General features: G+C 42.6%; 4 protein-coding genes across 4 annotated transcripts; all 4 read right to left on the reverse strand.

The window, feature by feature from the left end:
- Nucleotides 1-12,388: 12,388 nt before the first annotated feature.
- Nucleotides 12,389-25,960, reverse strand: gad2 (glutamate decarboxylase 2). Its single transcript, XM_040126926.1, has 16 exons — nt 25,860-25,960; nt 25,491-25,553; nt 25,176-25,337; nt 24,194-24,427; nt 22,834-22,924; nt 21,817-21,929; nt 21,134-21,249; nt 20,578-20,657; nt 19,960-20,014; nt 19,655-19,771; nt 18,691-18,755; nt 18,519-18,597; nt 18,243-18,392; nt 16,845-16,952; nt 14,975-15,064; nt 12,389-12,663 (listed from the first exon to the last, which is right to left on the reverse strand). Exons 1-16 carry the CDS (start codon nt 25,933-25,935, stop codon nt 12,490-12,492), a joined length of 1,773 nt encoding a protein of 590 aa, XP_039982860.1. The 5' UTR covers nt 25,936-25,960; the 3' UTR covers nt 12,389-12,489.
- Nucleotides 25,961-28,716: 2,756 nt separating this feature from the next.
- myo3a (myosin IIIA) lies at nt 28,717-82,928 on the reverse strand. The gene is made up of 39 exons (XM_040127563.1): nt 82,893-82,928; nt 81,140-81,323; nt 77,629-77,763; nt 69,706-69,810; nt 69,436-69,535; nt 64,765-64,841; nt 61,800-61,945; nt 58,478-58,543; nt 58,199-58,354; nt 57,768-57,809; nt 56,375-56,471; nt 55,134-55,250; nt 54,525-54,629; nt 54,202-54,285; nt 53,382-53,584; nt 51,916-52,014; nt 51,684-51,798; nt 50,118-50,244; nt 49,433-49,643; nt 48,866-49,013; nt 46,981-47,134; nt 46,335-46,423; nt 46,091-46,220; nt 45,334-45,416; nt 43,386-43,466; nt 43,003-43,208; nt 42,765-42,876; nt 41,584-41,746; nt 41,414-41,500; nt 41,198-41,321; nt 40,882-41,112; nt 40,401-40,725; nt 40,116-40,328; nt 39,699-40,052; nt 39,461-39,600; nt 35,760-35,841; nt 34,839-34,879; nt 30,286-30,531; nt 28,717-28,828 (listed from the first exon to the last, which is right to left on the reverse strand). Coding segments are annotated over exons 1-39 (5,292 nt in total). The 5' UTR covers nt 82,895-82,928.
- A 17,049-nt stretch (nt 82,929-99,977) lies between these two features.
- On the reverse strand, nt 99,978-107,615 carry LOC120789854 (coiled-coil domain-containing protein 106-like). The gene is made up of 5 exons (XM_040126924.1): nt 107,375-107,615; nt 101,929-102,146; nt 101,573-101,785; nt 101,270-101,476; nt 99,978-101,025 (listed from the first exon to the last, which is right to left on the reverse strand). The coding sequence occupies exons 2-5, from the start codon at nt 102,134-102,136 to the stop codon at nt 100,646-100,648; spliced, it is 1,008 nt and encodes a 335-aa protein (XP_039982858.1). The 5' UTR covers nt 102,137-102,146; nt 107,375-107,615; the 3' UTR covers nt 99,978-100,645.
- Nucleotides 107,616-109,133: 1,518 nt separating this feature from the next.
- On the reverse strand, nt 109,134-116,664 carry anxa13 (annexin A13). The gene is made up of 11 exons (XM_040127417.1): nt 116,455-116,664; nt 115,157-115,232; nt 114,921-115,015; nt 114,577-114,747; nt 114,388-114,421; nt 112,793-112,872; nt 112,501-112,569; nt 112,311-112,412; nt 111,918-111,993; nt 111,590-111,702; nt 109,134-110,701 (listed from the first exon to the last, which is right to left on the reverse strand). The coding sequence occupies exons 1-11, from the start codon at nt 116,647-116,649 to the stop codon at nt 110,582-110,584; spliced, it is 1,131 nt and encodes a 376-aa protein (XP_039983351.1). The 5' UTR covers nt 116,650-116,664; the 3' UTR covers nt 109,134-110,581.
- Nucleotides 116,665-130,590: the final 13,926 nt, after the last annotated feature.

Raw genomic sequence — 130,590 nt, forward strand, 5'->3', positions numbered from 1 at the left:
ATCTGTGGCAAAAGAGAGAGACATCATTCATCACCACACTGCATCTGTTGTGAGTTTATTTGCTTTCTGAGGGTTTTTGTGTTTGGACCTCACTGAAAATAGTCAATGGCATGCGAGGAAGTTCCTCTAACACAACAGAAATGTCGGATGATTCCAAAAGCACAACTGCTTCAACTACTAATTTATCCAGTATGTATAATAGTACTACTTTTTACGTTTAGAAAGCTTTTACGCTAATACTCTGAATGTGTATCTGTCTCCTTTGTTCTGGTTTGCTGAAAAAATGCAACATGGTGTCATGTTAATGGGCACATCAGTCGCTGTGATTTGTGGTCGAGGTGAACACCTTCCTAACCCGAACCTGGCCCCAGTCTGCTCCAGTGTTGACTTAAAAAGGACAAAGCCGGAGACAGGCTTACTTTAATCAGAAGTGGATGTAACTATAAGAGCCAAGGCCTCTTGTCTACAGGGAAATGTTTAGACCATGTGGTCAGGATTTGATGCTGCAAGCCTCCACACTGTGTGTTACAATGATACTCTGCAGCGGATTTATGGGGTGTGAAGAAAATTTGTAATGAGGATTTTTTTTCAAAAAATCCAGATTGCTGGTTTCTTCGGAGAATAAATCAAATCAAATGGTCTAAATAGAAAAATTAAATCCATTGCACAGTTTGAAATGTCTTTGTTTTGGAAAAACACTGCAACACTGAATTATAAACAATTTCTGTACTGTACAAAGCTTTGTTAAACTTTGGTAATTTTTGTGTGTTTAGTTTGTCCTAAATAGCCAATAATCACTCATTTTACCAGGTTTTTTTTTTTTTTTTTTTTAGAGGTTTGGCCATATTTTAATCAAAGTTTTCATCTTTGTGTTACACTGTAATGCCAAAAACTCTAAATCATGTGCGTTAACTCATTGAATGACTTCAAGTGGATTAACTCCTGTAGACAGGAAACCTAACGGTATCTCTTTCTTTTTTTTGCCTGAATGGGAGAGATATTGTGTTCAGGGAAAAGTATGAGGCTACATCACTCAACTGGTCAGATTCCAGATAACGTTTGCTCCAAGAGGTTTTTAAATTTCTCTTCGGAGTTGACAGAATGAGGGTTTTATGTGCACTGTGGCTATTTTCCCACTTAACAGCTGCATTTTAATGTCCAAACTTTTCAAACTCAGTGTAATCGTAGGAGCCCGTAGGTTAGTGAGGATCGCCCGATGAACCTCCATGATCATGAAGCTATGGTCATGAGTTGCTGCATGAAATACATCAATACAGTATGCTGTGTTTACATTTTGATTTTCACTTCCTTCTTTTAAAAAGATCTATTTTCGAAACAAGAGTCAACGCTAATGGCTCTGTGAGGCTGTACAATACTTAGGCACATTTGGTGCATTGGGCTAAATGCTAACGTCATCATGCTAATGTGCCATTTTCAACATGTTCATGTTTAGTAACTGTCTTAGCATGTTGAGATTTCCTACTACAGCCTGTTTAGAATTCTAAAATGTCCTAATCAGCACTAACCACAAAGTAAATCTGAGGCTGACGGGAATTTGGTCTTAAACTTAAGCACTGCACACGTTAAAAGTTTGGCCTGATAATGGCAGTAGAAGCAAAAGTTAAGGGATCGCTAATGTTATTACAATTCATCCGGAGGGGAACATGAATGTCCGTCCTCAGTTTGATAAAAATCCATCCAAGAGTTGTCCAGATTTTTTTTTACTCAGTACCACAAGTGTCAGTCTCATGGTGGCGCAGGAGGAAAAGTCAGGAGATCACCAATGTCAGGACCATTTATCCTCTGGGGACCATGAGTGTTTGTACAAAATGTCATGGGAATCATGAAAATATGGTTCTTTGTCTCAGATTACTAAGGTTACACTCAAATTTTGAGATGATCCCTCCAGTAATTCCCCTGCCTCTGACAGAAGTGTGTCTAACAAAATTTCCAAAATAGGTGACTTGCTCAAATGTGCCTGGACACTGGGGCTGCATCCGTGCCTCTTACTCGTTCTCGGTCTTCATTTCATCCCAAATTCTCCATCATCCTCCTGTTCTTGCGCATCCACTCATCCTGTCGCAATCTCCTCCCCTCTTTCATCCATCTGTGCCGGTGTTTCTCTCCTCATTAGAGAGGTTACTGATGCATGAGGGAATGAGCTGGCAGGTCAGTAGCCACAAACACAGAGTGGGATTCATATTGAACAGCCTGTGAAAAAGTTTTCTCGGTCTGACAAACAGAAAATAAGTTGCCCACCGAGGCTCCTTTAAATTCCTAAGGTTTCCTCTGTCATTGAACATGGAGAAGAAATACTGTAAAAACAAAACAGCTTGTTTCATAGTGTAGCGTGCAGCAAAACCTGCCTTCTGTAGGATATTTTCGACAAGCGAAACCTATACTGGCACTGTACATAATCATGCAGGACATGCTCTATGTCCCTTTTCCATACTTGGCAAGGGCTCTGCATAGTTCCCTCCAGTGTCTGGTAAATTCCCTGATCACCAGGAATGCAACATTTAATTTTCTTGTTCCTTAGCTGACCTTAATCATTTCTGCGTCAAGGGCGATCTGAAACTCCAGAGCCATGGGATAAGTCAGCCTGGGCGTGGAAATAAATACTTGTGTGTGTGTGTGTGTGTGTGTGTGTGCGCTTGTGTACATTATACACATTCTATATGTCAAAGGCAGTGAGACCTGTCTTGCGGTCTTCATGAAGAGGCCATTTAAAGTGCTGATGATGAATAATAGGTTGGCTGAAAGTGAGCGAACAAGTCCCTCTGGTGTATATTTAAGCGGCGGAGAGATGCTCTCTCACTCCTATCAACTCCCCGGTGGCCCATGAGGTTAATTGCTTTCTCCAGCAGGCACTTACAGATTAACTATCTCACTGAATGCATCCATACAAATGACTCTGCATAGACCACACTGATTTGAGCGGAGTGGTGTGTGTGTGTGTGTGTGTGTGTGTCTGTGCGTGCATGCGTGTGTGCGTGCGTGCGTGTGTGCGTTTGTGTGGTGCTTTGCAACAGTACATAGTGTATTGCTTAGGTAGCAGGCAGGGTGCACAGCGAGGTCAGAGGAGCTAATGAGTACGGCTAACTTTGAATAACAAAGTTGGCTCGACAGCCCCGCAGAAAAAAAAGACGCAGTAACAGTATCTTTAGCTTAAGCAGTCTTAAACAAAAGTGTAATAGTCCATGTATTTATATTACGGGTGGAGCCCAGCAGGAATGGCTGTGGTGATTTGCTAGGTGAAAAAATGTGCAGGCATTAAAAACTGGACTAAATTTTGTTTGAAAAGTGAAAGTTTTTAGCCAGCGAGCCCTCGTAATGACACTACAAAATAGTTGAACGTGATTGCCCGACGCAGAAAAGCACAAGGAAGCGTTTGCTGATCTGACACCCCGATGAGCAGGACGACATCATGTGTCAGTGCTTTTCAAAACCATTGCATAAATCATCTTAAACGGCTATGGTTAAGGTTTGGTCGAGTTCAGGCCCAAAAATGACCTGGTTTAGTTCAGGAGACCTTCGCGGTCAAGGTTAAATCAGTCGCCTCTTAGTTAAGGTTAGGAACGATGGCTGTCATGGTTAAAAAAAAAAAAAAAAAAAAAAGTTCACTCTCAGAAGGAAGCGGGAGGCAAACAATAGTTTCTGATGTCAAACGTTTTCGTTGGACTTCCACTAGCCTTTTTTTCTTTTAATGAAGTTTGGCTAACCTTGAGGCTTGTTTGAGCTTTATGATGTTTGTCTGACTGTTCATTCTTTCTTGCTTCTTCTGTTTTGTCAATGTTCTCAGACCTCAGCAGCGAACTTGATATGTACAGTTTTCCTACTGCGGCCAAAACTACTAAAACAAGACCCGAGCTGAAATAAACCAGAATTATCCTTCAACCCTATGGGCGTTTATTCACGACTGCACCAAACCGTATAAACACAACATTTACGTATGCGGCCCGTGTCAGGTATGTCAGAGCTTTTTGGCTGAAAAGAGCCGCTGGCTGTGTTTGAAAAACAACAACTATGAGAGCAGTGAGGGTCGATTCAAAACACTGAGCTGAAACACACTGATAGACTTGCTAAGTCTGGTGATAATTCTCCGTGGGTTTGTCACTACAAGCGACCCCTTTCACATTACGCAGTCATTTGGTCACTGTTAAATTAAAAATATTGATTAGAGCAGCTTTAAACTTACACGCCTTATACGTCTGTTGACCTCCAAACCAGCAAATCCATGCGTAGTGGCAAACTCCTGAAAAGCACAGCTGATAAATAGCAAAAAAAACAAAACCCCAAAGAGATGCCTTTGCATCTTCTTCTACTGTCAACCAAGCATGCGGCCTCTCCCCTAAGGTGACCAGGCTTCCAGGCTTTCGTGCTTTGGCTGATCAGTGTCAGAGTGAAACCAATTTCTAATGGATGACCTACCAGCTTCAGGGTTGGCATTAGGGCAGAGGCAGAGTTCAGGAAGAGTACGGCTGAGGTGAATGCCACCAATTCTGACGGACACCTACATCTGGCTTGGCTTATGCGCCTTACACACACACACACACAAGGTCTGTTTTCAGGAGGACTTCAGTTGTTTATAGGAGCACGAGAATCCTTTTGGCCTTTCTGTCAGAATGCTTTGGTGAGCCTCTTTCAAGCCAGCCACCCTGGATTTTACCATCTGTTGGCTTTCTTGTAAATCTCTTGCCAAGTGTGATGGAATAGTAACTTGGCCGTCTTAAACTTTATGACATGTTTGCTACATTTCTCCTATCTGCATCCCGTGTGTTTGGATAGAGCCGCTTTTCTCTTCTTTGTGTAATCACATGTAGGATTAGAGTATTGGGGCTTTGCAGGGCCTGTGATGTGCTCCACATGGTCGAGGTTGCCGCAGACACTGAGCAGACCATCCAGGTGACGCTGCTGATAAACTGCCCGTGTGGGAACGTCTCTGATCACTGGCGGTGAATCTCTGAGAAATGCCAGACCTGGTCATTATTCTTATTATTCCCTGAGTCAATTTTTAATCTGTGAGGGCAGTGGTGAAAATATTTAGACTCTGTGGAAGACCGAACTGCCTGTCAGAAAGATAACAGCAGCAGAGAGCCCGCAGAGGCAGCGTGTCAGGCTTGATTGAAATTAATTTGGAAGTCTCATGACTCAAGAATCTCAAAAGTGATGTCAAGAGCACACACAGGTTATTCTTTGATGATAATTAATGGAGGTTGAGCTGACAAGTCATTTTGCCTCCGCGTAGCTCTGCAGCAAGCACAGTGAATCGTAAAAACCCATGAGGGCTGTAAAGGAGTATCGCTCACATAATGACTTCATGCGTGCATGCGTGCGTATAATGTGTGTCCGAGGCTTTGTCCAGTCATTTGTGTGTCAGTATACGTGTTCTTTGCAGGTTATTTCTTTAATGTGTTTGTTTTTACAGCACAGGTGCAACATTATGGGATTGTAGCTACCTTCCAAGCTCATTGTAATATATTTTTCTATATTTTTCCCTTTTGACAACAGTTCCTCTTTTTGGGGTTCAAGCTTGTTAGCTAACCTGCCCTCTACCAAAATGTGGTTCACTGGCTTGACCAAATGAAGTCTAATCCCAAATAATAGACTCTTTCTTGCAGTACTTGCCTGTGATTTTTGCCATGCATCGGGGCCTCGGGATAATGATGTTGGCAAGTTGGTCGTGATTTAAAACTTTTTTCCAGAGCAAAAATAGACATTTACTGGTGATATTGCTGTGAAATTTTGTACTTTGTGTATTTATCTACCATTGATTAGTTGTTAGGAATCTTGTCCATTAAAACCACTGGTTGGATTTCCTTGAAACTTGATGTGGATTGTCATGGTCCCACTAGGAAGAATCCTCGAGATTCTGGCGAGACTGCTGGGTCCTTCTCTTTTAATGCCACCGTCAGGCTAGAATCTCTACTTGTAAACAAGAAATACTCAAATGTTACTGGTCAGATCGCATTGAAATGTATGGAACACATTCATGCAGAGGATGAACCCTTTTCACTTTGGATACTCCAGGACATGCCCTGTAACATCAGCTTCAGGAATTAAAAAACAATGGAGAAATTAAGGGAACTTTTTGTTGAGAAGAGTCCTTGTCCCCTGAAGAAGAATCCTAATGTTTCTCGTAAACCCCTCTGGTGTTTCCTTTAGCAAAAGGTCAAAATTTCTACTTGCACTCACATACTTACATACTTTGTGGGTGCACCAGAAAATTCTAGAAAAAAAGTGCCAACCCCATTTATGTCATTTAGGGATGGACTAAATATTTCAGTATAATGCAATGCAATTCAACAATGCCACAAATTACAGCACCCAGAAAAGATCATTAAGTTAAATCAACCCCTCTTTAAAACAGTTCAGCAAAATCTAAAGATCATTGCTGTCGTAAAGGTAGGATTTATTGCAGGACTGTTGTATCGGATTGCTTTAGTTTTAGCAGGCAAATTGCCTTTGGATTTGTTGGGTGCATCCATGTTTTCAAGGGGTTAAACCTTTCCCTCTAATGCCACCATCAGGACACGTTTTACATACATAATCACCAGCATGTTGTCCATTCCGTCAGCTGTTTCGTGTTGTTAAATTTGATTAAAAAATTGAATCCTCTGGAGCCTACTACAAAAAAAACAAAACAAACTATGTAGGACACATTTCACCCATTTGTCAACTAAGCAGAGAAGAGATAACCTAAAAATTAAAAATAATAAATGATAAAAAGTTCCAGATGTACAAATATCCATTTAGCTGTTGAAGAGGGTTCACGGTGAAACACTGTAGCATGGTAGCCATACCCTACAAACAGTATAGCTACACAGGAAGAACATTAGGTACAGATGTCAACCAGATTACATGCTAAAATTATATCTACAGAAGGCTCAACAGGGAGACAATACTGAAGACTGAAGCTGTAAAGAGGCAGAACCAGATTTCCTCTTAGTTCGCACATTCCGATGTGGATTGATCAGGTGTTGGACATTGATCGGTGCCTTGATTGTGGACCTCACCGGCAAACACACCCAAACTGCTGTGTGGAAACGGTTAACTAACTATGATAACATGTCATATTTGTAATGCTGAAACCACCCATTTCCTCTGTGCGCCTCCAGTCAGAGCCAGCTGATAGTGTGCACCCCAGATGTTTTGTTTAAAAGATACACTTCGCTTTCTTATTTGAGCCTTCATGTCACACATGAACAAGTAGGGTTGTGGGTCAAGTCTTTGTCAGAGAGATGGCGGTTATTCCCATGTGATAGTTTCGTCTTTATCTACTGTATGTGTATGAGTGGGAAAGATGAGGTAAACCATCTGGGAACCTCTCACGCAGTGCGGGATGTCTTTTTTCATCTTCAATTTGGACTCAGAAGGATGTTGTAATCTGAAATGATTGATAGGAAATTATAAAAATAACAACTCGTTGAGACAATAATGGAAAATAATTTGTATTTGCCAGAAATTCCAGCCACATTTCCAGTCAATGCCTATTTTCAGGCAGGGTAAAAATACAGTCCCTGTTGCGCCTTCATCACAAAATTGTGAGGTAAGAGTGCCACCTAGAGAGAAGTTAGTAACCTACCAGTGATGCTGTTAAAAATATAAATATCATATTTATGACTAGAGTGGCACAGAAAGCATCTTTTGCATTTGTGAAGCTTATGCTTTTGTGATTTAATTATTGTTGAGACCGTATCAAAGAAAGGTGATGATTCTACAGCAAGACATATATTATTTTTTTAAAGTAGTATTTTTCTTTTATAAAGCAAAAGGCAACTTTAAGCTTCACAAAGGTTATTAAATACAGGGCTATCAAATAAGTTTGCACTTAATTGTACACAAACTGCGCTTACTAAGTCCAGTTTGGATGCACTGCATTGTGTTTCACGTACTGAAAAAGTACTAAAACAATGATCCTCGGGGTCAGAAAAATATTACATAAATATGTACAATGCAGTGCTGGCGCCGCTGATACGTCCTTACCTTGCAGTGTGCTCTGAAAGTGCCACTTTTCATGTCCCACTTTTGCTGTTCAAGGACTTTCTCACCATGTTATGTAAGAATTTTAACTTTTTTTCTGTCCACGTAACACTGCGCTTCGTCCAATGAGAGACAAAATGTATGAAGGGCTTTTTTAGGCTACTACGTGAAGCACGACAAAAGGTACCTCTGAAAAATGTTGCTGGATGCCTGAGGGCAAAAAGAATTGAAAACAGATTCAAATAAACTTTGTTTTGACAATATTTATTTCTATTTTCCCAAGAGTAACATATAGTTCAGGACAAATGAACGTTTGAGAGAAGCTAGCACAGCAGTTTGCAGAATATGAGATTCAAAAAATTGCACCATATTTAGTGAAAATGAACTGCACTCTGAGGAATAGGGGTTTTAATTGTTCTCATAAACAATAATTCCTGTAAGCAATAAACCAGGGTACAATTTTTTTTTTTGTCTATTTCTGTGTTAAAGGCTAACAACACTTGCATTAGACAATTTTTTGGACAATCGGACCCAAATCTTGTTAATTCTCTTTCTCATACATCCCATAGAGTCAAGGGCCTTGGGCAAAACTAAGTCAAAACCAGCGACGTTATGGCACCATGACACGAGTCGACATACCGTCTCAGACACACAGACAGAACGACAGCGGTGTAGCCAAGACACGTGAGAGGAAAGCGCGAGGATACATCGTCACTGCTACCAGAGGGCGAAGCGGAAAAGAGAAAGAGAGGAAAGGTCGCACAGGTGCAGAGCAGAGAAGAGCTTTCGGAGAGACATGCTGAGGGACTACACATATAGATATAATACTCTACGTTCTGAGCAGCGACAGTCTTCAAGCAGAAGAGAAAGACAGAGGATAGAGATAGTCAGATCAAGCGCGGAGAGGTATACAGTGCTAGGCGAGGTTAGCATGCTTGCGGCACGGAGAAACTTTACAGGAAGCCCAAGACACACAGATCACATGTAAAGGCTAGAGCGACAGTGCACTAATCTACAGGCTAAGCTATACATTGGACACTAAAGCTAATTACAGGTGCTACACGTACTGTATATATATAATTTCATGTATACATAAATAGATATAGAGGAGACTTTGTATCAAACAAGCTGGATAGGCGAGGCATCGCATGCACGTGCAAAGGAAGCAAATCTAGCAGCAGCAGCAGGAGATACAACATGTCTGGCTTTCCAAGACCACCAAAGTGAGATTCCTTTGTCGCTGTTATAAATCTGATGTTGTCGGTGTCACGGTGTGTACGCCCATTTTATTTGGGAGAAGAAAAGCAATAGGAGCAATAAAGTTTTCAAACTCAACTCTGTTGGGATGTAAGACAGTTAAACAAGAAGGTTCATAGTAACAAACTGCAAAGGGAGAAAAAATGAAACGCTTTCATCTTCAAACAGGCCCTCGATTCATGACACATTCAGACCAAAGAGCTTAAGTTACATTTTTTGAGTAGCATTTTTTTAACATCAACTCATGAACAACCATTGGACATTGCACGCTATTAGTTCATGTGTATACTCTAAAGTGCACAACCTCCCCTTTGGAGGAAAACTAGACAATACTGGCAAATTTATACTAAGGCAACACAGTTACAAACACACTAAGGTACACATTGGCACATACCGTCAAGTATCACTTGTGCACGAAAAAAACCACAGGGCTTCAGAGTCAAAATGGCTTTGCATATTCGTTTAACATCCAAACACCAGAGTCTCACTGTTCATCTCTGAGTAAGACTCGTAAGTATTTCACGGTGAAATCTGTCAGTTTCTTTAAAGCCAGTCCCTGAAACACATTTTCTTTGAAATAGCTCAAAGAGTCACAAACCAAATCGAGTATGTGACATACATACATACATATATACATACACAAAGAAAAAGAAAATAGCCTTTTGGACTAACAGGATGAAAATACAAGTAATCTATATTGGAGATAGAGAAAATATGAATTACTTTACCTCACAAATAGTCTCTGGTTATATATTATATACACGTATGTATACACAGATATGTTCTTAGGACATCTTGAAATACTATTTACAATCTATGATCAAAAGTGATTGTACACTGACCGACCATGTAGAGCAAATTGTGCTTTTCTAACTTGTTCTAATGAAAATGCTACAGAACCTCCGCTCGTGAAAGCAGGGCTCACATTCCATCAACTAACCCTCCAACAGTAAGCAAGTTTTCAGTTTACTACTGTGCATTTGGTCTGGAAACTTGATTACCGTTCACCATCGTACACTTGAATTCACTGTTTCTTTTGATATTTTGCAGGGTGTATAGCTTGGACCCATACTCGAATATTGCTCGTGAATGAATAAAGAAGAAATCTCAGTTGCAATGCTAAGGGATGCTCCTCCTCCCCCGATGATTTAGTGCAAGTGATGTCAGGTATACAGTAGCTGCAAATCTGGTGAAGTTCCTATATCCAAACAAAACAATTACAGCCCCGTTTCCCAGTTCCTCAAGATCCTCGATCTTTCAGTAAGTGCTCATCCAAAATCACGACTGCCGAAAAACCTCTCGAGAGGCTTGCAAATTTGAAGTTGTAATCCTTAAGATCTCAGTCCTGGTTGATTTGGAGACACCTGTGGTTACTGATGGCAACACCAAGTGCATTTTAATAATAAAGGTCAAAGATTTCCGTTCAAAAAATACAAAGCCCCCAGGAACCAAGCTAGGCTGCGAGGCCATTTTGGAGCAGCGGCCGTAGTCAGTACTACAGGTCTTGTGATGCCCACTGGCTCAAAAAACAGTTCTCCCGCTTTCACAATCATAACAGAAGAAACGGATGCAAAAAGACAAAATACATTTTTCCTGACTGCCACAAACACTGGTAAGAATTTGATTAGGTCCAAAATTAAAAAGTCCTTAACAGCCATATCAGTAAATTATTTTTACTGATATGGCCACCTCGATCAGACCAGGACTTTAATGGCTATGCTCTATGGCAGTGGCTCCCAACCTTGGGCCAGGACCCCATAAGAGGACCCCAAGATCTGAGATGATTAAAAGGATAGTGTTCACTGCTTTCTGACTTTTCTCTATTTTTTCCTTTTTGTCTCATGAATTACTGGATATTTTCACCTCCGACGACCTCAGAAATCCTTCAAATGAAACAATCTAAGGAGGAAAAATCATTCTCATGTCGACACTAAGGCCATGACCTATGACGAGTACACATCGCCTCATTTTAAGGGGTCGCGAGCCGAAATGGTTGGGAACCACTGCTCTATTGGCCCCCGAAACGTGGAAGCATGAGAAAAAAGTTTGGTGTTTGCACCTGCGTGAGTAACTTCCACTGGAATGAATGCGGCAGTATCTTGGAACATGGTACTCAGCTCAGCTCATTACATCCGTGTAAATAACACGCATCGACCACTGGGTGCAGCTGACACACCTTAAAACCCACCTCTGTGTCTGCTCAAAGCAGAACAAACCCTGGGCTGAGGTTATTTATTGCGTCTTAATAAAGAAGCGTGAAAGACGCACTCTGCCACTCAAACTTAAAACTAATATTAAATAGTTTGAATGGTCATTAATTGTAGTAAAACAATCAACATCTTACCGATTATAACTTTACGTTAGCTCTCATTTTAGATCATTATGACATGCAAAGCCCACTCAGCAATGCTAAATATAAAGCCTGGTTGGAGATGGTGCCCATTTTGATACCCGCATATGGCTGGTGACAAACAGAATGGGTTTAACAAGTCTGTCAAGCTGTCAGAGGCCAAGGCGACGCATGATGGACCCACGTGCCTTCATAAATGCTTTGAATTGGCTTCACTGTTTTATACTTTTAATGGAAATCTTTCCCTTGCCTTCTTTTCTTGTAAATAGTTCCAAATCCACACAACAGCCTGCTCCGGTTGGGATTCTTTTTTTTAACATATGCTGGTATACTATATACTTTACATCACCAGTCAAGAGAATTTGTCCAGAATCACTGCTAGAATGGACTATGTGCAGATGTAAAGGCAGTTGATTAAGCTGAGGTAAGGTGAAGTGCTTTTTTTTTTTTTTTTTAGTTTTTTTTTTTCTTTAGTTTTAAACCAGAAGTTCAAAATTTAAAGTTACAATAGAACACAACCACGTTTGGCACTTAACAACATACTCGGCAAATGAGAAATGATTCAAAAATAAACTCTTCCTCATTGACCTATTGCACAAGCATTTCATATCACAAAAAGTACATATAAAGTTACATCACTTACACTACTCTGGGATCTACTACACTATAGGAAAAGCGGACAATGCACTTTTACATAGCTTTGGACCAGGTCAGTCCACGGCAAAGCTACAATACATAATATACGGATATATCTCCAGATCTTTTTTTTTCTCAAATATACTCTTAAATATGGGACTTTGGAGGAAAGAGAGAGAAAAGAAAAAGTTTACCAGTACATTCACGACAAAACAATTCATCCGTCAAGGGGAAACGTACAGGAGGAATTGGTGAGATGAGTCTTATAGATCTTGGCCGAGGCGTTCAATCTCCTCAATAAGAAAGTCGATGTCCTCGAAGGTAGCAGCGGGATTTGAGATGACCATGCGGAAAAAGTTGACCTTGTCCCCCTGTGGTTGGTAGCTGACCATGGTCGTCCCGTACTCCATCATCCTCGCTTTAATCACTGGGGCCACCTGAGAGAGCCGATAGATTCAGCCTGAATTATTTATTACAAAGTTACAGGAGAGGTTACGATCACACAAGAGAGACTAGATTTGAATGAGAAACAGTTACTTTGCTTTGCAACCTTCAAAATCACGACTTTCAGTTCTGGCTTTGAGAACTAGGGATGGACTGATTGATACCTAAAGTCTCAATACTGCTGATACTCTACTCTTGTTATGAATATCATTATAATGAAATGAATAATATATAAACCTGTGTCACATTAAATCATGTCCTGAACACAGAAACCTGCTGTATTCCTATAAATATGTCCCTGCACACTTAAGATGTCTGGCTCTTGAATCCGTCCTTGTGCACACAATTATTACTTGAATGTTTTTTAAGGTTTGCTCATTAGTTTTATGGGTACAGTTGATGTTGATTTCATTCATTTTCGGACATACCTGGACTCACCCACCTTGTGAGTCCATGTGATTTCATGTTGCAAACTCTGGATTACTTGGAAGTGGAACCGAATATAAAAATGCAGCAAAATGAAACCTTTTATGCTTCTGCTTTATACCAAATATACAATGTAATCACATGACTACATTTGGACTGATAATATCCAGTTTCCTATGTACACTTGTTGAGTCAGACAGTGATTGAATGTAAAAACACTGACTACTGATGACCACTCATACGGCAATCATTGTCTTTTGTGTTTGCGTACCTTCTAGTTATGAAAAGATTTGTGTTTTTCATTTTTTTTTCCTTCTCTTTTTTCAGCAACTAAACATCTAACATCTTCACCCCCCCAAGATTACTCTAAAGCTGGTCCGTGTAGTCCATTATCTCCCACCGGGCTGACGACTAAATCTGACACCAGCCCGACGCACACGGTTCTGGACTGCTGCTGCTGCCAAGTTGAGGGGTTATCTTCAGGGAGCAAAGCAGTGACAGTCACTTAGTTTGTGCTCAGCCGGGTCCCGCTGGCGGTGCTGGATTCTGTGCTGTGATGAGCTGTGGCAGATTCAATTACAAGTTTGAAACCCCCACTCCTTGTTTTGACCGACACCAACTTATTAAGGCATTTTACTGAGGAAAAACATTTCAAAAGAAGTGTCTCTGAAATATTCTATTTCTGTGAATGTTGTAGGATCTGTAAAAAATAAAATAAAGGTAGAAAGTGACTCTCAATGCACTTTAGCAATGTCATAGGAAAGGTACATAAGATATAGTAACTTAAGATGACAATATACTGCAGCTTTGGGTTAAGGGCTAAACTAAACTATGACTCAAAGGTCCAACATAATCTAGTAAGGGGTTTTAATAAACTAAAAGGGGTATGAAGTTGAAAAAATAGGAGCAACTTTGAAAACTCCTCAAGAAGTAGAAGTTGGTTTCAATTTCGGTTGTCAAATTCCAGTCTGCTGCAGTGGTTAGTCATGTATAGAGGCTTATATATAGATGCCACAGTGCTGTGGTTAGTGCTCTGTAGTTCTCATCACATAATCAGCCATTTCTTCTAAATCTCTTGCAGGTGTTTTGCCACAGCTGTCAGGCCTGCAGTTTCCTGTTAAATAATCAATCAGCAGCCGCGGAATTACCTCGAATCAGTCTTTTTGATCATTTTCCAGTTCTTCCCGTCCTCTTGAAATAGTAATTAAGGCAATTGGGGAATTGGGGAAAGCGCCTTCAGTTCGGACTTTTTCCTCCGAGTGCGAATAGTTGCCCTATTAGCACTGTGCACATTGCGGCATTCCTCAATCTCCATGTGGAAAAAAGGGCAAGCTGGCCAAACACTCGGGCCAGTGAAGCAACGGCCACAGTGCTCTTTCAATCAAACCCCGAAAAACAAAAGGAAACCTCTCCATCTGATGAATTATGACAAAGACGGTAACGATTTATGGTTTTGCGGTTTTGCGGAGGGAAACAGAGCGGGGAGAGCTCTTTGTATGGCTGGCACGTACACCATCTGCTCGTCTGAATCGTCAATTAGTGGGCCACTGCTGCTGTGGGCCCCTCTGAATGGCCGTCACTTTAGCTAACTGAATAGCCTCCCTCCCTCTGAGTCTGGCACGTGATATCCTTCCTCAATGACAGTCTCTTATTTTAAGACTGTCTCAATTTATAAACAACTTCTCATGTGCATGGCAAAGTTTTTTTTCTTTTAAAAAAATCCTGAGTTGAAGTGAACATCTGTGTTGTCCCTAATGAGGAGGACGTGTAATGGTCAAGCTGGGTAGGAATGAACGGCTTGCAGGGCAGGAGAATGGTGAACTGAAAAGGTGTTTTTGGTAGATACGGCAGTCGGGCTTCTTATCTCCGCTCACCCACCTTGTGCAAGTGTTTCTTTCGCTCCTCTTTGTCTTCCATGTAGCGGATCCCAGGGGGGAGGTACCAGAAGCAGACGTTGGTGTGCTGAGGCTGCGGAAACACACAGTCGACAAGAGATGAGCGGAGTAAACTGCCAGAGTAGCGCAAAAGCAAAAACGTGCACATGTAAGGCTGGGGAATAACTTAATGTTACTGACTTTAAGTGGAATCTTATCGTGATAGGATGATTGTGTGGTTCTTAAAAGAATTATCCTGTTAAAACTAAAGCCACCGTTTGCAGTGCCTTGGTGCCCCCCAGTGGCAGCTGTATGTTCAACGGGACTGACTAATTTTTTCTACAGGTAAAAATTTAAGCTATCAGAATAATTTGAGAGATTTTATACTCACATAAAAATTTGAGAAAACTGACTTCTTTTCAAGCACATTGTAATTCAAAAACTAGCTAAATTATTTGTATGTTTAAAGCAGATTTAATCGATATTCTTGTACCTAAAATACATCAACAACGACTATGCGTAATGTGAAACGGGGCACGCGTAGCAACACACTCGCAGAGAATTACCCTCCGACTCCGCAGTTCTCCTGAGCTTTACAAAGCTTTTGAGCAACTTTTAGCCAATTATTTTCATTCCGCTACCTGAATGTTTTAATTGCGTCTCGCTGCTCACATCGGCATCATTTAGTAGTGAATGCAGGTTCAAGCCAGAATAATTCAGGAGACGCTACAATCACGCAAACCCACAAACCTTCTACCCCCAGTTTTAATTACAGTGTGCTTAAAAACATTATAGCCACTAGCAAATTAGTAGGGAAGGTTGTAAATAAGTGTTTTTTTTAACATAAAGAGTGGTTTTCTGATGTAATGCGTAAGAGAGGACATCTATTTAATTAATGTATGTGCTTTTGCATACATTTCCTCCATTGTGATATACAGGAATATTATTCAAACATATCACCAAGCCCTATGCACAGGGCATACTCTGAAAACATGTATTACATATACCTATACATATATTTACATATGCAATGTAAATTTAAAGTAATCTAAAGCCATCCTTGCCTGGAATCCTACAGATTCCTCCAAATCAAAAAGTGCTGAAAGTAACAGTAGCTCATCCATTTCGCCAAGCCAGAGCAGGTTTTGATTGAAAACGGCGCTTCACATCTCAGAAAAGAAAATCCATTAGGTGTTCCTCGCATCAGACACGTAGCTTGCCTCCTCCTCAGACACTCGCTGCGTCTGAAAGCACCTCACAGCTCTATTTTTTTTGGCATCTGAAGCCCACGCATACTACCACCGGATTCGGTGGCCGTGTGTTCGACATCAGATTGATGTGAGGGCGTAATGGGAGGCACAGACAAGGGAACACCTGGGCCGATGCCCAAAGGACTTGGCTTTTTCCCCATCGTGATACTCTTAGCCTTTTGTGACCCAGCAGGAAAATAATAGCCCTCGAAACGTTAGAGAGTGTTCACTCTAAATGACTCTGGGTGTCCAAGCATTCCTTTTATAAAAGAGTTTTTAGCTTAATAACCCCATCATACCCTGCGTGTCTTTTTGTTGTTGCAGTTCAGCTTGGTAGTGGATATTTCAGACACTCCGCTATTCATATGCAGATGAGCAATTACAGGCCATTATGCTATTCATTGAACATAATAGCAGCACATTATACTGGCAGCTAGAGGTAAAAATGGCATCGATCCAACCCAAAGCAAGAACACACTGCGCTGCCAATCAAGTCAGCCATGACGATACTGAATACGCTGAAGTAAAAGGAGCAACGTGGACTGATGTTAGCTGCCCTTCCTCTCGTTATGTGGCTGTGGATGAATTACCCTTGTGGAGAGAGAAAGTTAAATATGAACATACTTTCCCGTCAAAGACCATCTCGTATCCTTCTCTGTCTTTGATCTTGTTGTAGAGGTACTCCGACAGCTCCAGACACTTGTCAATCTGAGCCTCGAACCCAATGGTGCCCTGTCAAGAGAAGTGATCCAGATCCGTTCAATCTGTTTGAGTTGTGCCAATTATGTTTATACTGTAAAACTGAAGTTATTCGGGCAACTTGACCTTGGAATTATAAGGTTTCATCTGGATTCTGAGTGGGTTTTAGACGTTAAGATGCAAATATTTCACATCTTAGATACCAAAACGAATATACAGAATAAATCTCTTAGTTGTCAAAATAATAGGCATCCTAAAAATTTAATATCAAAATCCTTTAAATGGGTTTTTTTTAAAACTTTGTTTTAATACACCAAATCCATGTACGGACGACTGAATGAAGTTATGGTAGAAGATATTTGGGAACGGTCAGCAGTTCAGCAACATGCTTTAATTTGGACAAAAATCAGCTCTTCACTAAGTTCACACAAGGTTAGTTGGCATCTGTAACGGAGTCACTTACAATGTCGGTAATAAAACCATCAGTTGTGAGGCGGAACACCATTGGTCCTCCTGTCAACATTCCCTACACTGATTGGTACGTTGCAGGTAGAACATTATAGAACTAAGTTAGAGAATGAGTGTGAAGATATGTAGGGAATAATCGTTAACTTGTCAAAATACAGTTTTGTGTAAATAACTCTTTTGACAAATATACCAGAACCTTACAGTTCTAAGGTCACAAACTGTGTAAATGAGAATAGACTTTTTCTTTTTACACCGGATAGCTGATTAAAAATGTCCTATATCTGTATTACTTTCAGTCTCTTGACACGTATACGTCTGCCATGTGTATGACATGTTGAAAATTAGTCAAACGCAAAGTCAAAAGAACACAAAAGAGCACGAATCTGAGGGAAACTCCGAGGATGAATTTGACAATGTAGAGACTTGAGTAACCAATAAAATAATTTGGTTCAGAATAGTTTTATTCCAAAAAAAAAAAACATGGCAGTAATATAAGTAGCAGGTTTAGCTTTCTTCAGACAGTGGCAATATCTCTACAAACAACATATCACACTAACACTTGCACATTGTTCCTTGCAAATTTAATTTACAAATTCAAAATAACCTAAAAAAAGTACGACATTACTGTCTTTGCGAGTTCCGGTGTGTTCCCGTCGGTTGCCACTGATCGAGAAATCCTCCGCGCTTCACTTTTGCAAACGCACAGGCTGGCTTCACACATCGGTAAGAGCGAAATTAACAACCTAACCTCACTGTCAAAAGGCTTTACCTCACTGAGAGAGGATGTTTACCACCACAAAACCCTTCACAGAAAACGAGCGCAGACAGCAAGTTCTCACGTTGGCTTTTCCCTACCTTGGCCCTCCACATGAGCCACAGCTTGAAGATGTCCACATGGCGTCCACACTGCAGCGCTTTGTCTCCGGTGTCATAGGAAAGGTCGTAGTGTTTGTCCTGCTGGAACAGGTAGCAGGCGTGCATCTGGTTGCAGTTCTGCATCAAGCCCTGTCGAGGGGTGAGATTCAGAATGCTTACGGCTGAGACAACAAGCCACGGATTACCCCGGGAAAACAGAAAGGGGCACGTGCACTGAACTGGATTCTGAGTGCTGTTTGATGGGATATGGCCTACCTCCTCTCTGACCAGCAGCGCAGAACACTGCAGGGGGACTGACATCATTTTGTGTGGGTTCCATGTAACTGAATTGGCTCTGCAGTTTACAAAAACACAGCCGTCATGCATCATCGTCTCAAACCCTCAGCAGCTTCTTACACGTGTCAGTGTTTGTGTCCGAGCCACTTGCCTCTCAACTCCGTCCAGCTTCCACCTGTGTCTCCTGGACATGAGGAGACTTCCTCCCCACGCACCCTAACAGGACAGACAGATACACGTGACACCGTCAAAAACAACTTAAAGGTCTTGGGTAGGGGTCAGTTTGCACATTTAGCGTCATGTACCTCGTCATTGACAGCAACCTTTTATTACAGGGGTTGCCTTTTTTTTTGTGTGTGTGTGAACACAATATGCGCTGTACAGGACATTTTGTACTTGAAAAATAAACTTGCCAGTGCTCTCTAGTGGACAAACTAGGTAATGGAGACACTTACCGGATAATCTATACACCAGTACTGCAAACATTGGCCTGTATTGGGGCCCAGCCAGTTTATTGGTCAAGCTCTGCTGTTCAGTCTTATGTGTATATTAGCCCGGCAGCGTTGTCCATGTCAAATGTGATGGATGTTCTCTTCCTAAACCTGCATCCACAAAAGCAGCAGGTGCCACAAACAGTCTAAAAGCAGGATGTGTGTGTGTTTTTTTTTTTTTTCCCCTCATTCCAGCTAGTTGATGAATGATGGACAAGGCCATCTACGTCTCTTAATAGATGTGTCCCCCTGTCAGGACTAAATCACCTTCATTAATAGATAGAGCTCCTTCAGCGAGCGAGGCCATGATGGCAAAGTCAGGGGAGGAGATGATTTACAGCCTCTGTTCCAGTTTTCCTAATCTCCAGTGTTAGATAGGAAATGGCTGGCTCCTATCTGGGTCAGCCGAAAGCAGTTAGAGGCGAGTCAGACGTAATAGATTTGTCAAACTCACTGGCGAGCTCTGTATTTCTTCTCAAAAATCCCTGCCGCGGTGAGATACTGTGCATCACGCGCGCGTGTGGCAATAATAACATTTTAAAGCAGGCAACAGGAAGTGCTTATGCAGATTTCTGTTCATACATTAAGGTCTTCAGTGTGTCAATTCCCGGTCGTTTTACTCACGTCCACATGCATCCAGACGTTGTACTTTTTGCAGATGTCAGAAATGGCGATGAGCGGGTCAAAGGCTCCGTACACTGTCGTTCCAGCAGTTGCACTCACAAAGAAAGGAACAAAACCCTGCATAAGCAAGGACGAAAAATGACTGTACAGAAAGCACCTACTGATGCAGCTATAACAGCGCCCATGTGTTTTCCCAGTTCCCTCATCATCGCTGTGGTTTCAGTCACTGAATACCGCAAAAATCAGTGCTGCATGAAGTAGTATCTGTCCGTCCATAGCAGAGTTATAAATCTGTATCACGTTACCTTCTGTTTCGCCTCCAGTATTCTCCTCTCAAGGTCAGCCGGGATCATTTTGCCGCTGCATAAAAACGAAAATCAATCTTTAGTTGCCCACTTGAGTTGCTTGTGAATTCAGCGGTGAATGCTCTATTATAAGTAAAAATAACAAAAAACGGCAACATAGAAATACACCGTTAGGAGTAAAAGTCCCCAGTGGCCCCTGTGAGTGATATATTATTATAGATGACATTGTAAGGTTGTTAACTCTGATGCGTCACTATGTAAGCAGCAGTTTACTCTTTAAAAAAGGCATCTGAAAGTTGACAATGGGCCCCATACAAACACTGCTTTTTTTTGTGAGGGGCCACAAGCCAAAGAGGCTGGAAACCACTAGGTTCAATCTTTAACAAAATATTGTTTTACATAAGCGCATCACGTGTCGTTTTAGGTCAAATCTTCACCTGCAAAGTAACGACACCTTTCATATAAATGTGGTGGAATAAAAAGTGCAATATTTCCTACAGGACTGTAGTGGCGTATAAATAAAACTTTATGTAAGTACAGCACTTGAGTGAATGTTCTTTCCCACCGCTGCCGTACATTTTTCCACCAGGTGCATCGCATAAAGAGGCTGGGTTTTACCTTTCATCTACTTTGATGCAGATCACACTTTCAGTCCCGATGCCAAGAGCAGCTGCGCCTTTTTTGATGGAAAAATGGCTCTGAAAGATTACAGAAAAAAAAAAAAAAAAAAAAGAGATTATATTTACATATCTGTAAGATACCGGATCACAGGGGGGGAAAAAACTCTAGAAATATGTCGTAGTAGTAATAATAATAATAACAAAAGGTTTGTGTGTTATTTAATGGCTTTTTGCTCTTTCAAATGTCATTTAAGGATGAAGGAGGTGACACGTAATGTGACTGACACACCAGTCACCTTGTACTCTGACACGCAATGTCAGCTTTATATCGGTGCTGGTGGTGTGAAAGTCACTATTTAAAAAAACAAAAACACATCAAGCAGCCAGTGTGCATGCCGTTTTCTGTTATTCTTGCACTGGAGAAGATGATCTTTGGCATTTGGTCTCATGGAACCGTTCAAACAGGGATCAGTGGACATTATTGGAGCCGTTAAGACACACATCGACAATGCAGGGGAAACATTTATCAGCTTAACTGAAGCACAGATGCCTACATGTTCGGACGTGAAGGCCACCAGTCTGGGAACAGATGACATTCCTTTCTCCTTCACCTCAGGGAACATCTTGAAGCGGGCCAACAGCATGGCGTACATATTAGAAATAGCACCACCTAGAGGACAGACAGGGCCTCAGTGATTTACGGCCAGCCAGTCAGTGTCAGCCCACACCACAGCTTTAACCAGCAAGTCTGATGGGATTGATGGAGGGTTTTTGTTTTTTGTTTTTGTTTTTTTCAAACCGGCACAAAGCGGAACAGTGTCTAAAAATGTCCGTGCGTGTTTAAAATGAAGAAACAGCAACAGCAACAAGACAATCTTTTGTTCACAGCGTGTCACGAGATGAGACAGCATCCAAAGTCACGGCTCACTCTCCACAGTGTCACAGCCAGTCACAGTCTGTCATTAAATTCTCCCAAGATCGCTCCTCATCGTGCGACGACCAGAAACGCTTGGGAAAAAAATTCGAGACTGGGGCTTGATAGGGTGGGGGCTTAAGATGGGAAAAGAAAATTATTTTATGCTAATTGGCTTTGAAATGACTTCCATTTATATCATCAAAATGCAAATCGACACATTTCAGCACACACACACACACACACACCCTCTCTCACACAGGCGGTTCCGTTTTCAGTGAGGGGTGGCGGGACCGGCGACGCCGCACATACAAACATACGTACCAGGAGAGAAAATGCCATCTCCTCGCCCGTCCAGCCAGCCAATGATCTCCCTCATCTTCTTCAGGGTGACGTATTCCAGCAGCACAAAGACAGGAGCCACCTCGTAGGTGAACCTGCGTTACACAAGGGGGGGCGTCACATGGCGGTGGTTACACAAAACACGCCGTGAATCATCACCGAAAAACCGCCAGCAAACTGACACTTCCCCCCCTGCAGTCTGGGTGTTTCAGGACATGCTTAGAGATGGAATCGTCGCATAGGTAGATAAACCAGGCAAACTACTTAAAATTCTTTAAGGATAAAAAAAAAACAATATTTTCTGCACTAAAAATGTGGAATTATTAAAATAGTTCCACCTTAAATAGCACGGATGCTTCTGAACAAAATGTACCAGCATGCATCCAAATTTAATACAAATTAATAACTGTTTTCTACTGCTTTTCAAACATCCTAGGCTACATTTCATAGACCCAAATGGGCTCTCTGTTGTACAGAAGTCTCACATTTTCACCATCCCTGCTGCATTAAAAAGTAAATTTCCAGTGTGTGCCTGCTGATACAGCTTTCTATTTGCACATGCCTGTGTTAGCTGCAGCAAAATTTAAAAAAAAACAAACAACCCAAGTGTCAACATGAGGGTTTATGTTGCAGTGTCTCGGTTGCCATGGCTGATGCGTGCTGAGCTTATCACCCCGAAAACACACGCCGAAATTAGCTTCAGATTAGTCTGAATTTAATTTCAGAGCTAATTTTCTCCCCCTTGAAACCCCATGGGTATGGAGGTGAAGGGGGGGGGGGGGGGTAAAAGGCAGCGGTGGGAGGGGGTTGCAGTGGGGGTGTAATGGGGTGGGGGCTGCCTTTTATTTCACCCTTTTCATTTGCCATGATTGAGTTAAAAAAAAAAAGAGCCGCTATCAGCCGGTGCAGACACAGACCAGAGTGCGCATGGGTGGACCGGAAATGGAATTCATTGTCATTATCATTTAAAATCACGGCGGTGCGGGCAGGCATACTCACATATTGGTGTTGGCGGTGGACGTTAGCCAATCGGCTGCCAGTCCAACCATGTCCAATCCCGTGGAGAGCTGATTGAAGTACCTGGGGTGGGCTGAATGAAAAGGAGCAGGGGGGGGCGTGAGGTGTGCGTGTTTCATCTGGTGTCAGGAAAATTGAAATCTGCTTTTTGTGTGCTTAAAAAAAAAAAAAAAAAAGGGCACAGAAAGCCGTCGACTCCCAAACCCTTTAATTGAAGGTTAGGAATGCAGCTGCAGTGACGCGTCGAATCATCTGGAGAAATGACGATCACACGTGGTGTGACATGGGTAATCTGGGAGTCGAGTGGTTGGGTAAACAGTCCCCCAAATTGGGGTTGTCCCGCCCCGGTGTCTATAAATACGGGCAGGGGAGCTTTTTCTGAAACGAATTAAATGTGGATTCTTCGTGGACCTTTGGAGAAACGAGAGGCGCGTCAAACGTTTCTCCTCGGAACAGCGATTGCCTGAGATGCGCACACTTGAATTTTCCCCACCTATTTTACGTTATGAACCCGCAACATTTTTACTCTAACCCCCCGTATTTAACGTTTTCGGAGCGGCATATAAACATGGAAGAAATGGGTTGTCACGCACCGTAAGTGTAGCTGTGCGCAGATACAAGTGTTGATGTATTTCAACTTCACCTTGTACCTGCGGTACAGCCGTAAACCATTGAATAAATGTTCATAAAAGGCCTATAAATGCTAAACTAGAGGGGTTAAGGCAAAGTGCTACGAAAAGAGGGATCAATACTTTATTTTTTTGGGGGGGGGGGTGTTACTGTAAATGTCCCTCCTGCATGTGCCAGTCAGGAGAGAGCTGTGGTTCTTAGCCTACTGACCCCCCACCCGGTGAACCAGATTTACTGCGTCACTGCGTTTATTGCTCTGACGGTCGGGAGGAGGAGAGGAGGGACAACTTCCAGGTGGATTTTGGTCCCCCCCCCCACAGGGCATCATTTATCCTGCCTTCAATGTGAATAGCTTTGGAGGATATCCGTCAACAAAAACCGTCAATAGTATTCCCCCATAAATCCTACAACTAAATTATATAATTTATGGTAGTTAGTGATTTTTTTTTCACAAGTTGAGTAGATTTTATTATTTTTTAACGGTATTTTACGAGATCCTGTGGCAGGTCTCCTGTTATTACCATTTACATTCTATTTAATGTGTGTTTTAATAAGGTTTTAATCTTATTTCACACAGCAGGCCGGATTCCAGGCCTAATCTACATATAACAGATGCAGTTTAAAAAAAAAAAAAAGGGAGGGGGTGTATTTCCTAACACTAAAATCGATGTTTAGTGTATTTTGCAAGCGCACCACACAGCCCTAGGCCTACCTGTCTTGATGGCGTATTTCAGGGTGGCGCGACAGCTGATCAGGATGTCATCCAGGGTCGCCGGCTCGTCCTGCAGCTCCCAGTTGTTCATCTGCAGCAGCTGGTTGGGGTAGTGAAAGTCGATCACCTTCGTCTCCCGGTCGAAGGACTCCACGATGTAGGCCATCAAAATGTCCACCACCTCCTGCAGAAAGGTCAGCGTCTTGGCGTCGCCGTCCGTGGCAGGTAACAGGTCTGGCGGGGTTGGGTGGGGGGGGTGAAAAATTAATAAAAATTAAGCGAAGGGAGACGTTTTTCTACTTGCACTGATGTATCGTGTGTGTTTGCAGGCCTTTAAAAATGGGACCTCAAGTCGAATTTTTGCTGTGAATTTATCCTACGGGCCGATACATCCACGAAACAACCAGACCAAAAGAAGACCACGTTTCTTATTATTTTAACAGCTCAGGTGATTGAAGGGCGACTTTTTTTTTTTTTCACACCTCCTCCCTGCGAAGCTCAGCGGATCAGATTTGGCTGAAGGTGACCTCTCCGAAACAGTCCACCAGTGCAAAAAAAAAAAAAAAAAAATTGTTCAGCGTGGCATCATCCCCGGGTCTCGGAGACATGAAGTCGAGATGTGGATCACAGATAATCGTTTATTTCCTCCCATGTAGGCGGATGTTCTGTGAGTCTCGCGTACAACGTGCATTTTAATGCCCGCGGGAACCAACCATCTCAAGGAAATTACATTTAAATCCACGTTATTTAAAGAAAATGTATTCGCAAAATGCAAATGCACGTACAAAACGCTCCTGTTTTAATTTATTTGAAAGAATAACATGCTGCAAACAAGGACTTATTTGTGGTATTTTTTTTTTTTTTTTCCCACACTGAATAAAAGAAGCCAATCCATTGCAAGGCCATGCTTTGACTCCGAGCCCGGCGGTGTTTACAAATCCAGCTCTCTCTTTTTTTTTTTTTTCACTTTGTGGCGTCGTACCTGTTGAGTAGAGGTCGGAGAAGACCACGGCGGCTTTGGTGCAGCTGCAGGATTTGTTGCAGCCGCAGTCGCCGGCGGCCGTCTGCGGCGGCGGCGGCGGCAGCGGCTGCTGCTGGGCGGCCGGATCGGCGGGCTTCTCCACTTCCCCGACATTGAGCAGCGCTTTCGAGACCACAAAACAGCAGTGAGATTTTTTTTTGTAGCTCTGTCAACAAGGCCGGCTCGTAAAACAGGTATAATGGAAATAGCAAATGGCACGTCGCCCAAACTGCGTCCCCCTTCACCCCCACCCAGCCATCCCTTGCACCAACATACCACATAATTTCGATCCAATCCCTCCGGACAGTTTCTGGGCCGCCGCTTGGCACCAGGCCCTGGCTGGAAGAGAGAAGGGGATAAATCAGGTAAAGGTCGAGCAGTGTGCGGGCTTCAGGGTTCAGTCCAACTTTCAGACAACGGCATACGAGGCGCCATGCAACTTGGAATAAAAGCAGCCCTGTAAGGCGGGTGTTAGAGCCCCCCCCCCCCGTGAATACAGCGGGCCCGTTTGGTTGGGATTCGGTGGCGGTAACACCAAATGCAGGGCACTGGGCTTGAGACGGTGCCCTGGAATCGGTGCTGCGCCCGGTCCGTCGGAGGTGGTTTGAAGACAAGACCAAAAAAAAAAAAAAAAAAGCCACTCACGCGTACTGGGGCTCTGACTCCCGGTATTGGCCCCCGCATTATCCCCGCCAAGAGACCAAAAACCGTGTGATGCCATTGTTGCCGGTAGTTAGGAGTTGCAGGTGACAGGGAGACCGACGGAGCCCATCCACGAGCGTCGACCGGGAGCTGCTCGAAGCCGATGCGGTGCTGAATCCGACCAGACCTCTCCGACTGCCGAGGACCCAGCCGTGCATCCGATAGACGCTTTTATGCTGCTGGGAAAGCTCCTGAAAATCAAAACGAGTCTTGTATGTGAGGGGGGGAAAAAAAAAAAAAAAAAATCACCGGCGAATGCGTCCTCGGTGCGCGCTCTCTCTTTTTTTTTTTTTCTTTTTTTTTTTTTTTGCAAGCGTCCACAGGTGCAAGAAGCATGAAGCGGCGTCTTCCCAGAGAAATCCGCAGACGCTCGACTTCACAGCGGCGCACACTTGTTAAAAAAAAAAAAAGAAAAGAATAGATCGCAGGAGAGTCTGAGCAAGTTCAGCGCGCAAAACAAAAACAACAAAGACAAAAAAAAAAAATCTACAGCGAAATTTCTGCCTTGGATGGAGACGTGCTACATTTCAAATCCAAATTAAAAAGAAGCGCAAAACCAGGAGGCGATGAAAAAGTGGTCTGGAAAAAAAAAAAAGCAGCCAGAAGCTACAGCTGCGGGTAAATATGCAGCTCGCAGGCTAAGCCGTGCCTAATTGCGTCTAACCCGGGTTTCACGTCACTCAAGAAACCCCTCCGTGATTCACTTGGGGTCGTGACGAGCCGCGCTGCGTCGTGCGTCGTGCGTCGCGACTTCCACGCGACATCCCGAACTTGCGCCGCCATGCTAGCCCGTCTGCCCGGCGTTCGCAGACCTATTTTCTGGGAGACCCGCTGCTCTGAATTGCCCGCCCCCGGTGGAGGAAGCAGCGGGGCGGCGAGGGAGACTTGGTTCAGACGCACCGAAGGGCGCACGGGTCCCTCCTCTCTCCTCGGTTTTGGGGCGCGTTACTCCAAAAAGTATTTCATTACCCAGTACTTCTTTCAGCCTACTTACTGTAGTTTACTTGTTTCCCATAGCTCCCTTTCAGCTGCACCGATTACTTGGGTTCCTTGTTCTTCAGCAAGAAAAGCATTCCGTCCATAAAATAAAATGCAACGCCTCTATGCCCCGCAAATCTGCAGATCTCTCCACCAGGAATCCGCCTGGGCGCTGGTTCTAGGTGCCGGACGTGGACTGAGGCTGGAGGTCGAACCAGCGCCAGAGTCCCGACTGCACACGCACTTGTCGTCACGTGTCACGGCGTTACAGTCCACCGCCGACACCTTCGGCACCGTTTTTGTCCACGAATGGGAGCAAACGGAGCCCGCGGGCGTCAAGAACTCCGCGGAGCCACATCTGCTGTGATTCACGGGAGCAATCACCAGCCGCCATCTACTGCCAGAGAGAATGATTAAAATAACCAGACCCCTTCGGCAAAGCCATTATAATATTTGTATATGCTGAGTTACAGTATGTCTGTTGTTCTCTATGACTGGTTTATGGATTTTCCTCATATATCATTTTTCTTCTAAAGATTTAAAGTTCTGTACATATTGAAAATAGAGCCTCTTGGAATAACTTTGTATAATTCTTAAAAATCATTGTTCTTTTCTTTGCAAAAGGAGCGATCGCATTCCTTCTTTCCATGTTATCCTCCCTCCCACTGTCTGTACCTGCAGGGTCACGGGACAACTGGGGCATATCCCAGTTGTCTGTGTTTTTTTTTTTTTCCTTCTTCTGGATTTATTTGGTTGTGTGTGTGGCTTTTCCGTGCCAGTGTGGCCGTGCAGTCAGCCCTTTTGTCGGGGATTCACTAACAACTCCCCGTGGGCGGTTTGCCTCCTTTAAAATGTCACACAGAAAGGTCAGAGTTTGAATCTCATGGAAATGTTCAAGTCAACATGAGAAAGAAAAGTCTACACCAAGAGGAACCCGCTAGAATGGTTTGATATCAACATGACCACAGCTGCTGCTGTTTACGTCTGATATCGAACCGTTTTTTTTCAATTATTCATCCACAGGAATTAAATATTTTCAGTTGAAATGGGCACTGCAGTAAAAAAAAGGAAAAAGAGGCTTGAATATGAATTAAGGAGCACGTACGGCACATTCATCTCAAAATACTCTCACCTTGCACAGAGACAGATAGTCTTAAATGTAGGATAAATGAAACATCACAAGGAATTTGATGGTATTTTATTTCCTCACGTGAACAAACCAGATGGTCACAGCACAGAAAAACTATGTACATTTCATGCGACACGACAACGCCGAAGCCGATCTCCCAAAAGACACATTCCTCCGCGTGGACGGAAAGGCAGAGTCGTCAAGTTGTAAGAGCACGACCTGCATATTTACATGATCTATTAGACTTTATACAACGATATCTGATGTTTAAATGGATGGGACGTGGACGACATCACACACACGAACAGGCCAAAAAAAAAAAAAACTTCTGAAAGGAGATTGATACTGCAAAATAAGCAGGAGTAGCAATGTCTAGTTTACAAATTACATAAATAAAACCATCTTTTACAGCAAGTTTAAAGGGCATAGCATTCTATTATTTACATGTACCTGCATTCTGTCAGTGTTGCGTTACATTAGACTGGTGGTGACCTACAATCAGTGAAATCGGTACCTTTAAATTTCCCTAACTAAAGTCGTTTTTTTTTGCTTTTTTAAAGAAACTGTGATGAATCAAATACTCATATTGTATACCGTGATATATGATAACAAATTGCCACGTAGCCTGAATGATGCTTCAGGTTTTGACAGTTTTTTACCAAATGGCTATCAAGTTCAGCCCCCCCCCTGTGCTCAGTACTGTTTGATGAGCCTTCGTCTCTGCGAGGTCTTCCTCAGCAGATGTCTGTAGTCGTACGGGTTGTCAGTCCGACTCTCTGAGGAGGACAATCTGGGAACGGAGCGCCTGTTAAACACAGAGCAGGAGAGAAGAGCGAAGTTCACCAAAAAGACAGAAGGCAAAGTCAAAAGACAAAAAAAAAAAGAAAAAGAAAAGAGAAAGAAAGTAAAATAGAACCGAGTTGGCTTGAAAGATTTGAAACAAAGAAAATGAGAAAGGACATGAAAAGACTGATGTTCAGGAAAAAAGATTTCATATTGTTTATCATCTTCAGGAGTCATTTATCATGTGCACTGGCTGTCTGAGGCAATGGGGAGAAAGAACGAGGAAAAATAGATGAAATCCTTACTTTGATTTGTCACTTTCTGTCCTTCGACCAATTGGAATGTGAAATGCAAGTGCGGCTAAACAAAGAAAAACAGATCCTCGTGGGTTCAAGTGCCTCACGGTCTCCGTTCGCAAGTAAAGCAGGTACAGTTTAGCTCAACTAATTACCAATAACGTCTCCCACAACTGTTTGTAGGATGTTTGAAGTCGCTCCCCTCTCAGTTTACTTAAGCCAGTTTACTTAAGATGTGTTTCATCGCCAGCCTTTCATTTGCGGCATCCTCGGGAATTTTTCTTTCCCTACAGCTGAAAAACCTTGTCTTTGGCCGGGCCTCTAGTGGTTGATCTCCTGCCCTCGCCGTAGTGATGTCGGAGCGTACGCCAGGGTGTGTCGGTACACTGTGACGTCGCTGCTGGGTGTGGTTAGCACCAAGCTGGAAAGCAGTTCAGTCTGGTACTAAAGTTCCTCTTTCAGCGAAGCTCCAAAGAACATTTTCCGGATTATTTTCACCTAAATAGCTCCTATTAAATGCAATCACACACACTTTTAACACCGGCAGCATTGGTGCATGTGCGCAAACAGACCAAAATGTGACTCTTTTAATCAATTTAATAAAAAAAAAAGAATTTTACAGCTTTTTTTTACTGTAGTATGTGACTAAGCAGTTTTGTTAGTCCAAGCAACGTTTGCCTACAGATACATTTAAGTATCTCGTGTGTATCGTCAGTGTGGAGAGACTTTCAATCAGTGCACAGCTGGAGAAGACCACTCACAAACGTGATCTGATGACCCCCGAGCCAGCTTCGGTCAGAGGTCCTTGGACTCTAGGGGCCTCCGAAGCTGGTGCTCAGCTCTCCGCTTTTAATCGCGTTGAGTGGAGCTGGCATATTTGGTCATTATGAAACGTGGTGCCAGGTTTTGCCCTTGTGGTCACCAAAATAGCAGAAATGAGCAATTAGTAAGGGCACCTCTGTTTCATTCATGCTCAGTTTCAGAAAAATGGAGCCCTAAATAGTCAAATCTCTTTTCTGGACCTATGTTCGTACCAGCATATTTGTTTTTCGGGCACGATAACAAAAGGGGTCAAATCTACGACCCATCAGTTATAAAACCATTTCTCTCACTGGCCCCATCCTGGTTATCAGTCTTTACAGAATAAAACAGTTCTTTCTACACAAGGACACAGATGAAGTACCTGTTGTCTTTGGCGGGTTTGGGAGGCTCTGGCTCAGTGACGGCCCTCCCTCTGGTCTGTCTGGTCTCGACGGCAGCCGCTCTCCGGTCCGCGGACCGGAGGGACCGCCTGCGGTCCGTGGACCGCCTCCTCTCAGGCACGCTGCTGTGTGAGCGGGGGGCTTCCTCTGTGGACATGCAGGGTTCGGACCTGCTAGTGGACAGGCCCCGGTAGTACTGGTCGTCTACGTCCAGCAGCTTCCCGGGACTAAAGCACAGACAGAGGGGATGGATGCGTGTTAGGACGAAGGACTTTGTGTCCTTCCACAGCCACTTTTGTAACTGTTCATTGTGGTCCAGCGTATGACAGATAACATTATTTACATAACATTATTTTGATGGGGTCATCTGATGTCCCCATCAGAATTTTGAAGTACGGATCCTATTTCTCAAAGTCTTTGATAAAATGACATCTGTATTTATTCTGACAGTGTCAGATATGCGTGTTAATGTCATCAGTCTCATTAAGGAGAATAGATTGCTACGTGTGGAAGCTCTGCCGTGGTCGCAAGCGTCTGTACGTGAATAGCAATTTTCACGCTGAAACGCAACGTGTCATAAACTTCCCCTCCTTCATGTCCGGGAAAAAGACCAACAGCGCCAACCGGACTGGTGTTGTGCGCTAGACCGTGGGGAATTGTGGGAGACACTCAGCGATATAAAAGGAAAAGAGGGTATCAAGTGCAGTTTGAGTGTAGTGTGTTTTGGTATTTCTCCAACATGGGATACACCTGCCCACGACCTGGCAGAGTGTGAACTTTGTATGTTTTCATCTTCTAAATTTATTAGCGAGTTAAAAGAGGTTAAAAAGATCGAGTTTTGGGTTGTTTTCTGCATTTATTCGAGGAGTGATATCATGTGTGTGTGTGTGTGTGGGGGGGGAGCGAATGCAGAAGTCCTTCAATTGAAAAACTGGTATAAAAACATATAATTGGAGCTTTGGAAGACTAAAAGAGGGCAAAGGAGAACTTAAAATCCCCGATGCAGTTCACAGCCTTTGTCACTTTCTTACAGAGCAGGAAGCAAACAGGGTTTATAAAGGCTCCTCCTACAGGCGTATGACTGCAATCAAGACCTGATAGATCACAGGTGTTGCCCTCTCTCAAAACTAAATCTGGATGAAATTACCCTCTAAATTAATACAAGACATTTATCGTAAACATGACAACCACTATCAAAGGTATATATATATATATCATTTCCTATATACAGTGTCTTAAAATGAGTAGGCTTTTTACATAAATGTGCCTCAAACTGTTTGTCGGACTCTCAGAGCTCTATAGTATCCTCTTCCTGTTTTTCTTTAACAGATTTTTTCAGCTTTTTTTCTAATATTTCCTCTCAACCGCGAGCGCCCGTAGTGCTGTTTTGAGATTCTGATGTAGTCTCAGTGTTTTTCCCTCTTTATGGACGGATTTGTTTGGAGCATCCTGTGAATATCTAGTACAGCAGCAGCTCTCTCTCACACCCCCGACGTTTTTTCTTTCTGTTGACTCACCATGGCAAACAACTTTTCTTTACTTTACGGCGGAACTTTTTTTGCACGGCGATGATGATTGCCCTGCAATTTCAACAAAATACACCCAGCAATGGCTGAAAATGATGAACAAATCGCGCCATGCAAGGTTGGCAGTATTATGGAATGCATTTAAGCCGACATGAAGGAGCCGAGAACTGCTACTAAGAAGACTTAGACGTACCCGACGTTGTACCTGTGAGGGGCAACTTTTCGGATCTAAATAAGGAAACTAACTTTTCCCCTTCCTGGAACTTGGTTATACTTTGGTTCCTCATCAATCTTGAAGATATATATTAGAAATATAATTTATTTGATGTCTGCTAAGTTTCCAAACTCACTTTCAAAGGAGACACACCTGTGATCAGTTGTCTTGATTGTAGTTGTTTGCCTCCGTAGGTGTGGCCTATATAAAGCCTGCTTGCGGGCCTGCTCTGTAACACACCGCCGAACGGCTGGTGGTTTTCAAGCGCTTCTTTGCCCTCTCAACAATTACTTCAAAAACGAGATACAAAAAAAAACCAGATCTGGGTTTATATACTCAGGAACCTGTAGCTCAGTCTTGCTGCTTTTTCACAGGCAACTGTTTGAGATCCTCGTGCGCTCTACAGTTGTGGGTGGCTTGTGTTTGTAATATTTTCAGGTGCGGTTCCTTTAGCAGCTGCTACATACCCACCCCAAGAAGCGAATAGGAAAACCCCCCAACCTCCCCTCTCAAAAATGTTCCCTGAGTGACGCTGGTCTTGTTGACTCCAAAGTTTCACTGGATGGTAGTGATATTGAAAACTATAGTTTCATTTAAAAAAAAATAAAGGCTTCTTTTTGGCCTCATATTATTCATATCAACGTCATGGTGGGACTTTATTTTAAGATACTACTTATGTCCAGTTTCACTACTTGACAATTAACTGACCAACACTACGATAATAACGTATGATAGAGGAGGAAAAAAAGAGGATAATCGTCAAGCCAGCAGTCTGCAAGCATCTTCCCACCACACTGTATAAATTGCCCATCCCCACCATGCGGCCTCCCTCTGAGCTCCAGGGGTGCTGTTATGAAAAGCCGAACCTACGCTCTGACCTCCATATGCACGGGAGCGAGAAAAGACAATTTTCCATGCGGAGATCAATAAGTCTCACCACGCTATCATATGCTGAGAACTGCTATTGGAAATCAGTCTCTTTGCGGCCACGCTACTGCAACGTCAGACGCATCAACACTCTACCGTGATCCGATGATCTCACAGCACTGGGATGAGTTTGAGGCCTGACCTGACCTCATCGCCGTGGTTTTCAGAGGCACGGCGGACACGCAATCATCCCACTGATCATGAACCATAATGGATGTGCCACTCTGCGGCTGAAATGAAAATTTCTCTTTTGATTGTAATTATCCCTCCGGGCCACTGGTTGAATTATGTGATCGACACACTGATGACATTAGCCTCGCATAACGGAATATGCTCAGCCGTCTTTAATGCGCAGGGCCGGATCAGGTCACAGGTGACATTTTTAGCCACGCTAACAGCGTGGCTTTGGGGATGGCGATGCTGGCCGGGCCATCACTCTGGTCCAGACTGAAACCCCTCAACCATTACAGTGAAATTTTTGCACAGACATTCTTGGTCTCCAGAGGATGAATCTGGCTGGCCTGGATCCCCTGACTCTTCCCCTAGTGCCACCTTTGTCAAGGAATTTGGCTCAGACATTAATGTGCCTGTAAAGAATTTTAATAAGTGACAAAGCCGTCTAACTGCTAAAAGAGCCACGACGATTAGTATGTACTACATACTGTATGGAATTAGTATGTAGTATGGATTTGGGACACAGCTTTAGTATCGTTTCTATATTGACAGATCATAAAATCTGAGCTTTTATACATTTTTTTCTGTTAAGCTTTGTTTCGGCCACCACGGAACCAGTTCAGCCCAGAAACAGTGGCTGAAACAGGGTTGGCTCCGGGGCGGGTTCCTCCCCGGTTCACTACTCATGCTAACTACCCAGTTCTTATCTCTTGCTTCCAACAAACTGCCGGAGCTGCTATTGGAAACATAAAAGACATTGCTTTGTGGCATTTTTGTCAGAATGACTTTAACTCTATGGCGTTTTTTTTTTTTTAAATGGCAAATATAAAAGGCTTCATGAGCTGGCAGTGGGCTATATCACGATTGTTACATCTATCAGAGACAGAGAGTAAAAAAACAGACACATAAATGGTCATAAGTTTGATATTGGCACTGAAATCGGTGGCACACTATCACCGTTTCCCTCCCCATTTCTCCCTCTGTATGTATTTGCTCCCATTTGCTATCATCACCTCTATCTACTTTGCAGTTTTCACTCCTCTTACCACCCACGTCTTCCCATCTCCCATCCTCCTCTGCTGTCAGCTTTAGCCAGAGATGCTATCTTTCCCGCTGACCTTCTCGTCCTTAATGATGCATGTAAACTGCTCCTGTCCATCGCTGGTCTTATTTATCCGCTAACAAATTGTTACCCTTGATGTTTTAGTGTTGTGTTGGAGTGTGTGTGTGTGTGTGTGTGTGTGTGTCTGTGTGTGTCTCTTCAGACTGCTGTGATAAAGTACCGTAGCCCCTGCTTGTTCAGCCGGCCCTATCGGTCTATCCTCACCCCCTCACTCTGGGCGGTATTCTCACCTTGTGGCCTCTATGGGACATACATATGCATGAATGCACACACCCACATACACTTTCTAGTCGTTTTTTTTTTTTGTGAAGGATCAGATCTGCAGGTACATGTAGCAATATAAAAAAAACATCTTTTTAAATCTTTATAAATTATTCAATTCCTCACAGAAAAACACTGAAATACCACCATACAAAACAACATGAAATTTCACTGAGCATATTTAGTGAATATATCCGAGGTGAAACATGGGGCTAATGAAAGCTACAGTCATTTCTCTTGACCAGCAGGCAACAGGCCGGCCTCTTAAAACAGTAGTGATAGGTTGAATGACACGAACTGGACACTTACTCAGCTTTCCTGGGCTTGCGCTTGTCATCCTTGACGGACCGCTGAGTGCAGAGAGACAGAGGACAGATTACGACATGTCAAACACTATAAATATCTGTTCAGGTAAAGCACAAAAATTGATTTTAGAACAGAGGTTCCTGCACTCCCCGTTTGCTTTCAGGTACCCATCAGCCTTTCCTCGCTTCCTCCTTGGGGGGTATGTAACCCCCATGTTGGAAACCACCGTTTTATAAGATGTTGGCTCTGTGGGTTATTCACCTTTCAATCAATAATTGCATTCCTAAAATAAAATATCTAAAATATCCTTATTCTAAATATTTTTTGTGAATTTCTTTCCAATACATGTGATCAAATTTATAAGAGTAATCAAGCTGTCACTTCAGTCATGTTTTAGAACCACTTCCTAAATCTTTTTAACACGGCACAGTTATTTCTTTTCTAAAGGTTGCTGCTCTTTTTTCCAAATGTTAAATGTCTAGTGCTTTTTATTCATTGAAATTACTGATTTGAGGCATTGTCTACAGTATATAACTAAGTCGATTAAAAAGAATACCAGCAAACCTCAAGCGCTGCAAAAAGAGCGACTTTGCGCTGAGCTATTGTTGGCTGAAATTTATGAAACACTCCAAATAATGACATTAGGAGAACACTGAATAAAAAGGAACTGCTCAAGAAAATTACTTGTCAAATATAGTGAAACTCTGGAACATTTTTTCCAGACAACTTTGTAGTAGGTAAAACATTTCTTGCCTTTGAAAAACATACGCGGTGAAGAGTGGTACAGAAAGAGAAAAAAAAAATTGCCAATCAATAGTGCTTTGTGAAAGCCAATAGCCGGGAAAGCAGTTACAGTGTCACACGGCAGCTGAGAGCAAAGCTTCGCTGTATTAAGTATCTGAAATCATTCCCCATCTCACTCACATGGATCAGGTTGTAATAGGTAGAGTCCTCCGGAGTGTTCAGGGTCTTTGGCTGCTGGGTCCTGCGGGGAGTCCTCGACAATCTTTTGTCTGCTGAAAAAGTAACAAAGACGGAGGAAAACATCAGACAGTGGAATTATGTCGATTGTACTGAGCAGTTAAAACTAGTCTATTTGTTCCAAGATAAAAGAGACTGGTAGCAGGTGCTTTTCAATGAAGTGAAAAACATGCCATTGTTCTCAGGGCTTTACCCATGTTGCCTTAACCTGCTTCTTCTCATGTCCTACATTTCCCAGAATGCCCTTCAACAACTTAAAGAGGTGTGAAAGTGCATCAGTCAATCAAGTTGTTGGACACCTACATTTAGATTTTGGAGGGTTGATGATCGTGTTTCCTCTGCACCTGCATTATGGTACGCTGAGGTTAATGTTAAGGGGGGGACATTACTATCGCTGCCATTTCTGTGATGGATTTCTCCCAGTTGGCTCTCAACCTTACCACTGGTCATTCCTAATGTCGTTTTTTTTTCTTTTTTTTTTCTTTGCAAACTCAACTTTAGCTGCATCAAAAAAATGCCACACAACATGACCATTTGCATTTATGTTTACATGTATCTGCAGGTATAGTGGAAAATACATCAACAAAATTGTCTTTAATTACACAGTATATTCTGAGTAGCTATTTTTTAAGTGTTAAGAATAGCATTTTATGCCTTTTTATTAGAGTTGACACTGGAGAGGTGACGGGGGAAAGTCCCCGGTCGGCCTCGAACCAAGGATGTTGTGATACATGGGTGGCACCATTTTAACAGCTAAGCCACCAAGGTGCCTAAGGTTGATTTCTCTCTGACCTGTTTGTCAAACCTCCGTCTGTCCTACCTCAAATCTTAGCGAAGGTGGCGATGATGTCTGTGGAAACCTGAGGCCTTGAATGAGATGTGAGGTGATGTGGCGGTCTTACGCCAAGTGATCATAAAACTGAAAATCCATTTCATTGAGGACACCGGCGTGACAGTCAGGTCAGTGTTTTAGCCGGCCTGATCATGGTGACCAGCTGGCTCGAGAGTTTGGAGGAGTCCACAAACATGGCCGACTGGATTACCAAAGCGACTGAGTGCGAGCCAACACCATTCACCGGCACTTTGAATCTGTTGTGCTTATTGAGCTGCCCTCCATACATAATGCAGTTTAACCCTAAGGCCTTTGGCTGGTTTGAATTTTCCAGCGGAGATTACGCGAAACAACCTTTGACACAAACAAAGTGTCGCAGAAACTTTGATGACCCATGTTCAATGCCCAGCATGGTTCTGAACGTAGAATGAAAGTTTTGTGTGGCTTCTTTCATGCATGACATCTTTCATGCTCTAGTGACTCAGTGTTTCAATCTATCATAATTGTCATGAATTGATATACTGTAACAATATCTCTAATATGTTAATGTAATTATAAAAATATTACCATGACCTTTTGCTTGTTGCTCATTATTAGTCACTGTTCATGCGAGGGCGAAACACGTGGCAAAAACAATCCATCATGTGCAGAAGCTCTCAGATAAAGGGGCTGAAAAGTTTCTGATATTATTGAACAGCTCCATCTAAAGTTCGTTCTATTGCACAAACAAGTAAAGCCAATTTCTCACACCCTCTTTATTAATTCCTGCCATAATTGTTGGAAACACGCACTCAACAAAAATTTGATTAACATTTTATGACCTTTCCCGTGAAGAACATTGGGACTGGCATTCCTCTGCTTTCATTGTGTCTGTCACAAATGATTCTTATGCAGTTTATTGTCTCAATGAAATTTTATGAGGACTGGACAGCTTAGGACTATTGATGGAGAAAAAAAACAACCTAGTGGGGCTGAGAAGCATAATTTTATAGCGAGTTGAGGTAGCCCTTGGAAATAACACAGATAATTAATTCCTCTTTACCTCAGGCAACAAGCTGTAATAAAGAAAAGCCTGTAAAGGGCAAACATGCCCATATTTAAAGGGGACTGTAAGCTGCCAGAAACTCTGTGTGGAGTGTGCGTGTGTGTGGTATGTGTAAAAGGTTTATTTGTCATTAAAATGAAATGCGGCGCAATCCAAACACATAGAAGCACATGTGAAGGTAGGCAGATTTTTGTTAGCTTTGGACACAGCCAGGCTAGCTGTTCCCCTCTGTTTCCAGTCTGTGTGCTAAAGCGTAGATGACCACATGCTGGCTCTAGCTTCATATTTACCAAACAGACGTAAGGAGCGGTATCAAAATTTTCATCTGAATCTTGGCGAGAAAGCAAATAAGCTTATTTTCCCAAAGCCTTGACTCATCTAATGCTGGTTGCAGAAAACCAATACTGGATGATTCTGCAAAAACATCAGGCCCTGAATTACTTTCCACGGCAAAAATGTTCTAAATTTGCCTACAATGTGTGTGCATGTCATACTTAGGGCAAATAAACTATATTCGGGTTAAAGTGTGACATTTGGAAAGAAGAAAGAAGAAATATCACAATCTCCCTTTTTAAAAATGAAAAATTGAAGAAAGTCAGTTTGCTGACTGTTCACTTATTCTACTGTTACATAATGTTTTAGCTCAATAAGGTCGCCTTATGATGATGTCTTTAAAGCAACTGTGTTGGGAAGCTAAAGGCGCCGTTAACCAGAATTGCCACTTTTTGCCACATTGGCTGCTGTTTAAAAAAAAAAGTTAGTCTCTTTTTAATTCGGGCAACTATGACACTTGCTTAACGTTAGGAAAAAGATGCATTTATGGTGAGTGGTCGTTACAGATGAGATTAAAATGGAATTTAAATGCTGACAATTAGGCACATAGTAAAAAGGACTTCAAAAGATTCAAGAGATACTGTAAGCCTGCACTCTAGATTTTGTAACAACTCAAAAAAGCCACTAAAGATCAAATGAATTGCAGAATAATCACGTTGCAATCCAAGAAAAGGCAATCATTGGTCTTTTCATTTCTTAAAGACACAGAGCCTATGACAACAGTGACGTTACAGCTCCCATCTGTTTTTTCGCAGAGAGGGTGAGCTTCCAATTTGCTGTCTTCCGCCTGCTCACCACTCCGAAAGCGATTACGGCTGTCACCTGCGCAAATCAAATTTTTTATTTGATGAAACGTTGGGCAGGGAAGCGCTTCCTGTTTTGGTACTTGACTCTACCACGCTTCCTGACCTAATCAAGCCGCACGGGAGATAACATCGCGTTCTACTGTGAGGAGACGGTCGTAGAATCTACGTGTCTGTCTTTTTCTTACATCAAGGAAACAAGAACAGGGTGGAAACAGCTGGCACGGGCCCAAACACCTTTAAATTTGGGATAATAAGTACTGAATAAGGACAGATTTCTTCCCCCAAATCCTGAATATTTACAATCAAAGCTTGAACATAATGCTTTGCTTTCGTTTGGCAGGAAGAGACTCAGTTGCACTCTAACTAATGTGGGTGAATGTATCTGAACTCCATTTAGCTCCATGTCTGAAGAAAATCTTCAGTGCAGCAAAATCAAAAAGACTCTACTGAAAGATGCAGAGACCAGAGGAGTGATACATTTCCCCCTTAGACAGGCAGCCCGCCTTTCTAAATTATCTGATTCAGGGCTTCAGAAACAGAACCAAAACTGCACATTAACCTCAGGTTAATCCATGAAAAAATTCTACATTATATATTGCTTTATAATCAGTTTTTTATCTTACTTGACTGGTGATCCTGGGGAGGATAGCCATTGATTGCTTTTCCTCTCACAAACATGCCATTGTTCTCAGGGCTTGATTGATGGGCTTGGGTGGGCTCATTCAACTTCTGCTGCAGGGCGACGAAGTCCTGAGAAGTCTGTGAGATCTGTTGAAAGAGATTTGGACGGAAATAATACATGAGCGGAAAAAATTAACAAGTTGGAGAGTTGACTGGGTAACAAGATGTGTTTTTAATGGTATTACCTGGTTGGAAAAGCTCTGTAGTAGCTCAGCTTCTTTCTGTGCTGTTTGCTTGTTGGCCTTCAAGTTCTTCCTGTCCTTGTACCCTCTGAAATTACTCTGGATCTTCACTGCAGCCTGTTCTTCCTCCAGTCTTTCTTTTTCAGCGTTAGTTCCCTCTTTACATTCAATCTCTACATCAGTAACATCCAGCACCACCACCACCTCCTCCTCCTCTTTACTTTCCTCGCCTGAGGCTTCTTCCTTTGCGCTCCTCTGTTGTTCTCTCTCTGCTTTCAGTTTCTTTCGGTCCCGGTAGCCTCTGAAGTTACTCTGAAGGACAGTAGCAGCTTTTTCTTCGTCCAGTCCATCCAGGTTCTCAGCAGTTGCATCCTGCTGGGATTCTGGCTCTGAATCTTCTGTATACATCACCTGTTCTACTTTGTCTTCTTCTTCTTCATTTGGAGGTTCTGGTGTAACCTCTTTTTCCCCCTTCCTTTTCTTAGGGATCTTTCCTTCCTCCTCGAGTCGTTTGCGCTCCTTGTGGCCGCGGAAGTTACTCTGAAGCACCACAGCTGCTTTGGTCTCGTCTGGGTCTTCCGACTCGACATTACTTGAAGAAACATCTACTTCCTCTTGAGATTTTGTTGATTCCTCTTTTTCTTCTTTTTCTGTTTCTTCACTGCAAATTTCCTCTCCCGGTGTTAGAACTTCGGTAGATTCGGCCTCAACTGTAGGGCTGATCACTGTTGGTGCTTCTTCTTCACCAGTCGGGCTTTTTCCTTTCTGTTTCTTAGCTGGGATTTTGCCATCTTCTTGCAATCTCCTCCTCTCTTTGTGACCTCTGAAATTACTCTGGAGAACAGTGGCTGCCTTGGTTTCCTCCTCTAAGTTTACAGCCTCCTCCCCTGCAGCATTTTCCTGTTTATTCTCCCCCTGCATGTCCTCTCCCTGCCCTTCTTTTCCAGCATCTGCTGCTGGTGAGTCCTCAGTCACTGCCTCGTCTGCTACTTCTGTATGCTCTTCATCATCTGGCACCTGTGTATGATCACTGTCATCGTTTTCCTCTGCTTCATAAGTACTTTCTTCATCCTCGTCATTCTCCTCTTGTTTATCAGCTGTCTTTTCCCCTTCTCCTTCTTCTTTGCTAGTTGGCTCTTGCTCGCCTTCTTCCTGTTCCTCTTCCACCACTGTGTTTGGCGGTAACTCTAGCTCGGCCCCAGCCATCGTCTTTTTTCTCTGCCTAAACTTTTTCCTCTCTTTATAGCCCCTGTAGTTGCTCTGGAGAACCACGGCAGCCTTAGTTTCCTCCTCCTCATTCTTTGCTTCATTTTCTGGAGTAGAGGCATTTTCGTCTTTTGTGCTTTTCTCTGGTTCAGGCGCTTGTTCCTCCTTTTCTTTAAGGGCCTTCTCAGCCTTTTCTTTCTCTTTGGCTTCCCTAGTAGAAAAATCGGTACATCTTTGTCAAAACAAATCAACATCTTTTTTTCAGGGATATACTATGAATATTGTATTTCTCCTACCGTTTTCTTTTGAAGCTTTTTCTTTCCTTATGCCCTCTATAGCGGGCCTGAATCTTAGTTGCTGCCTTGTTCTTTTCATCGACCAACTCCTTGTACTTCTTTTTTGCTAGATAGCCCCTGCAAACTGAAGAGGAAGATGCGAAACATAAACCAATATAATTCACACCAAGCTTGTATTGTGTAGGATAACTGATATCATCTCAAGATTGTTCTCACCAGCCTGAAGCTGGATGATAAAGGCCTCAAACTTTGCTTTGTTTTTGTCATCAGTGACCCTCTTCCGAACTTTATGACCTCGGTAAGCTGGAGATTAAAGAATGAATTGGCGTGATTGTCCATGACTCATTCATATTCTGGGACACTTACAGGGTGCACAGATTACTAACCTGACTGCAGCACCAGAGCACTCTGTTCTCGCTCTTTTAATATCCGCCGGTACCGCTTGGCTCCCAGCCAGCCTCGAACATAAGCCTGGAGCAGAATGATTCGTTGTGTGGCCTGCTGCACCATCAGATTCAGATGTTCGACGTGGTAGTACTTAAGGAAAACCTGAGAGCCAAGACAGAAACACTTTATTGATCACCGTATCAAACCTATTTTTACCTAAGGTGAAAACAAATAGTGCAGATACTGCTTAATTTACAGATTTCAATCCAATTTACTTAGAAATCGATCTGAATCAAGATATGGTGGAAGAAAATACTGAAGCATAAAGCTCCTTCCACTAAGATGGAACCTGTTTGCAGTTTAGCACATAATATTCTTCCTCATGCTTGTCTGACTTGCCAGAAAAATTCCTGTATGTTGCAGTGATGTTAACCCCCTCTGTTGACTTTTGAAGCAATCTTCTACAATAAATTGTAAACACAAATTGTATGTGGGTGTAATAATTAGACTGTATAATCAAGACAAGCTCACATGGGCTTTATTTTGACGTCAGTGCAATTAGAAATTCAATGCACTCAGTTATCGAGAGCATGAAGTTCTGATTAAGCTAATTGATATTAAACACAGTCTTTCCTGTTCTAAACTTTATTAAACTGGGCCTCAGTGTCTTGTTCTTTTAAGAGGGGCACTCCACTGATTTTACACGAGGTTCAGTTTTCGCGTCGTCAGCCTGTGAAAACAGCTGTATTCTGTCGTCTGCGCATCGAGAGGGAGCTTTGCAAAGTCTGAGAAAACAAATCTGATCAGGAAAGAAATATGCTAGTGAATTTTAGTATGGGAAATGTAGGATCCAGCAATCCTGGAGCTTTACCCATTCTAGGGATTCAAAGTCAGGATATCTCAACCTCTGCCTCTTCAGTTTTCACTGTTTTTTTCTTCTCGTGCGTCCACTAAATTTATTGAAGTGAAATACTAAGTCACCAGAGTATAAATTTTAAAGGCATTTTAGCAAGGAGTCGTGGGGCTTGAAGTCGGATTCTGTGGTCCAGTGATAACATGCTTCCTACTTACCATTGCTACTGCATTTCATTCAAACTGAATTAGCAAACACATATAGAAGCGGATAGTAATAATTAAAAAAAAAAAAAAAACTAAGTTAAAATGAAACATCTTTTCTTACCTTAGTCTTACCCATTGCCCAGTTCTCCAACTTGGCCTTCTCCAGTATTGCAGCACATGTCTCTGGAGTGACAACTGGCTCCTCATGAGCATGGAACGCCAAGATGTAGTACCTGTAACAATCAGTGTAATCACCTAGTTTACTAACATTATACACTGATTTTAATTTGATTTACATCACTTAAGTCAGCTGTTTCCTTCTTTCAATTTGACCTGGAGTGAGGTAAGAACCTGCTGACCTCTTTATGAAGTTAGAAAAGAGGATGCGGTGAGAGTAACCCTGCCGTCTGATCTTGGCGGTCTCCAGAACCCCGGTGTAGCGCAGCTGAACCAGAACCTTCTCCCGGTCAAACTTGTTGGCCTGGCGATCGTTGTTGGGTTTGATACAGCGCACAAAGTGTGGCTGCCCTGCCACCATCTTGGACAGCAGGTCCATCAGAGAGTACTACAAAGAGTGTTAGAAGAGTGAAACCCATCAGGCGGCTTGATTTAAGGGTTTAAAGCACCAACCACGGTAAGAAGAATAAAGACAGCTGCCACCAATACATCTCTGCAATTGGACAGACCACTGAAACAACATCTGTCCTGACAGGAGCAGATGAAAAAAAGAGTACAATCTTACTCTGAAGTAGGAGGCCACCGTCTGTGTTCTCATGTTGGTGGTTTCTCTCGGGTGGTAAGGCATGTCTCCATGCTCGCCCGGCTGAAAGAGCAAACATTAAACATGTCAAAAAACACACAATTCATACTGTACTGCGTGGTTAGACTACCCTCTACACTAAAAATGCCTTCATTTACAAGTTTTCTGGGATAAATGGCAACACTTTGATACAGTGCACACAGGCCACCTGGGTAGTTGAGGATAAGAGGGCAAAATAAAGACATTGAGCTACGGTTAATGTAAAGTATTAGCAACTGAGTCAGCTGCAGCCCACCTGTAGATGATTCACATTTAAAATCATAATGGAGGACATATTTCCATTACAAATTTTAATGCATACTGTGCTTTTCATCAAAGCATTGAATCTTTTTTTTGAAAAAACACCAATCACCGTTTGCATTTGTACTGAGACTTCAAGAGGTACATCAAGCAAGCATTTTTTTTCAGGCTTGAGCTTTAATTTCCGTGAAGGCTGCAAAAGAGATGCATAAATGGATAAACAAAAAAAAGTACCAAATCAAGAGTACGGTCTGCATAAACACAACTTGTCTGAGGTTATTATTTCAAAAAGTGCTACTCAGTTAAAAAAAACAGATATTTCAAAATCAAACAAAAGCTATCTGCTTAAATTCTATTATAATTAACTATGTGTTTACAAAAACCTACAGTATTTGCTCTCATAAAGACAACACAGAACACCACATCAATATGAACATAATAAATTACACACATAAATGTATTAACCTGCTTCCAGCATATATTTGGCAACAATTTAACAAGCTCTAAATCTAATTCTCAGCACAAATACACCGGGGGAAGCCACCTTTTTATAGCAAGCCATCAGCCTAACACTGCTTTGTGGCATTTTAAAAGCTCATTGTGGCTTCTCACGAGCGGAGCCTTTGATGAGCTTTTTGTCTAACACGTGCAGACTGGAATGGAAATAGATTCAAGAAGTCATCGAACAACGTCATTTGAATGCAGCTACTGTCATTTGCTGTAAGGTGAGCAAATTGCCCCCGGGCCTTACGTTTAAGCATTGCAATCGCGTACTTCCACAATGCAATTAAGTTGGCGAGAGGAGTTTTTATTTGGCCACTGGCAACCGAGACGGACTCGGGCTGATTATTTGAATGCTTTCATTGCAAACTTTCAAAGTTTTGATACTTTGTTAAGCATCTTTTTAAAAACTTTTAATAACTGTGCAAGTCTTATCTATTCAAAGGCATGGTGCTATAAACAGACAAATCCACCACAGTGATGGATACAAACAACAGCTACCCACTCAGCAAGGTTCAGTAGGCTTATTGAAGAAGGGGATGATGTTTATTCATTTAGCAGTTTTGCAAAGCAAGTTTGCACAAATGCATTAGCTCACTGGTATGCACATAAACTATATGCATGAGGGGAAAATGGCATTCTTTGCATATAGCTTCCATAATTATGTAACATCTACACAGGAATTAGCTGTAACTGGTCCTAAAAGAAATATAAGCCACTACATTCTAGAGATCTAGTGTGATTAAGGGTGTCCACTTTGGTAAAATAACACACACACTGAAGCACAAACTACATGGAAATATTTTGATTACCTCACTGAAAGAAAAAGAACTGTATAAGGTTAGCATTCCCATCTTTTATGACGGAAAGGCAGAGAAAGAAAGAGAGCGATGAGAGGGAAAAAAGGAAATAGATGTAAGAAAGTAAGAAGATATAATTACAGTTGGTTAAAAGTAAGAACATGAACGACAAACACCACAGAGACAAGAGAGGATGAATTGTAATTCAAGAGCAGTTCTTGGCAGTGGTAGTGACAGTACGACAGGGGGGAACAAATCGAAAAACTTCCCAGGGGAAGTTCTACATGTAGGAGATTATACAATGATAATGCAGAAAGTGCTGTAAGTACCTTGGCAAAGGTGATGGTGCGTGTTGGGGTCCGCAGGCTGCGCATTGTGTTTATGCCTTTACCCTTGGTGTGGGCAAGGTTGCCTATGAAATAAACAAAGAGAGGATGGGGGTCGGTTAGCAAACTGCCGTCAACAGGGGAGACTCGTACATCCAGGAATCAGCTGAAGAAACAAAGCTGAATGCATGTTTTTATCAGCTGGGATAAATTAATGGGGTTAGTTTTTGTAGAAAGCAGTCTCGACGTCTGGAGATGGGCTGCTATCACAGTGAACTGTGAAAAATAAAACCTGTTGATTCTTTAGAACCTAAATACAAGAACTCAATGGTGCAGATACCAGAAGAGATCGGTAGTATTTCCTTTTTATGTGTGTGTCACAGTTGATGAGGTCGGTGAAAACAACCGCACACTGTCGTGAAACAACAGCGCTTGATACCATAGCCTTAAGACTACTTTAAAAGAGTGATTATGTGATTATTGGCTCTGTGATTCGATTTTGACAGAGCTGGCAGCCTGCTTTGCCAAGGAGGGATGCCAAGGCCAGCTTATTACAACAAATGTCTGGCAGACAAGGGAGGAAATGCTTGCGAAGAAAGAGTACCAATAGCCTGTTTCACTTTAGGTATGCATTTAGTTCAGCTTATAAACTGTTTAATTAAAAGGTTGTAGCAAACAACTTCCTCCTCCTTCCTCTTCCATTTTTTTTTTTTTTTGTAGATTTAAGTCTTGCTTCAAAAAGAGCCGGCATCCTCTTTACCTGTTTTGGTGAGGGGATGGGTGACAAGTTTACGAATAAGCTCGTTCTCTGACGACCTCAGCAGCAGGACGATGTCGGCCGGAAGTGTGTCTCTGTTCTTGGCCAAGAAGCCCGCGGCGTTATAAATCACCTTGGAGTTTGGTAGAGAGGGGAAAAAAAAAAAAACTTATGTGAGAAGCCTACACATAGTTCGGATTAAAATGAAACCTCTGTACAGGCATTATTAGGATCTAATTTCAGTTACCTTTCCAGCATAGTGGTGAATACCAAAGCCGAGATCGACCCTCTTTGGTCTCCAGAAGGTTTTGGTCTTGAGATTATCTTCAAATTTCTCTAAAATATCAAATTGCACATCAGGTCATTATCCTGTCAACCACCCAAGGCTATCTAAAGTGAGAAGTCCCAATGACAGCTCTTAACTAAATTATACTGTACATGCGCTATGGGAAAACAGATCATTCTGAATATTGGTTTTGAAACTTGCTGTACTCTCTCAGACTTTGTTCTTTGCAAATGAACAATATTGTCTTTCTCTGACTGCCAGAGATAAGGGATTAGACTTGGCTCATCCCTTCAGGTGTTAAACTTTCTGTTCTGTTTCCTGTTTTTTTTCTTTTCTTTTTATTTATTTATTTTTTTCTTTTCAGACAATCCACAAGGTTAGCTTCTCCCCATCATCCATCTCAACAACATTTGGTTAAGGAAAGTGAATAAAAACTCACTCCCCATTCCTCAAAACTGTGATACTTTTGATCACAGAACTTGTTTTGAAGTTGTTACTGAGAAGGAGCTGGCATACTTAGTCAGTAATTCCAGGGGCAAATAAAAGGCTGTAGACAGTGAATCCTCCCAAAAGCAGATTTCAACCTGCAGCAGCTGAAGTGACTGACCTACGAGGGTCTGGTCGGTAGCCTGAGGGAAGCGACTCTCCTCATCCAGTAGCGAGAGCATTCCCATGGGCTTCTGCAGGAACAGATCCAGGAGGGGCCGGTTGTCCTCATACTCAATCATCCGAGCATCCACCTCCTCATTCAGATACTCATCCTGTACAGAAATGGCAGACACATTTTGTTAATGGCTTTCTAAGATATTTTGAATTCCTCCCTTTTTCGATATCCCGGACCTTCATTTTCTGTTTTTACAGTGGTCTACAATGTTCTAAGGTCTGAATATTGTATGAAGTTTGGGGGATACATGATTTTTCAAACCCCATCTCTGATTGTTGCTGTCTCCTATTATGGGACCACAGCCTGAAATGTGTTGGGAAATATCACAGAGAGAGCAGCCGGCTTTTCAGCCAAAAGAAAGCAACGTCCAATGTCGGGAACAAGAGCGAACACTTTTCTCACTTATGAAATAAAGATCCTAAATAAATAACCTAATACAGGGTGAATGATGCCAAGTTGACTTTTATTTTTTGTGCTTGGAAACATAATTTGTCTAACATTTGTTTGCTGCATCACTGTCACTTGGAAAACAATTGAACCTAAAGCAGAATACCTCATATCGGACCAAGCTGGATTGATTGTATTGGGGTGAACAAATAAAGGAAAAGCCCAGATAGTTTGCATTGATGTTTCCTGCTACACAGCTGTAAAACAGAGCCAGATGTGCCTCTTAAAGTCAGAAGCTGACTGAATTTTGTGACGCGTAATGAGAATTTTCCGAGTTTTGTTTTGACTTAGTGTTTTTAATTAGATGAAGGAATATCACGTATACCTTTTTAAATCCATTTTCTATCATAGCTATTTTTCTATTTACATTAAGTTCATTCTACTCACATTCATAGAGACTAAACGTTAGAGTAAGAGCGACAAAGAATTTGCATACTGGAGGCATCCGAAAAAAATAAATTGGCCAAAATCAGTCCTCCAGTGACTGGACAAAATTAAATCCTGAACGTGTTGCATTGTGTTTTAGCTGACTGTAGTTGAAAACTGCTCTTTCCCTATTTAGATAAATCTTGTGGGGGGCAAAGTGAGCTTAGCCCTCCACTTTATATTGAGCTAACCTGATCACGTCAGGTTGACTGACTCTCAGGGCTGCTGGAATGACTCAGCAACATTGCCAGAGACTCCTATTCCATGAAGAAATGGACAAAATGGGAACAAACAACATCGAATCAACGTGCTTATTCTGGCACGAACTGCACGCTGTGAAACAAACGAACCGCACCATGGAGATCTGTGGGGCTGGAGATAGAGTGGGAGAACATGTAACCTCATGTGTAAAAGCATGGAAACACATAGATGTACATGAATGCAGTAACGCAACCTTAAATCTGCTTTTTTTTTTTTTTTTTTACTCTAGATGTGACAAGTTAGATGATTCTTATTAATCTCATAGCAAAGTATAGTGGCAGTATAGGACAAATGTATTACTGGGCCTGATGCCAACAATACCCAAGAGTGAGTTTAAGTCCAACACTAACAGTCCTCAACTCCTAATTGACCCTCGTTTGGGATGATTTATAGCTTCTTCTCCATGGGTGAGACCAAATCATTTGACATTAGCAAACCATTCTCTGCCCCCCACCCCAAGGCAACACACACCCACGAGACGGCATAGAGGGAGTATGGGGAACCTCATTCTCCCATAAATAAAGACAGCAGCATATTTTACCCATGCCATCTCTATTAAGGCGCAGCGTGACAAATGATGACCTGTTATCACCATTTAGATGGAAATGAGGTAGTGCCAAGGTGAAAAATGCAAGATGGATTCAGGCACTTAGAAAGTGTTCTTTGATTGCAGCGATAGGTCAGCGGGCTTCACCTGTTCCCAAGCGAATATGTGCTGGTTGAAGTAAAACTGGATCTGCTCGTTGGCGATGTTGATGCAGAGCTGCTCGAAAGAGTTCTTCTTGAAGTTCTCGAAACCGAAGATGTCCAAGATTCCGATGTTCAAGCCCTTGTCATCCTCTCTGGAGGTGAGAAGAATGAAACATCAGGTCTTTGAATTCATTTTTTCATTTCAAAATGTGTCCTTTTACGGGATTTGACGTTTGCAGTTGTCCACTGCAGTTTCGCAATATGACAGACACTCGAAATGTATGGCGGAACAGAGATTAGATGCAATATATCAGTACTAGAATATGAGAGAACCAGTGATCTTCATTATACTATATGTGATACGTACTGATGTGTATCAAGATTTCTTAATATTAGTTTTCTATCCTTGTATTTTTTTAGGCAGGTTCCACAGCTTTCAAGAGTTGGCAATGATTAAATCATACTTTTTCAAACTTCCCATACAAAAGTAGGGACTTTGTGAGGTGACCTCATTCTGCCTTCATGACGACAGAAAAACACACACCATCACATTTTGTGCTCCTCATCTCACCCTAGGTGGCTGTCGGGCCGCAGCAGCGTGTTGATGCGGTTGACAATCCAGCTGAAGAGGCGGCCGTAGAGAGCCTTGCCCATGGCGTCCCTCACCTCCGCCGCTTTTTCCACCGTGTTGGGCCTGACGATCGTCTCGCCCCGGGCCACAACACAGTGGGAGGTCAGGGCTTCCTGGAGCTCGTCTGAGCGGATAAACAGCAGTGAGGCCACTGAGGGGACATGAGATAAGGGATGGGATGAAAGTTAACGTTTCGTAAATAGAACGAGTGCAAGTAATACGTGCAACGGTTTGCAAAGTTTAACTGCCCTCATTCAGGTTCAGAAATGAGGATGATGTTCACGCTTCACAATACAATAAGTGACGGAGAAAACCCACGTTTAAACAAATGTTTAAATTTAAAAAATATAATGCTGTAAGAATAATTGTGTTCTGTGAACTCTAACCATTGCAGATGTATGTTGGTTTGGTAACGGTGTCTCTGTAATTCTGCAGTGGCCTGTTTGTACTGACGGATAACTTCTTTCAGAGCAACAGTTTCCTATATTTAGCTCCACTCCACCTGGAGCTCTCTGCACAATTAATGTAGAGGAGCAGAAGAGGGAGGAAGTGGGGGTGTACAAGAGGTCATCTTGGTTTAACGTCGTCATAGACTGAAGTGGAGCCATGCCCCCCTCTCTCTCACCGTTCTCTAGGACGGAAATGTTGGAGATGTTGCTCTTGTCTGTTTGATGCTCCGAGGCAACCGGAGAGAACTCGATATCTCCGGAGTTGAGGATGGCAGCCAGAGTGCTGTAAACACTGCCCAGCTCCTGCAGAAATGCGACAGTATGTAGAAAACTGACAGCAAAAACCACAACATCAGGCATGTCTTATACACTGACCCAGCTGTATAGGGATTTGAAAGAATTTGAAAAAGTTTCTCTATTTATCATCATTATTGCCTTATGTAGCACAGCCGCGCTGGAGTTACCTCCGTGTTGCATTTCTGAGAACTCAGACTTACTAATCAGTAGCTGCCACTTTCTAATGAATATAAATAGTCGTGATGAAGTCTTGTAGGTGCCGTGTCATGCAAGGCCTGAGAGCAGGCGAAAATGTTCAGATGCGTAAGGTACAGTATGTGCTCTTGTTCAGAGCTTGAATTTCTTTCTTTCACCTCATAAAATCATCTTGTCCATAGATAGTTAGGGATTGATGGTACAGTTTTTGATAATTATTATTAGCATCTCAAATGAGTCACTGTAACCTTAGATTACTTACTTTGGTACACGATTTGTGTTCTCAGTTGTTGAATGCTGGAGCTATGAAAGTTGATAAATTAGAGGACTTTTTCTTTTTTTTTTCTTTTTCTTTTTTTTCAAATTTCATTTCAAGCACTGTAACATAGCATTAAATTACATTTAAATTGGCCTATCAAATGTCCTTTCTGTGCACAGGATGTAATGTTTTTTTTTTGCTGGCCACAAAGACTCGAGAGTTACCACGAGCAGTGTTAGCCTCGATAGCTGAATGGGCAAAAAAATAGAGCGCCAAATTAAGAAGCCCTAATTCCATTGGCAAAAATGGAGGCTAAAAACGTCACAATGTGATCACTGAGCAGCAAAGACGTCAAGAAAATACAGTTAGATTTGGATAAAAAGTAAATAACAATTAAAGTCTTCATTCAGCTCTTGGGAATAGCGCGTCTGTTTGCTCAATTAGTCTGACACGCGCAAGGAAAAAAAAAAAAAACCAAACTCTTATTATGTGGCAGTTTGTGTCTCAAAACTGTGTCAAAATAGAAATAAGTGTCTCAAAGATAATCCTCCTACACATTCTGTGACTTCATCCGAGACAAGAGGTGCTGTAGAAAAGGAGGCTGTTCCTCCAGCAGTGCCAAGTGATTACAGGATAACTGCTATTGACATGCAGATCCCAGAGGCAATCAGCTCTTTGGGCCTCATTAGCCCTCACAATGCCAACAGCTGACTGCCTACATGTGCATGTGGCTTCATTCTCCGTCACAAGCCACACAGCGTACCTTTAGAAACTGCCTGTACACTACTTTTAAAGATTATTTTGTGTATATTTTTTGGAACTCGCTGATTAGCATACTTGTGAGCAGCTCTTTTAGTTATACACTGACTTTCATACATTATACATGAGTGTGAGAGCACGTCCGTATGAGTGTTGGGGTCAAGCTTTATGCTATCATTGTGGTCAGGCCACTTTCAGCTTTTGGCCCAATAATTAATGCATTAGTTTGTACCTCCAGAGTGAATCCAATCACTTTGAAACACTGCTCCACTGCATCAAACTGCTCCTTGTAGAAGGTGTTGCTCACTATGTCAGGCCCTAATTTAATGTGCTCGTTACACAGGTACCTGCAGTACAAAGAGGAAACATAAAGATCGGGACTCGGGCGTCAGGAAGTGGGGAGTCGGCAGTGTGAGTGGGAAAGGACAGTGTTTGAGGGGAGGGCTAAGAAACGTCAAACCAACTTAGGTGTTTTGCTGTCGGAGAGCTTGTAGTGGGCTAGTTTCTTCCTGTCAGCCAGGCCAGCATAAATGTAGTAGAAGATGTGGAAGTTCCTCTCCCCCCTGTCGAAACACACAAAGACGGGGCTCGGAAAGTCAGGTCTTAAAAGCATAGAACATATATAATGTGATTTTGGTCGCACGGTACTCATTTAACGAACGTCTCTCCTGTGCTGCTAATATGAGACAAGCGATAAGGAAGAAGAAAAGCACACAGACGAGGCTGAGTAATTCTCCTAATTTGTTGTTAGTTTACCGGCAGTACTCTGTTGAGCCCCAGAACTGACAAAATGTAGTAAATAGTTATCAGACCAGTCAGAAATGTGATTAAATGCAATAAATTTAAGAGCGTATACAGTGATACTACGGCTGTGCGCAGTACAGTATACGGATGATTGATACTGCATGCAGTGGCCCGTGTATTTTTGTCAAAAGTTAGATTAAGCTATTAAGATAAATTAAGTCTTGATTTATATTTTCAATCGATTTGGTGGTAAAAGGGAAAAAAGAGCCTTTCTGCTTTTTTTTAAGTAAATCTATTCTTTTTACACTTCATTTTACTTATTTAACTAACAATATTCTTTCTGGATGTTTTCATATTCACATTTCATGAAATATGACTCATATTTTTGATTTGTCTAAGAAGCTTTGGCCGCATTTTGTCAGTTTAGGGGCTGGAGTACTGAGCCAGTAAAAACAGTTACAGGCTGTAATGTCCTCTGTACCTCTGTTTTTTTTTTTTCAGTCTGAGAAATTAACAGAACGGATGTCGATGATAGCGACCCGATAATCTTGGATCGGCTAACTTTTCACCAAATGCCATTAAAATGTAGAAAGTATTTTTTTATGGGTATTAATGCTGAATGTCCGAAAACATAACATCCCAGAGACAATGAATTATGATCTTATCTTTGAAGCATAATTCTTGAATAAATGTGGATCCAATTTATTTGCTCTCCCCGACAATTCGTATCTAACAGGCCAAAGAAAGGTGTAGCTCTACACAAAGCTTGCAGCCAAATCATAACCCTCTCTGACCTGTGTGTCTGCTTTCTACTGGACTACTTAAGTCTGCCTTTGAAGTTCCACTAAGGGCACTTGCAAGACCGCAATCTTTGATCAAGCAGGAAATAAGCTAGCTCCCCCACTTGACCCGGTCCGCTCCCCGGACACATGATAAGGAGAAGAGATGGACTGAAGTGCAGGTTGAAGGCAAATGCCACTAGTTTGAGATGGGGAGGAGGCAATGAAAGGAAGAGAGACAGAGTCCATTACGCACCGATCCCTGGGCAGCAAGAGGAAAATAACCTTCGGAGCAATGTTCTTTCAGAAAACAACAAGAGACGTGATTTAAATTTCGATGAATGTCACTGGGATATGAAGGCCAAGGCAGAAAAAGACAAAAACAAAAAGAAGGAAGTGATATTTACATGGCCTGGTGGATGACTCTGGATTTCTCCAGCAGATACTCAGATATCTGCGCTCCCACCACTGTTCCCCCGCAGGTGAACTTCATCTCCAGGTACTTGCCAAAGCGGCTGGAGTTGTCATTGATGACCGTGCAGGCGTTTCCAAAAGCCTCCACCAGGCTGTTGACCAGCAGGATCTTCTCCTGGAGCGTCCGGTTATTGGCCTAAATAAAACGTTATTCCAGCTTAGAAAGTGGGAGATCAATTCGGTGGAAGTAATAACTCATTTGTCAAGAAATGAGGCATGAATTTCTGCCGTGTGCCTTTCAATTCATGCTATTCCCACCAAAAGTGGCACCGCCATTGCTTATTTCACTATTCCGCTTATAAAAAAATCGCATTGCAATGGAACTTTCTTTTCAGTCAAGTTGCAAACCATGACTGGTGCCCAGCTGGAGCTTTAGGTCAACTGATCACAGGTTTTTTCTAAAATTCCCTGAGAGTGCATTAGGAGGCGCACAGGTTGCTGGACAGGAAGCAGCTGCTGCACAGTTTAAAACAGGGATTTCTGATTTCTTGTCATTCATAAATATTTTTTGGGATTTTCTAACAGTAAACAGTTTTTTATTGTTTACCCTTCTATTTCCAACACTTCACTTACTTTCTGATGTTTATATTTGGTTTGGTTTGATATTTGATTTTAAATAGCTTTTTGAATAATGGACATTATTTGTGCCTCAGGAAATATATGTGAAAGCCAATGGGGATCAAAATGAGGAGTAAATAATAATGGGAAGGACGTGTTAATGAAATGTTGTGTTTGTGGACCATTATAACTCACCTTCCCAAGAACAGTCAGCTGCTGCACTAACAGATGAGCGCTCTCTGTTTTCCCTGCTCCACTTTCTCCACTGATAACAACACACTGCACATGGGAAGTCACAGAGATTACTATAAAACGAGTAATGATAATGATGACAAAATGTGACTATAAAGGGACGTTAGACTCCATAAGTGGAGACAGCGGGGTAATCCGAATCTGATTGCCTCTTCTTTCAACAGACGGCACCAAATCAAGTTGAGGTAACAGTAACTTCCTGCCCCCAGGACACTCTAGAAGTGACAATATATTACTTGTGTGTTAGTACTGAGCACAAAATTTACCTGGTCTGCGTTGTATGACACCATGGACTGGTAGGCGATGTCAGCCACAGCAAAGATGTGTGGCAGGTTAGCTGTACGCTTTGCTCCTATGTACATCTTAGTGTACTATAAGGAGAGGGGGGGTTGACAGTAGCGGAAAAGTCGTATTTAAAACATGCACACAACTGCCACGGACACCATAAAGTAGACACACACACACAAAATTTTCCCTCTATACAAAATCCCCTACAATACATTATAGTTTTGTTCTGGGCAGAGAGGAATGAAAAATAGCTACAAACTTGAGGCAGAGAAAATCATGATGATTGAGAGGAAAATACAATCAGTGGGGTATGGAGGAGGCAGAGAAGCAGGGGCTGTGTGCGTGTTTGTGTGTGTGTGTGTGTGTGTGTGTGTGTGTGTGTGTGTGTGTGTGTGTGTGTGTGTGTGTGTGTGTGTGTGTGAAGGTGAGGCTAAATGGGATGCAGCAGACTGAGGAACCGCAGAGGCACTAATGAGATATGCTGGGCTACATTCAGTGCATTACTGACCAAATGTGCAAGCACACGTGCGTTTAAAATAAAGAAAAGAAAAAAAAGCAAACACGCATAAAAGATAATATCCACAAACCTGAGGAGTGTATATCTCCATCTTATGGAAAGGATTGACTGCAATGAGGATGTCTCCCACATATGTGTAAATCTGATCTCTTCCATAGCGACTCTGGAGCTGCTCGGTGACCGTGTTCTGAGAAGAGCAACAAGCCTGATTCAGTTTTCAGGTTTGTCACGTTTTTCCTGTACAAATTACTATCCAGATCGTTGTCTTACTATAAGAGATAACTGCATAAAAATCATTATTACAACCAAGCAGTCCTTTTAGCTTGTGTCCTGCCCCAAGTCAAGGCCTGTGACGCGAGTTACGTCAATGTGTCATCTTTATGTCATATGGTGATTAATTCTCCCGTCCTCATACTGCTGCCGGGACAGGTACATCAACAACAGCAGGGCGGCACGGCCTCCCTCATAAAAGCAGAGCTGCTAATCTTGAATGATGGGCTGGAAATATCCGCTGGCAACTTAGGCTGCTTGTTTCATCCAATACATCAGTGCAACGTTGCCATTTGATAAGTTGCTCTTAATGTTATTTGTGCAAAAGATGCTATTGTGCATTTCTCACTGCGGTTGTTCGACAGACCAACATGGTTGACTGGGAAAAATTATCCTAAATGTTCTAGTTAGCAGTGGAGGACAAAACAAATCACTATATATATATATATATATATATATATGGTATATTTAAAACAAATAAATAGTTGTCAAACCACAAGGTCCATTTAGTAGCTATTCTGGAGCATTTGATAGTATCACAATATGTTTTGTTCAAACTTTCAGTTTTCTGTGCTGTGGTTTTTTTATACATTCTGTTTCCAGGGTTGAAAATAAAACTGAACCTCAGCTTTGAAACTCCATCTGCTGAGGAAGATAATGTGATATAGTCAAAAGCTCCAGAGAAAAAGCTAAAAAAAAAAAAAAAGGACTCAGTGGTGAGATTATTTTGACAGCTGCTATTTCAAAAATTGAGAATAACCTCTCAATCTCAAAATAACTGATTTTATTATATATAATATCATATTATGTGCAGTCTTTCAAAGCCCTGTTTTTCATATCTTTTGTCATGAAATACATTTAGAGTTTAATCTGACAATTGATTGTACTGTTTCCAGCATTTTTGTACCTACTTTGACAATGGTTCTCTTCCTCATGACCAGTTATGTTGCTGTTGTTGTTGTCTCTTATTGAGATTTAGATTCATGTCAATCATCATCTGTTCCCTTAGAAAGGCCAAAGCTGGGTTTTTGACTTTCTTACCTCATCTAGCACCTCCAGGGTTGCAAGGTCATCCACCTCATCCGGGTCAGTCTGTGTCTTCATGTGGCTTCCTTTTTTAGTGTGGATGCGTTCATGCCTGGAGTTGACAGGACGCACGGCCAAGTCTCTTACTAAGCAACTGTTTGTTATGTATATACTGTACATGACAATATCAGTAGATTCTAGATTCAAATTCAGTACATTGTGAGCACATACGGTGGTGGTGCCAATGTTATTTCCTGGGCCAAAGAAATACATCTCTTGACTTTAAACAAACCCTAAATAATGTAAATATAATCAAACCTTTAACTAGATAAAGATCTTAATGTAAATATAATACTCTATAAACTAAATGGTGGACAAAAAAGGACCATCAGTATGCAGTTCACTCAGCCCTCCATCCTCTCTTTGCCCCGTGTGAGACCGGCTTAATGGTGGTTCCGCCAGGTGCACAAATAAACTTAAACCACATCTTAATAAACATTAAGTGTATCTGACTTCAGGGGAAACCCTTCAGCCCTGGTTTTACTGGCCTCTTCACAGCTACTACCAGCTCTCTTTTCTGCTTGACAATTCTACAACAGACTGGGTCATCAAGAAGGCAACCTTGAGTTGGGTGTTTTATTTTTGCGTGAAACTGTACATCTTAGGGTAAATTGTGCCAGGAGGCCTCCATCATCTTAAATATTTACTCCCAAAGACATGTCTTCTGCACATTATGGCTAATATCTGCACCGTTTACTGTTATAAATCATTTTTTTATACTAGCTAAAAGAAGTCGGGAGTTAACGAAACGTATCAAAATGCCACTGGCAGCAAATTTAGTGGCGCTTTTAAAATGACTGCACCAGGTTTGCGCTTGAGCTGTGCGATAGCACACTAAGAATAACTCATTACATTCTACTGTATCCTCACAGTATGCGATGTCAGAGTGTATGATCACATCTGATCACCAGCCACATCCAAAATAAATGTATCGTCATTTAGTTGATGGTGCTGGTAATTTCCCGTCGCGATTGCCATTAATCTCTGTTAAAACCCCATTTGTCTGAAAGCTAAGGATGAAGGCCGTTGAGGTTCGGCGCTCATCAACTGCTGTAGTCGGTTTGCAGCGCAGGTCCTGGCCTCAGAATGGTAGGACATTACATGAGGACAAGATACAGAGAACACAGGAAATAGTGACAACAACATGACTCAGAAGACAGACAACAATGTTAACAGTGGCAGGGTTGCAGCACGCAAACAGTCTAAAATCAGCCCATGTAGCTGACTGCAAATACATGAGCCATCACAACTACAACAAGAACTCTGACTGAGACAAGCGTGGCACTAAAGAAAAGCCAGTTATCATCTACTCCTACTGTGGCATAAAGGTCATATATGCATGTGTTACCTGTCATTACTGTCTGTGCTTCTGTCTGTCTTTCCGTGATGGCTTAAACGACAAAAACGGGATTAACATTTCATAACTGCACCGGTGAAACACCTTCTGGGCCAACATTTGTACTCATGTGAAGCTGGAGCGGGATTGAGCGGCCGTTCGTGTGCGGCTGACGGGGCTTGTAAAACCTCCAGCAAGGGGGGTCATTTGGGATTATACTGCCTGCAAAAGTTAAGCTGCGTCCTAGCAGAAAAAAAAAAACAACCCACTGACAGGGAGGTTTGCAGACTCTTAAGTTTTTTGGCTATCAAACACTTTATGGCGAGTGAGCATTCTGCTTGTGCTGCTAGCCAAATAGCACGACCTCTACCATGTCGCAAACACGTATATGTGGAAATGTGAGATATTTGGAAAAACAAACACGCATGCAAATGGGAAAGTACCTTGTTTTTTCAATGACTCCCATTTGTTGGTTGAGATCGATGAGTTCGATCAGTTGTTTCTGCAGTATTTTCTCTCTGCCAACAATCTGTTTGATGAACACATGCTGGAGCAGGTCTAGCACATTCGGTCTCAGCTCAAAGTCCTTAATCAGACATCTGTGGGGAGGAAGAAGAAAAGGTAGAGTGCAAGGAATTTCCTTGGATTTATATTCAAAGCATCTGGTTATGTACTATCAGTGGAAATGTTTTCAACAAACACACTAGCATCCCCACACTCACTTGCCGATGAAGTCGTTAAAGTCGTCTGACCAGAGCTCCGGCTGGTGGAGGGTGGGCGGAGGATTTCTGTTGAAAGGGAGGAATGGAAGAGATAAATGGAACGATAAGATGAGACGGGGTTTTAACGTGGCTGCCGCAGAGAACAAAAGGCCGAGGCGCAGAGTGGAACAATGACGTGAAATCTTAACACTGGATTCCTCGTCGAAACGCATCCAGAGACGCTTCTGCGATGGCATGAGGCGACAACAAATGACAGTTCCCCCTGTGCAGCTGGGTGGGTTTGAGACAGCCGATTTTTTTATGACAGAAAAGCAATAGCCAGTAACACTGAAAATCAAATATGCAACCGAATCTTATAAGCTTAAGGTTTCTCCTTTTGAAAATCCTATTCAGACCGACAGACGTTGAGGGGTCAACAGCAACAGCCAGGGAACAACTGAGCTAATTTGCTATAATTCCAGGTTCTGCTTTAAGTACCCTTTTTACAAGAGGGTTCCTGCCAAGTGGTGGGAAAGTCAATGCCGCCTGCTAATGCACCAGGAACCTATTTCGCACTGGCTCTGGCAGCAATAAATTGGTCTAATGAGAAGCCATACATCTCCTTTTTATCACACAACACAACCAATATAGAGAGCAAATGCATCAGACAGCTACTGTGACTATCAAAGTGTTTTCTCTTATCTGGAAGACAAACAGGAGCCTGTGGAGGCAGAGAGACACACACGAGCGACTTAAATTATACCACCTTTATTAAGCTTTTGAGTTTTTAATTCATTAGATGCAAATATTAGGACATATTTTAATGATAATATCCTGTTTATACCCGAAGTAAATTTAGTCCTATGACGAATTCACTTTCTACACTATGCGAGTCAAATGCAAAGCTTCTCTGTTGTACACAATGAAGGATAAGAGCTCAGTCCTTTACACGTGTGCATAATTAGGAGAGCACTTTAAATCTTCAACCTGCTGCAGAGTGTGACGCTCAGAGCCGGGATTTGACTTCTTCACATACACTGTCATCCCAGTCCCTCCCCGCCGTTCTCTGTTTCTGTTTTTCTACTTAAATACAGGTTAAAAAGGAAAGACAGACAAAGAAAGGGAACATCTGACTTGTACTATGTATATTCACTTTTCACTTTTTGTCTTGCCGTGTCTGTCTCTGTTTGGGTTTAGGTTTACGTGTTTAAACTCATCTCAGTTCCCTCTAGACCAAATCAGTGAGATGGCGATTCAGCTCAAACGTGGTGTTTTTTTCGTGTTGGATTATAACCATCTCTAGCTCATTTATTTTAAACACGTAACAACACAACGAAGGCAAAACAGAGAACCTGTTTCTGTAGGTAAAACAAACTACTTTGATTTTTTTGATCTAACAATTTGCTCTGAATATACACAGCGGGGGGAGCAGGACAAGGTACACCTGGTACTCGTGCCTGCTACTACATTTAAGACAAAAAAATGACTATCAACCATTAGAAGCGTAGTATTTGCTGCAGGAACATTGTATGGGATTGTATCATACTGTACTGTATTGCCGTATATGGTGTTGTATTGAGCATAGCCCCTGTATACTGTGTGGTAAGATTCCAGCTACAGTCTGAACTGTAAACAACACAGCACTGAGGGGTAAACCACATCAAAATGAGGATTTTTCCCTCACGATCTTCTTTTTGTATTTGGCCAGCCTAAATTAAATAAGACAAGGTGCGGTTCAATCGATGCCTTCGGCATGGCTCTTTCCTAGACTGCTTGACGGATGAATCCAGAGTAGAGAGATGAGGGAAGTGAGGAGTGTGAACAGAGAGCCTGAAGCTCTGGGTGCAGCAGTCACATAGATTCGAAGAAAGCTGTGTGATGGCTCCTCTGGAGCACGACCCCAAGAGCAAACACACAGGACAGCTGTGAGACAGGAGCTGTGTGTGTGTGTGTGTGTGTGTATAAGGTGCACACCGGGTCAGTGATGGACAAATGCTGTGTCGTTAAGATGACAGTGACGGTAAGCGCTCATGCAGCTCTCGCACTGAAGTCAGGAGACGATAAACAATTACATTTCACCTTTAGCCCACAATATGCGCAGAGGAAAAAAGGGTGTCCTGTGCTCTCAACCTCTCCCACAGGACATAACGGGATCGGTGCCAGGAGGGAAGTGGTTTATAGATAAGCCCCTGCGAGCAAAAAAAAAAAAAAAAAAAGCCTTTTGAAATGAAAAGACTGTACTTTGTCTGGTGACATTCTGTATAGAGAAACAAATCACTGCGCTGGGGAGCAGGAGAGATGGACTTCCTGGATTGCAGTCCAAGCACTATGCATTACCCTGTCTTTACATTCCTCCCTGCCTCTAGAGGAGGGATGTTATGAAAACACCCACCCACTGCTGCCTGATGGTTTACATCAATGTGGGGAATAAAACATCAACTTTTACCTCTGCTGCTGAAAAAAGTTGCACAAGTTGTATCTTTAAAGCGCTGTCTTTTTGCAGGCCTTTACAAAACAGTATCAGCTGAAATGATTAATTGATGAATGACATGAATCAACAAAAAAATGATAATGTGATAATGTTTTAAGCCATTTATCGCGAAAAAAAACAACCCCCATTTCACTGGCTCTAGCTTTTCAAATGTGAGGAGAGTGTGGAATGACTGAAATATAAATAAACTTGAAAATATTAAACATTTTGTGGAATTTCTTGAATTTAACCAATAGATGAAAATGGTGGGTGTTGTTTTATTATTCCATACAATTTGCAACTATTGAATACATTCACTGCATTCAAAAAAGGTGACGTTGTATTAAGTCCACATAGGGAGGAGGTCAGGGTGGTCAACAAAACACAGGACTTTGTCCTATTGGCACTGGAGACCACTATTTGTTTCCAGTTTGAAACCAATAGTCATCATTGTTTCTTTTGACTATGACCATTCCGAAACCTTAACTGCATGTTTATTATTGTAACCATGAAGACGTAACCACAATCTTTCCCTAAGCCTAACCAAGTTGTTTTTGTCCCTAAACCTAACCAACCCGTGACCATTCCTTAAGCTTAACTGCACGTTTATTATTGTAAGCATGACAACAAAGGTCTGGTACGTCTGGTGACGCCGTAGGGGCACTATTTCATGAGACGCTCCTATGGGTTGTCTTAGACGGTGGGGACAAACCTATGTGGTCGTTCTGGTTGGAAGACTTGTTGGGATAAAGACGCTGTTGTTTCTTTACTTTGAAAGCGTCATTAATTAAAGATCACCAACAGTGCTTGAGTCAAACTCACAGCCCTGTAATGATGATGTAGATTGTTGTTGTAGGTGTGATGGTGGCTCACCTGGGTATTTTGAAAAGGGCTCTCATCGGGTGGAGGTCAGAGAGGGGTGGGTCTCCATCTCCCAGCTCTATGGCGGTGATGCCCAGGGACCAAACATCACAACGAGCATCGTAGGTTGAGTCCAGCTGCTGCTCACATGCTATTACCTGGAGCACAAATTGATAGAACACCGAAGGTAAGAAAGTAACTTTGCCAAGTAACTGAAAGAGAAAACCACAAAGACAGCTACACCGATGAGTCTCAATGGGTAAGATGTCAATTACAGTTCTGTTAATGGTAAAGTAATGCCAGTGAGTGTTATTCAGCTAAAAAAAAAAAAAAAAAAAATTGTATGTGTTTATAGTTCTCAAAGCAATATATAAAGAGACAAAATACTCCAGAATAGCCACAGAACTGAATCCTCAACTCTGTCATAGTCCCAACAAAAACAATTTCAAAAAGCCATAGCTGGCCATCAACCAACATCTCAGTGAATTATCTTGGGAGTTACAACATTCATTAATCCATTTGCCCTCAATGGTTTCACCAATTATCAGATCCAAACGTTATTAAACCTTTGTTTTGGAGCATACAGTGTTATGAAAATCTCTATTTCCTTTAGTGCTAAACCAACAAAGAAAAGAACTCGAGATGAAAGGCATGATATCCTCTTATACAGTGCATACTTGTGGATTTGTATGGAATGAGGACTAATTCCCCGTGAGGGAGTCAATATTCATCTATTGTTATTGGATTTTGTTATTTTGTCAGCATTTGCGCGCACACGCCATAAAATAAACAAACGTGTAACAGAGAAAATTGTTGTGGAGTTGTCCAATATCAGAGACTCCAATTAAAACAGAGCTCAGCTAAGATTGGAGTCCACACACCATGTGCTGCGGGCAATACGGCAAACACACAAACAGGCAACAACAGTCTGTCATCAGTGTCCTCAGGGCACCATGATACCCAGTCAACAACATAACTCATCTCTGAGTGGGTGGCATGTGCACATGTAACCACACACACACAACGCACACATTCACCATTATTGTCAATTGTCTGAAATCAATATAATTTGTATTACCAGTTCTCCGCAGGCTTGTACTCAGTTACATAGACAAGACAAGCAAAGAAATCATTACCAGACTACCAATAAAACAACGTAAAACACAAGTGTACACAAACACAAAGACTCCCAGATGGAAAAATCCTTCAATATTCTGTAATACCTCTGCACAACAAATGTATGGTGCACAAAAAAATGTTAAATCAGTCCTCATCATGACTATTTTGCAAAAAGAAAAGTAACACTGAATTTTATCAGAATATTTGCGCCAAAGAGAAAAATCTATATACTTTCAGAGCCTGAAATCATCAATGTGTGACCACTGCATACAGCTCTTGTAAAAAAATAAAGCTAATCCAAAACGTATGACGACCATACAACACAACTTACCCCACACCTCAAAGTTACATAACCAAATCTCCTTTAGACAGATGGTGAGACCTTTTCTGCATTAAATTACGGCTGTATATTATCTGGGCCACAACGTCCGTATTAATGAAGAATGTCTCAAAAAAGTCAGTGAAAATCTTTTTTTCTTGTAATAACAATACTGTAGATCTTTCTTTACAAATCTCACTCCCGACATCAAAAAGCCTTGCAACCAAAGACTTTCCAGTCTAGAGTCCACCCAAGCTACGTCCCTTCTTACAACTTAGTTGATGGACATCTCACACGAATGTCCATTTTGATTTGACAAGTGAATATGCAAGGTCAATCTACGGAGACGGCAAATCGGGGGCCAACATCTACTCTGGGGGGGCAATACATTTCAAACTAGCCTAGCTGCAGTGGTTACAAAGTGTAGCGGCAGAAGAGTATAAGGCTACCCATTATCCCAACAGTGGCTGCTAATGGTTCATCTAATCCAATCTTAATCAGTGTGGAGGTTAAGTGATGGGCGACCATGGGGCGGCCTCTACGTGTTGAGGATTTCCTGGGGTGTTGTGGGTTCAGTTTAATGAAATATAAATGAAATGTGTCTGCTTTATCACCCAAACATGCCTCTGCTCTTGCTGAACACTTTTTCCCAACGTTCAAATTAAATGCTGTTGCCGCGGAGGGGGTTCTTGAACTTTATTCACATTTTAATCGTTTCACTACATGGTCAAGATTCTATGCAAGTTAAGTTGTATTCCTAAGTGTAGACAATTTGCTTTTCTGGTAGTGTGTCTTTTTTTTCTTTTTTTATGGGTGTGTCCCATTTTTTAATAATTTTAGTATCTAAACTTATCCTCTTTACCACGACTTTATAGAATCAACAGATGCTTGTGATATAAAATAATAACAAAACATAACTCAAAAAGAGTCGATTTAGAATGGGGCTTAATTTCTGTGTGCTCCTTTCACTCATTGTAAGTCGATGAAATGTTTTAAAACATTGTTTAACCAACCCAGTGGCCAGATGTAAATCCTTCAATCTGAAAAGCCAGAGAAATGAAGCGACACAATCAAAAACGACAACTGCTTCCCTTCTGTATAACTGAAGTGGGACGACACTCCCATACAGAAACAGACTTTCAAAATAAATAAACTCCAGTCAGGTGATTCAAGAGCAAGAACCTCAAGCTAAGAGACCACCTCACTTTAAATTGTCCCTTGTACAACACAGGAAAATGTTACATTGACCTACCATAAAAAGTAAAGGATAAGGGGATATGACTATGCACTGGTATACCTAATCACTTCTTGATGTGTACTATTTCAGAGGGTATGTGTACTGCTGGTTCAGAGAGCAATGATTAGATGGGAGATGAACAATGGAGGCTGCCCATTCCATTTTTTCCACAAACATTGTATATGACAGTGTTCTCTCTTATATGTCTTATTATTAACTGGTACCCACTGGGATCTGCTCCGGGCTAATGTAGTGGAAAGGGAACAGGCTGCAGGAGCGTTTACAGGCTGGTTTTACTGTACCTCAGGAGCCATCCAGAAGGGAGTTCCGACAGAGGTGTTCCTCCTCAGACGGGTATTTGTCAGCTGAGCTGAAACACCTGCAGGGACGAGAATACACACTTCAGCCATTTTTAGCCTCTCAGGACTCAGTGGAGACCATTTGCACTACCTCAATCACTTCCTTGACATTCTCAAAGATCGGACTGGCCGGAAAAAGTGGCGATCTGTGAAAGGGAAACAGTAAACAACAGGGTGCTGCTCAACTGATATGGGGCTGAATGGATCTCAGAGCTTTCTCGTATGGGCAATGATGGAGCTGTCACTATAGCGACAAGTAGACAAGTAGACAAAAAAACAAAACACACACATGAACACGCTCACATGCACAAAGTAACATCAAGCTGCTGTGCTTTTTTTTTTTCTTTCCTCCAAATGATAAATTGCTTTGAATTACAAATTCTTATGTGACTGCAGCTCAAATCTTGTTTCAAGAACAAAATTTGAATAAAATTCAACTGTTAACAGGCTGTGGCAGCTGGAGACGATATTCCACCCTCTCTCTGAGCAACATATCACGTGATTTATTAGCTTACGTCAGCTTTATCTGCCTGTACAACAATACGGCAAAGTCATGTTACGACAGTCAAGTCGGAGGTAGATGAATTCAGCAGAAATGGGACTGCAGAGAGAGAGAGAGGCTGTGTGTGTGTGTGTGTTAATGCGCGGTAAAAAGCCTGACAAGGAACATGCTGACCCACAACCGTGACTTCAGTCCAGTCCAGACCAATCAGTGTTACGCTACGGTGTGATGTATCCCAGGGCTTGCTCAGCTGAAGCAGCCGGCCAGGACAAAAGCAGAGCCTCAAGACAAAAGCAGCCATCAACAAAGAAAAGGTGATCGACTGATGCACGACCTGCTGCTACGGAGTGCACATTATGTTTTTATCAATCTGGATTGTACAGCTTGTGGAAAATGTAACTCCGCAGAACGTGTTTAAGTAGTCAGACGTGCAGCATAAGAGCTTGGAGGAAATTAAGACGTGATTTTGAAAACTGTAACAAAGAAAATACCCGGATGTTGAAATGTGTGAAAATCTGTTCAAAACATGAAAGGTGGGCCGACGTCTACACAGTCCGTCTGCAGAAACACGAAAAAGTGAAAACATTTATACAACACGAATGCATTTCTAACAGCGTCAGCAACTGTTTCCTATAAAGGCTCATACTGTGCGCCTGTTTTCCTGACGACTTCACTACTGTAGGTACGGTACAGTAACACACTGACTTTCTGTCGTCGCTGGTGGGTGAAAGCCAGGGGTGGAGAGAAACGCCAGGATGAGCGATGCAGAGGAAAACCGTTCCGTGGCAAACATCAGAAGGGATTAGAATCATGTGCAGGCGGGGATATATGCATAAGGCTGACACGCACACAGGGGCCGCTCACATGCCGTCGCCAAGGCACAAAACCACCCGGCAGTAACACATCAACCCACATTACTGAGAACAAACCCCTAATTTTACATGGATGCGGGCGCATACGCAAAGAAACATGAAACCAAACTACCGAAAGAAACCCGCAAGGATCTGATCAAACACACACACACACACACACAGACGTCTGCTATAATGTATATGTGAGCTATATCAGTGTATGAGGGTACAGAAATATAAAGAGCCCCCCATTAAAGCCCTCACAGACCCTCTCTTTCCACTACATTAGCCCTGAGTGGAGCCTAGTGGGCCACACTTAATAATCATCACAGAGATAACGCTGTCAATTAGAATATTCATGAGAGACCCACGAACGAACAGCTCCTCTCATTCTTACGCTGCTCTTTTTGGGTCCATCTCTTTGCTATTTTGTTTCTCTGCTGGTGATGAGTCACTGCGGGGGTTTTATCTCTTCAGCTGCTTAGTGTAGCATGCGCCCCTCCACATGAAAAACCATTAATCCCAGCGTGACGCACTGCCTGCGTGTAGCGCCGAAGCAAGCACGAGTTGGCCCATTTTTTTCGCCTTCTTTGTCACCGCAAGGTTCTACACAAGTCGCACTTATTTTTAAACTGCTGATCCCATTTTTTCCCCCTTTTTTGATGACGTCATAACCAATGTCTGATACAAATTTGAACTGTCTACGGTTTTGCAGACCAGCAAAAGCAAAATGCTACAGCCATTTTTTTTTTGACCTTTCTGAGACTTCAGTGGCAGATCACAACACATGAGTCCACGTGTGCTTAGTGTCATGGAAACCTGAGAAATCCAGATTTGTGGAATTAAATGCAAATCACATACTGTATGTGTTGCGTACCTGATTTGACTATTTTCTCTCAAAATTCCATACAGTGAAAATCAGAACTTGAACAAAACTAAGAGTCTGCAGCCATGCAAGCAGCCCTGTGACACAATAATTATGCAGAGCGAAATGCTAAGGTCAGCATGCTAACATGCTCAAAAATGACAACGTTAACATGTCCATGTTTCGCAGGTGTCACTAGTTCCGCCGGTGTTTGGTAACTAATATTAGACAAATTGAAAATTGGACCTGATTATGGCGGTAGATGTAAAGTTAAGGGATCACCAATTCATTCTGAGGGAGACGCGAATTCCCGAACCAATGTTGGAAAATGTGATCGTCATGGTGGTGCTAGAGGAAAAGCCAGTGGCTCACCAAAGTCAGTATAATTCATCATCTGGGGAGCATGAACGTCTGTGGAAAATTCCTTGGCTATCGATCCAGTCGCCGTTGAGATTTTTCGGCCTGGACCCACACCCAGTGACCGACCGACATCGGCATCCTCAGAGCCATGCCGCTAGTGCGGCTAAACATAAAGGTTTGGTTGTCACATGAAGGGGGAAAAAAATTCTTAGAGTTTTGTCCCTTCTGTGGTTTCACAGTGATACAAAGTACAAAAGGTGCGGCGCGGCACCAACCGCTAACCCTAAGCAATTGTATTGTATTATAGTCACATGATGATGCTAATGCTTCTTTGGGGCTGCTTTTACAGCGATTAATCTTAAGTCTCAAAATTAGTGCAATAAGGATTTTCTGGTGACAATGCTACAACTTTAAATATAAGTACTTCTTATCTGGTTTTCAGGAGCCTCCTAGCATACAACATGTTGAACTGGGAGCCCAGACCTTCTCTGTTCCCCCCCTACAGTGTCTTATGTGAATTCTTTTCATAGATACTGTACCCTTCCTATCTCGGACATTCATCACAAGTTTAGCCGCAGAAACAGCAGATACTTGATAAGATGTTCTGTAGTAAACAAGAATCGTCAGGTGATGTCTGCAATGGCTGGATTCTAATCACTTGAAATGAATAGTCTCATTTGTGGAATATCTACTCTAACACCTTGAATCCTTTTTACAGCGAGGCCGAAACTTTAATGATAGTGAAAATTGTCTTCATTTGCTTTTTCTTTTATGATGTAGATTCAAAATTCAAAAATATTTCGTAATTTATTTATCACATAATATGTTCAATTACTCAGAGCTGTATGATGTGTTTGAGCACAATTATGCTCTACAAGCTCAAAATTGTAAAATGTCTAACCTTAACTTGTATCCTTACTTGGCTTGAATAGGAACATACTATACTTGTGAGTATCTTGAAATTTTACACAACATTCTATGAAATTCTTAGCAAATATACAAAAAAAGATAAAATTTTTCAAATTTTGGAACATTTGATAAATTATATATGACCTAATATTCAAAGCAATGTATTCAGTTTCATGCTACATACTAAGCATATAGCAATTTTAAATGTGCACCTGAAAAGGGGCCAATTAAGCAAAATGTAGATGCCATAAAAGCCCATTAAAACACAAAAAATATTACATATTTCTAAAGAAATTCAAGAACATCAGAACCCCAGGATGAAGCCCTTATCACCACATGTAGACTAAGAATTTATGAAATATTTTGGAGAGCACAGTTTGAATTGCATCTCTAACTACTTCTTCCGTCAAGACCTCGAAGCTTCTTTCAAAAACTGGTGCCATGAAAAAGCGCTGAGAATCTCGATGACAGCCTTGTGAGGAGGAAGAAGCTGTTTCGGAGGCACAGGGTGGCCCCTGCTCCATATTAGCTACATCACATTCACATATTAAGTGATTCCATTAATTCCCCCCTCCCCCCTCCCCCTGTAAGAGCTGTGCACTTTTGTGCTTCATGGTTAGGAAAAGGCTTTTAAGAGAAGCCCACAATTGGCAGACTAAATGCAAACTTAAGCACACGTTGAGTGGGGATTTTAATGAAAACGGGCACCTGTTTTTTAAGCCCCTAAAGAAAACCGGGGTGAGTCATCGCATGGAATCACTTTGCCTATTATGAGCCTTCAATCCAGGAGCTATTGTCTGCTGCTCTGAACAACTCATTTGGTTAAGAAAAAACCCAAAAGCAAATCAGGGCAAACACGGGGTGAATAGCAACAATGTCCTCTGCTGTCTGCGGCAGAATGAAGAAGGTAGGGTGTAATGGAAAAGCATAATCGTCTGCCACCTTGTCGGGCTGTGTAAATGTATTCCAGCCTCTCGAGGAAACTAATTAGTGGCACAATTTATTTGGCAAGCGGCTGAAGGTAATGGATTTGACCCTCCTCTGTTAAATAGAGCCATAACATGATCTTCACTGATTAGATGAGGACCGTACAAAAAAGACGTTATTGTTACATACACATTACATACCAAAGTCCACGAGTTTGATGCCTCCTTGTGTCGTCAACAGGATGTTATTGCCTTTAACGTCACGGTGGATGGTCTTGTTGATGTGCAGGTGTTGGAGGCCCTGTGGTGGTGGTGGGGGGTTAAGAGCTTTTTCTGGCAAACACCTATCTGCAAAATTACCCTGTTTTAAACTCTTTCTATTGAAGCCATTTATTCAGGGGGAGGTTATTCTGTTGAACTCTATAGTGCACCAGTGCGTCCCCTCCCGCGCATTCAAAAGGCCAGACTTACCATGAGGGCCTCGTGCAAGATGTAGGCAATAATGGCTTCATCCATTCTGTCTCCTCTCCTCAGCAAGCCTTTGGCCAGGTCTGTCACCGAGCCACCGTTGCACAGCTGCAAGAGAAAAAAAAACCCACAAAGAGAGGAGGACAATGGGCAAAAACCTCAGCGTGAGTCAGCACTTATAGCTCAGCTTGTACAATGTACCAAAATCTGGGGCATCTCCGATACGCGGAATTTCACAGCGGAGCAGCAGAGGATGAAAATGTTTTGATCGTAAGATTTCACAGTGAGAAAAATGATGCTGAAAGCATTTCTGTCAATCTTTAGCAGCTTATCTTTCTGAGGCAGCTTAGTGGGAGGTGAAAATCGTGCGCATGGAGCGAATGTACATTTTGTGAGGAGGGTTTAATCTACACTGTTATGACTAAGCAGGGTACATATTAAAGATGTACAAATCATCTCCAAATTAAGAAGATCCTCTTCTTAATTCCTCTTCTTTTCAGACAATTCCAAGGTTTATATTAGAAATTACGCACCACTTACATGCCAACGCGTCACACTGGAAACAGATCGTACTCAGGTTAAAATCGGCATGGAGACGAGAGGCATTTCACTTTATAGGTGTTTTCTTTTGATATACTGCATCTAGATATGGACTCCGCCGTCAATAGCAATCCCTCTCGGAAAATTACAGTAAATTACCCAGTAGGTTGCCAAGGCAACAATAATAACCCTTAATTTGGGCCTTTCTTTGGGAGATGCCAGAGGTGTATGGAAAAAAAAAAAAAAAAGGGTCTAAGATGTCACACAGACTTTGTCACTCTGCGTGGTAAAACATATAATCTACAGATGCATCAGAAATATAAACAAATCCTTCACATTCCATTTGTTATGACTTGGGAAAATTTTTCATTTAAACACAAATCTTTAGCTGCATCAAAAAACATTTTGTATTAGGCAGGAAATTTCTCATCATATCTCTTTATGTGTGAAACATTTGTTCTTTTTTGTAATTACACTAATTTCCCCACACTTGTAAACGGAAAGCTTAAGTAGGCAATCGACATGCAGTGGTGTATGTTTACCGAGGATAAGAATCAGTCCCCTGCAGTGATCGTACCAAAGAGATTGTGCGGCGCATATCGGAAAAGGTTACGAATAAATAAATATGTAGCAGAGTGTTAATAAAACTGCGGCATTTTTCATTGCACATTCAAAATGACAAAGCACACCATGGGGCTTATAATGCAATATATATTTTCCCAGGGTAGTAAGAGAGGAAGGATGTTCACTGATTGTATGTTTTTGAAAGAAACGTTGCATAAATGCACTAAATAGAAAAGCGATGTTAACAATGCGTAGTACGGATGGCTTCCCATGCAATCCTCAGAAAAAAAGTGCTGACTAGTACCATCATAGCACATTTATAATATTTGTGGTTGTTTCCCCAAATCTCCGAATGGGGACCCATTTTGTCATCGCATTATCGTTCCACCCACAGGGGCTCGGGTGCCTTTGTACATACCCTGGCAAAGTCTTTCAGTGCTGCTTACTGAAGCTAACTGAGCTAGCCACAGGAAGCTATAAATTGCTTCTTCCATTTAAAGCATTCAGTGTACACTTTTAGAATAGAACGAAACACTAAATTTAGTTGATGCTAGAGACTTAATTACAAAGGGCAGACTACATATTATTGTAGTCACGTCATTAAAGAAAAAAAAGGCTTGGCATTTTAAAATTTTTAATTAATCAATAGTTGCCAATTAATTTTCTGTTGATCATTCCAGCTCTAGTTGATTTTAGGAGGCACTAAAATGCGTCGTGACATTGTTATAACTGTCATCATCTTGTTGTAACAGGCCAGAAAATACTAAAATATTGGACGCTAGATCATGGATGGATTATGGGGCAATGGACACCCTGACCGAAAGGGACGCAAAACGACTACAAACAACGTGTCTCTTCGCAGTCATTTTGGTTCTCTTTCTGGTCATTTTGCGTCTCTTTTTGTTCCTGTAGTCCATTGACTTTCCAACGAGAGATGTGAGCAGTCACCTCAAACAGAAACTCTGTCCCAGGGACCCCGCGACACCCCGGGTCTGCGCCCGGGTAGGCCCGTTCACTAATTCTTCCCTGCACTAGATTGCTTAGAGTGAAGCAAGTCTTTGACCTTGACCGGGCACTGGAATAAGTTTTCAACGCTGTGCCTCGCGTGTGTTTTCTATCTGTCTATCAATCTACCTATTCGTCAGGGGCCCAGAGTGCTGTTGCAGGATGGATGGCGTGTATCTCAGCTGCCGTGTGCGGAGTTTAATCACTCCCTCTCTCCGCTCTGAGACGTGCAGACAAACCGCAGTTAAGCAGAGAATACCGCTGAGGCTTTCACAGACAGCACAGGGCTCTGACAGTGAGCCGTGCCTGACGTCAGTCGGCATCTCTGCTGCCATATCGCCTGTCATCATTAAATTGCACAGGGCACACAGACGAATCCATATTAATGAGAGGCCCGGTGCCCTAGATTTAGCTAGGCTAAACGTTAGCACTCTCACCTTAGCCACAGAGCACACATCCAGAAAGCGATGCTGGACATGAACATTAATTATTCAAGATGTGATGAAGACTCAAACCTCTGCAGGGTGGAAAACGATATAAGAAACCTCAGTACTGGTTTGATAAAATCCCTTATATGGATTTAACCAGATTTCCTGACCTTTCTATGAAATGAAAGCTCGAGCACAGATATGCAAGCACAACTAGTCTGCGGTTTCTTGTCTGAAACATGTCTAAACACACTTACATTAAGTTCCATTAGACTGCATCACGCCCTTACAGTTCATGAGGATACACAGTGCAGTAGCAGCTCTATAAAGTTTGGTAAATAAATAAATAAGTCGGGCTAAAACGTCCAGTCAATGTTTGGAGAGTCCCCACTCCACTACAGAGCGCTCGGTGAGTACCGTGCTTGAAGAGGAACGTCAAAGCCAGTTCGACTGGGTCAAATCACCCCCTCACTCTAAAGCTACAGCGGGATGGCGCTAGCCACTAAAAAATTTATTTAAACACATATGGTTGATAATTATTTTGACGACAGCGATTAATGCTACTTAATTAATTCCAAAGCAGTTAGATCTGTCAAAAAAAATAAAAAAATGAAGTAGCAGTAGTAGAAGAAGAAACTTTTAATATGAAAGATATATTAAGATTCACATCTTTCAAATGCATCTTACATCTACAAGTTTCCACAGAATTATCAATTTTCAAAGAGTAACCGGAATACACTGAATACTGAGTGGCATATTCTCCAATACAAATGAGGTCAGGTGCTTGTTTAGTCATGTAAATGAAAGTAGTCGATCAAAGAAGAGCAAAAGAAGTGGATGAAACAAATGTGAAGATGAAACAAACGGGACTGCCCCCTCGCTCAGTGAGGAGAAACCACAGGGGCCTTTAAAACGCACAGGTGCTGACTTTTTACTCAGCTGTCTTTGATGCACCTTTCCTTGCAAATATCAAATCTACATCGTATTTTTATTCACTGTCAGCTCGATGGAAATATGGAGTCCCTGTGTGTGTGTGTGTGTCTGTGTGTGTGTGTGTGTGTGTATGTGTGTGACACGCTGGAAAAGCACTCCCATTGTTACTGTGGCCTTATCGTTTACACCGGCATAATAGCTGAGGTGTCGACTTTCCGGAACTGTTTATTGAAAGGTCCGAACAAGGAATACCATTTTAAACCTCATTGTCAATTAATGACTGTGTAGAGGTCAGGATGAGTCGGGACAGAGACTAACGGGATTAAATGCAGGCGACAGCAGTTTATTTTTGACTTTCAGAAGGTGTCCATCAAAGACGCAATGTAGTGTATAGAGTGAAGACCAACCAAAGGGTTGAAAATTTAATTATATTGAATTTTCGCACTATAAAGTCAATGAAAAAACATAAAGAATCAATCAGTTTTAAATTTAGTAAAGTGTAAATACCTGATATGTCAATGTACGAAACTGCAAATGTATCCTTTCAATTCATTAGATACATTCAGATTTTTGGCCTTTGCCAGCTTCGCAAATTTGGGTTTCTTCCATACTTGCTTTCAGATTCGGGCCGTTGGTCAGTGTTATCAAGGCTTGTTCATGCCACAAGCATGACATGTGCATTGCCTTCCTCAGAAACCTATGGGAATTCTTGCTTCACTCATCATTTTCTCAGCCTTGAACCAAACCCCAACTCTCAATGCTGCTGTCGCCATTAAATTCTACTAAAAGTGCCATTTGACAAACTCTGGGTGGGCTGTCACATGGTGTTTTATTCGGGAGAGGCTCCCTTTCAGTCTCTCTACCGTAAAAGCATGTTTAATGTAGTGCTGCAGAGACAAGTTGACAAGTTCCTCCATCTCTCCGCAAACTGAAAACAGCCAGAGCTGATGAGCTGCAGTTCGCTGCTGGTGTTCTCTGAAGTCGTCATTAAATTTATCATGAAAACAATGTTTCACAGCGGAGCTCAGCAGCTTTTGGCCACATGTGTTATTAGTTACTAATTACTGCTGTTCCTAACTTTACAACAAAACAGTGGTAAAAGAAGTAGCAGTTAAATTCTGGAAATCTGGAAACCAACTTAATTTTCGAAGTCAAAATGCAATATGGGGAAAAGTGATGCAATTTTCATTTTCATTTTGCATAATGGAAGATGAGATACATACATCTCTGAAAGATGAGCTTTTAAAGGTTGGACTGAACACTGGCCTTCATTTAGCATTTTTTCGATGAGCTCAAGATTGAAATATGCATCCGAATCAGGTTTTTATTACCAATTAGAGAGTAAAATACACCCCATTGTCACTATCTTTGAAGTATTTTTAAGCTCTCTGGGAGCAAAATTAGGCCGTCATACATGAAAGCTTGCTCATTTCTGCCCACATCTGCTATCATAAAGGGGCACACCATAGAGGCAAAGCCAAAAGCTCTCAGACTCCACTTAGGGACTAAAAAAGTAGAGGATGCAGTTTGTATGAATTCTGTTCATAATGAGAGGTCTGCTGTCAGCACAGGGCAGAGAAAGACTCCTCTCGGCAGCGCTAGAGGATGGAAAATTACAGTTTAGGAAGGAGGGACAGTAACCATGGTGAATGACCACCTTACTCCCCACTTTCCTGTCTCTTCACCGCTAAAATGTGCATCTACTTTAGAGCACACAAATGCACACACTCAGCCCCACACAGCCACTTGCTAAACTGTTTGGGCATTCGTTTCAGCCTCAGGATTAGCCACCAGATTTGGACTGCTGGCTGCAGATTTTTTTGCAAGGGAAATTTTGGAGATGGATATGCAAACCACAGAGGAAAAACAGGAAGTAAACAAAGTGGCAAAGCTGAGTGAACTCCACTACTACCAAATTTGTATTTTTACTCATAGTAATTGAGTCCCTGCATCTAAAAACGGCCAACATGATATAACTCTTACAATCAGTACGAGGCAAAAAAGGAACTAGCTTATCAGATAAAGGTCTATGTTGTCCTGTAATGTAGCATGTGTTCTGATTATCAGCAACTCAGAATGTAATTCTTTCTATCCGAGCAAAGTCATTGCAGGTCGTCTACAAAGGTCAGGAGGAGGGACAGCGATGAAAAGTGAGGGGAACACAAGCTGGACGGGTGAAAACTATCCACTGGGTTAGTGTAACACCGCTGCTGCTGATGCAAAGCCCACCGAGATTGAATTACAGAAATATGGACACTGTGTTCTAGCACTGCTGTACCCGATAATGGAAAAGGGAACAGCACAATGGAACACTGTTGGTCAAGATGGTCACTGCTTTTCAAAGTGCAGTCAGAGTGTTACTGTGAGACCAAAGACAGTTCATGCATACACAATCCACTGAAGGTTAGAAAATGCTGTAAAATTAAATGTTACATTGGAATTGCAAGTTGAACACACATGAAAACCTCAGTTTTTTGTAGTCTTTATGCTATTTATTTGTTTTTTAACATTTTTTCATGCTTTTGGTATTCTGTTGAATCGCTTTCTCCTTTATAAGGGTGGGGTTTTAAAGGATAAAGGGGTTTTATATGGGGTAGGAAACTGGAGGTTTCTTTATCAGCTCGGGTTATTTTATTTTATTTTTTAGTAGGGTATTATCGTTTCATTACTTCTAAAAAAATAAAATGTTTACAATATCCAATGCAGTGGTGCAAATAAATATTCAGTATTTTGGCACAGCAGTGCTTTGAGGTAAATGCTAACTTACTGATGTTTACCAGTTAAATTTTACCATGGTCGCTGTCCCACTTTAGTGTTTTAGCATGCTAACATTTGCTGAGTAGCACTAAACAAGAAAACACAAAGAACGGCTGAGGCTGAAGGGCATGCCATTAATTTCGCATGTGTTTGGTCTGCTGATGGTACTAGATGAAGTCGGGGGATCATCAAAGTTAATATTATTTAACCTAAGGAGACCATGAATGTCTGTACCAAATTTCATGGCAATCCAAAAGCTGAGACATCGCATTTCACTTTGAACCAAAACTAACAACCTGCTGCTGTTGCAAAAAGGAAAATTCAGGGGATCACCAAAGTCATTAGGTATATCTTCTGGGGAGCATGAATGTCTGTACCAACCTTAATGGCATTCCATGGGGTGGTGAGTTATTTCACTTAAAACCAAAAATGTCAACATCTAACTTAACTGTAGAGGAAAAGTCAGGGCAGCATGAAAGTCAGTAAGATTCATCCTCTGGGGATTGTGAATGTGCAAAATTTCATGGAAATCCATACAGTATTTGTTGATATCTTTCAGTCTGGACCAAAAGGTTGGACCGACCTACGGAATGACTGACCAGCTAACACTGCCATTCCTAGAGCCATGCCGGTCGCATGACTAAAAATGGTGCGTCAAACACCTTGTGGACCATAGCTGTGACTCGTTTTCTCTGTTCTTTTTTATCAAAACCTCTTCAAGTTTGCTGACCATGCTTACCCACACGTCTTTAGATTTGTACTGCTCTCCGTCAGAGCAGGAACACAAATTACATGGACGAGAAAGGCAAATGGCACAGAAAACAGGCATCCTCCACTGTGTTGGACCTCACAAACACCTTTCCTCCTCTGAGGTTGACCTCCATTACATGTTTGTCTGGAACTTGACATTTCAAAAGGGCTACAGCAGGCAATGAAATATGAAAGACGAGGATCTGGGGACCTGAAGGCAAGTTTTTTTTTTTTTTAAATGTACAGAATGCAGCAGCAGCACCAAGGTCCCCTTGAACCTTCAAATAAAATATCACAAATTCACAACTGCAGCTAACCATTGCTGTAAATCATTAGGTGCAAGAAAGTAGTTGAATGCAGTGTTGTCTTTGCTCACCAGACCATTTTGCATTCAGTCACCAATTAAGCATAGCAAATGGAGCAGCTTACATATAAAAATCCAAGTTCACCGCTAGTGTCAAACAATGTTCTGTTGTTTCCACTATTTCAGCATATTTTACCCAAAATCCAGTCAACAGAAATCAGCTACAAAAAGAGACTTTTTGGCCTCTGCCCCAACCTGCCACTTGTATGAGCTAATTCACTGAGACAGCCCCTGTGAACAGAAATCCCTGCTCCCAGCAGGGCGCCTGTGACAAGCAAGCTAACGCCCCACCCCCAACGCATCAATGATGCTGGCCTGCAACCAAATCCACCAGGTGGCCTATAAGTAAACTCCTACTGCCCATGGTGTCTTAAACTGTTGCATAATCCCCGGCCAGATTTGGCCACCGCTGCCTTAACCTGGCGAGACATGCTGTGTGAAGTACAATCTGCACTCACGTGCTATATGTCCGCAGGGTACAGACATAGTATACAGACAAATGCCATTTAAGTTCTCAGTCAAATACGTATGGCTTGTAGCAAACACACAGCAGGTTTTCCATTCAAATATAAAGAGTGCTCTTACCTCCAGTACTAGCCACAACTGATCCCCACATTTCACATCCTTCTTGTAGTACATCCCATAGAACTTTACAACATTGGCGTGATCAGAGAGAGCTTTGAGGATGTTGTACTCTGCTTCGATCTCCTCATCAATATCCTGCAAAAAAAGGAAACAGATCAGTCGAAATTACCAAAACATTTTGAACATTACATTTTACAAAAAACATTACATTTTGTTACCTACAAAGTCATGTTTACCAGTCATGTTTCCTTTATCTAAAGCTTTATGCCAAAGGATATCGAAAGAACAAGAGAAGCAAATGACCTAAAGGTTGTGGTACCAGCTTTCTAGATTACTTGAATTCTAGAAAGTATGCTTGTGAGGTTTCATGGAGAGAGTTATTACTTGTCCACATAGGAGGCGTTTCACCTGCATTTTTTCAGCCGCCCTTCTTCCGTGCATCTGATGGAGGTCCAATCGGTCGAATAGCTCCCGTTTCGCTTGCACTACATGTGTGTAACTAGAAACCGAAGCATATTTTCACGCTATCTTCTTCAGAATAACTGTTGCAACAGTTATTGTGTGACGCGCTGGCAAAACACAGGCGACCTGTGCTAAGTACTGAGATGTTTGATACCACTCTCACATCTGTACGGCAAATATGGAACTATCATCTTATTTTAGGATGAAGGCTGGAAAAATCTAGCCTGGCTCTCTATACATGTGAGAAGCCAATCAGCTCCTCTACAGTTCACTAACTGACATGTCATATCTCGTTTTTTAAAATCCGTACAAGAAGTGGAAAACAAAGAAAAAATTTTGTTATTTTTGGACAAAACTAGCCTCGCTGTTCGCCTTGCTTCCAATCTTTATGCTAAGCTAAGAACTTTGCTGAGAACAAAAATTAAAGATTTACCCATTCTCTCATCCAACTTTCAAAAAGAAAGCAAATAAGTGTATTCCCATAAATGTTGAGCTATTTTTTTTTTTCTGGTTGCTGCTCTTTAGGACTATTTATAAAGTCTCCATCACTTTCAGTGTAGGTGAAAAGGGCTAATCCAGAACATATTAATTATAGAGAGTATAAGATACTCTTCAACCGTATGTTACAGCTTCACTGTGTGATTAAGGCTAAAAAGACAGAACTATTTCACACAGAAATGTAAAAAACTGTATTTACCACAGGTTACAATTCAGTCAATGTTTTATGTTTGCACAGTTGTATCACATCCTGCAGTGATTATTATTTGATTCTCTGGGAACTGTTTTCATTACAGGTTGCAAATATAACATGATATTATAATCTACGTTGAGATTTCTGTAAATTTTACGTTAGCGTATTGAGGTTTATTGAGTTTGTTTTTCAGAGACAAGTAGCAATAACACTGTAGACACAGCTGTACTAGTAGTATAATGTATGATATTCTACCGCATTGATTCCCAACCTTTTTTGGCTTGTGTCGCCTTAAATTGAAGCAATGCCTGCGTGTGACACTTAGGTTGTGTCAAAGGTTTAAAATATCTACAGGTCATAAGCAATTCAACCAAAGTGATTTTCCTCTCTCAAACTGTTTTGTTGATTTATCATTTAAAGGCCAAGAAGGTGGAGCTATACAGCTTTCAGAACAAAGAAAAAGTATTAGAGAAACGTCAGGGAGAAAAATTATTCTGTTCAATATAAATATGGTTTTGATTCTCTCTGAAAAATCCTGATCCCCAGGTTGGGTAGACCTGCTCTAATGTATATAGCCGAAGCAAAAGTACTTGACAGGTTCTTATTTAACACTGTGCTTTTCACAAAAAAATTAAACTGGCATACGAAAAAAAAAAAAAACAATTCTCTTGAAATGCTTCATAAATGTCATAACCTTAAACCAGGCATATGAAGGGACTTTTCAGTTGAGCTGTACTTTATGTAACAGATCTATACATCAAATAATCAAGCCAGTGATTAAAATGATGATAATGACGGTCCTCACAGACTAGTGATCTCTAGATAATTATTTCTCAATAATGAAAAACGTTAACAAATGACAAAAGACTAATGAGACTTTTATTGAGGGGACGGCTGGATTTAATTTATGAAAATGGCTGCTCATTAGAGCTGCTAAAGAAGCCATACATTTCACTGTATCTTCAAAATAGACAACACGGGAGGTGTCATCTGTCTACACAGGATCCAGCATTTCAGTGATAGCTATTTATTTTATAACTGCGCTAGGCTAAAAGAAAGAGCATGGCAGAAGAAAACATACAAGGCTTTGATCTTATGGTCACGCAGAATCCGAAAACAGTGACCTGTGCCTTGTGCCATATTTCCAAAGAGGACAATAAATGATGAAATACTTTGGGCCGAATTTTGCTGCAATTATGTTTTGGCTAAATGCTAAAGCCCTACACAAACAAAGGAGCCCAGAATGATCAGAGCGCTGCCATGATGTGTCCCACTGATGAGGAACAATTCATCAGAAGCAGTTCCTCAGTGTGAAAGGGTTGCATCCTTTCTGGAAGGTTCTGTCTACTGCCATGTTACAGGAATGTTGGGCCTTATAGGACCGTTCATTGTTTACTACGGAGTAAGTTCCTCAAGTCCATTTTGACTTGAGACTAATCAGAGTAAATGTGGGCTAAGAACATGACAAAAAAGTCTCAAATAATATAACAAACTGTTGTGATTAAAATATCGTGCTGTTATGGGGGTTGTGAACTGTAGACAAAATCATGAAATATAAAACAAGCAAACACTAAACAAATTATTTGTTCTTGAAATCCCAGATCACAACCAAAATGTTGCTTTTGTACCACTGAGCATTAACAAAAATCCAAATGTTTATGTGAAAAATGCATGAAAATAAATAAATGCCTTGCTTACTCTTTCCCTTTGCCCATTTTTCCAACATATGAGCTTTTTCATCAAATTCACCAAGAGTGCAAAAAAAATCTTTAAATGATTTTTTTTTATGAAACTGTCCGCTGTATAAAAGTCGATAATTCATCATTCTATTCATGAATTTTTTATTATCCATATGTGATGATAATAAATATGTGTACCCATCCATTTTGTAAAGACAAAATGGAGTGAAGTCCCACAGTATGACTGAGAGGAAAACCAGCCAAAACAAAGTGAATGAAATAATGAAAGCAAGCTGTGAGTTTGAGAAAAAAAGCAAGGGAGATGAAACAAGTGAAAATGGTTGCTCTGATCTAAATGTGACAGATTTAAGGCCATAAGACAGCAACATGCCCTCCCTGTGCCTCCACCAGGAGCATAAACACACCCAGAGCTGCATTAACAATCAGTGACTACAAGACGTTCACGGCACAGAGTAAGGGCATTACACAAAACACTACAAAAACAAGTGAAGCTCAGAATAAGAAAGAGAAAGAAAGAAAGAGAGAGTAGTATAACATGGGATTTTGGCCTAAGTTGAAAGAGCAGTATGCAGCCTTTTGTGTGGGTCAACTTTTGTTTTAATTCATTTAACCAGATATACATTCATATTGGACATTCCAGGTAAGAAAGTCAACGTACATGGATGGGATCCAGTATCTTCACAGCTGCTTTACTGCCATCAGTTTTGTTGAGCACCTTGTAGACTTTCCCATAGGTCCCTTTACCGATTGTCTCAATGATTTCCCAGGTGTCAGTGGGATCTGGAAAGTTGTCAAAGACAATCGATTTCCCTGATTGTGGAAACATCTTCAGGAGAGATCGCCTTTGAAAGGAAAGCACAAAGAAGCACTTATACTATTGTTAATCCATGTGAGAACTCAATAAACATATTAGTGGAGAGCTCAGTTGAAGGAGACTTAGAGTCCAGTGGGCGAGTACATACAAGAACACACAGAAAAATTCCACTGATGCAGACAAGAGTACTGGTTACCCTTTTAACACACCAGAAACCGCACTTTTTTTCTCAAATCTAAATTCTCAATACACCGCTCTGTGTATTTCTAGTTCAATCATACACTATATAGAAGTGTCACCATCTGTCACTCTGGAGGGTTGGTTGTGGAACTAATCTCAATGTATATCCAAGTGGTTTAAGTGGAGAATAATTCAGTGGTGGCTGGATAGTTGGGGGTTAAAGTTTGAGTTGTGTGACTTAAACTGTGAAAACAATGATGGCGGCCTGACTTTAATTGAGCTCTGAGATTTTAACAGTGTTAAAATGTGGAACAAATTGAAATATTAGCCGAACAAAAAGTCGTCACACTGTCAGTGGATAAAATTGAAAAACTCTTCTACCTCCCTCGGCGTGGAAATTCGGCCAATAAACATACTCTTGCCTCCCTCTACACTTGACAGCGCGGCAGTTGTATTAGTTGGGTCTGGGTTAGTGGAGGAAAAACTTTTGAAGTCAATTTCAAAGGCTGGTTTGAGCTCAAAGTGTGATGTTGCACTGTGTTCTTTTGCAACGTAGCAGACAACCAACTCTCAGCACCAGTCCTTGCTTGAAAGGACTCAACCATATCCCAAAAAGCCTGGGTGTGTAGTTATTTGTAGGGCTGATGTTGCATTATTATATTGCATTTAACACGCTGTGGATGGTTGCTGGATGCAGATAAATGATACTGAGAGATTAAACTGTTACGGTGGATGATGTTATGACTTTTTTGAATTAGGTCTGAGTCATGGCGAACTAAAAAAGGTCTATTTTCCGGGAAATTAAAAGGCTTAATTATCACTGATGCATATGATTTTGATAGTAAATGCAGAGTCTTAATGCAGTAGCTGTTAAAAAATAATCTGAATGATCACGGCTTTCAGTAATCAGGGGCTTTCTATAATTTCAGTTTAGTGTTTGTAATATGAACCTAGAAAATTGTCATTTTAATGACTGGCGTGAAGGTGCTAAATTGGGATTTTAAATCTCATTTACATATGTCTGATCACTGAGAACTGCAGAATCGAGTGTTTTGCCGTCCGTACATGTCTTGATTTCTGAAGAGAGGTGTGTGTTTCCTACTCTCAGAGCCAATCAAAGCAGAATAAAAAAAAAGACAAGGTAATACTATGAAAACACTGTTATGGAATGCAGTAATCGAAAGAAGAGGATTGTATCTTTGCGTGAAAATGAGCAAAACAAAGTTAGTCAGAGCCAACCAAATAAGCATTATAAAGGAAACACTGTTAAATCCCACACAAACACACCTTTCATAAATCCTTTCAAGATAAGGGGGGCTGTCTCTGCCTTCAACGTTTTGCATTCAAAACTGAACCTGTACAAACACCACCAAAACTAAAACCATTCTAAAAGCAGAAGAGATTAAAACAAACTTACATTGTTCTCTAAAACAGATGTAGGACATTTTTCAAAAACGATTAATCCATTCCTGTGCAAAAGGTTTAACATTGAAGCAGTGGCAGGCTAGCCTGGCCTGGCTGTGAGTGTGACCCACAGAGGAGGAGTTAACGTGAACTAATCTCACTAGCAATTCCGCTGCTCCGGGGCTGCCATTGGAAACCATCTCTAAGTGGTAGGAGATACGGTGGGATTAGCAGGAATTAGCCAGTGTTGCGGCATGAGCCTTTCCCCATATAGACGGCCATTCATATACAAAGGAAAGCTGGTTAGAGGTCCTAAGCGCACAGTGGTGCACAGGGCCATTCCTTTTTTTATTATCAGTGGTCACTTTATTTATGTTCGGGGAGGATTGGTACCCAGGGTGCTATATTAGATTCACTTCCCAGGAGTTACTTTATCTAAACTAGTCATGACCATTACGATGATTTGAGTCAGATTGACTGACTTACTGTGAATAAATCCCTCCAGAGCAAGATAAAACTGGCAAATGCAGACATTATTTTACAGAGATATTATCATTCATTGCCTATGCAGGGCAATTAGACTCCTATAAATGCATCCATGTGTACGTAATTGCACTTGTGTTTGCCTAATGTACAGTGCCTAAGTAACCTGCAGACATCCTCAATTATACAGCAGTGCCTCTGTGTGTGACAGCATGCTGTGACACATGAGACAGGAGGGCGAAACCTAAGGACTCGCATTGGACACCTCCAACAGTAGCAGAGACTGCAAGGAAATAACCCCTCAGAGGAGACAGTGTGTGCTTGTGTATGGGTCTGTATGCATGGGGTTATCTAACCTTGTGTACCCTGGAGCGCTGGCTGGCTGGCTGTCACTTTTAGTTAGTTGTATAGGGATGTGGTATTAACCACAGTCTTTGTGCGAGTGCACAAATAATGAACTGTGTGATGTATGTATAAGTGAGCACGTATCTGGTGCATGAACAGCTGCGCTACTGTGGTTACGAAAGAAGCAATACGGATTTTATAAATGTCAAAGACATTTCAGAGGTGAAAATGTTACACTGTTTACGTTGGAAAGTAAAGATAAAGAGGCCTAAGTGTAAATGTACTCTATGATCTGCTTCGTGTCTAAGCAGAGGTTTGACCACTTGAAGCTCTTCAAGGAAACGGACTATCCATTTGGCAAGAAAAGGGACACCTAGCCGGTCTAATCTGTGACGCTGATGAGTGGGTTAAAGTTTCGGCTTAACCTCGGCACAGCAAGACCGCTGGTCTACGAGCCAAGATAATCTGCTTCGCCGGACAGATCAGTCAGAAAGCACAATACTTTCACTTAATGAAAGTGCATTCGTTTTGTAAAAGAATACTGAGATGTACTGAGTGTGCCTTGATGTTTTTGCCAACGTGCAAACGCTAATTAAAGTATTACTATAGCTTTTATTGATAACATCATAAGAGCATGAAGAAGAAATTTGACAAAGATCACAGTCTACATTTTACAGTCTACCACATAAAAATCTTAAAAGGCAACTATATTAAAAAAGCAAAGCCAGTAAGGAGGCTAAGGTATTATTGCTGAGCAGCTAATGCTAACATAACCTTTTTACATACTTAACATACATGCCAGACCTCTTCACAGATTTAAAGTCTGGGAAATCATATCAACAACTAATTACTATTTCAGTATTTATCTTCACTGACCTTTGATAGCTGATGATGGGAGGGAACAGATCGACCAGAGACACACATGTACTGTATGGTACGGACAAAGCATAGATTTACACCCATGCACACACACACACACACACACACACACACACACACACACACACACACACACACACAGACTGTATGCACAGGTAAACACACACAGCTGCAGTGCGCTGGGCCACTCCCAGAGTTTGCAAATAAGAAACCCAAATTAAGTAGCTGTGTTTACATTTTGTTAAACCGAGGAAGCTAATACAAGAAACCCATTTTTAAGCCAACCAAAGAGAAATACACATAGTATTTAACTTTTTATTTGTTAGCATTAATAGCATATTTAGTGCAATAAAAAAGCAAAAGGTCATCATCATACTTACTCATTCTTACCCAGGCATGTAAATGCACTTATCAGTTGTGAATGATAGCATTAGCAGGAAAGGGAAAGGATGTTGTTCCAGTGTGCCCCAACCTCCTCTGCCATGTAATATACATCAGGAAAGAGGAACACAATATTGCAGAGCATACCAAAGTTATTTCGCTCAAGTAATCAGTTGAAATAATTAGTTTTAGCATGAGGACGACCGGTAGCCAATAGCCTATGAGACTGATAGCTTGTCTTCTCCAGTCTAATATTTGACACTATCAACAGGGGAGTGCATGGTCGACAGCGAGGAGCGAGTCAGGTGTAACAGGCCGTGACTGCGCTGGAGCGCTCGCAGCATCGTCTAGCAGTGTCCCATTACACAGGCAGCGCTGAGGGAAAGAGCTGAGTGAGAGTTCAGTTCAGAGACTGAAGGTACCTGAAACCTTCTTCAAATGAACTCAATTAGAGGGTGCATTTTCACATCAATAAACCATCACCATATAGGTACAATTATTGCAAAGAGACACAACAACAGCTGTAAAGATCAGCAGTAACTGACCAGCGGATCAGGTTTCATGGAAATCAGTTTTACTGCTTTATGGCACAAAACAAAGAAGACAGTGTTCTCCAGCACAAAATGAGCAATTTTTCAAGCAGTATAGTAACACTTTGTTATAAGGCAATTAATAAAATGTATAGGTTTTATAAATTGTAAATAATTGCTAATAATCATGAATTCATGTACTCATACTAACTAGAACAGGGTTAAGCCATTACTAAGAACATTTGGGTTGCCAATTTGGTTTGAGAAAAATCCCCCTTTGGTTGCTTTTTTATCGCTCTCAAGTTACACAGCTATTTTGTTTTATAAGCTTTCTAAGTCATTACTAAAGTCCACTTAGTGAGAACTTAGTCAGAACTTATTACTCTTGTGACAAAAAAAAAAAAATGGTAGCGATTTAAACTGCCTGTAAGTAGGTGAGCCAGCTTCCTACCCAGGATCCAGGACCTGTTTAACTTGCTAAGACATGAGCTCTCAGCATTATTCCGACTTGGGAGTGTTCATGCATTATTCCAAGGTGGTTAGCCCAGTGCTAACCAAATTAACAGCCTAAATTAGCTACTTTTTGTTGTGTTTCGTGTTTGCAGTAGTTTGCTACCAAGTGAAAAGAGAGGGGCTACAAGCAAACACTGTGTAGCTCCTATGAAATAAACCGAATGGATTGTATTAGTGTTGGTATTGGCTTTTATTTTGATGTAACTGCCAGCGTTGGTGCGTTTGCTGCCATTGGGCCAACAGTTTCTTGACAAGTCTGTAGTTCTTTTCACCAAGTGGGAAATATCATCAGGAATTCCTGATGTCGCTGAGGCTGAGTGTTGTAAAAAAAACCAAAACATTAATTAATTAATTACTAAAATTCATAATTTGAGGTAATTTCCCAACTTTTGTGGTGGTCGAGACAGTGAGGAACACATGACTTCAGTCAAATTTGTAACTGCATAGTAAGGTCAGATCCATTACCCTAATGTGCTTTCAACATGTAAAGCTGCAGACTTGATGGCTTATTAGAAATTACAAATCACATGACCCTTTTTTACAACCATCATACTATAATAAAGGCCAGTTCAGTGAAAAGCAGTTCGTCTTCTCATGTTAGGCATGTTTAGAGGAGATATGATCTCAATATTGAGAAACTCTGCCACCATGCTAATGATGTGTGACGCAGGTTATTATTTGTCTTTTAAATGTGTCCTTTGTTAACATTAATAACACCTTTGATTTGAAAATGCACACAACACTTTAAAACTTTGCCCAATTACATTTAACAACTTTAACAATTCTTCATGAAGTGGAAAAGTGAGATTTCATGCAGCTATGACTTACTCTGCAAATTCCTGATCCAGCTTAACCTGTCAGAAACTAATTGCAGTGAGGCTATGAATTTATCATATAGACTAACAGATGGCAGAGTGATTTTTTTCCTCTAATCACTCAGAGGCATGTATCCATCGGAGAGAGAAAAACATTTTGAATACATAAAAAGCTTGGAATGTTTGAAAGGGTTTTCAGCATCTAGAACCTCAGTGTTATAATGCCAGAGTCATTAGTGTACATGAAGAAGCCAAATCTACATACATTCTTAAAAGGCATCTTTATCCTCACTTTTTGCCTTCGGCCTCTTTTCGATCTTGATGTTTTGTGATTTGAACACTTTGTGTCCTTTATTTTTATACATTATACGTCATACTTCCTCCTTTGTATATTCTGTAAAGCACTTTGTAGCTGTATTGATAAGTGCTAAATAAAATATTAAGTTTGCTTGCTTGCTCTGCTTATCTTTAGAATAATAGGCGAAACCCATGTTTCATTGTCCTGCATTTTTCGAAATAACACATTTTTTTTGTGTCATAAACTAAAATAAAGGTCAGAATTTCCTTGGGTTTAAACCATGAATGCTCATTAGTTAATTATTATAACTTGAAAATGCTTGGAATTTCTCATGCTAGCCTAATGTTGAAGTGAACAAGATTGTTTTGAATGAATTGAATTTAAGAGCGTTAGAAAGCTGATGACTAATCTAATCACTACAAAAGTCTATTAGTGGTGTCCAGTCAGTCAGTCAGTCTGTTAGAGCCACCTTTCACAACTATGCTGCACCTGTACAATATAGTGGGACATGACCCCTTTTTGCAAGAAAGCATGTAATGGCAGGTCGAACTCATTTGTGTAGCTTCACGCTTGGAGGCCTCACATAGCTGAAAAATTGACGGCTGCTTCTTAGCTAAGAATAACAAATCCAAAGCTGCAGTCTTAAGTCTTAAGCCTCAATTTAAAAGAATTGAGAGTTGGATCAGACCTCAAATTCAGTTCTGAGTTCATGACTACGCCAAGATGTCTGGCTTGGTTTGTGGTTTTTAACATTACCAATTGAAGCTGAGCGCTGACTTTTAATCTTTCTTCCTTGTCTCCAAATACAATTATTACAGTTTTATCTTTTTTTAATTAAAGAAAACTCTGGCACATCCAATCATTGATTTGTTCAGTGATCTTACGCAGAGCTTGTATGGCATTATGGTACGCTGGTGATATGGTTATGTAAATTTGAGTGTCATCTGCATAATTATTGTAACATATTTTGTTGTTTTACATAATCTGAGCTAGTGGGAGCTTGTAAATATTGCACAGAATAGGCCCCAGAATGGAGCCTTGGGGAACTCCGCATGTAATTTGTTGTTTGCGCAGATGTGTAATTACCTATTGACACAAACTAGTCCCTGTCCTTTTAAGTGGGATTCAAACCAGTTTAGTACTGTGCCAGAAACTCCCACCCAGTTTTCCAGTCAGGCCAGTAATATGCTGTGGTTGACTGTGTCTATTGCAGCATTGAGATCCAGTAATAATAAGACTGAAATTCTGCCACTGTCTGTGTTTAAGTGGATATCATTGAAGACCTTAACAAGAGCAATCTCTGTGCTCTGGTCGAAATACTGCCTCGAGGACATCAAAACAGCTGTTTAGGGCCAAGTTGAAAAACAGCTTTTTCAGTGATTTTACTTGTAACTTGACATGAGCCTATGAATGTTTTTTAGCAATGTGTCTAGATTGTTCTTCTTTAAGTGGCTTGGTGACAGCAGTTTTCGGGGCCTGTGGGAACACACCTGATAGAAGAGATATGTTGACAATTTGTAGAATATCTGAGGCCATGCAGCTAGAAACATTTTTGCAAAAGCCTCTTGGCAGAGTATGAAGGCAGCAGGAGTATGATTTCAGATTTTGTATAATGTCCTTCCAGTTTTTCTGGTTGATAGGATCAAACTGTTTCATGCTACTTGAATTGATTTTAAGTGGACACGGGTGCAACACATATCCTGTGTGGGCACTGACTGCTTGTCTAATTTTATCAACATTGTCAGAGAAGGAGGCAAAGTCATTGCAGTCCCTGGTGGATAGAAGTTCAGAGGAAACTGACACAGGAGGGTTTGTTAGCCTGTAGACAGTAGCAAACAAGGCAAGAGCGTTATTATTGTTTAGCTCGAATATGTACAGCATTATGAATAAAGGGGGTGACCTGAAAACCAACAGATAAACCAAGTGCAAACTGTGGTCACAATTGATGTGCATACAGTATTTAGGTATTTCTGATATTTTGATCCTAAAAGATAAATAACAGCAATGATTTTAAGAAAATTCAATCAAGACAGCTGCAGTCATAGAGACAGACTGACTTGTGTTTTTACTACTTAGCGGAAGAAAGAAAGAGAAAAAGAAGAAGTAGGAAAAAAGTATAAGGAGGCTTCAAAGGGAAAAGAGGAGAATTAGAAGAATACCCCATAAAAACTCTCTGAAATGGTTGAGCAGAAGATATAATTTTTCATTTTTAAAAGAGGAAGAGTAGGCCGAGTGCCATAAAACATCATCATTTATTTGGTTTTGAGGCCCCTGGTTTTTTGCCAGTAATAAATCTTAGGCCCTTTGATGTCTCTGTCCATTACAAACACACTGTGAATCCTAGCTATGTCGTCACCCACCAATGATGACCCCCACACTCTGTGTCTGGGAGGGACCCAGCATGATCAAAATGCCGACTTAAGTGTGGCTCCCTCAAGCGCGTCCTCCAGGCTTGGACGACTGCAGCAAACCAAGCCCATTTCCTGCTCCGCTGCTTTACAAATGACTCCTGGAAGCTAAACCAAATCCGAGGATGGAGATGCACTGATGGTCGTAATAGCTGTATGATTAGAGCGGGCAAAGGTCCAGCTCAGTGTGAAGACCGGACACACTTCAAAGCCTTTGGACCAGTTTAAAGACAGAAAAATAAAAATGATGAAAGATGTCTATGCGAGGAACCCGTGAAGTAAAGGAGCTTTTATCAACTGCTGTTCATTGCCTTAAGTGCAAATTTTTTTATTTTAAACCTTTTTGTGATCTCTTTTGTGGTAAGCTGCCATTACTGTAGTGTTTCTGCTCTTTCAGTTCAGACTGAAACGTCTTAACAACTTTTGGATTGGTTGCCGTTTAATTTTGTATTTTGTCTCAACATCAACAAGATGGATTGGCACAAAATATTGTACGGATGTTCATGATTCCCAAATGATGTATCTTCACTTTGTGGATCCCTAGACATTTACCTACACCACCATCAACCAAGCCACAATTGAGTTCACAATTGTGGTTTTGAGTGAACAACTCTGGAACATTTCTTTTCTCGAAATTCCATTTAAAAACTCATGTTGCCTTCAGAATGAGTTTGTAACCCTTTAACATTTCGTCTCATGCCATCATCAGCTCAAAATTTCAATTTGTCCTCTGACTTTTTTACCTGACAATAACATCATCCACAGCTGTACTTTGTGTTAACTGCTTATCTAAGATAACAAACATGGCAAATATTACTTTCTAAACCAGCATGTAAGCATTGTTATTTTAAGCATGTTAGCATGCTACCATTAGCTTCCATTAGCATTTAGCTCAAAGCATGCCTGAGCTTTAATAGCCCGACGGAGCTGCTTGCATGGCTGTAGCCTTTTGTCTTGTTTTCATGCTACTTCTGGTGCTACTAGATTTCCTTCCTGCACATATCTTAGAAATAATTAAGACACTGGGTGGTTACAAAAAGCAAAGTTAAACACTTCATGAAATGGACGTATAGATTTAATCATCATTGTGTTGTATATAATTTTAAAACGTATATATTTATTATTATGAAAATGTCTTGCATCATTACATTACTAAAACCATTTTTTTCCAACATGGAAACAATGACACTGTCTCAAAGTAAAACAAGTTTAATGCACATGTCAGGGCTGTGCAAGAACTTCCAGATGAATATACCATCTTAACAAAAGTCAGTCTCTTTTTGCCTGATGCCACATATGAAATATCAGATGAGAACCCACGTGCGACACACAGCCAAACGTATGACGTCTTACATAAGCGGTTAATAGGCTTAATTTCCTGACAGGTAACCTACACACTGCTCTGCTTCACTCCGAGCCTCCCGCCCACCCATCAGCCTCGAGTCTCAACTCTGTGAAGCCTCGTTCTCTGTGACTGACACTGTACTGACTGGGTATCTCATCTTCTGAAGATGGCTGCGTGATCAAATAATCCTTTTCACACACTGCACAGAATTGAGCGTCCTTCTAGTTCGATTTGACGTGTGTGGTTATTTCAGCCTTTGTAGTTCATGCATGTTTTGACAGTGTCAGAAGGTAACATAAAAATGAATACAACTTTAATAAATGAAGAATATCCAGTGACTTTGCTGCTAGAAAACTGCATCTATCTCCATAATTATGACATAAGTTTGTTAAATCTTAAACAAGCAAATAAGAATTCAAATACACACAAACACATACTCATGCAATCTGACTGGGTGCACAAAAGCAGATTTCAGCTGCCTTTTGCAACTGCTTTATCATAGCTGCAAGGCTTTTGTATTTCCTTATGCATTCGCGAACGATGAAGGAATCCAAATGATTGTTTCGACTCCCATCCGAAGCTACTCGACACAATAACTAATCCATATTTAAATGTAAAGTTAGAATTTATTTAACAAAATGTCTTACCTGATATTAAAGAAGCTGTTTTTAGACATGTTTTCCGACCTCCGCCGACAGATAATTTGTGAAATGTTAGGATTCAGAACATTATAAGGGGTTGAGAGCAATTATGTTGTTGAAAATGAAGTGGCACTGGAATGACAAGCAAGTCACTCAGATTTGTCTCTTGTAGCCCACTCATGCACTGTTATTATAAATATGTCTGCATACTGTCATAAACTAAGTGCATTTTCTTGATTCAAACAGAGAGAATCAACATTTTATATGAAAACAAAAACTAGATTTGGGTTATAAAACTTTTTTTACACAGTGCAGAGCCCTTGCAGCTTGGTCAAAACAAAATGCCATGGCGATAAATCCAAGAATCAATTTTCTTAGTGAAACTGACTTTTACTTCACTTTCTTACTGCACAGAAAAAGAAAGATTAATACGTTTTTTTCTGACTGATTTAGCAGTGCAGCTTTTTCTGAAGTCCTTCAGGCCAAAACGGGCCATTTTTCGAAAGGGCATAAATATTTGCATGATATGCTGTTAACGTGAATGCTTTTGACAATATTCCTGACATACTAGTCTGAAGGACAAGCAACATGAAGGTTGATTGATTATTGATTGACACAGTCTCGCACTCTTTGTGTGTGTGTGTGTGCACATGTGGGAATCGATATCAGCCTCCTGTCTCTTCTGACACCATCAGCGCTCCGCCAAGCGCACCCTGCTGTTTCCTGCTTGACAATTACAAGGTTCATTCTGGTCTGAATGATTTCACTGAGGTTGAATTTATTTCTTATTTTCCTTTTCGTATCCTGCAACCCTCAGTTTTGAGGTCATATGTATGTAAATATCTTGAATCTCTTGTGTATTCAGACGGACCTACACGGGCTGTTGACAGTTCATGCAAATCCTTCGATTCAAACACCCATTCTTGTCTGCCTATTTTGTATACTGCTGCTAACACAAATCTTACAAACAATATGACAGTATGACATTGTCCCCTTCTGTACTAATCACTTGGCGATATTCTTAAGCGTTGAGTGGAATAATGGCGCAGTGTCAGACACAATCAGGCAAAATCAGAGATCACTTCAAGGAGATTCAAGCAGGGACGTCCTGATTGTTGATGCCTCCGTGCTGCAGCGCAGTGGATGGCTGGCTGGGTCCGCAATACCCGAGTTGACTCCGTCTGTGAAGACTGATTGAATAAGGCTACTGATGAGGCTATTGTGGCCGTAGGTACGTGGTGGGAATGCCTGACAGGCCCGTGGCTGGCATGAATGACCGGCTGCCATTGTAGCAAACCACTGGGCCGTGACTTCCCCAGCTGTGGTATATAGAATATCATGAGCCACTTAAATGAGTATTGGGCTTGTGCAGTTGATAGAAAGATCATTAGGATATCATTGGCACGACCATATACATGCACAAAGCTCCATTTTCGGCCAACCTTTTTTCAGCTGACCCGACAACCTTGCTCATTATAACGTTTCTGCGAGTATTTTGGGCCACTTTACTGCTGCGTTGGTAGAGGAGCGAACATCCTTCGTGTTCTCTTCCGTCTTTGTTTCTCTGTCATTTGTGCAGAGGACAACGCAGTGTGAAGCTTGCACTTTGTTGATTATTTAAGCTGTGTAAAGTCAAAAATGCCTTGAGGGGGAACTCGAAAAAAAATAAATGTTTGTCAGCAACATAGCTAATCTAACTGTGGAAACACAGGAGTATCTTAGGAGCTTTGCTTTGCATGTGATGTTAATGAATTTGTTGCGGGTTGTGTGACGTGGGTCGGATGAATGACAGTGTATTTATAGCAGCCTTTGATATACAAAAATTCAATTCTCAGTTAGATCTTCATAATCGCAGATCTCTCAACTGGGCTTCTTTGAGACACGTGTACCCTCCACTCTGCACATGTTAATTTGACCGGCTCAAGGGAAGTGACATTCACTTTGTGGTTCACCGTTTGTGTTCTATAAATGTATAAAGCCCATGAATAGCTGTGTTTACAATGAAGAAACTTTAAATACGATTTTTTTATTTCAGTTAATTACTCTCAGATTTTAATGAATTTATAAACCTGGCAGAGTTTTTGCTTTTTTTTTTTTTTTCTTTCAACAAAATATGAACAAGACTAAGACTACAGCTATCACCAGGCACAGTGGTGCTTTGAGCTAAATGCTAACATGAATATCTGTAGCAAAGTCCATGGCAAACCCGTCCAACAGTTGTTGAAATGTTTCTGTCTGGGCCAGTCGACAGACCGACCAACCCCCAAGGCCGCGTCGCTAATGTGGCTAAACTCTTCCCAGCACTGGCGTTGCAGTAAGTAAATAGGTACAATAAACACATAAGGTACAAAGTGAACAACAAACGGCTCTTTTACCATTTCTGCCCACTCCTCTGCCATCCCACATGAGTACAATCAGCAGGGTTCGTGACATGATGCTAAGTACTCTCAATAGTGACTCATCCTCAAAACAGAGTTTGTCCTCTTCCCCAGTGGAGACGAGTTGTATAACTTGGCGATGGGAATGCCCTCTGCCGCTCTTCTGTATTCATTTCCCCTTCCCCTGATTTTGTGAGCATTTTTGTCTGTTTGTGTGTGCGTGCTTGCGTTTCGCCATCCCCGGAAGTCCTAGTAAAAGTATACTTGACTTATTAGGAGCGACAGCCTCCTAACAAAACTAAATCTGGTGTTTTCAGGGGCTTAGACAAATGCCAGTAAAACATACACTTACTGCAAAAGGAAACAAGTTTTACTTTGAGTTTTCCTTGCCTCATCTTATTTCGTAGTGCTGGAATTCCCAGATGGCGCAAACATATTGAATTTAGGATTTGGCCGAATCTGCTTCTGGTCCATATGGCCCCAGACAAGCTTTTCCGTGTTCAGCAGCGCTGGCAGCTTTATTTGAGATTCACAGCCATAAAAACGCCCAACTCTCATGCTGTCATCTCACACGTGGCCATACCGAAAAAAATCAGCCATAATACCACAGAATACAAAACAATGCGCGTTTCTTATGTCTTCAGGATCTCAACACATGTCATGCCATCGTGTGAAACAATGGAGGAACCTGCAATGTGTGAAAACAACAGACCGATCAATTGGGAAACCCAGCACTGTGTAATTAACAGCTGCTAACATAATAGAGGTCACGTAGGAGAGAATAGACAGAAAAGCCCAGTTTCCCCCTAATCTGACAGAATCCCTGCCTCCCGAAAGACAAAGAAAGGACAAGACGAGACCAGGGCTATCAGATCCTTTGCAGAGGCCGTGTGTGGCATGAAATCACCATCATACTGTAAAACCTCTCTCTCCCCAAGCTCAGGCTTCTTTTAGTTACTTTCACTTTTTTTCTTTTTTTCTTTTTTTTCCATCAACCATGCTAGAGAGGACCCACAGGACTGTGACTGAATCACCCGAATCAAACAATACTCAAAGACATCAGGAAATACACGCCACCGCTGAGATCATGCCCACTCATAAATACTCGGGCGTTTCGGGCCACAATGAAACGTGGCCGACAAAATCCAAATCTCGTCTGGTTATCAGCAAATATTCAGAAACATATTGTGATGCATTTACATTCTGACTTGTGTGTCTGACCGGATCCAGTCCCCTTCAAATGATTTTTTTTTTTTTTTTTTTTTTTCGTGTCAAAGATGTCTGGTTTGTCCTGCGTCACTGGGTCGAATAACCAATAGGATTTGAGGGTGGGGTTGGGGTTCCTTCATGCTGTCAACTTGCGTATTCTTCTACGTCACATCTCCTCTGTGTCCAAATGATGCATCATGAACGTAGCTGTCCCCAGTTTGCAGGTTCCTGGGTGAGAAAATGGCCATATATATACAGATGGCTGCCTGTGCACTTCTGTAGTCAGATAGATTAGATTATTTTATTTCATTTTTTACTGGTTACCTTTCGTCTTTGTAGTTTGTGTCAGAAAATACTGTAAGTTCATAAAATGACCCCTGCTGTTTGCGCGACCTGTATACTACCACAAAATATGTACAATGTACAGTTGGTCAGATACTTAAAAAAAAACCTTTTTAGACCATATAGACCACATCCATTTATCATGTTGTGCTCTTTCATCTCCCATGAGGCTCTAATGTCAGTCTGAGGACACCTGGGGGGGTACAAACCAAAAAAACAGTCAGTGCCGCTGACCCTGAAAATAGAGGTCGTACCAGATTTACATATTTCCCTCAGTGCAAAGAGACAAGACCACGGAGGTGCTGTACACAGAGACAGATCAGCTTTAGTGTAGCAGTTCGGAGTAAGATGATTGGATCGGACTTGAATATTTGATTGTAAATGTCAGTAAATGTTGTGGCTGAGTGCAGCCATCTTGTTCCTCCAGGAGTGAAATCACACTCCTGGCAAATCATGACTATGGCAGCATGATGTCCCCACCCCGCCTCCACCCCCAGTGGCTATATATCGAAAGGGGCTGCCTGTGCCTGAATGTGCTCAGTATGAGGGGGGAGATGGGGTTTGCTTTATAGGGTCCCGTTCGCTGGATTCCCCCAGAATACATTATGCCCCCCTCCACGCTTTTAAGCTTGCGAGACTATTATCCAGCAGCCCGCACTAAGTTCTTATCGCTGGCAGCCAGATGGAGGGCGAGCCAGCCATACCTCAAGACTTGTTGATCAAGCAGCGCTGGCGGACGGGCTGTCATTGTGGAGGGGTTCTTTGGTTCCAGATTAGCATCTTTGCTTTTTTCTCTGTTTTATAATTGCCAAGAGAAGTCTCATTAATGACTATTATTTCCTTTGCTGGATTTATTTGTCAGTCTGGACAGCTTGAAATGGTTTTAAAAAAACGGCAGGTTAACTGACACGGCAAACATGCCGTTTTGTTTGGTTTGTTTAAGCATGTGTCTGTGTTTTCCTGTCCGTGTCTTTGGCTTACGATTGGTATTTAAAGGCTATAATAAAACTCACCCTACACTGTAGTAGAGGCTTATTACTCTTCCCCCAATCAGACTGAATCTATCCAGCCGTGGTAGAGCAAACCGTGCATTGGGAGGCGTTTGCGTGACGTGTCTGAACACAAACAATAGGACATGACAAGAGTATCCTGGATATAACAACACTGTCCTCTAGTGCCTCTAGCAGCTCCATGGCGTGCTACACTGAAGCAGCCCTGCTGTAATTCAGTCGTCTAATGCAGTAAATAAGACAAAGGATTAGACACTGTGGCAGGGAGAACAAGAAAATGTCCATGCAAGTTTTCTCTTTGTTTTCTCCCAATTAAAGGCTGAAGAAGAGACTATGGTTGCACATTGTTGACTGCTCCACTAGCTATCTCCTGTCACTGCAGAGAAAGGACAAGAATAGCCATCCACCAGTGCGCAGACTCCGGCCCCCACCTCGATTCTACCACGGGGGGAAATACCCATAATGCACTGCTTGACGCATTTGTATTGAATTGGCATCGCAATGGTGCTCTGACCCACTTTTTCAGCAGCGAGCAGGTTATTTTGAGATTTCATTAGTGGGCAGACCAAGGGCAAACGGAAGGTGAAGAGTCTCATACACACACCCGGACCGACTGTCCGTTAATTTTGGGGGGATTCAAATCTGTCCAAGCACCTGTCCGCCCTGTTTTTCTGTGCAGCCTGCCCGGCACAGAATTGCCACCAGTGTTAAAGTGTTTGCGTCTAGATGCAAGGTAGACCATGAGGAATTCTGGTGACTACTGGTACGTTGTCCAACCCTCTAGTTATGAAGAAGTCATTTTTGCTACAGGGGAAAGTATCATCGAGTGTAAAGCTTGATTCTGTCTCTGCTGCTGTTCTGAAAACACCGGACACACCCTGCAGACATACCGGAGATATAAACCAGTTTAAATACCAGTGGGGACCTGGAACCACTCATTAATTTGACAGAGCTACAGTACTAAACTTTAAAACCAGAAGGTACTTTGTCTGTTCTCTAAACATAAACTGATTAAAAAGTACCAGAGGTGTAAAGGCGATAAAAAGTGTCGTACCTAATATGGCAGCGGTTTAAAGAATTAATTTGCCATTTTGGGAAACAAGTAACTAATTTCTTGCTGAGAGTTATATCAGGAGATAGATACCAATCTTGTGTCTGTACGCCAAATATGAGGCTATAACCAGCACCCTGTTAGCTTAGCTTAGCACAAAGACCGGGGAAACAACTAGCTCGTCTCTGTCTCAAAGTAAAATCCTTTTTTATAAAACCAAACAAAAAAGCAGAAACAAAAAGATCTTGTTACTTTTAGGACAGAGCCAGGCTAGCTTTTCAGCTTTTGGGATGTAGTTTGCAAAGCTAAGCTAACAATGCTCTGGCTTAAGCTTAGTACAAAGGCTGAAAAGCGGGGAAAAGCTATAACCTGGCTCTGCTTTTAGGTTACCAGAGCCTCTGAAACTTCCTAACTGACATTTTATTGTTGTGTTATTTAGTTTGTGTAATTTGTACAAAAATCAAAGTGTAAAAATGACACATTGTGGTTTTACAGGACTATTTTTTTGTATTGTTGTTGTAAATTTAAGGTGAATCCAGGAGGTTACTGTGCCCACGTCAGGCTTGCTGTGTCCCTGTCGAGGTCTTTGTGCTAAACTAAGCTAAGCGAACTTACTCCTGGCTGTAGTTTTATATATACATTTATTTATATATATATATATCACACAGATACGGGAGAGTATCCATCTTCCCAGCTAACTATCTGCAAGAAGATTGGCATAAATGGGAAATAGGTGGGTAGGTCCCTACTGAATATGGCAGCAGTTTAATAAGACAGTAAGACAACACAAAGAACTGCTATTTACATGTAAGACTAACAAACATGCTGCTACATGCACACAAATGTTTGTGGCACATCATTAAAATGTGCAAACAGACAACAGGCCCAAGGAAATGCCAAAACAAGCGGAGCACTGTTACTCAATATCTTCCAATAATCTCAGTACTTGTGAAAAAGTGCCGTTTTACTCCCTGTTTTTCAAGCCAAGAACTATGCTCCACAGAGAGCATGTGAATCAGTTGCTCAAGTCTGAGCTCTTTCACTCCATTACAAGCCTTGTAATCTTTTATATAATACGTCTGAGGCATTTATTGTGCGGCAGGCCAGGCACACGCTGCCAGTACAACAAAACATAACCCCGTTCCATTTGAACTCACCAGTTCAAACGCATTTTACTTGCCCCATTAAGAGGGTGACTGGTGGTCATTACGAGCTACTCTCTGTGAGAACGTGCAGATGCTCTTTTTGTCAAGGTCATAATCACGGCCCGGACCGAGAGGAGGAGGGGGGGGTCGATTTTTCAGAACCTCCGTGCACTTTGAGCTTCTGCAATGACGCGGCACCTGCAACCAGGAAAGACTCAAAATGGAGACCCAGCTGGTGTCTTACCGGTGTGAGTCAAAAGGCCGAGGGAGGAGGAGAGAACATTTCAGGCTCAATTAGGCCCACATCCTATCTCCATCCTCGGCTCTGAGCTTCATCACCCTGTGTCATTAGCACCAAATTCACAGCTGCCACTCTGGTTTATTTGCAGGTGGGGGCTGCATTTTGCTGCCTTATTTAGGGACATGCTGACCAACATGGGTGGTGCGCAAAAAAATAAATAGTCAATAACAACCTGTACCTTACTCTGTGTTCTTTTTAATTTCAAGATTTGCAGCAAACCTGTCTTCACATCATTTCCTGGTACCAAGACAGCAGAAGTGACATTCGCACGCCTCTGAGGTGGGAGGAGATGAGAGCTGGCAGCGAGATACACCCGCCCTTTCTACCGCATGCTGCCGAGCAGACCAGCTCGCACCCGTCCCCTCTGGCTGCAAACAGGCTGCAAGGAACTCTGGGTTGTTGCCGGGCGCCTCTGGTGGCATTTAACGTTTCTACACTATCCAAAGCTCTTAACCACCTTCTCTGCCTTCATCGCGGTTCACCTCGGGTTCAGAGTTGAGACAAAAAGGAAGGGATGAAAACAGGATGGAGAGGTCGCAGGTAATGTGAAACGACTGAATGACCTCATAACAGAAGAGGGTGGAGGTTGGGCAGGAGGGGATGGAGGGGACAGACAGATTGCGGTGTGAGCCAAAGATAAGCAGATTGCCGGCGTGGGAATGGGAGCGACAGTGACAGAGTCCCACGCAAAGATAAACAGCCCGGGTGCAGCCACTCAAATGGCTTTGCACGAGTAATTTGTCACTACACGTGAAAAGCAAACTGCAGGGACGGCAGCGGCAACGCTATCCACTGACGCTCGCCATCGCCCGAGGATGTCTTACCGAGCTCTCCCATCCGTCTACTGCCCACTAGTGCTGCCCACTCCTCTCGTCAAGAGATACATCATCACAGAATTTGGCATAGGCTATGTTCATGATTTGGGTGTTGATGTGATGCTGATGTTTTTATTTTTGAAGGGCCCTTTACCGCCCTTTGACCTGGGATCAAGTGATTACGACTCCTGGTCTGAAGGGGTTATTCGTCGCCATGTGCAGAGGTACCCTGCCATATTTTGGCTACAGGACACTTAACAGGCTTCGCTGATAAAAACAAAAGAACTCGCTGAGATCTCTCTTTTCATTTCCATTCGTTGGCAGTTCAGACACGTTATCGTGCTTTGCAATGAATGCGGTTTCTAAGTCTCTCTGTTCAACTACAGCATAGGAATCACAGAATGATGTCAACAACATTATGTTATGTCAACCTAAAGTAACACAACTGGTGCTGGAAAATTGAAATTGACTATCCACCATTTTGGTTTAAATGAGAATAGGAGTGATGTGTAAACATGATCTCATATGTGAGCACTGCCATCTTGTGGGTGTTTCTTATACTACACACACATCTGCTCTTAAATACTAAAAACTCCATGATTTCCCACATTGAAAAGCAGCTGCAAATAAATTTGTATGGCTATCAAGTACAAAATATACACCCTAAATGTGTAATTGTGAATACTAAAATGCATATCGATATACTGAAAATAATGAACATTTCTGGTCCCCTGGAGACATAGAGCCACTTTAAGAAATGCAAAAAGGCTACGGAAAAAACATTTCAATCCAGCAGTTCAGATTGAGGAAAAAAACAGACAAAGGAACATTATTTTGCGAAGGCGTGTTTCACCCCTTCCATTCAACTGAATAATCATCAACCTATTAAAATGCTTTCTGCAGCACCCCCCATCTGCTGCATGTGAGAATGTAACACCCGCGGCCTTTTCCCTGAGATGGGCAGGAGCTCGCCGTTGGCCTTCATCTGGTCTATTCTCCTGGACAGGTCAGCGTCGCTGTCGATGACTAAGGTGCACCTTTGGGCGTAGCTGACCAGAGTCTCCTCTCCCTGGCGAAACATGCCCACCAAGGGGACCATGTCTTTGCCGGCCAGGTGGAGCTCGGCAATGGACGCCGTGTTCGCGATGGTGTTGCGGTCGATTCCGAGATGGCGGAAGGCTTCACTCATGCTCTTCTTCTTGATGAAGGCGGACAGGACCTGCTTGTAGCGGTGGATGACGTACTGGACGCCTGTGGCTGGTGGGGAGAGAGGACGGGTTATGGGCAGTTAGCTATGTGCACTGCGGTTGTTACGGAGGTGGTAGGATACAGGGAAGGGCTGTGGATGGGCGTGTGCCAATGGTTGAGTATTGATAAACAATCAATTCTAAAGCTCACTTTCCAATTTGATCTGAAACAGATGCTTCTTTATGCAGTTTTCAACTCGGCTCTGGGTAATGGACGTTTCTTATGACTGTTTCAAGGCGTGGTGAACGATTACCTCTCTTTCTGCTGTAGTCCTTCCCTTTCTTTGATCTTTTCTTGTCCTTATGGTGTTTCCTCCTCCTGTGTTCACTCGAGGCCGCCGACACTTCGGACGAGTCGGACGCTTCGGAACTGCTGTCGCCGCTGTCCGAGGAACTGGAGGAGGCTCTTTCCCTCTTCCGGGATTTGTTTTCCGAGTGCTGCACTTTGCTGGGTTTGGGAGCTGTGCGATCGGCGAAAATAAGAACGAAAATAAAATAAAAAGCATCCGATAAATGTAAATATTGAGTCAAACACAGTCTATGTTTCGGGGACTAACCTTCGGTCACTGGACCGGGTGAAGCAAACGTTGGCATGGAGCGATTGCTTGTGAGGTTTTCAATCTGGCTCCTCAGGAACTTGCGGTCCTGCATCAGGTCCTCCACCTGTCTCTCCAGTGCAGCAATGCGCTCCTCCTTGCTCTCCAGCATGCACTGCAGCTTGGTGATCGTCAGCAGCACCCTCGGGGGCAAGCTTTCTACATGTGAGGCAGCTAGAGAAAGGGGGGGCAGGCTTTTTTATAACATTATAACTCAGTCTTTATCAGGGGTTTAAAGACTATAAATCATCTGTAACATGGTCTGATTTCTTTCATTACACCCGCGGTGTGAATATTAATGCGACACAGTCGCTCACCTGACATGGCACTGCTGGGTGTGTTGTCCTGGACGGCATCTGCCGAGGCTCCCGACTGAAAACTCTCCCACTTGATGATGCGGAGGTCATCCTGCTCCTGCTTCAGCCAGGCCGGAGGGCCGAGCCTGTCCTTGGTCCTCACCGAGCTGGAGTCGATCTCTACGCAGGGAGAGTAGCCTGACGGCTCCTGCTGCCACACAGACGACATCTCTTCAGACCTGGGAAAGGACCAGCAAGTGCGTCGTATGGGGTCGTAAATGTAATGGTGCGTCATTAGCATGACATTGTCAAAAATCAGGATCGATACTCTATTTTGATTTGATTTCTGAATGTTTAGTGTAGGTGAGGTTACTGAATCCAAACAAAAACCTTTCAACTACCTTTCAACCAGCATGTTTGTACAGAATACTTTCAATGAGTATAGTCAGTGTTCGATGTAGAAATATAAAAGTAATACAGGTAGTATACTGTACAAGGGAAAAGGGTGGGATATTAAAAAGTTTCTGCTGACTGGGTGTAACTCTTCTCCGGATTGCAGCAGTTTTTTTACCCCCACCGCGGAGGTTGCGTTTTTCCCCACACTGCGGGACAGATCATTATTCGACATTTCCTTCAGCACTCGGCCTCGGCGGACGCGTGCGCTCCACTGCGTGCCACTCTAGCTCCGCTCGTTTCGAGGACAGTGTACGAACGATTCAATGATGGGTGGCTGTCGAGGCAGAAAAAAAATGTCACTGGCAAGGGGTTTTGGCACGCCTGTCACACAGGGTCGTCTCAGTGAGGTCGACTCAACAAAACGATGAAGCCCATTGTCCAATAAAGCCCTCCTTTGCCAAAAAAATGTATCGCTTTATTGTGGTTGACAATTCAGAAGGCCATTTGTTAAATTATGTAAAAAAACAAACAAAAAGGATTCATTGGTGAGCTTCAGCAACTGAGAAGCAGGTAGTTAAAGCCAAACCTGCATGTGAGTGACTTGGTCTCTTGGCGTCTTCGCTAACACTGGAAATGCAGTGCGTCCGCCATTCCCGGCTCCTTAGACGGCTCACGCTGTTGCAACGTTTGCCGTCAACAGCTGGCAGCGCCGGAGGCTTGGGCTGAAGCCGTCTCCACGGCAACAAGATACGACTCTCGCAATTATGAGATCTGTGTCTAGTAATTAAGAGATAAAGATCTTGTAATTATGAGATCTTTTATGAAATCTAGATCTTATAATAAGATGCTGCGACAAAATTACATGATGAAATTTGCCAGTTTGTTTTTTTCTTTGGTCCATACATTTCTATACTGAAATAACGCTGAACTAAAGTATGACTCGTGATGCTTCAACGCATGAATAATGTAAACGTAGGATGTCATTTAATGCATGAATTACTGCCCCGTGTTACACGAACTCCCGCCACTCAATATTCCAAATACTCCAGGCAGTGTTACTTCATGTGATTATGTGTCATGCGATGGACCATCAAGTCATTAGGGTAACGCGCCATAGCAGAGGCTCGTTTTGGGAGCGTTTTAAATGCACAAACAGAGACCATATGCGGCAAGCTGGAGGAACGCAGTCATGTACAGCTGATACTTCACGGCAAGATGGTTTGTCTTTTCTTTTTCCGCTCCACTGGTCCAAGAAGGGTTTTTTTTTTTTTTTTTTTTCACACTTTCCCTGGTTCACAACAAATTTCAGGACGTGAAATAAACGCATGACCTAACTGCGACGCACCCTTGATAAATTGTCGCTTCTTTAGGTGTTAAATGGAGAGTGACTGAAGAGGCACTTTGCCCATTGTATTCACCAAAGAGTAAAAGAGTTGGAGACCTTATCTCGTAATTGTGACTTTCGTTGCTCATAATCACGAGAACAGGTGTTGAACCGTATTCACGGGACCTGATTGGGAAATTCAGCCTTTTTCACCCTGCAAACATTATAATCAGACTTTTATGACACTTTGTTTTGATAGTTGCTATCAAACATGGTGGTATCAAGTTATTCATATGGGCTTACACATTGATTTTGTGTTGTCCGGCGAGGTGTTAGTGCAACTTATCAAAAAAATGATGTGCGTGAGTGTGTGTATTAAAAACGTTTTAACACAACACCACAATGTCTTCGGATGATGATTTTGATGGCGGTGCTGGCTGTGTGCAGCCCATGCGGTTTAGCTGCTCCTGAACGTAAAGAGCGTCTTCGAGCAGGTGAGGTTTCTGATTACCAGGTACTTTTTCTCGTAATTATGAGCTAGGAAATCAAAATTACGAGATACAGAAGGCGTAATTAGATAGGCAAGGCCTCCGATTTTTCTTCTTTGGTTGCTGTAACGGACTTCTCTGATTTAAAAACCTTCACCAGTTATAAATCTCCGTTTTCCAGATTCGGTAGGAGTAAAAAAAACTTGTACTAGATAGAACAAAGCCATTGTTCATTTGTTTTTATAGCCACAGTTGGAACACTGACATAAGGTGATATCTCTAATCCTCTGACAATTATATTAAAAGATATAGTTTGTAATATACAGTGTGGACAGCAGTAGTCATTTGGAATTTACAGTAAACCACCTATCTGCAACCTGATATTCATGTATTAGATGATTCTTAAAACAACAAAGGCTCTAATTAAAGCTTCAAGTGGGCTACATTTATTGGATTTAATCCGTGTATGTAATTTCTGTGTGTGTGTGGGGGGGGGGGACAAACAAAAAACATGAATTCATCCATGTGATACTTTGTGAGTTATGGGAAATGCATATGTATCACCATCAAGTCATGAGTGCTCCGAGAGAAGGAGGCCGAAAAGCTCAATCGGTGAGGTATTCTCACCGTCGCAGTAACTGAATTTACACCCGGCCCGTTGGCGTCTTCCCGCCATCACGGGCACAGACCGAAAAAAGCTGGCCCATCCCCGCTCAGCTCCCGTCCGCTGAACGCTGCAATCTTCACTAACTGCTCTCCATGGCACCATCGGGGTTTTGCGGCCCCTCAGTTCACGACTGACGCATCGCGTGTGACTTTATTGCTACAGCGCGCGGTGCTTTCGTACGAAATAAATAACTACCTCGATAACGGGAGACGGGGCTAATAGTGACCTAATCATTTATTAATCCAGAGCCACGTGAGTTCATGATATATCACGCATTAATACATTCATTAGAACACGATGAATCATGCATTAGTTAAGCATTAATTAAGAATGAGCAGATAGCTGTGGATTTTGTGCTCACGTCCTGATTTTGTTTTAGAACCAGGCCTCATACTTACGTTGCTTTTAATGCATGAATAAAGAAATGATGTTTTTTTTTTCCCCATGTTGTTGAAAAGTATCGTTATCAGCCATTCATGCGGTCTTGTAAAGCCTTTCTAGTCATTTAAAGTCCAAGTCGAGTCAAGTTGAGTTTATTCGGCTAAGAATACGCAGTGGGCCAAAGTCCTCTTGGAAAAACTTGGTGTGTTGGGGGGGGAGTTACTTCACAGCGGCAGAAAGGTATTCGCCCCTTTGCATGTGTCCAGGATTAAAAGGCACAGTGTCAACATCAGCAAGGGGCCTCCGCGTTGCTGGCGAAAACGAATCCACATCGTAAACCGAATAGCTGTTTTCTGAAGCTGAAGCTTGGCTGCTTCAAAACTTCAGAGCACTCAAATATCAGGGGCTGCGGTGTGCAGAGACACGCACCCTGTCCTTTCCAAGACTTTCAAGCGGGCGCTTGGTCTTCTCTGGAAATCCGGCCAACTCCGAATGGTGGGGAGGTACGTGAAACAGTGATAGAATATTTAAAAAATAAAAATAAAAAGGCGTATAAAGAGATACAGTTTTGTAAGTAGCGGGTAACTAATGCTTGAGTCATGGTGGTTAAACGCAGGAACCAATACAGGACGCAGCACGAATCCCTGCTGCTCGGCATTAAGCAACGATCCGGCCGCTGTTTGTTTATGCGACTAGCCAACGCTCAGTGCTTCACCCGGTAAACGACACTTGATTCGCAACGACTTCAGACACCGATTCATACTGGCTGGAATCCGGGTCACAGAGGAGAGGGCATTTCCGTGATCCGCCTCTCTGACAGCCCCAACGCCGCCCGTCCACACTGAAAAGTGGAGCCATTTGGCCAAACCTGCGGTACAGGTTCACGCTTCCGCGCGATCCGCCCGCAGATCTTGGTCCAGGTCCCACTTACACGAAAAGTGGCGGCATATCGGTGTCTCCCTCTCCTTCCGATTGTGATGGTTCCTGTTGCTGGCGAAAGAGGTCCAAGGACAATGGCTGACAATGGCGGTGGGTCACTTAGGCGAAGGACAGAAAAACAACCGGCAACCATTTGGATAACCGATTATTCATGTGGCGAAAATGCCAACGGCGACCTCGTCCCAGTTTGTCACTTTTTGAGGTTTTTTTTTTGCTTTTTCTCCGTTTTTAAATAAATGAGTATCGAATATCTACGGGTTCTGAAGACGTCACCTTGGATTTCCGGTGCACCGTGACGGGCATCTTTCACTAGATGGCATTTTACATACCAAATGACTAACCGAGAGAATAACCGAATTTAATCGTGGATTAAAATAATAGTTTCTTCCAGTCCTGCTGAACTGGACCACGCGAACCCACAGTGACCCGATCGCTTCTCAGTGGCGAGCGACCAGGGGGATTCAGGGATGGAGCACCCTGCGCGAATAACGTGGATCAGATGGCCATGGGGGTCACAGATTGGCCAGGGATTACTTAAGGTGTGTGTTGTAACCGTATCGTTCTCCAGTGCGGTCCGGTAGCTGCAGAGTGTCTGTACACACGAGAAGCGGCGCGTCCAGGTGCTCGACACCTGGATCCAAAGTGTCAAATGGCAGAACAGATGAAACCTTCTCGTTATTTATTTGTTGTTGTTTTTTTTTGCAGGAAGTTGACATCCCCCGTCAACGGAGAGGGCTCTACGGACCCGTCTCTCTCCAACGCGCGCACGCCTGCGGTGTCCACACATTAGGAGGGTCGCGAGCGAGTGCCGCGGCGATTGGCCCGGTCCCGGCACCTGACGGCTAACGTGCCAACGCGACGGTCACTCTCGAGCAAATGAAACGCCGCCGTCCGGGAAAGAAATCTCACCTTTTTTTCTTTTTTTTTTTTTCCAGTGACACCACATCGGGGTAAGAATACTAATGAAGCGCAAGAAATTCGACAACAAAGTCGGCAGGGCCCGTTATGTCGATCGCTGGTGATTTATCACGGGAGTACGACAGTGTTTCGATTTTTTAGGAAGCATATTTGCCAGGGACTCTGGACCTGGCGGAGCACGCAGCGGTGCGAGGGTTTTAGCGGGGCTGCGAGGGGGAAACAAGCGTTTCTCGTTGCAGGGGTTTTAATGAGCTCCCACCAAGATGGACGCTAATGACTGTAATTAGCAGGGAAAGATTGTCGGGGGGGTGGGGGGGGGGCATCACAATCAGTGAGACACACAGAACAACGTACCTTCAGGAGAGTCCAGTGACTGAGACCGATGCCGGCGATGTCCCCGCGTTAGAGCTGCTGTGCGCTGAGATCTCACCTCGTGCAAAATGCCCCGTTTTGCTTTTTTTGTGTTTTTTTTTTTTTGTTTGTTTGTTTGTTTCTTTTTTTGTTTTGTTTTCAAAAATATAAACAGAGACGAGTGAAGGGGGGGAAAAAAAAAAAGAAAACACTACTGCGAGACCACTAACGCGCGTGTCTGAGAGAGGGGCGGTGCCACGGAGCACCGACGACACCGGGACATGACGGCGCCTTCAGGCGCCCGCCGGAAACTCGTACTTCTCGCCACCGCGTTAAAGGAAGACGCCGACTCGATAGGGGGCTTCTGGTAAATGCTGCCCTCTGTTGCTGCTTTACATCGCTGTGATGGCATAGCAATGTGTTCATATATGCTCACCTGTTTGATAGAGTGAATTGAACTGAATTACAGTGGGCACATATCGCAGCTCCAACAGAGAGCCTGGGCAAGGAGCTGTGGATTATGATGTTTTAAACAACCTTAAAGTTACTCAGGAAGAAAACCGTATGATTCAGCATTGAATATTATTCATATCCACGTGTCTGGCAATATAATCTCTGCAAAAGAATCTTGTGCTCGAGTCTTTAAATGAGTACACCCAGGACTGGATTACCTCTTCTGCATAATTGTTAAAACGTTTCACCACTGGTACAATATCCGCTAGGACAGGTCCTCCACCCTTCATCGATAGGTCTGACAATTATTTTTTCTTTGATGATCAGCTGATTGTTCAGTGTAAAATTTTCAGAAAATGGCGAAAAATGTCCGTCATTATTCCCTGAAGCCAACGTGAACATACTCAAATCGCCCTCTCTTGCCCGACCAACGGTCAAAAGCCGGTGCCTGTGGACTTTTCTGAATTATTGCTTAGAAAAGGGGCTTTGACAATTACTCCGCAACAAGATTTGTTGCCAATCAATTTTTCTGTCGGTTGACAAGCGGATGAATCGATCATTTCAGCTTCAGCGCACTGATTGGTTAATGAGGTAATACATTTTTTAAAGTAGTAAAACCTGTGACGAAACGCAACACCTTCTAATAGCGTCATCCCAATTTTTTTTTTTTTTTTTTTTTTTAATAAATAAAGCACAAAGCTACTACTATTTACCACCAGCCACGCGATCTGGAGATTATTCTTTCCCACTTTGCGGGTTTACATGTAACTTGCACATTTCCGATCGTACGTGAAGGCGGCGAAAGGAGCGGCGACAGATTTGAAGGGGGCGTGTCCTCTCGCATAAACGTGCGCCAATGCAAAAGGTCATTTCCACTCGCACCGACGGCGGTCGGTCCGGTGTCTGACGAGGTTGTCGCGGAGACCGCACTGACCCTGCCACGTGGGTGCTGCCATGACAACTGAACAGAAACCCTCACCTAACTGTCCGTCCACACACACACACACACACACACACACACACGGTGCGCAGACGTTTGGTTTTTCTACGTAAATCATAGCAGGAGGGTTTGGGATCTTCATCATTTATAAGTTGTTGACGGGGCACTACAGCGACTGCTCGGTTATCAGTGTGCGGCAGTGAGGCTGGTAGAGCACGTACCCAGGGCCCCAACGTGAGGGAGGCCCCTGGAAAAGCCTAGAATTAAAATTTTCGTTTTTCTATTGGCAGTTTTGAAAAATTTACATTATAAATATAGTAATTACAGTATTTTGAGAAAAAGAGGCTGGGAAAGTGTTGAGACTTCAGATTGTGATTCAAAAAAATGAACACTTTATTTCTGATTACCATCATAACCACTACAGATGCGTGTGCTAGTTTGTTGAGTCGTGTTAGAAGGGAAACGAGGCCCGCTGGGGCTGCATAACACTGTGTGTTCTATGTGCATCGCCTCACCAGAACATTCAACACGCCATGACGTTGCAGGGAACTTTATTTGCAGTTAGACTAAAATTCCTTGGCCGCAGAGAGGCGAAGGACGCCGTTTCCACGACCAAACTGTAGGCTCTGGTCATGTGTCCACTCCGCCTGTGGCAAAATGTTTACAACAGTGGTCATTTTAACAAAATCCCAGCTGCCTTATAGGGACACGCAAACGACACAGACGTCAGAGCCTTCCAGATGTTAAAAGGTTCAGCTCACCTCAACAGCTAAAACAGTCAACGAAATAATGCCATATATTAAAACACTCTACTGTGTTAGTTGTCAAATACAAAAAAATATATAACAAGGTGAGGTGTGTTCGGATTTGTCAAGTGTTTCTAGTTGTGTTGGACAAAAAATGCAACGTATTGTAAAATTAATATATAGTTTTCTTTCAATAAGCAACTGATAATATATATAATCTCTCTCGTGAATGAGCTGTGAAGACAGTTCAGAAAATCCAATCCCACAACATTGCATATCCTTCTCGACATCAGCTGGCGCTCCGTCATTACAAACGTTCACATTTTTTCCTCATTTAAAAAGCACAGGCTTTTCGAGCCACACGGAGTGATGATTGCACTAGATTCAAACAGCAGTGAGGTGTAACAGTCGTTGAGGTTTGGGGCGCGGAGGGTGAGAGATTAATGCCCCCGGGGGTCATTATTTGATCTAAAATAGTATAAGATTTATACAATGGTAATAAATTAACAGTATTGTCTCATCGTGTTAGTATATGCAGCAGCAGAAGGACACACTTAGGCCATAGCTGACTTTTCTCTTTTCTTTCTTTTTGCCAGTGTAAAAACGTGTCTTGTGTTTCACAACGTAATTATCCTGTTAAGTCATGAACCACCTGATCACATCACCCCCTTTGCAACTGCATCAGTGTGACCACAGCTGGCGGCGGAGATGTACAAATTTGGCGCTCGTTGACACCGACTGAAAATTTTCTGGCCGCTGCGTGATTGCTGGTAAATGTGTTACGAACTGAAGCTAAAAAAAAAAACGATTAAGAAAAGGGGCAGTGATTGACACGCACAGTTTCACACACTGGTTAAAAAAATGAGTCCCTTGCATTCACAGTAACTCAGCTTGGACTAGACATGAACCTGGTTAATTCTTTCCCCTCCTCCACCCTCCTGCTCCCTACATAATGTTACATGGAGAGACTGAGTACTGTTAGTTTGTCAGACAGAAGACGGCGGCGCTCTCTCTGTGAATATACGCTGCTGTCTCCGTCCGCCGCCTTCGCCCCGCCTGCCTCTCCCGCTCTCAGTGGCAGATAGCCAGGAGCAGGCGTTTAAAGTCGCCGCCGCACTCGTCCCTCAGGGCGTCCTTAAGAGACACGTCGTACTTCTCCAGGTACATGTCTTTGATGGTCTCCAAATCGTACTGTTGGAAAAAATGAAGAAAAAAACAAAACAAAAAAACATCAGCGGTCTTGGGACTCATTCGTAGCAGAGTTCAAGACTTGGAGAACCTCGGTGAGTTCATGTGACGTGAACGCTGGCGACCAAATGAGATGCTAAACCTCACAGCGGACCCCCACCCTGGAAATCAAACGAGGAGGAGAGGCAATCGTGCCTAAGGCCTTGCGTGCAGACCTCAGCCTTGTCTAATAATATAAACTTAAAACTCACAAAACAAAAATATGTGAGGCTGTACAGAAGGCTTCATGGTGTAAATCAGTGCATTTGCATGAACACGGGTCAAAGTCAGCTTTATGTAGTAATCCGACTTCTGTGTATACTGTGTATATATATATATTTGTCAATGCATTTCAGTTATCTCACCGGCATCTGCAGCAACGCCTCCGCCCTTTTCACACTGGGCTGTTTCTTTTTAGTGGCTCAACAGCCTCTGTGAGCCTCAATAACTTGGTTTATTCATTAAACCCAGGTACTGTAAAAATCTACTGTACCGTCAAAAGGCACGTGTAAAAGTGCTGACGATTTCCCGCGGGACCTATTGTCCCTCTGCGGTCTTGTTTCTTGTGTGAATGTAGACACATACATTGTGAGGCAGAAAAAAACAAAACAAAAACAGTTTGCGTATCACATCATCCTGACTTTCAGCAGCAAAATCCCTTTCAGTCCGGAAGTTAAATACTGAGTAAATAACACAAAGTGCTGGTTGAGTGTGAGGTCAAAGCCCTCCTGACATCACAGCCCGCCACGCTTGAATTTGTTGCAGAAAACAATGGGATTTTTGGTTGCACCCAGTGGTATTGAGCTTTAACCTTTCTTATAACAGAAAAAAAAAAAAAAGTTATTCCATTACCTCAGAGCGACACACAATGATACGTATAAGGGTGTCCTCATCGGTGCCTGCTCCTTTCATTGCCTTGTTCAGGCGCCTGGCAAAGTAGAGCGGAGGGTTCTTAGCGACTCTCACTGTGGGGAGGGAGGAAAGATTTTCATTCAGTTCCACTGCAGTTCACTGTTCCACCTAATTTTAACGTGAACTACTGCAAATAGTCCGAACCAACTCATTCCCCAAGTGTCATCTCATCAGGACTGTAAAACTGGTTCCGCTATGGGGTTTCATGATCATTTCTACAGGAGTTTACTGCGTTTTAACATTTAACACAACTGTATTTCATACTAACCAAGAGCAATGTAGCATTTTTTCAGTGTCCCAGAAGTCTCATTCTCAATGGCATCCAGGATTTCAGTTCCAGAGAGCTGTGGAGAGAGAAAAGACGATGAGGTCCACAGCGTCCTTTGGACTTGGCTACAGTGGTTCGTGATTTATTAGATAGTTTGACAGAAGTATAATTAAAGGTGTTCAGGAAATTTGAAGTCCCAGGAAAGTGCAGCGTAGTCATAGAAATTTAAGTACAGGTCTGTCTGCGCCTGGATGAGAAGCAACGCTTCTGCCAGGGTAATGTAAGACGCCCACCCTGATTAATTCACATGCTAGCTGAATACGACACGTCCCGGCCATATAAACTGATACGCAGTGTCGCCGCAGCGGTGGGCGGTGCGACACCAAAACCTACCTGCTCATATATCTTGAAGGTGGCCTGGAGCTGCAGGTAATTTCTGGAGGCCAGAATGTAGCTGAAGGTGGACTCGTCTGTCCCGAAACGACCCTCACCAGCCTGCATCAGAGAATTACTGTTGTTTTTCAGGATTAATCGATCTGCTTTTGAGACTATTGTGGAGACGTGTCGGAGAGGAACACAGTACCTCAAACAGGGAAGTAGCATCTTGTTCAGCCAGAACCTCATCCACCTCGTAACTCTCATCTCTGTTGCCCTGAAAGAAATAGATTAGGATGATTTTTGCTGTGCAGTGAGGCCTTTCTGTCCGACTCAAGCGACTGTATCTGGCCTCCGTTTTACTGATGGGAGCGGGGTCTGGATTGTGGGTGTGTTAACGGGGCATGATTGGGCACAGGGAGAGCGAGCTCGAATTCAGTCCGGGGACGGATGGGAGGAACTTTGCTACACGGGTGGAGTAGAAACACAAGGCCACTTGCCTGCAAAAGAGCCATGAGGAGGTTTCTCACATCCCCGCTTGTATCTCCCTCGATGTCTGCTTCTAGATCACGTTCATGCACTGAAAAGAAAATACAGGGTAAACAGGAGGACAGTAAAGCATACTGACTGACACCCTTCGATACTCTTGTACTGTGAGATACAAGCGTGTCAAATTCAGTACATCGTGTTCTTCATTTGATAATTGTCCTACGTTTTCGCTCTTAAAAAGCAAGTCCTGTGACTGCAGTGACTTTCTAGTTTCACGAGACTTGCATCTTCAGTGATGGATTCCCGTCTGTATGACAAAGAACTCCGGGTCCAGAAAAAGCATCCTTTCCTTTTTTCGACTCTCAGACACTGACACCGGCACCTGACATTTTTAGATAACTGGGAATGGTCTGAAACCACGCTCAGCTGATCTTCTGCAGTCGCTAACCGTGGTAGGTGCCCAGCTACGCAGCAAGCTGAACACACCCCCAGTGCAGATCGAAGACAGCCGACTGCTTCCGAAAGCCTTATGGGTAATGGGAATGACAGCGATCAGCAAATCAGAAACCGGGGAGTTTCCATAAACTAGATTTAAAAGGTATTATTAAACATTAATTAGTCCATTAAAGATCCAGTCAAGAACAACATTAAGTCCCCATTGGAAGTACAACACATTGATTATTCTGGCAGACGTGGACATAGTCATCAAGAGTAAAAATGCAAAGCATTTACCCCGACAGTAGTTCAGCAGTTAGCATTACAAGAATTGTCGCTTTAGCAGGTTAGCACCTGTATCTGACAAAATGGTGGATGTAACAGTGTCAGTCAAGTAGCAACTGCAACGGCTAACTGAACTGTGTAAGAAACATAGACTATATAAATATATATACATATATAATATATATGCAGCCTATTTGGCCATCAAACAAACCAACCAAGCCCGCGCAGCTACGTCATGCTAGCCAGCAACACTGACATCTTCCATTGGAGTTTTTGCACTCACCTGTCGTCGCCCCAGTCACTCACAATCCTAATTTAATGTTCAGCTTTTTATACAGAAGGCCTTACTACAAAAGTGACAGCGAGAAAAACGGGTGTATTTGGAATATATTCAAGAATGACACCGTTCCTTCCACACACGAGCAACATAAAGAGAGGCGGAGATGTTGCGTGTCAAGTGGGACGGAGAAATCCTGCGACAATGACAGACGCCGTCGGTAAATGCCACCAGCTACAGTATCAGCACTGGTTTCATGGCGCAAAGGAAGCAACAGCAGGATGGGCCTTGACCAAACAAAGTGTTTGGCTGTACATTAGGCCGCTTAAGGGACAAGAATAGTACCGTAGGGGCTGTACGTAGGCTCCAGTGAGTCACCCCTAGCACAGTTTCCTCCAGAGTTCATAATACGAGGAAGTGAAATTGAGATCTTTAGTAACTTAGAGGCTGAGAGATTTAACAATTGCACATAACGATTTATGTTCCACAGTAAACTATCCACATGTTCATGAATTCAATACCTAATCCTACACAATGACTTTTTTTTTCTTTTTTTTTGGATAAACATTTTAAAAAGTAATTTCTGACTTCATTTGCTTATTGACTCACCCTGAAAGTAGCATTCCTTGAACATGGCGATGTCCTGTTGAAGACAGTTAGATACAACAAATATAAAGTCAGAATATTTCGGATCAAAAAACTAACATTTAGCACATTTCTCAATTTTTGTGTCACTAATTCAATCTTTCAATTTTAAATGACTCATTTCGTCTGTAAAGGCGCTCATTTGCAGCTTACAGCGTTGGTGGCGGTGCAGAGGATTTCCACCAGGACGTCTTCGTCAGTGCCCGCTCCCTTCATGGCCTTCCTCAGCTCCTTCACGGCGTAGATGACGGGCGGGTCCAGCATGGCGAGGATGGCCTTCTCGAAGTTTCCTGACAGCTCACTCTTCAACTTATCCACCAGCTCCTGTCACAGAGACACAGAATCTAAATTTCAATTGGGAGAAAGGAAAAGAAACCGAGGAAAAATGCAGATTTTCTTATATATCTTGAATTACGATGGAAAATGGTTCTTATCGTAAAAATTATACGGTAAAAGACATATAGATATTACTCTGCGTATTACTGAATGGCACTCACATCGTCATACTTTTCAAAATAGGCCTGTTTAATTTCCTGACGCTGAGCTGAGCTGCGGTTTGCCAGGACGTCAATAATGGCCTGCTCATCAGTTCCTGGAAAGAAAAAAACCAAACCGATGCAGTGCAAACGGTACACAGCGCCATTTGGAAGCAACACTAGAAATGATTTCATTTCGCCACTGGAAGTACATTTTTTTTAAAACCCATTTTTCCCCCCGAATATTTCCAACTTACCGAAGCCTTTGCAGGCTTTGCGGATGGCCTTGATGTCAGCTAAGACATCAAAATCCTCATAGGGCACGATTGTGGGCTGAGAAGACAAAAGAGAGACTGTTATGCACATTAACTACAAAAGCTCCAAGCAGCTTCTTGTGACACACAGTGATTACATCAAACTAATCATTGTTTGAGTACATCAAGCTCAGAGGGGTTCATGATAGCGATGCAGGAGCAGCTGGCAGATGGGGGAGGGCAGGGCTACCACACAATGCGCTTGGGAGAGGAATTCAGGGCCGGAGGTCTTTAAACAAACGTGGCGGGGGCTGTACCACTGCCAGCAGTAATCAAAGTGCGGTCCGGGGGCCAACCAGGGGCCCGGGAGGAGGTTTTAAAAGGCTCCCCGCGACGGAAATATATCCTCCCCGCCATTAAAGCACAGCTGAAAGTCACTCGTCTTCACTATAACAAGAACCACGTGAAGTTATATGGTTGATTCGAGAAGCGGTTACTTCTCGGAACTTCTCCGTTTTGTCGCGCAGTCGTCTCATTCTGTGTCGGGCCACCGATTGAATGGGATGTGATTTGAAACCTAAAAACATTTTAAAGTACATATTAAGCCATCACGTTACCCTGATGTATGAATACACTGAAAATAAAGCTGTACTTGATTTATTATATATAAGCCCCCCCCCCCAGTTTAGATTGGTGCAAAATAAGTGCAACTCTACACAAATAAACACACCGAGATACCAAAGGACACTTACTCTCGTCTAACCCGTACACACACACACACATATAACATACAAAGCCCCACTCATTCATACAAGCACTCCCCTAACGGAGCCGCGATGAATTCCGCAGGGGAGTGGGCCTTTGCTCTGCCTCAGCCCAGACACGGTTCTCTGTCGCAAATGGAGCGACGTTCGCATCGTGTAGTGTTTCGTTTTGTTTTTCCTTTTTTATTTAAAAAAAAACACACGTATTGTGAATCAGATTGGATTAGCTCTTGAATTCATTCCCCCAGAAACGGAGATTTCTCACGACGGTAGCCGACGGCCCTGGCAGCGCGGTGCTCGGTTCATCGCTGCGAAGTAAATACGTGTCCGAATTCAACGGCACGACCGGGGATCTGACGTGTGTCCCGCCGGTCGGCTGGATGAGTCGTAACCTTTGAGATACTCAGCAACCCAGAAACTATCGCTCACGACCCGAGCGACGCACGATCCGCTGACTGCCGATTTTTTTTTTTTTTTATGTCTTCTTACCACTGCGTTTGTGGCGCAAAGCATTTAACACAACGGTGTGTTACTTACTTGGAAGTTGCCCATTTCGACGGGGTGGTGGTGGTCGGCGGTGTCGGCGTCGGCGTTACTCCGGCTGCTGGGGATCTGTCGGGGCGAAGCGGCAGGAGCGTCTCTGGGGTGGTTGTCCTCTCCAGACCCGAGCTGCGGCCCAAAGCGGCAGGAACCGGTGTGTGACGTCGCCGCCGCCGCGGTCGGGTTAACCATTTACACCCCCGGTTGCTGAGGTCTCCACGCTGACTCGGGTTGAAGACCCCGGTTACCCTTGTTACGGAGTGTACCTTAGTTTTAGGCCGTCAACCTTACTACGATACTTTCTGTGCAAAAAAACATTTTTTTTGTCAGATTTGCTACCAGACTGAAAGCTCGGCCAAACTTTGAACTCAACTCTCTTTCTGTTTCCAGTAGAATTTATTTTATTTTATTTTTAATGTATTTTTATCTGCAAATGTGTGTATCAGCCTGATTTGGTTCCTCGGTCATTTCATAGGTTTTTCCTTTTCAGTCAGATTCAGTCATTTGTATGCGTAATGCCGGACGCTCACATCATTTGCATGGCCTATTCCAAGATTTAAAACAACTCTCTGTGCATACTCCAACAGGCGGTGTTGCTAAATACCATTATATTCCCACACAGTTCTCCTTCCTTACGAACTTTATAGCCAAGCTTAGAGCTTTTTGGTCAACCACAGTACTTGGAGTTTGTATGTTCTGGCCATGATCATTTATCCTGGTATTTTTTGCAGCAATTGTGGAGTATGTCTTTTATTGTCACTTGACTAATGACATATTGATCCTGTTCTTTCTATTATCTGTGTGATAAACTTTTATTTTAGATGTTATTGTCTCTATTTTCCCCATAGGTGTGAATATGAAAGTGAAGAATAAGCTGACATAAAGCAGGCTTCGGTAAGGTTATATAAGCGATATTACAGTGTATAAACAGCATAGTAATTAGTGGTCAGAGTCCTTCTTCAACCACATGACTGAGGATCAGGCCAGAGCCTTTAGACGTCCATCAGCCCTGCTTTAATTTTCTTTGTTTTAGTGTCCTCGGGCAAAAGTGCTGAAGCCCCATCTTGTTGCAGGGGGAAATGTAAGATTGCTGACCACGACCCCTGACCTTCCTGGACAAGGAGTTCCTATTAGTGCTGCCGTTGCTCAGATTGTTTCCTGTGTGTCCAAGTGAATCCAAATGGCGGAAGTGTAACTTTGAGAGGCTTTCTATGTGTGTAAACCACGCTTTTCTGTTCCCAGAGTACACTGAGATAAGCCGGAGATCCTCCGTAGCCCCTCTGACTACTAGAATCACTGAAAAAATCTGATATGTGTGGGCCAACGCAGAGGTCTACACTGACACTGGGGGGACAAAATGATAAAATATATTTTAAAAACTGGTTAAACAGAGGACAAAACTAGAAAGAGTTCATGAGGACCGAGACCATAATAAACCAAAAGGTACGTCCACTGTAGAATTTAGTGTTCCACAGTATAATTACCAACCTTGCCAGCCTACGCTCTAACCATCGCTATTTCGCTGTCCCTACATCATAATTAAAGCTGCTGCTGACCTCTACAAAAAAGCCCATAGCCTATGAAAACGGCATAAACTGTCCCAATTAGGAGCCTGCTAACGTCACACTAACAAAGCCAATGCTCTCAGAGGGGATGAGTCATCTCTGTTCACTGCGTAATTATCCGAAGATTACCTGGAAGATCAATCAGGGAACCTTTTTGGACAAATAAGTCAGAGGGTTTAAGTTAGTTATTCAAAGAGTGTGGTTGTTTTTGATGCCCAACGCTATAATGAGCAAATTAGCAACATATTCTACCAAGATATGAGTCATTTACAGTAACAACATATTCAGTTTATCAACAGGATTTAGATCAGTAAGAGCACAACGTTTTCACTGAGCTGCGTAGGCCGACGTAATCTCAAACTTCGCAAGCTCAAGCTTTCTGGCAAAGCAGAATCAACCATTCGCAGGAGCAGGTCTTTGCCGGGGGTGTCAGACGCTGAATCGAAAACTGAACCTCTCGGGCCATCCGCTGAGACGTTTGCATTCAGCTTCAGTTCTCAGCCACGCATCTCATCATAGGGTTTCTGGTTTGATTCCCGGCTCCTCCTAACATCAGAGCCGGAGACCTGAGACTTCGAGACTGATACCACTCTCATAGCTGCATCTGTAGCAGGCATGTAGGAGGCATGAAGCACAAGCCATTGGGAATTTTAGGATCCAGTGGGTTTTTTTTTTGGGATCGACCCATACTAGGGACCAAACGTCAGGCTATCTCAGACTCCCCCGTTCCCCTGTATCTCTTGTGACTCTCCCGACTTTTTGGAACACTAAACACTAAATCGCTGGGGCAAATACAGTGAACTCCAACACTGCTCCCGGTGAGCAGGTCGGTGCCTTGCACTGCACCTCCCCCACCATCAAGTGTGTGAGTCAGTGGGCTTTTATTTTATGTAACAGTTAAAAAAAATGGACTGCCGTTTAAGATGCAGTCAACTTAGCACCTTCTCAAGTTCGCAGATGCCTCCTCTGTTATGGGAAGAATCAATGAAGACCACGCAAAATCGCAATAGTGTTCACGTAGCAACACGTGCAGCTGAAAACCGGAGGCTCACTTGTTTTCGTACACTCCAACTGTTCACGATCTCCACGGTTTTGTTTTCGCAGCAGGTTTATTCCGCACTTTGCTACCGTCGGAATTGGCTGCTGAAAGGCCAAAAAGCTAACACCACGTGACGGGTAAGAGGTGGGAGAGTACCATTTGCGGGAGCTCTCAGTTGTCTCAGTTTGGGGATGTGATGGTCTTCGTTCCACAGGCGGTGGAGGGGGATCCCGCTGAAGCCTTTATCACGGATCTGTGGCGGAAACAAAGGCCGCATTCAGAGGCGCCAGCCAAAGAAATGGGCTGCGATGTCATGCTGGCCCAGAACCCAGACTCATGTTATGACCTCAAACAAAACTTGTTTAGAGTCCAGCTCCTACTGGTACTAACCACAGCCGGAGGTTTGAGTTTCAGCTGCTACAACACAAATGCAATATGTGTGAAAATAGGTCTGGTTGGAGTTTTCCGTACAAAAACATTTTGGGGTGGCAGAGCCCGACAGGAGGCTTAAGTCTCAGTGGGAACGTTTTTAGATTAAAATGAACAGAGGATTCTTTTCAAGAAGATGTCCCGGGTGGCAGGAATATAATTTATACCTCTATTTGTTATGTTGTCACAATGCAGGACAGCATCAACAGTTTCTTTCATTGCTCAACCTGTTTTGTTGCTGCTGCCTCTTGGATCCGCTGACCCTGACCCTGTCCTAGCACTTGCTCTTTTTGGTGTTTTTGGCTTTGATTAAGGTTTCATTTAACTTTAATTTTAGCTACACAATCATCTATATAAATAAAATTTAAAAATCTGTCAAAGGAGGCCCATAGCACTGAGCCTGCCATGGTAACGGCAGATATTTGCATTAGGCAAAGGCTGAAAACTCTCTTTCAATTCCTTCCCATCAAAGTCAGAGCGATCATGAGACTTTCTGAGTACACTAGGCTTTTGTTGCACGGAACAATGCTCGGCTCATAAACGGTGCATTGTTTACCTGCTCTTGGGGTAAAATCCCAGCGGCGCCGAGGCTTTCGGTCCTTTCCACTGCGCCCAGGTGGTAGTTCGGGGCGCCACCTCCCGGCATCCCCCAGACGCCCCGCTGCGTGGTGTCATTGTAGGAGCATTGCAAAACTAAATGTGAACGTACGGTATAAAGTGCTTTCCTTCATACAATTTTGAGATCAAAAGTGTGATTATTCGGAGAAGTATAACCCATGCATGACTTAAAACTATAAGCATTCCTCTTGTGTTGAAGTAACTAACTTTTTGTTCATCGGTGGCCTTTCTCCTTCTCTCTCCTTCTCTCTGCTCTCTCCTCTCCTCCACCTGCTTGCAAAGGTCTTTTAAAAAACTGCTTTTTGGTCTCCTGAAGAAGAAAAAAACAAACAAAACAAGTATCTCACAGGAATTTTTTTTTTTTTTAATTTTTTTTACTGTTTTTACTATGCAGAGGAGAACATTAGCACAAGTCAAATGTGAACCTCTCCGTTGATGTTAGACAGCTGCCTGCTCAAGCTCCGCTCTGCAGAACAGCTGATTCTGAGGCTTTCCCCCTACAAGAAATGCACATGGACACAACCTGTTTGCTGTGTCTAAGCTGATGCTCCATGTTACTGTAAGAGCAGCTAAATTCACTGGCATACATGAATCCACGCCTCCATCTAGTGGTCACGTTCACCACCTACAACTTAAAATTGCTTTGCGGTGAAGGTGATATTCTATATTGTTATAATGGTCAGCAAATCAAAAGGAAAGACCGAAACCAACAATGAATCGACTATACTAACAAATATTGTGTGTGTATCCACAGCCTGGCGTAACTTATTCCTCTGCAGCACAAAGCTCCAGTGTTTCCCACAAACAGCGAGCCACACAGCTGCACTGTTTCTTCATTACAACGAACACACACACACTGTAGTTTATTCTGGGTCGATCCCGCCAACACCGTCCTGCTAATCAGCCGCTATCGCACAACAAACACGCGATTCGCTCCCTGTAAAAGTCCAGCCTGCTAAAAACTACAGTGCCACGGCTATTTCTAGGAAGTTATTCAGCCTTCTTAAAAAATGAAGCCATAGCTTTTTGAAGATTTGAGATTCGAGACATCACGCGTGCTCACGCCGCTGCCACTAAGCTCAGACCACTGGACGCCGTCTAGCGCGGCGCCATTCGGTTTCACAGCTGTCGCACTCACCACTGTTGGTCGAGGAAGGAAAAGGTCGGATTGGTTTTTTCGCTGGCACCTAGAAGGCAACGGCAAACCCGCGTCGTCGTTCCAAAGGCCACGCTACCTAGGCTGCCGAGGTGTTTAACGTCTTTAAGTTAAGTCGAGGGTTAAAAAGCCGTGACATCAGATCACGGGATGGATGGGCTTTTAAAAGCTCCTCATACCAACTCCGAACGGGTGGAGACTGGCTTCTGGCACGAGGCACCTTGTCGCTGGAATGAACTGCAACACAGCTTGAAAAGACAATCATTTATCTGAGAGACCTTGAAGCTTCAGTTGCTTTTACTTCTACTAATATTGACTATAATAGTGACTATTTTGATCAGTGGGGTCAAGTGTGACGGTTGTTTTGAATGAATAAATCTTCGTGTCATGTGGTAAATGTATCTGTAGTTTGTACTCAGGTCTCTTGTCTCTCGTGAAAGAGATCTCGACCTCGGTGGGGTTTCCTGAATAAGTAAAAACCAATACAAGCCTTAAGGCAGGAATGAACAGGCAAGTCAGAAAGTGCTGAGACTGAGACGCAGGCTGACGCCTCGCGGTATCACTGGCTTTTCATGCCATTTGTCGACAATGGCACGGAACTCGGCAGCAGTTCGGTACGCTTTGCTTCAAACCTGCCGTGACGGATACCTGAGCTGAAGAGGTCCTTTTGGGGTCGGCCGGTGGCCAAACTCACAGGGCCTTTCAGTGTTAGTAAAGACGGATGGGCTGGGAAAGAAAAAAAAAAAAAAGTACAGTTTAATTCAACTAAAAGCATATGATAGGGGATGTGATTTTTACTTTTACTTTTTTGCGTATTCCCCTGTCTGAGAGTATCTAGTTAGCATTTAGCTGTGAAAACAATTAATTAATTACTGAATTAGTTGGAGTCAACAGAAAATGAACTGTTACCAATTTTGATATTCGATTCATCATTTAAGTCCTTTACCAAGCAAAAATACCTGAGTACCTGCTGCTTTCCTCTGTAGCGTAGTTTCTTCTATCATTGTACATTGAATATGTTTGTGATTAATGATTGATCAAAATCAATAAAAATCAATAGGTAATCATATATAACGAGAGTAACTTATTTGTAGTCAAACTACAGCATTGTATTTGATCCACGCATCATATCATACTTTCACTGTCATTTTTTATCTGTCTATATATAAATCTAATCTCTTTCTGAACATCTAACAGTCTCAGATACACGATTTGAATCTAAATTCCACTTTACTGAAACATGTCTCATGGCCCAGAGTAAGTGAGGGCTTCGATTTCACTCCCAGAAAATAGATCAATAAATCTGTTTTGTAACCCAGACAGTCTCTTCCACTGAAAAGGAAAAAAAAAAAAAAAAAAGGCCTTTCTATGAGAGCCAGAGTTATCCATTTAGCTCCCACTGTAGTGAAACCCACTCATAATATCTTGTACTATCAGGCTGACTCGCATTCGTTTGCAGGCTGTGACTGCAAACTCGCGCTCTCTCCACTTCCAGGCTTCCCCTGAGTGGAGTGTGCATGTGTGTGTGTGTGTGTGTGTGTGTGTGTGTGTGTGTGTGTGTGTGTGTGTGTGGAGGGGGGGGTCTCAACTGGATCATGTAGCTAATGTGGATTTAATTCCATCTTCTTTCGCTTCCTTAGCCTTCTTATCTCCTCTGGCCATAAAAAACCTGTCTCCTTTGTTTCAGTTTAAACGCAGAATGTTACATGCTGCATAATAGTGACTGTATATTCACTATGCTCTCCTTATTTTATTCTTTATCATTTAGTTGCTTCTGTTCATTGAGTTGATTTCCAGTTCATGTTCGACGCAGTTACATCTGATAAGCGAAGCACCAGCTTTCACGTGACGAGTTCCGAGGCTCATTCTTGGATTTTGGACACAGCAGTTGAGAAAATCATGACATGGCAGGGATCATTGAGCGGCTGCTCCGGAGCTTTCGATCACATGACGCAATCTTCCTCAGCCTAAAAATAAAAAAAAAAGGGGGGGGAAAGATTGTGTCATATTGGCGAAAGCCCCAGAGCGACAAATACATGACCTTGAGGGGAGATGCCTTTCTCAGCTATTCTATAGTATACTATAGGGCCAAAAGTATGTGGACACGGTTCCAGGTTAGCGGGGGTGTGTGTGGTATAGGTGAAGGGGAAGAAGGGGAAAAAGTTGCTTGGCACTATCTCAAAAAACCTATCCCGGCCTATTTTCAACACGTGGACACAACCCCCACATTACTGGGAGGAGCCCAGTTTGCACCTTACAGGAAGAGTGGCATCTCCAATGTCCGTTACAGATAAACCTATTTAGATCTACTTAGAAACCATTAAAAAAAACCCCAGAGAATTCTTTAAATCATAAGACATAAGTCCTTGGTGTTAAAGGCCAGGACCAGTGGGGAACTGCTAGTAGCCAATGACGACATTTAAAGGGGAACCCCACCGATTTTACACATTAAAGTCTGTTTACAGGTCTTTGGGGTCTAATGCATGTGTGGGGAAAAAAAAGTTCTATAAAGCCTCCTGCGTGCCCCCAGGCGGCTGTGTGAAATCCGACTCAACTCCCTCAAGTGATGCTGCCGGTCAGGTTGCACTGTGGGCAATGTAGGCGCCACGGTTTGTTTTTTTTTTTTTTACAGGGAAGAAGAACCGCGCTCTGGGCACGGGAGGGTTGTCGTTTTGAAACAGGAAAAGGCCTTTTCCCCCAAACTGTTGCGATGAAGCTGAGGTGGGGTGTCCACATACTTTCGGTCACATAGTGTACCTTTGCATTTTTTTAGAGGCAAGTTTCAACGCCCCCTTTCCCCCGTTCACACTCGTCCCAGCTCATCTTTCCGGTGCCGTGAGACGCCAGCAACGCACCCGTCACACACACACACGCAGAATGGTTCAGAACTTTCCCTGCACAAAGTGACTGCGAGTGAACTACACGCTGGTGCCCCGGGGAGAGTCCGCCTCGCTCCCCGCCAGTCAGCCGCCTGCTCGCTTAGGCAGGGACGGGGACGACGGAGCCCACAGCTGCCTTCCGGAAATTGCTCTGATTGAGTGATTAAGACCGGTGACGTCAAATGAAAGCGAAATTAAAAAAAAAAAAAAAATTACCTAACCAACGTTAACTTGGCCCCTCGTTCACACACGCCGGCACGACTGTGACTCACCGGCGTCCCGGCGCCGGGCTTTGCGCTTGGCACCTCGGGGCTTTGTGCTGCCAGCGGTCCCCCCCCCCGCGGTGGAAGACAAGGAGCGACGGCAAGTTGAGTCGGACAGGTCGGTGTGAGGTCAAAGCAGATCGGGTTCGTCAGGCGAGTGGGCCCCCGCCTCGGTCCCGAGTGGCCCCTCTGCGATGCCTCCACGCTTGCGTAAACGGTGCCACAGCCGTCGTCAGAGTCACCCGCGCGTTCATCATCACCGCAGTGACCGTGAAGCCCTCGGAGACCGAAATTCATTCACCGGGCTGGATTTCAAGTGGATCTTCAGTGATAAACAAGCTTGTGTTACTCTTCAGTCGCTTACACGCAGGGTTCATTGCCGTCACAAACACAGGAGGGAAGCTTGGATTGACATTTTGGGTTGGTGGCGTCCCCCCCCCACCGTCCACTTGACCCCCCCCCATCGCCAGACTCCTCACTTTATCACCTCCACGTGTCTCCCGCGCTGTGGAAATCAGATGGGTTGTCATGACAACGCAGAGTCTAAACTGGAATCAACGCCTGGCAACAGTGTGAATTCAGTAAATAACTGGGGAGAAAAAAAAACAAAACAAGCTATTGTGAGTTGTTTTTTCTTTTGTTTTTTTTTTCTTCTTTTCAAATGACAACTACCAGGCTGCAATAGAACAGACGCTGTGTTTACGTGCAGCCGTCCATCATCTGACACTTGGAGGTCAGCTGTTTTTCACGCTTTCACACATTGTCGGTTTAAAAAAATAAAAAGGTAATCCTGAAGAAGAGCAATAGACGAGCACCGACATCTTGGAGGGACCGCGGTGGATTTAGTCCTTCCTATTTACAAGAGCATCCGAGTTTCTTTGAGGCAAGAATGAGCACACAACTGTGCCTTAAACACACAACAACCTGGAAACTCAGGGAGTAAAATTTTATACTTTTTTAAAATTTCATCATAGGTTTTTAATGGCGTTTGTTTGAAATTCTGTATCAGGGGCTTCGCCCCCGATGCATCCCATTGAACATGCATACAGGAGCCAGAGCCAACACTGCACAAACCATTAACGATCCAGGTGGGCACTGAGGAAGATGTGTTGTTGACTCCTCATCACATTCCATGGTTTTTCTTGGACAAAAGATAGATAGACAGACAGATATCTAACATGTATAGTTACTAGTTACTTTGCAGATTAAAATTAAATAAATAGACATAAATTATCATGTTATTATAGGATAAAATTGTACTGACTTCCTGTGGGGGTCACAAGCTGCAAAGTAGAATATAAAGTTATTAACATCAGTCCCACCTTCACCCGCTGCAACCTTAAAGTATAAAGTATATACACATTAATGCATCAATACTTATAATCTACAAAAAAATATTTGATTCTGAAAAGGGCCATTCTGCATAATGAGTACATTTACCTTTGGCACAGATGCTTTTCTACTTTTAGTGGTGCAAAGTTTTGAATTCAGGACTTTACTCGTAACAGAGTATTTTTACCAAACAGGAGATGAGATGAGCGGTGGGTTTAGCTCGTGCACCTTTTAAAACCTGCAGAACGAGGCGAATGAGTCAACGTCACCTCAGCGAGTCATGACGTGAGGGGGGGGGGGGGGCTGTGCCGCCACTAGGGGGCGGTGCGCAGCCGCAGCGCCCCCTCTCTCCGGTCTGCAGTGGGTTAGCGGGTGAGAGGCGGCCGCAAGCCCCAACGCACAAAGAAGCGCAAGAGGCACAGAGAGAGGGCACACGCGGCTCGACCACCATGGGGTTGGAGGCGAATTTTCTCTTGTCCGGCATAAATACAGGTTGGGTTCATGTTGTATTCCATTGGAAGTGGACAACAACAGCAGCAATTATAATTGCAAATAATACCAAAATGTTTTTTTTTTGTTTTGTTTTTTTAATCAACCAAATTTATTGAGTTTAACACATAAATTGACAAACTTAAAAAAAAATCTGGATTTACTCAAGGTTTTTTTGTTAAGCTGTCAGCTGTTGGTACAGTGCATAGTCTAAAGTACATTATATTTTAGACTATGTGAGTTTACGTGGTAGACTTTAGCACGTTTAACTAATTTATATTACGTTTTACTTGTTTTATATTCAAGTCTGTGTGAGCGTTGTTTCACCTGGCTGCCAATTTCCCTATATATGGTTAAAATTGAAGTTCGAGTTAAAGTACTGTGTCAGGCAGGGTTCTCGCACCTCGGCCCTAAAAGCGAGGCTATGAATCTTTTTCAAAGAAAAGGAAAAAACGCAGTATTTCCGTTTAAAAAAAACAAACAAAAAAAACAAAAACCCAAGTTGAAGCCACGAGCAACAAAACGCAGCCTTGCTCAATTTAACAAAATGCGGTATTTTGGCACTACTGCGTCATTTGGTCTGGTCTGACCTAGCAGCTCGTGGTGGCCAATGTTGGCTAATGTTAGCTAACCTTAGATTTGCTAAACTGCTCCAACTTGCGAAGAATAAAAACATTTTAAAAGAAGAAGCAAACACAAAACCGTCCGGGAAGACATGTTTGTCCTTTCCGCAGTGGCCGCTCTTGAGCAAAGATAACGCAGTCTCACTTAAAGAGGAGGCTGGCCAGTTGATTTTTTTTTTCCTTCTATTTGTAACATTTCTGGTAAAGAGAATCTGTTGGATGAACCATTTTGCACTCAGAGATTGACACACATGCCCAATCAACAAACAGAGACAGACTCACAATTAATAAAATATACACACACCATAGACATAGTTAGAAACACAGGCCTAAAGCGTAATCTCACGCAAAAAACAAAAAGATATGGTGCAAGTCCACAGCTGGAGTGTGTCCGTGTGTGTGTATGTGTGGGTGAATCGGTGGCGGTGTTCTGTTCCAAATGGTAGCGTACAGTATATTGTCCGGCAGGAGCGAGAGGAGGAATTTTTCTCAGAGAAATGGGCTTCTCCTCAGCACAAGGGGACCGAAAGGCTTCCATAATTGGGAGAGGTGTCTCCGGGCCCCGGCAGTTAGTGACAACAATGTGAGGAGAAGAATTGCAGTCGTTTCAGGAGACACTCTCCTTTCTCCTACGAGGTAACGCGAATGTTCGCACACCGGGCCCCACGAAATTCGCGACTTCCTGTCACCACGACGGGGATTGCAATTGACACAGAGTTCAAATCAGCATGCATACCGTCTGCGGGCGGGGTAATTGCTGTAAAACTGTATTCTACAGGACCGTGTTGCTCTGCTACTGGTAATCCCTCAGACAAGCAGTTTAGGTATAATTTGGCTCGTGAATATCCAATGGACCCCAGTTGTGGAGCAGGAGCCCAGTGAGTAAGGGCATCTCGGGATTCAGTAACACTAGTAGCAACGTTAATTGCCAAAATTTGATGAGTCTATCGCCTAAAATACCGTGTATCAATTTGGGCCAAAGCCATTATCTAAAGTTAGTAATTTAATATCAGAGTAGCCAAAACTGGCCCCATCCTGCCAACCAGGCAGGTAATTTGCCTTTTGGCCTTTTAGGTCTCTGATTATTTTGCACAATCAATCATAGTGTAAGAATAGGTCAGTGAAGAATAAGAAAAGCTTGTATTTATAAAGGGTGTATGTTTCTTTTTATGCAATGTGTTGTTATTCTTACATTTTTATTGGGGCTGCAATTGTTTTCATTGCCCATCAATCTGTAATATTGGGGGGGGGGGTTCAATTAAGCAATTAAACAGTCATTCATTTCTAAATAAATTTCCGAGCTTCGTCTCCACAGCTATCTCCGTCTGATTAATCACCCTGTTTATCCATGAACTAACCTTTCGTCATTTCAAGACCCTGCCACTCTTCTCCCGCCCACCGGCCGTCCTCAGTGTGCTCGCCCACTCGAGTCGCCAGATCCTCCACTTTAACCCCACAGTACGCACCGACCGGATTCCAGACTCGCTTTGTTTTTCTTGGATCTTCCTGCTTTTGGGACATTTTAACCCTGGTAGTTTTTAGACCTTTGCCTGCCCGCGTGATGCCTTTTGGTTTTGTTTGCCTCCACTCGCCGCCTCCCTGCTGCCAATTTTGCATATTGACTAAGTGCGGCGAAGCCGGCTTTTTTCCCTACTACTCATGTCTGCTGAGCCTGCACGTTTGAGGACCTTGCTTTGTCAAAAACCCAAAGACATTCAATTAACAGGTCTTTAATTAGCAAAACAAAGTGGGTAACTGTCCTGGCTCAGTGGGGGCCTTTATTGCATAGGGGTCTTGTGGAAGAAAAAGTAGAACATGTTGCACGTTATACAAATTGTAAAGCCCTGTTTGGGCAAAATTTGAACTTTAAGCTATTTAAAATTGAGTTGACTTTACGCTCAGCCTAGCATTATTTTAAAAAGGTGGTCTTTCCTGTTGGACACCACATTAGGAAGACAGTGATCCTCTGGAATAATCCCGAACGGTCCAGATTTGGGCCTCGGATGAAGTCAACTGCACATGCATGTTATATGTGGGTATTTTTCAAATGACATTAACTTGTCAGTCCCCCAGAGGTGCGTCAGCAGTTGCCAAGAGCTCGTCTACCTGCGTAATACGGCCGAAGAGCTCCAGTTGTTCGTCTCTGCAGCAGTCAAACGAGGGCATTTTTGTGACTGGGGCATGAAATTACTCATTGGATGACCTATTCGTTATCTTACGCATGCATGACTGCGCAAGTAATCGAACTGAGAGCGTGCACCTGAATGCTGTATTGAAAGTATGTAAATTTATTAATGTGCGTGTTGTGGAATATCTGCCAGCCCTCCAGTTGCGGAGGTGGTTAGTGGTGGTGGAGGAGCGTAGCAGAGGCTCTCTGTGAGTCACGGGTGCTCACATCACCAGGGGCTCCTCTAATGATGAAGCCACCATTGAGGCCGGGAAAGCTGTGTAGGAGTCCAGACCAGAGTGTGGCTTCAGGGGATGGAGGAACGGGACCTCGTGGGTGGTGATCTGCCCACTGTGCTGTGGTCTCGAACAAATCAAACACAGCGACCGGGCGCTGCGATAGATCACGCATCACGGGAGGGAATGAGAATTCAAACCAACTGTAGAAGAGTGATCACTTAAAGGTTCAATTCACCCCATTTCCAGAAAAAAAAAAAAAAAACATATATGATAATCTAAACCCAAAGAATTTGCCAGCTTTTCAGAACTCCTCGCAGTCTTCATGCCGGCGGTCCTAACCTGCTAAATGTATTTAAGATGTTGGGTACAGGAAGTGATAGCTAAATGAACACTTTTGATGTAAAACAAACCACGATTACTGGATACTGAAGTCCTTCTGGGGTTGTCTGGCACAACACAAGGAAAAAAGATCTCCACACCTGTAATTATGATGTACAGCTTGTACGTTTACATATGTCTACCTGTGTGTGTCCGTACACATCTCCCACTAGGTGCGCCCCTCCACACACAACCCCTCTCTGTGAGTCATGAGTCCACCACGACACACGAGATGTCCTTAACACGCCGCCCCCCTTCCCACGCCTCCCCCTTCAGCACCCCCACCGCCACCCCTTCTCCCCCACCCCCTGCCCCTGGCCGTCCCCGCATCTGAAAGACAGATGAGTCAGTGACAGAGCAGTGCTGGCTTGTGCCAAGCGATCAGCTTCCCTTCATCTCCTGTCCCAGCCTCCGCCCCACCGCCGTCCATCTCTGCCCACACGGCCTTGTCACAAAATGGCTGTGATTCATGTGCTGATCACCGTCTGAGGTTTAAAAATAAGTCCTGCCACGCTGGAGGATGTGTCCCGCTGTCCCGCAAAGACAACAAAGAGGCACACAAACATCAGACTGTGATTTCTCACATGCACCACAGGAGATCCAGAGAGCTCAGTTTGCAGCAAGTGCCGGATGTGTCTTTTGCAGCCACGTCATTGCTCTCAGAGCTCTCCTTCTGACAATATTGAGGTTTAACCAAAACAAAATAAATGATTTCTGCCCGTAAAGCTTTGTTTGGCTCGTATAATAGTTCATCTGAACATTTTTTGAAGAGGACGCCATATAATGCCTTGTCACAATCTATCTATAGCCTCCAGGAGAGAGGGACTAGATGGCAGTAACAACGAGAGGGCAGCTGGAGAGGGATATAGACATACGTCGACTCGGTGGTTTGAGTGAGGAGAACTTGACCCTCCTACCAGTGAGTGGTGTCTTTATGGGATTTAAGGACCCTGAAT

The sequence above is a fragment of the Xiphias gladius genome, chromosome 5, assembly GCF_016859285.1.
Source record: "Xiphias gladius isolate SHS-SW01 ecotype Sanya breed wild chromosome 5, ASM1685928v1, whole genome shotgun sequence".
Taxonomy (NCBI): domain Eukaryota; kingdom Metazoa; phylum Chordata; class Actinopteri; order Istiophoriformes; family Xiphiidae; genus Xiphias; species Xiphias gladius.

What these genes read in the sequence shown, in the direction of transcription:
- gad2 (XM_040126926.1), bottom strand. Translation starts at nt 25,935, where the DNA reads ATGGCATCACACGGTTTTTGGTCTCTTGGCGGGGATAATGCGGGGGCC. An exon ending in GAGTCAGAGCCCCAGTACGC is followed by an intron (nt 25,554 to 25,859) that starts GTGAGTGGCTTT and finishes TCTCTCTTCCAG; the next exon opens with CCAGGGCCTGGTGCCAAGCG. An exon ending in AAGCTGGACGGAGTTGAGAG is followed by an intron (nt 18,598 to 18,690) that starts GCAAGTGGCTCG and finishes TGTAAACTGCAG; the next exon opens with AGCCAATTCAGTTACATGGA.
- myo3a (XM_040127563.1), bottom strand. An exon ending in TTTAACGACTTCATCGGCAA is followed by an intron (nt 58,355 to 58,477) that starts GTGAGTGTGGGG and finishes TCCTCCCCACAG; the next exon opens with ATGTCTGATTAAGGACTTTG. An exon ending in CCCTGGAGGTGCTAGATGAG is followed by an intron (nt 55,251 to 56,374) that starts GTAAGAAAGTCA and finishes TGCTCTTCTCAG; the next exon opens with AACACGGTCACCGAGCAGCT.
- LOC120789854 (XM_040126924.1), bottom strand. Translation starts at nt 102,136, where the DNA reads ATGTCGTCTGTGTGGCAGCAGGAGCCGTCAGGCTACTCTCCCTGCGTA. An exon ending in ACCCAGCAGTGCCATGTCAG is followed by an intron (nt 101,786 to 101,928) that starts GTGAGCGACTGT and finishes CCCTTTCTCTAG; the next exon opens with CTGCCTCACATGTAGAAAGC. An exon ending in GGACTACAGCAGAAAGAGAG is followed by an intron (nt 101,026 to 101,269) that starts GTAATCGTTCAC and finishes TCTCCCCACCAG; the next exon opens with CCACAGGCGTCCAGTACGTC.
- anxa13 (XM_040127417.1), bottom strand. Translation starts at nt 116,649, where the DNA reads ATGGTTAACCCGACCGCGGCGGCGGCGACGTCACACACCGGTTCCTGC. An exon ending in TCCTCATGGCTCTTTTGCAG is followed by an intron (nt 112,570 to 112,792) that starts GCAAGTGGCCTT and finishes TATTTCTTTCAG; the next exon opens with GGCAACAGAGATGAGAGTTA. An exon ending in AAAATGCTACATTGCTCTTG is followed by an intron (nt 111,703 to 111,917) that starts GTTAGTATGAAA and finishes CCCTCCCCACAG; the next exon opens with TGAGAGTCGCTAAGAACCCT.